This window comes from Phymastichus coffea, unplaced genomic scaffold, assembly GCF_024137745.1.
Source record: "Phymastichus coffea isolate CEN01 unplaced genomic scaffold, Cenicafe_Pcof_1.1 PCOF00116, whole genome shotgun sequence".
Lineage (NCBI taxonomy): Eukaryota > Metazoa > Arthropoda > Insecta > Hymenoptera > Eulophidae > Phymastichus > Phymastichus coffea.
The window spans coordinates 505029-644338 of NW_026706927.1; the positions used below are offsets into that span (position 1 = coordinate 505029).

Consider the following 139310-nt stretch of genomic DNA (forward strand, 5'->3'; position numbering starts at 1 on the left):
TGACACGTGCATAATTAATCCACGTGCGCACGTGAATGTTGCTGTTTTTTTTTTTTTCCGTTTGCGCGATATTTCGACGATGCGGCTTCTATAGAAAGTTGGCGGCTATACGCATCCTCCTCTGCCGATTTAATTAATGAAAAAGTTTCATGCTCGTGCAATTGGATTTAGGAGCTTTGCGAATCTTGGCCGCCGTGGCTATTGAGCCCCGTTAGAATTTTTCCTCGCCAGTCGGCAATTGAAGCCGTGCGTCTGACCAATGCGAGTTCGTTCTACTTACTTTCGCGAATAATGCTTTTCCCGAAATGATTATTCATTCTCATGCTTTGACGCTTGAAAGTTTAAATGGGAAAGAGACGTGCTTAATAAAAAAGAGAGAACAAGAAGAAAAGTCCGACAAATGATGTGAATTTGCGCAGAGCAAGTAGAGAGAGAGAGAGAGAGAGAGAGAGTAAGAACTGCGGCGCCGCTGCTTCGGTTAAGTGATGCAGAAACGCGGCATAATAACCACTTTCATATTCCTTAATTACGCAGTGATTATATAAAGTCGAGTGCGGCTCTTTTGGAGTAACACGAGACGTGAATGCCACGGAACGTGCGCTTTAACTTTTTTTAAATGTAACTTTTTTGAAATATCGCTTCGTTATTTTCCCATTTATCGCGTTTAACAATCGACATTTTTACAATAAAGAAGAAAAAACAAGCTCTCCTATTAGGCGGAGTCAGCGAATAAAAGACAGCGCGTCAGCATTTGTTCATTCATTAAAAAAAATGGATAAAGTCCTTTCAAACTTCCATCCCATGTGAATGAAAAGCAGCCTTTAATGACGTTAAAAAAAGCTCCTCCCGTGAAAAAAAGAAGAAGAAGAAAAAGAAAGGGAGAAAGTTTGCGTAAATAAAGGAAATAATGAAGCAGCAGCGAGGATGGGGAGGATGATTCGCTCGTCTAACTTGCTTGCTTAATTGTTCGATCTGTGCGGGCCTGCATGAAAAAAGAAAACAGAAGCGAGATTACGCTCTCGCGGAGATGCAAAAGTCTCTTTGAAGACATGTCGTAGTTCGTTATTCACACACGTAGACGTATCGCCGCGGTCGCATAAGCTTTTGCCGCGGAAAAAGCGAAAACAAAAGGGAGGTTGGAGAGTTGCTGGTATTTGTTTTTGTTTCGGGCGGAGCATCTCCGCTCGAGTGGATCCATTGTCCTAGCCGCGCGGCAATTGTGGCTCCGCTGAGCGCGCCTCTAAAATCTCATCATTCCTCCGCCCCCCCCCCTCCCGCCGCTCTCTCCTTATCTCTCTTCAGGCTTGGCGTAACGAGGAGTAACCTCAATTAGAGCACGCTTTAAGGACTTAAAGGCCCAGAGGCTAAGCTGCGCACAAAGTTTAAGAGCTTCTGCAATTCACGGGGGCAACAATGGCTGCGATGCGGATACGTCTATTTTCGTTTCTTTTGCTGCCGGCCTTTCACGGGCTTTGCTGCTCTCCTAAAGAAAGAAAACAACTAACGTTTCACCGATTTCAGAATTATTACAAGGAGCAAAAATACATTGCCACAGCCAACGTCTATTTATAGCTTCAGTTTTTTCAAAGTCAGAAACGAAGACGCAGAAAGTTTTTGACGCAGAAATGCTTGACTAATTTATTTCATTGAAGGAAATGTTCTGGTTCCGAGAAGATTTGTTCCTGTAATATAAAAGATTTTTCGTAAGACACGAAGATTTCTCGTGCTCGCAATGTTTTGTTCATTGAAAGTAGTACTTTATCACCACTCAATTTTGAAGCGGAAACGTTGAAATTCCCTTCAGTGCGCAACGTAAAAAAAAATTGTGGCTGTTCTTTATAGTTGTCAAACGATACAGCATAAAAGCCCAGCTCGTTTGTTGCAATGAAAAGTGTAGTATTCGTATGTAGGAAAAAAATTGTGAAAGGCTTATGCATCCGCGAAGCGAAAATTGGCAGAAAATTGTTATGATCGATAACGGGAGCAGAAAATATGTACGAAGATGCAAAGGAGAATATCGAGCAACCGCCAAAAGTCCAAAACAAGCGTGAAAAAGTAAAGGAAAGTGGAATCTTTAAAAGGGCTATCGAAAAGGGTGATCGTTCAGGGTAGTAGCGATGTAAAGTTCGAGCATTTTAAAATACCAGCAAAAGCTTGTTCAGCGCGTCACCAGGTAAGCATCACAGGCTACAGTGCTTGCGCCACAGGTCAATCCTTCGGCCGAAACTCCTCGTTGGATGTTCGCCTGTCGCACGGGAGGTTAGACTGGGGCGCGTGGGCTGGCTCGCGGGACGGCGCCTGCGCCCGCGCGCGCGCACACTACTCCTGCTCTCCTGACGTCCGAGCGCCGGCATCGTCTTCGAGCTTTCCGGCACTCGTCGCGGTCGTCGACGTCGAGGAGGCCCGGAAGGTCTCGTCGACGCCCGAGCTCTCCTGGTCTCGCATGCTAGCCTGCTAGAAAAACAACTCGGTGCTTTGAAGCTCGATTTGAGGTCAATCCTGTTACCCCCATTGCCAGAGCTTTGTCGTCCTGCGGCTAAACTTGCCTTTGCCGCGCGGTGAAAGTTCGCTCACGGCCGCACGCTACTGCAGTTATCTCGTTAGAGCTTGCTTTCAGCAGCCGCGACTGCCGCGACTCGATGCTACGCCGCAGGACCAGTAGGATGCTTTTCAGAGCGCGCGCCGACAGTTGTTTTTGCTACGCTCTCTTTCTCGACTTGCTCTTTTCTGCCCAACTTGGCGTTTCCGCTTGCAAACAAACCGCGAGATCGCCTGATTCAGAAGCTTCGATAAGTCGATTCAAATATATACAACTTTACAACACTGGCTACGCCTGGCGTTTAAATGCTTGGTCCTTTAACGAGCGGGTTTTTTTTTTAAATTGGCGATTCTTAGAACGCCGACTTTCGATCGAATTATGTTCCCCTACTAACAAGGAGAGTCGGCATGAGCGCGTGGGCGTTCGAGCGAGACTCGCTCGCAAGCTCTCCCCCACCTTCCTCCCCCTCGCGCTCTACGTGCCACTCAAAGACGAGCGAAAAGAGGCATCTTCTCAAGCTCGAAATTCCGTCTCGCTCTTTTTTCCTGTCGACCTAATTATGCATTGGACCCATCGCACGCGCTTTTTCTTTGAAAATATAGCCAACAACGCACCAGAGGCCGATCCGGTGAAAAAACCGAAGCTCTATTTTGCGCATTGACCGCAAACCACGCATTCTCCTGTTTTCCTGTACCTCGAGAAGCGGAGCTTCCTTCCTTCTTTCCATCGCGGGCAAATCGCGGGCGAACACAAACAGAGAGAGAGAGAGAGAGAGAGAGAGAGAGAGAGAGAGAGAGAGAGAGAGAGAGAGAGAGAGAGAGAGAAGCAGTAGCTTGCAGTCGAAACCTGCGAGTCGGAGAATTATGACTTCCTGATGGTGGGAATGCTTCTGGCGCTGTTCTTTTGATACTTGACGCGACGTTGACGTGGTTCTTCCTCTTCACGGCTAATCCATGCACCGGGATGCGCATTCTGCGACCCTGATCCAACGAATGTTCTCCATATTGGTCGCGTCTCGCGCGAGGGCCAATATATCGCCAGAGGGACACGCGTCGCGGCCCTGATGAAAAAAAAAAAATTGCCCCATACCGTCCTGATCGTGGGAATATGCGCAAAGGTAAGCGCGGCTCGTTCGCACCTGCGGCAAGGCATCGCCGAGGAAAGACGGCGGCCGAGGATTCAGTTGCGCCGGGCTCATGTTACCCCTGCGGCGCGTGCCACTTCTGGCACCTCTCCTCTCTCTGTGTATACGCGCGCGCGTATATATACGTACACGTATGCGAGCCGCGAACCTGTGTACGCGCTGCGCGAAACGGGTGAGCCCAGCCTTTCTTCCCGCTCGGCTCTGTGGGAGGGTGCTTTGCCGCTGCACTTGCCGTCTACCTACCTCTGCTGCGGTCTAGTGTCCTAAGCTGAGACTTCCTGCTTATATCCGGTGAGGGCCGGATGCTCTTTAGTCCAATCTTTTTGTTCTGCATGCCACTTTGAGACACCGTTATTATTGCTTTTTCTTCTTTTCTTTCGCCAGCAACGTCGGCCGCGTCGAGTGCCAAGCCTGCTGTCATTTTTTTCGAAGTGAAATCATTTTATCATCTCGTTTTGTGCTTTACCTTCAGGGCACTTTTGTCTCTCGTAAGATTCATAATCACTGGATCATTGATGGCTTTGTGTTTGAACCTGCGATATATCATCGTTCCTACTTGGATTGTCGAATATTTGAAAGAAAAAAAAACCGTTTAAAAATGTTAGATTTCGATAAAGCTCCGTATATTGAAAAGAAATAATGAAGTCTTTCACATTCTCATACGACATTCTCTATAACAATTCAAAATCGCAAATTTCAACAAGAGCTGCAAAAGTAAAGATTGCAATCTCGTAAGGAGGAGCAACTGCAAGAATGCCCTCATTTCGATCGCGCGCCTTTTCCTTGCAACTCTAGTAGGGATCTTTTTCTACGATCCTAGTAAGTAAGGGGCACAGGGGTGTATCGGCACACGTGCTTGAGGGGCGAGAACACGAGGGACTTTGCTCTGCTATATATACATGCGCTTCAATCGCATATATATCCTTCGTTTGTCATTCTTGCAATGCATAGGATAACATGTATGCTCGTCTTGTTTTGTTGTTACGCATCGCAAGTACACATGTCGTATGCATCCGTACGACTGTGGCGCATAAAACATCGCTGATTACTCAAACAGATTGTAAAATGAAGAATACTCATAAGCAAATTGTAAAAATTAAAAATAAATGAAAGATAGTATCAAATCATTCGTTGCGAAAAATTGCGAAAAAGTTGAGCTTGCTAGAGGATAAGAACCGATTAAAATGTGTGCCCACGTAATAATTTGAAATGGTATTTAGATGTATAGCTAGGCTATATACATAGGCGTATACTGCACAATATTCCTTCGTGCGTTTCCTGGCACCCTAATAGCAAAGGGGCGCAAAGGTGTCTCTCGGCACACGCGCTCGGGGTGAGAACATATGGACAGGACGCAACCATAGTCTCACAGCTATAGATATTATGTCTTAAGCGTAATGAACATTTATATATTTTGCTTCGGATCAATTATTCGTGCGTGACATGTGCTTATGACGAATGCTATTGCGTGCACTGCAATTACATAGCGGTTACATAGTTCTAATAGATTATTGATTATTCGTTTTGAATGAAGATTGTCCATATTTCACCGAATTCAAAATGAAAAGTGAATCAAGCTAAATGCTTTATTCATTAATTAATAAAATTTGCGAGTATTATTGTTAAATGAATAATTGTATTATTAGTAAAAAATAAATGAACTAATTTTCCTCAAATGGCCTTAAAAAAGCCAAATTATCTAATAGTGGCCAACGCTGTCTAAACAATTCGTAATCGGCGTCACACACAACGAAAGAAGAGTTCAGAAGCATCATCAATTAAAAGAATTGTTAAATAAAAATGTCGGATATTTCTATACTCATGCAAAAAAAACATAGAACTCGAACGAGCCCCCTTACATGTGTCCTGAGCGCCTATTACAAAAGGGGTTAGCAAAGGTATCTGTCGGGCAGTCGGTTGGTCTGACTGAACGGGGAAGCCTAGTAGCCGGAGGGTGGCTCGCCCAGGCTTGTATCCCCCGCGAGCAGGTCCTGCGCACTTGTCCCGCAGCGAGCTGTACTTGTCGAGCTCCAGCATTGCATGCGGCCTTGATCCCGAAATATTCTTCGCGTTTGAGGCAATTACGTGCATTATCCCAGGCGTCGCTGTGGCTTTAATTCAACTTGCCTGAATTTTCACCTCCCCTTCCCTGCTCGCGACAACAAGCCCTGCGGCTTCGGCGCGCCCTGTTGCACAGATTTCGCTTTTGCCTTTATGAATGGCACCCGCAATTTTCACGCCAATGTTTATCTACTTTTTTCCTTTCCTTTTCATTTCCTTTCGCTAGTGTGTTTATCTTTTCTTTTTTTCTTTGTATACGGGAAGTGGCTTTTTTGCGAGGTTATTCAGAAGTTTATTCAAAATTTTGTAAAGTTTTACATTGTGATCTTCCCAATGATAAATGGATTATTCATTTAACTCTTTTCTATAGTTTGTTTAAACTTGACTTTAAAAAAATGCGTTAGTTTTACAGAGTGGCTCAAAGGCAAGCGAAAGTTTTATTTCTCAAGACAATGCTATTTCAAACTCCGATCGCTCACACTAGAGGTAAGTCGGGCTCGGGTTCACGAATACAATCGAATATATCAATATCTGGCTCGTCATCGGGATCGAATTCGATGTCTTCCGGCTTAATGGTACAAGGAGGTCGCGGTTGTCTCGGGGGCACGCATGGTGCCGGTTGTACTAGCCAAAAGTCCACTTGCTGCTCGATCTTTTTCGTATCTTCAGTTGCTTTGATTACGTGAATACTATCTCCCACGTAGGCTATTATGTCGCTGATGTGGTCTTCATAGTAACACGACTGTTAAAAAAAATGAAATAATTACTTACAAGTGAGAGGTCTGCTGTTAATTTCGCTTTAATTATAATTTTACTGTATCAGAGAGATAGCTGGAGCTCGTATCGCTATCTGGCTTTTCATTCTCCAACTTAACAATCACGATCCTAAAGTATTTTGTTTTTAGTTTAATAATTTGCGTGCTTGCTTTATTTGGACCATACGGTACCTATTGGGTGGGAAATCTGTCATGTCAAGTTGCTTCAAATCGTCGATAGTGGAAACCAGTCCAGTTAAGACCCATCCATTCCTCACAGCTTCCGATGTCAGTAAAAATTCCTGTTTACAAATGATAAGTTCACGATGTCTTGCATTAGTTTTCGTTGTTTTTTTTTTAATTTTAACGAAAGATTATACTTCAAACACTTGGATCTTTATATCGGTAGGCATGTCATTGGATTTCGCTAGTTGAATCGCATCGCTCACTGCATAACTCAATTCTGAATCTCGCTGAGAAATTTGCTTCAGTATTTCATTAAAATCAACTGAAAATTACAAAGATTATTTTTACTCTCCCTGAGGCTTTGTTTTTAGTAATTGACTTGTCCAGTAACTCACTGTGAATTAAACCAAATTCTTCAGCAACGTGTTTCGCAATGCACTTACTTCTCCTAGCATCGTTATCAAGATATAGCACACGAAGGGTTGAAGGATATCTTGAATATGTTCTGAATTTCACAAGTTTCAAACATTTCTGAGTGATATCATCTATTGAATGGTTTTTAACATTAATTTTCTATAATAATTAAATGCATTAGTCACTTGGAAAAATCATATCAATTCTGAAATGCAACCACTCAACTATTAGAAGTTTGTCAAAGACGTGTCGCATCGCTCGTAAGTCCTTGCAATAAGTCACTTTTATCGTATCGTTCGTAGAAATCGATGCTTCGTTGGCTCCATCTGCAATAGAAATAACGATTCCAACGAACTATCAATTAATCGGTCGAATTGCAATTCACTACAAACCAGACGTAACAATTTCAAAAACGTGTGATGGGATGATACCGTTGCGTTGAAGACACTTGGCTTCCTCCTCAGTCCTCGGAAAATCTGTTCTTCAAAAGTTTCTATTCGCTTCAGTTATCTTCTAATAAAGAACTTTACGAATTGTAATAAATTTATTACCGAAAAATATCCAACCATCGAATCCGTACTTCATGTAACCCGTTAAAATATTTCTCAAATTGTCGACAAAGTTACACTGACTGATCTACGTTAAACATTCGGGATTATCACGATCACTTAAATTTTGTAAATATTTTGTGTTAAAACTCACTAATTCTTGTCCGCAAGTCACTTCATCTACCGTTATTGCAGGAATGTTCAGTATTCGTTTCAAATTCTGAGCTAATGCACGCTTGTCTGAAGAAAATAACATATTAAAAAATATTTTTAAAGTTTTCAAATGTTTCAAATTTTACTGAAATTCGGTGGCGCCAGTATAAATATCCTCGGTACATCGAGCCGACGGGCAGCATGATATACACTTTGTTTCAGGAAGAGAACGTGATCCTTTGGCTTTTTTATTAGTAACATCATCGATAACTCCTAATTTTCATGGAAAAATTTTGAATTATAAATAAATGAAAGGAAATAAATTTTAATATAAACACTTCGAATAAGAAGATTGTGTAAAGAAGTTTAACCTTTTAAGGACGGGACTGGTCGATATATCGACCACCAATTTTGTCAGGCACTCCACGTGACATATTCTTTCATTTTATGCACAAATATTGTGCAAAAAAAAAGTCAAATTTTAACGTAAAAATCCCCGTCCTTAAAAGGTTAAACGAATTTCTCCATATTGCCTATTATTTATTTAATTCTATGCTTGATAAAATTTCCTTTACAAAATTTTAATTTACATTGTCATACTAATGATTTTGTAGCTATAAAAGTAATTCAGTTACCTGAAATAACTCGTAAATCCGATGTTTTTCAATGTAAGACGCCTTTCTCTGCAATAGCTTGACTAAATTTTGCGTTACAACTTTCTTTGGTTCCATTTTAATTTATGTAATTAATTTTTACTATTAATTAAATTGTTACAGTACTGTAGTATAAGTCAACGCTCAACGTCTTATGCTAAAATTGGCTGTCCGGTACACATCTTGAAAAAAAAATATATTATAGGTTATAGCTGGCGCCACGTTTTTGACAATGTGTACGATCATGGAGACTATGGTAAGGTTAAAGTGGCTGCTCCAAAAAATCACATGCGCTCGTCGATTGGTTCGATCACGTGCATATCTTCTTTCAACGAGAGCAACAAGCACCAACAATACTTCTATCTTTGTCTTACTCACAGCTGCTTTTTAAGTATGGCAGCCAAGTGTCTTGAATTTTCGTCTAGATGAATCCTAACAAAGCACGCACGCCTTTCCCTTTGCAGACCGAGAGTGAAGTGAAGCTCTAGCTTCTCTGAGTCTTACAAATTATCACGAAATTCGGCTATAAAAGTTCCTCGTGAGTCAAATTTTATTTAGTAAAAATGTCGGATCTTGAAGAAAATGTTTCGAACATGTCGATCGAGGAGACGGGTAAGAAGAAACTCACGCACAAGGAAAAAAAAAAATTGAAAAAACAGCAAGAGTATGAAAAGACTATTGAAATGCTAACCAAAAAGGGCACTGGGGAAAATAGTGAACTTGAGTCGAATTTCACAGTATCTCAAAGTGAAACTCAAACTCGCGGTGGTACACAGCAGTTAGAAAACGCGGTTGATATCAAAGTTGAGAACTTTAGTATAGCTGCGAAAGGCAAAGAACTTTTTACTAATGCCAATTTATTGATTGCACAAAACAGGCGATATGGCCTAGTTGGTCCTAATGGGTGAGTATACCAAATAGACCACTGATTTTTAAGTAGTTTTGACTTGATTATAATGTTTATTTCAAAAGGCATGGAAAAACTACACTTCTGCGCCATATTGCAAAGAAAGCTTTTAATATACCACCGACTATTGATATTCTTTACTGTGAACAAGAAGTTGTAGCTGATAATACACCAGCCGTTGAAGTGGTCTTAAAAGCTGATGTCAAATGTAATGCATTGAAAGAAGAATGTAAAAAGTTAGAAGAAAAAGCTGAGAATGGTGACACTACAGTTCAAGATAAGTTACAGGAGGTAAGAATTAAAGTTTAAATATGATAAAATTAATGAATGAACTATAAAACTGTAAATTTAAACTAACACCAGGTTTATGAGGAATTGAAAGCTATTGGTGCTGATTCTGCAGAACCACGTGCTAGAAGAATCCTTGCTGGCTTAGGATTTAGCAAAGAAATGCAAGACAGAGCTACCAAAAACTTTTCTGGTGGTTGGCGTATGCGTGTTTCTCTAGCAAGAGCATTGTTCTTAGAGCCTACTTTATTGTTGTTAGATGAACCTACGAATCATTTAGATTTGAATGCTGTTATTTGGTTAGATAATTATTTGCAAGGATGGAAGAAAACATTGCTAGTTGTATCTCACGACCAAAGTTTCTTAGATAATGTTTGTACAGATATCATACATTTAGATCAACAAAAATTATTTTATTACAAGGGAAATTACAGTATGTTTAAGAAAATGTACACTCAGAAGTGTAAAGAAATGTTGAAGGCTTACGAGCAGCAGGAAAAGCGTCTGAAAAGTATGAAGGCTCATGGTCAAAGTAAAAAAGTGGCTGAAAAAAAACAGAAAGAAGCCCTCACTCGCAAACAAGAAAAGAACAAGACTAAGATACAGAAACATCAAGAAGATGATAATGGACCAACAGAACTATTACAAAGACCAAGAGAATATATTGTCAAGTTTAGTTTTCCAGATCCTCCACCACTCCAACCGCCAATTCTTGGTCTAAAAGGTATAATTATAAGAATATACTCTTTGCTATTAACATTGTATACTAGACATTAACATTGTATTTATTTTATTTTCAGATGTATCATTCAATTATGAAGGTCAGAAACCTCTTTTCATTGATGTCAACTTTGGCATAGATTTAGACTCCCGAGTAGCCATTGTTGGTCCCAATGGTGTTGGAAAATCAACATTTTTGAAGTTACTAGTTGGTGATCTTACCCCCACTCAAGGAGAACTTATTAGAAATCACAGACTGGTAAAGTTTAAAAGTAGTCTGCCAAATTCTAAATATTTTGAACGTATCTGACAGTATTTTTTTCATGTTTTTAGAGGATAGGTCGATATGATCAGCATTCTGGTGAACATCTCACAGCCGAAGAAAGTCCGACTGAATATTTGATGCGTCTTTTTGATCTTCAATATGAAAAAGCAAGAAAGCAGCTAGGAACTTTTGGCTTAAGTTCTCATGCTCACACCATCAAAATGAAAGACCTTTCCGGTGGTCAAAAAGCCAGAGTTGCCTTGGCTGAGCTATGTCTTAATGCTCCGGATGTTCTCATTTTGGATGAACCTACAAATAATTTAGATATCGAATCCATTGATGCTTTAGCTGAGGCCATTACCAGATACAAGGGGGGTGTTGTAATAGTGTCTCACGATGAGCGACTCATTAGAGAAACTGAGTGTACATTGTACGAAATAGATGGACAAACGATTGAGGAAGTCGATGGCGACTTTGATGACTACAGAAAAGATTTGCTTGAAAGTTTGGGAGAAATCGTTAATAACCCAAGTATCGTTGCCAATGCTGCTATCCTACAATGATCAACGAACATAATTAAGTTTCCAATTACAGTCGATTTTTTTTAACAATTGTGAATTGAATACCGATTGAGTCTTAGCATTTATTGATTTTGTATTTTATAAAATTTTAAATTATTATGCAATTAGAGACCTTTTAACTGAACTGGTTTAATTGATAACATCGACTTTATATTGGTAAAAATTGTAAATAAAAGATTTGAAATGTTCCCCATTCAACTTTTGTTTATTTCGTCAATCATTTCAGAAGTCTAAAGACTCTACAGCAAGCTAATCTACTCTGTCCGTTTTAAACTAGAGCCTCGAGCAGAAAACCGTTATTCCACAAATTATTATTTTGCAAGACTATTGAAAGTGCATTGATGAATAAAAGATGTTTTGTTCGAGATGCGAGGTGTGATTAATAGGTATAATTACAAAATATTTTGCATCGAATGGTGATTGCATTTTGGTAACAAGTGTAAATGGACGTTTATGCGGCGGCGCAGGTAGTGCGTTCGCACGCCGCAGCTTTTTGCAAGCAGCGAGAGCGAGATAGATAGATAAAGCGTGGAAGAGAGAGCGAGAGCTCTTATTGTCGGTTTTTCCTCCTCCTCTCTTTTCTCTCGCTCGAACTCTACTCTCTCTCCGTTCCGTCCGTGTCTGCCTGTGTCGGTCGTTGCGCGCTGCTGCCAAAAAGGGCAGATAAGTGATGCAAAAATTGTCAAGTGTGGCGAAGCTGCTGCTGAGCTGCCGTCGGCTTGCCGCGCCCGCAGGATGTCGAGTACACTGGAGAATCAAATATTGAATTTGCAAGAGCGACTGCGAGCGGAAAATCAGCTGAGGGACAAGGATAAGCAGTTATCACCGCAGCAGCAGCCACCCACTACTACCATCACTTCCGAGATAATGCAGCCCCAGCCCTCGCCCCAAACTAACTCCACTTGCCCGAGCCCTTTTGCAAGGCCCAAACTGCGTAAGTTTTACATGCTTCTCTTCCAATCAATCGTTCGTGTAGTCTCGTTCGCCGTGGACGAGATTTCTTATTTAATCGAGGAATTTAAGTGCACGATGAAAAGTCGCTATGAGGTTATGTTGATTTGCTTTGTATATTTTAATAATATGATAATAATATACTCTCTCCGCCCCCTCGATGCATTGCACACGTATGTATTCGCGATTAAGTAGTGATTACATAAAGTATCGATGTTTGAGGATTTTTCGAGAAAAACCGCGAGTTATTACGTTCTATATATTCTTACGTGTTAAAATTGCTAATTATTGGAGTTTGTATTTCGCACCTTGAGAGCTTTTATACTTGAACGTTCTCCAAGTAATTTGCTGCTTTTAACATTTCGATTGTTGACGATCGCGCATATATTATTTATTTGTTGTGCTTCACTTAAAATTTCGTTGTTTCTTTTTTATATTTCAGTTGGTGATATGGGGACACCCACAAGGTCAAGGAAGCACATGGAGTTGCAGCTTTCTAACACAATACCATTCAAGAGACATGATGTTGAAGTTGAGTCAAAACTTCAAGAAATCATGAAGATGAATGGCATTCTCACCATTAATGGTCAAAAATATAATACTGAAATGAATGATTTGGAGCAGTTGGGAGAGCTTGGTAATGGCACTTGTGGGCATGTTGTCAAAATGAGGCATAAGCCCAGTGGTGTTGTCATAGCAGTAAAACAGATGCGTAGATCAGGAAATGCAGATGAAAACAAGAGGATAATTATGGATCTAGATGTTGTTCTTAAATCACATGACTGTCCTTGTATTGTGAAATGCCTTGGCTATTTTATCACAGAATCTGATGTATGGATTTGTATGGAGTTGATGGTGACATGTTTAGATAAATTGCTAAAGAAAAGTAAACAAGCGATACCTGAAGATTTTTTAGGAAAAGTAACATTAGCTGTAAGTATTGATTTGGTTGTTTACAAGTGTTATTTTGAAGCATGAATTTTATAAACAGTTTTGTTTCATTATAATAGACAGTTAGAGCTCTGTCGTACCTGAAAGAGAAACATGGAGTGATTCATAGGGATGTGAAACCAAGCAATATTCTTTTGGATGAAACAGGTGGAGTCAAGCTATGTGATTTTGGTATATCTGGTCGTCTAGTAGATAGCAAAGCTAAAACGAGAAGTGCTGGGTGTGCTGCATATATGGCTGTAATCATGAAATTTATTTTTGAACATTGAAATGGATTTGAGCTCTAGGTAAATAATTTTCAATTCTTCTAGCCCGAGAGAATAGATCCACCAGATCCTACAAAGCCTGATTATGATATCAGAGCAGATGTTTGGAGTCTAGGTATTACATTAGTAGAATTAGCCACTGGAGTATTTCCTTACAGAGATTGTAAGACTGATTTTGAGGTGAAGCATTTGCAAGTTCATTATCATGTAAGTTACGTAATAAGAAAATATGTTACTACTAAGTGTTATGCATAAATTAAACAGGTTCTAAGTAGGGTGGTTCAAGAAGACCCACCCATGCTACCTTCTGATGCACCATTTTCACCAGAGTTCAAAAACTTTGTTAGTTGCTGCCTTACAAAAAATTATAAGCAACGACCAAAGTATAATAAATTAATGGAACACCCTTTTATCAAACGATATGAAGCTCAGCATCAAAATAATACAACGCAGTCGTCTGGTTCTCAGTGGTTTTATAACGTAATGCGACAACTGGAGCCAAGGTGAGTTAGTTATATATATTTGCATTAACTTATTAGTATTTTTCGGAGAGCTATGTTACGTAGAATTGTTTAATATATTTTACATATTTTGACATATTTATCTATTATCGAATGCATTTTTTTATCATAAGGTTACGCGTCCCCGCATATAGATGCGTCGACCTTTTGATTGAAATGATTGTAAAAGTATCTCAAAAATTAGTTGGATAATATTTTTTTAAATACGGCATGATTATCCTCAACTAATGTAGTAACGTTTGGTTTGGTCTGACTGTAATAGCGAGTATCGCGTAACGATATTATTAGTTTTCGTAAATTTATGAAAGTTTGTTGATGTCAGTAATATTAATTTTTCATTTGATTTTTTATTTCACTTTTTAATATTGTCGCCATTAAAAAAACACAAAACTTGAACAGAAAAATCCCAATTCAAAAGATCCAATGGAAAAGAAAATAATAATATTAATGATATTAATTAATAATAATAGTAATAATAATAATAGTAATAGCAATCAACCCAAATGTCTCAAGTGAATTGTCATAGAACAACTCCAATTAAAGGTGTTTTCGTGCGTGTTAAATTATGTTACAGCGTTGAGCTTGAGGGAGGCAGCGCGGCGTAGCATCCCCCACTCCCTCCGCCTTTCTTGTTCTTTCCACCTCTTTTATCAATATATCACGACCGCTATCACTCTTGTCCTTCCAGCAAACAATCAAAAATCATACGTCTCCAATAATCCCGAGAATAGTTTAAACAAAGAAAAATCAAACAAAAAATTACAACAAAGACAGCAACGACAGAAAAAAAACGGAAAAACGAGAAAAACGAAACACTATAGTACAGTAAAGCAAAGCATATATCTCACCTCAAAAATGTCCGTCAAAAATACTGTTCCAATTTTCATTTCGAGTTGTTTGGTTTGTGCACGCGCCTGTTACACATCCCACCCTCAACCCCCATTCATGGTAAGCATTTCTTTTTTATTTATTCGTTTTTATTCGTATATACTTTTTAAATGCCAAGCATCACGTACAACTACTTTACATATTTTTTATTTCATTACGTCGTTTTTGTAGACATTTTTTCTCGCTAAACATTTTATACGGCCAATCAATGTCTTTCTCTTTTTGGTATTTTGCCTGTGTGATAAAATCAGACTTTGTGGGTCTGTTTGTTTTTTGAATGTGTATATTGTCCAAAAAATTTTTTTTATTGCCTGTGTATTGTTTCAAACTCCCAGCATGACATTTGATCTTTTGATGGGTCTTTTATACACACGTTTGCTATAAAAACTCTCCTTTAATTTCTCTCTCTCTCTCTCTCTCTCTCTCTCTATCTCTCTATCTCTGTCTCCCTCCCTTTCCCTCTCTCTCTCGCTCTCTCTCTCTCTCTCTCTCTCTCTCTCTCTCTCTCTCTCTCTCTCTCTCTCTCTCTCTCTCTTTGTCTCTGTCTCTCTGTGTCTTTCTGTGTCTCTCTTTCTCTCTCTTCCTTGTATGTGTGATTTGCATGTTTAAATAACAATTGGCTAACGCTCTAACTTCGATTAACGTCTATAACGGTATTTTCAGCATTAACTAATCTGCTTCTCAACAGGAACGCAATTATATCACGGTTATTTTCGTCAGCAGTCAGGACTAAACTATATGGTTTATCTGTGCGAACGAAAAGATTTCATCGAAAATTATCAAATTTTTGTTATTCTTATTCAATTGATTTTTGAGATTGGTTGCTCGAATTCATCAGATTGGTACGATTCATTAAGCTTAAAGTTAGTCTAGGAACTTCATGTAATCGATAAGAAGTCCTGACGAAAAGAACCAAATAGATAATAAAAAACACCATCGCTTTATGAAAGCCTCCAGCCGTGTTCATCGTGTACATACATAAAGCATAATCTTTTATGTCCATCATCGCTTGAATTTACAGGGGTCCCGGACGACCATCGGGGCACCTGTCGCTGAAGCAAACCGCTCATTTGCGTAGCAACAGTAGCGGTGGCGGCGACTCGTATGCTCGCAACAGCGGTAGTAGCAGCAAAGATCAAAACGGTTGCGTGGGCTACGTGCCCTACAGCTCTTATGGCTTTCGCCGACGCGACATGATCGGCAACAGCAGGCCATTCTCACCGTCGTACAGTAGCCTTCAGAGAACGTATTCGCCTTATCGTGGCGCCATGATCGACGAGAACAACGGCACTAGCAGCAGATCAGAATTTATCCACTGCCAGAATTTATCCGACCAAGAGCCAAGGTCGTATTCGCCGTACTATGCTCGCGACAACAGTCATGAACGCAGGCAGAGTAGCGGTCCTAGATCCTTGAGTCCGTTCGCCAGGGATTACTCGCCATGGAGAAGGGAAAACGTCGATCCGCCGGTCATCCAGGTGCAGCCGGCGAACGAAAGGTACGCGTCGATTGTACAGCAGAGACTCGCTCAGATCAACTCTCTGCCGCAGAATCAAGTGCAAAATATTTATGCCAGTCCTATGTTTAGTCGCAAGAGGTGAAAATCGTCTTTCCCTGACATCTATTTCATTCTTTGGGCAGTTAATGGCATACATTTTTCAGGTATCCATCGGAACCACCCCCACAAGGGTCGCACAGCTCGACCCTAAGCCCCCAGCTGCTTATATCGCGTTTTGCTCATCAAATGAAACAAGAACCGCCGGCTACCGTTCCCCAAGTACAATTGGCGAAAGAATCATCGAAAAAACGATTCGCTAGTTATATGAGATATAGGCTCGGCAGCGATCGCGAGCCGTCACCAGAGCCACCACCAAGATTCAATCGTGGTGAATCGCCGCTTCTACAGAGACGACATCTCGGGGATCAAGCGTCTCCTTTCTTTCCAAGGAGGTAGGATACCAATTCCTTCGCTTCTTACCCTTTGCTATTTTCTTACTTTTTATCTTGGAAAACATTATATACATCTTGCTCTACTAGTAATCATACTTTTTAAAGTGCAGACTTGGCACATTCTACGTTTATTTAGGTATAGTATGACTAAATTTGAGTTCAGATAGTTCACTCAGTCCCTTCCTTTCGTAAATAATCTTAAGTAAGTCGTTAGAAATTTTATCGGTAAAATTATAATGGATGTATACCTAACTTAATGCGGCAATAGGTAATGTACCGGCATCCAGACTATTTGTTTAGAAACTGGGTCAAATTCAATAAATTGATTTACTGCTTTTTTGCCCCATTAAATCATGCATCGTGGTATCTCAAGTACATATGTCAGCGGTAAAGTACAGTCTTGTCAATTTTATTGAAAATGCTATTTGGCATTGATCGCTTTTTGTAATGTATGACGCATATTGAAGTAGCTTGAAGTTCAATATGATATTGTTTAGTAATATAATTGATAACATGTCAAAATTGTTTTAGGCTTTTAGTCAAAAAATGATGTACTATAAGCAAATGAGTAAACTCGAAGCTATGCTCTTTACAGCGACTGCTATCGTTAAAATAAAACTCTCATTAAAACTGTCGATAGATAGTTCTTATAGAAATGTATTGAAAGAGAACACGAGTACGTATAAAAAAAATTAATTTGTACAACAGGTATATCTCACCATCACCACCGATACCACCACCACGACGGTTATCGGAAAGCACCTCGGTACCTGGTAGTCCACAACATCTTTTCTCACGATTGCACCATTACAATACTCCGGAGCCGCAAAGGCGAGCAGCTCAACCGCCTCCATAACAAAAGGGGCTCGGCAGGGCGATTCACTCATTCTTTTCACCCGTGCCGTTGTACCTTACCAAGACCGTACGCTCGCGATTCTTGCAGAAGCAAAACGGTCAAACATGCAGCTAAATTGCTAATCACAATCATCGTTCACACATATAGGGAAGATAGAGAGAGAGAGAAAGAGAGAGAGAGAGAGATAGTTCTTTTCTTTTTGCACAACAAGGCCAGAGATGCGTTTGCGTATGAATGTGCATGAAAGATGCTCAACGACTTCTGTCTTTTCTTGTGTTTGTTTCTTTTTTCACCAAGCTTATTATTATATATGAGCGCGACTTTTTTCTACGGCAAACATGCGCTCACGCGTAAACTGTTCCTACTTTGTCGTTTACGCGATACCTCTATTTACATTTTATCATCGCGGCATATACTATCATAGTGTTCTATAAGCGAAGCGAGGCGATATATGCATATAAGCATTTTTTAAGTTGCAATCAAATCGTATTGTTGAAATGGAAAAATTTATTTGTTGTAAAGTATTGTGAACGCTTATAGCTTTTTATGCGTATCCATATTATTAAACACACCCTCTCATTTGTATATATATTATATGTCAATGTTTAATGCGAGAATATTATTTATCGTTGTTACCAATGTTACGTGGCATATACAAATGACGTCACTCTCTTTTTGAAATGAAATTACAATTCTGTTTTTTCGTAAAAGAAAAAAAACGCTGTCACTGCTTCACAAGCACGCGCTATTATATTATATACATTGTCAAGCTTTTTATCGCTTAGTCAAAATATATATATTCGATTGCTAAATATTTATTGAGTATTACGAGAAAAAATATATATATCAATATATTGAATTTTTGTGTATAAATATCGAAAAGCTATATCTATTAATCGTGTTTTTCATGTGCAAGCAATTCTCATTTTTATCGCAAAGCGAATGCTTCAAAAACAATCATTGTACGAATATTTTATCGACTTTTTTAAATGAATATTAAAGTATATATAAATTCGACGAATTTTTTAAAACATTATAGAGTTGAAAGAAAGTCTAGATTAATTAATTATATGTCCTCGGCAATAATGACCATTTAATAAGCGACCTGATATAGACTTACACGTAACTTCTTTCTCACGTCTGTATACCATTGTTTTCTCTGTTTTGTTACCTTACCTTCGATAATTAACGAAATAATGATCGAAAGTAGGTTATTCAAAACCTCGATATATAGTCGGGAATGTCGCGTTCTAATAATGCTTTGATATTAAATCGCTCGCGGCGATAACGTATTTTCGCACAAGATGCGACTCGTACTTTTTAGCGCGTAAGTTTTTATTGTGCAATGAAATCGAAAAACAAAACAATCGTATGGTTGACCGTTGCTAATCGAATAGTGAACTATAAGATCTTTGAGACAGGCAAGAATTAAAGTCTGTACACATAGAATATTGAACTTTGAATGAAGATACAAACTTTTGACTATGTTGTACTGTATTCACAAACAATATCTAGAGACGTACTCAGGACTAGAATGTTGTAATTATTATTTTTAATTCTGTAATATTCATACAATAACTTGTAATCAGTCTACACTCATCCCTTACTCTTGTCAACTCAGCAAGAGTATCTGTTGCAATGTAAATAAACTTATATTTATACAAATCTGAAAAAGCTTTATTATTTTAATTTTGGATACACAGCTCCAAAAGTGTTATTTTTGATACTTATTGTATCTAAAATTTTTTAGAACATGAAATGTAATCACATTATGAATATTTATATGCAAAGCCAATCTTTTGAAAAAAAAAGAGTATTTCTGCACATAGAATGCAAAACAAAGAAGTTGAAGTTGTTTACGCCTGCAGTTGTTTGAAATCAATTTTTTTATAGAGCTCACATAGAACAATAAAAGAAACTAAATTAGTAATATACATAAATTACATGCAAAAGTTCTAATTTGTTCATGTATCGGTAATAATTGTTCACGAAGATGATAAAATAATATTTTCTCAATCGACGAATCGATACAAATCGAGGCTTCATTCAATAGAAAACCTATGGTGTTCTTGTGACTATATTTAGATCATTCAAAATGAAGTTAAGGGTAACTAAATGCAGTAAGATATTTTATTGACTAAAAATGTTGTACAACTTTTTTCTTATTAATTCGTTCACCCTTACAATTTTATGAAAGTAAATCAACGAACATTTTTAATTTTAACATATTCTTAAATTATCTTCACTTTTGTTTATTTTTCTCTCTGAAGTTCAAAAGAAAATAATTGATCCATGAAGAGAATATCCAACAGATTAAGGTGAAGAATAATGTTGCAATATTTAATTTATGTCAATAACTGAGAGAAAGGTATATGTATATTCTAATAGACTAGTACTTTTTATAAAAGTGATGTATAGTGGAGGTGAAAAAACGAGTCCGGCCAATACAATCGTTATAGTATAGGAGCAAGAGTGAACTTACCGTATTCAAGTAGATGATACGATACTGTAGTAATAAAGTTCTTTATTTTCTATTTTAAATAGAACGCAATACCATTTTACTCATTGAAGTTAAAATCAGCTGTGTAATACATTAATTATGGCATAAAATTTATGTCGCATTGCACAACGTAGTGATAAATCTTTGGGAAAAAACTATTAGAAATTTTCACCAATTGTAATCATTATTCTTACTCATTGGATTTCAACAAGCCTACGATATAATATATAAGCAAGTATAATTATCAAATTGTACTTTGTTTTTAAATGAAATTTTTTAAGGATTGGATTAATTTAATGCGAATAATAGTCGATTTTGTAAAGTGTAATGTATAGGTTATGTTTATTATTGTTATTATGGTATATGTTTATTATTTGATATTTTGGTTATAATTTAATAAAATATTTATTAATCAACTATTTATTAAATATTTATTAAAATATTTATTAATAATAATAGCCAATTAGATTTGTAGTTGCTATAAGTCAGTTAAAAACATTTCAAATTAAGCAGCTTTATTGTAGTTTCAAGATTCACATTGTAGTATAGAAAAGTAATGATATATTTTCAAACTTTTCAACTCTATTATAGAATATGAATTTATTATTTAGGAATTTTTGGAAATAAAAAATTATATTTTTCATCATGTCTCAAGTGACCAGACCTAAATTACTCAAACAAATTCATGCTGGAGTTGTTAAAAGCCAACTTGATATTGAATATGAATCTAAGGTTGAACTACTTGAAAAAATGGGTGGACTTTTAGAAATAAATGGACAGAAATATGAAGTAAATTTGAAAGATTTTGAATATTTAGGATTCCTAGGTAATGGCACTTGTGGACATGTAATGAAAATGAAACATAAACCAAGTGGAATTATTATGGTAGTCAAACGAAAGCGAAGATGCAATACATGTGATGTACATGAATATCAGTATAAGAAAATGATCATTGATTTACCCATCGATCTAAAAACTAATGATTGTCAGCATATTGTTCAATGCTTTGGCTTTTACTTTAGTGGTGGCCTTTGGGTTTTTATGGAATTAATGGAGACTAGTCTAATAAAATTATTAAAAAAGTGTAAAGGAACAATACCAGAGTATATTTTAGGAAAAGTAACAGTTGCTGTATGTACCAAATTGTTTGTTATTGATTAATTTAACTGTTTCACACATTTTAACAAGTTGTATTACATTAACAGATATTAAAAGCTTTAACTTACTTAAAAGAAAAGCATGGAGTACAACACAAAAATATCAAACCTTGTAATATTTTTTTGGATACATCCGGGGAAGTAAAACTAAGTGATTTTAGAATACCTGATCGATACCTCAATATAATAAATACTGATGAATACACTTTATATGCAGCTGTAAATATTTTTATTCATCACCAATACCTTTAATATTATGAACATTTTAATATTAAGTTGCTTTACAGCCGGAAAGAATACTTCTTCCAAACTTTCCAAAATCTGAAAATTATGACAGAGAAAATGTTTGGAGTTTAGGCATAATATTAATAGAATTAAGTACAGGAGTGTTTCCATACAGAGTTTGTCACACTGTTTTTGAGGTATGCTTTATGAAGCATTTGTTATAAAAATTTCAATTAACTATACTTTTTAATGTTTAATACTCCAATTTATTTATTACACAGGCAATGGCTGTGATTCTTAAATACACACCTTCTATATCTCCTCATGCGCGACTTTCTCCAGAGCTTCGAGATTTTATTGATTTTTGTTTAATAAAAGATTACCAACAACGTCCCGAATATGATGAACTAATGAAACATCCTTTTTTTCAAAAATATGCAAAATTTGATTGCAAAACAATGAGTATTCTAGCTGTAAGTGGTTTTACAAAACTGTATGACAATTGGAGTCAAGGTGAGTCATTGAGTATTCATTATTAAAAAAGTTATGATTTATTATATAAACAAAATAAAGGATAGTTCGAATAGTATATTTTTACAATACTCATACTACATAAATTAACAGGTTGATTGCTATAATATTGGTATGAATATAATATTTTCAAACCACCAATTTATTTTTAAGATATTTGTTTTAAAATTGTAGACCAATCTGTATAAACATTTTAATTATATTTCAGCATTTAATTTATGGAAAACCACAAACAAAAGAAAAATTGAGTCAATAACTGATTCAACTAGTATCTGAAAGTTTATTCAAAATTCTAAACAATTTCGGAAAAAGGAAAAAATGTTCACGATTGGAAGCAATTGATTTCAATTTATTGCAATTTATTAGAATTAAGATTTCATTCTGCAGACTTTGGAATCTGTAATCTCTAACATCACAATGGTAAACAATTTATTTTTATTCATGAAGTAATCTAATCTCATTGATATAAATGGTAAATCTTTTGTCTCGCACGTTTTTGATGAAAAACTTAAATTTTGTTTCTATAAAGCGATCAGTGCGTTCAATCGAATTCGTTTGTTGGTTCAATCTATTCGTAACTTTGAAATCGCTAAGCTAATAGTTTAACTTAGATATTTCCTCATAGTTTAATTTTCACGTAGTGAAGGAAACAGCAATTCATTTCTCCAAATGATCTTAGTTAGTCCAAAACATGAATAAATAATAAGAAAGTCTATGTACGTCATCTTAAATTTATCAGTTAATCCATTCGAAGTGCTCTAACAGATGCACAGTTGATGTCATTTTTCTAGTATATATAGAGCTCGACTAATGAGAGGCGGCACTGAACTATGATTCATCGAACATCGTTGATACTTCTCACAGCCCTACACATACTAATGCTTTTAATCAAGCATTTTAATTAATAATCCTTTCATGCCTCGCTCGAAACATTAAATCTGAAGCCGTTATTTAGTAAACTTATTATATGACTTTTAAAAAAAGAAGATAGATTTACATGACGTCTCTGAAAGCTTAATTTGAAATGACAACAGCTGATAAATTCAATGTTACGGGCTATATGAAATAGCCAAGAATTACCCTTTTATAATGTATTATTATTGTCTATGCATACGTTAGTGCTTATATGATCTCGAACTAATATGTTATGTTTGGGTCATTCTGTACTCTGTAAACGAAATGGATCAATCGTATCCGGCTTGAAGGACCAAAATTTTCACTATCAAAACTGTCTGATATAACTTTGTTATCATCAGATTTAGTCTTGGTGAAAATAAAAGAAAAACAAATCTTTATTGGTTGAGTTGAGAAGACGTTGACGTAAAAACAGGTTTGAGAATACTGACACTGATCACTTTGTTATTTCACTGGAAAAGACTTTGGAAAATCCACTGGAGAAACCTCAGGAAACTATCTTGCCTTGATAGCAGGTCCTGGCAGTCACAAGCCATATTCCCGGAAAAGCCTCAGGAAAAGTCACTAGAAAAGCCTCTGGAAAAGCTTCTGGTAAATAAAACCACTGGAAAGACCACTAGGAAATCCCTCTGGAAAAGCCTTTGGAAATGCCTCAGAAAAGGCCACTGGAAATGCCTCTGAAAACTCTGTTAGTTTGGCAGCAAGTATTGGTAGTTGATGGTGAACCTTTATCCCTAATAGAAGGCTTGAAGGCTTCAGAGAGATCTGAAGCTGGTTGAGTAGCTTGAATTAATGGTCTGAATGATCCGATACACTAATCTTTATACTATTGCTCAGAGCTCATTCTTTCCCACTATGTCACATTTTGGGAGAAGAGACAAGTTGGTCCATAAGAAGTCGCCCTCTAGTGAATTCTTAATTCAGTTCTAGGTGAATTTGTGACGTCAGAGATTTGATTCCAGTTGCTACTTGTAATCCAAAATATAAAACAAGTATCATCAACAATCGTGTTGTGAGCTAACAAGAAGCAAGACTCGACCTGTCACTGTTGTACATCGGCGAGATAGGAGACAAGGCCAAACATTTACTTTTAATGTTTATAAAACCATGACGTCACAGATGTTTACCATGAATTCGTCGATTTGAGCGAAAAAAAAACCAACCACATAAAAAACCGATGTTGAGGGGAAAATTGGAAAATGCAGGCCGAGGCCTGAACAACAGCTAAGCTAGATAATAATAAACTAATAATGTATCTTTTTTTATTCATTAAGTAATGGGCAGGCTCGCCTACAAGATTTTTATACAAATAATTTTCCTCACATTCAAGTGGTTTTATTAAACTACTCGGTGGTTGGTTTCAAGGCGAGTTAAATTTATTTGTTGATAATATGTTTTTCGAGATATTATTTTTGTAGGCTTTCATTCTTGTGTAATCGTTAATAGGTATATATTACGCAGGTTAATAGGTTTCTTTTTTATTTATTATTATAATATCAGATCAGATTATTTTGAAATAAAGCAAAGCAAAAACGTTGATATTAAGTAATATTTGTTTATAAATCTTGAAGACAAGATACAATATACTTAGATGAATATATTATTAAAAATTTCTTTTATTCGAAAAATAATCATTGCACTTCCTCGAATATCTTGTAATATGTTACAGCGTTTAGATTAGGGACGACAGAAAGAAATAGAAAATTTATTTGAAAAAATGCAGTGACATTCTAGAAGGGACAATATGTTTGATCTTAGTCTTCTTTTGACCTTCACTTTTAGTAAGTATTTTTTTTATTGGTTTTGATTTTCAAACAGTTTTTGTGATTTATTTTTAGTAATTCTCGTCATATTTTTAGTATCTAATTGCAAATTTTTCTTAATATTCTTAAAGCTTCTTTTTTTTTGTATAATTATTTTTATGTTGAGTGAAGTCTTGCATGATTCGTGCATATACGTTCCTTTGTGTCGTGAACTTGTCAGATAACTTGAGTAAAAACAAATGCTAACCGTTATAATTAGATAGTCGTACGCATGATAATCCAAGTAATCGTCTATTTTTTCTTCAATAAATATAAAATAATCCCATTATTTCTTCAACCAAAGTGAAAAAAATCATATAATATACATACAGCATTGTTTCTATTTTTCAAAGCATAAACCAAATGCTTTTTTATAATATACAGCATGTGATTTTCTCGCTTGTGATTACGTATCGTTGAAAAGTAATAGGAATTTGGGTGAAATAGTGATTCCATTGTAAGTTATAAGTCTATTTTGACTAAACTTCCTGTAATTTATAATGTTAGTGTAATAATTTTTTGCATGATAAGGAGAACAGTAAATTGATTACGCCTGTATTAGTGTAAAGATGACATCAAATTTTATCGCTTTGTAGAATTGTTACCAAGGACAAAATCTTACACTTTCGATTTACCAGACTTTTCTTTTCAGATATCTACTGACCGAATTGCATGATAGCGGTTATCACTTCGATTTTATATCGAAAAAGTGAGTTATTTGATGTGTACGTTATAGAAATCACTTAGTGAATCAAAGGACAATGCTACTTCGAGATTGTACTCTCACGATGCCAGAATATGTCAGAGACTGCACTGACTAAGAACAATGCATAGTAAACAGATCCAAAGTATTATATTTATTTATCATGTTCTTGCTCTTCCTTCTACAAGTTGATAAACGATTACTACTTCAATGATTTTTCATGAAGTCTTCTAAGCGGCAATCAAAGTTCCTACTCATAAATACTCTAATTACTGCTAATTGTGTGGTTTAGATATATTGAAAGTTGAAAAACCGCGAATGTTTTTTTTTCAAGTGTACCTGATTGCTGTGCCTTTGATGATTGTATGAATTACGATCGGACAATTATGTAATCGTATGAAATAAATTTTAAATTGCATATATTCAGAATATTTATAAATAAAAACCGTATGTACCGCGTTGCAATGAAATATCTAATGTTACTTCTACAAGTCATCATCATTATAAATCATTTATATCAAATACTGTTTATTTTTAATAAAAAGTAACAAGACTGATCGTCAAAACGGGAATAAAGTTGTAAAAAATTGTATACAGTGATTTTATGCACAATCCCATTCCCAATGAAGAATTCAATTGAATTCTTACGCAATAACTTTACAAAAAAGAGTGGCGATGTATTACTGACAGTGTACACACATGGATGATATGAGTATATGTCCTTGAGTCATCATACAGAGCCGCTGCAGTTTCCGCATTTATACAACTATCGTATGGAAAACTTAAAAAGTTCTATTGTTACTATAATATAATAATTATACAATGATAGTAGACAGTCGTGGTCGCTCGCAGTGCAGACGTCGTTGACTAAGTCTCTTGACTACATAACGTATATCGGTATACGCGTGTATATTCATGACCCGCATACTTGTGATCGTATATCGCCATATCTTCTTGTAATTCTACAAAAAATCACTAAAACTCAGTAAAAATCTTGTAGAACATTAATTTTAAAGTTCTTTTGTATACATTTTCGATGACTATGAGACTAATTGTGCATTTCTCTTTTCAGAAAACAAAGTGTAACTTAACCTTACTTCTTTATCTTTCGAAAGCAAAGATAAGTAAGTATATTGATTTTTGTGAGAAAAACTTTTAATATTTACTCAAACTTTTATGATTCTTGCAATGACTTGTCATTTACATATTATTCAGTAGTATAAGTAATGAATAAATTTTCGGAGAAAAAACAATATTAGAGGAACCAATTTTTGAACACATTTTCAGGTTTCTATACATTATAGGGATTGGATTTTGGTATATTTAATACGGAAATAACTAATTGTACATCATTAACGTGAATGCGTCGAAAGAATAATTGTGACTATGCAATAGTTTACAAGGCATGGAAAAGATTAAATATATTTACATCGCTTAGTAAAATGGCAACTATTTTTCACCACTCACTCTAACGAATATTTCACCAAAAGAAAGTAGTCATTTATATTCTATGCGTGAAATATGCATCATAATAATCATCAGGTCAGTATGTTCTCCGGACCATGAAATCCTAAGTCTCGACAAACTCAAATTTTCCATCGCTTCATCACCGCATGATGAAATAACAAATTCTAGATAACTTTGTCGGTTTAAATACCATATAGTCTTCATCACACGACATATTACATAATAGGCAAAAGCGACGTTTCAACTGTCTCGACGCCGCCGAGAAACCTACTTTTTTCCTTCGTCGTGCTACAGTGCAGTTGTCTTGGAGATACGAGACTGCAATAATGGGTTTTCATTTATTGTAAAAGTTTTGGTGTCGAACACTCTCAACTGATTTGCATGTATAGATTATTCCCATTATACCTGCTGACAGCATATGGTGAAATGAGTATTAGCTATAAATAGGATGCAAGGAATATAAACGCACGCGCGTCCTATTTTTATCTTCGATTTCTTTTAAATCTCAGGGGCGTATTCGCAGTAGATAATTGCACTAATTGTCCGCGAGGTAGTTTTTCGGCAGCTTTGTAAACAGAGAAATAAAGTGCAGATGCTGATTTCGAAAAACGATAAAAGTCGTTACTCGATTTGGATTTAGGAGAGCATAACAAAGTAGGAGTTCCATATTCAATTCTTTGGTAGGACTTCCTACAGATATTAAGCTACAGGCCACGAGCACGAGAGATAATGAATCTTTGACATTTTTGTCGGAGGAAAGCTCGAACATTCGAACGTGCACGCGCTTCGATCGTTTTCCTCGCGTTTTTCACACACGAATCTTGTGATTAAAGATTGCACGCGTAGGTACGTGCTTCAGAACCGAGCGTCAGATCAGCATCATCATGACCAGGTAATTCACACGTAGGCGTTGGATCGAAAGGGTAGTGCTATTATAGAAATGATTACGATCGGATTTTTACGTATAAAGGGAGAGAGCGAACAGATAGAGAACGCGTATTGTGCGAGCTACACACAACACACCGACAACTTACGGCGGATCGGCCCGCCGCGTGCGTGGAGCTGGCGCAGGCACCAATCAATATGGCCTCCAACCGCTAGTCGCCGCTGCCGCTGCTGTAGCGAGGAGAGCTACACGCGCAGCCGAGTAGCGCATATTATATACTTTAGCCATAGACTGGCAGGCCGCGAACGGCGTCCGGGTCGTCGACGTCGTCGTCTGTTTTGCCTGGCCGCCCATTCATTATTTATTTATATTTATTTTTTTGGCCACGAAGCATACCTTCGATGCGATGGTACTTTTGGTGTACGGGTGAAGTTATCCACTACCCCTTCGTGAGAAGCGTCACGGTCTTAGCTTAACCTACAACCAACACACTTGGCGTAGAGAAGATCAGGGGGCGGTTTTCTTCTCGGAACGACGAGGAACATGCTGACGATTTTGGTACGTTAGTGTGTGTGCTCCGTCTTTCATAACTACCCTATTAATTGTGTGTTTGATAATAGTTGCATTTGCTTTGCATGGCGCGTGTACTTGCGTTGATAGTTTTCTGATTTTTACCCCGAAGGGATGTTTTTATTATTCGCATACAGCGGGTAATTTGCACACGGTTCCATTGGAAATATGAATGTTTACTAAGTGAATCGAACAGTTTTCAGATTGTTAAGATAGAACTTAACTGAAATTATTGCTTTTTTTTACCTAATTTAGTTACATTTTAAAAAGTCCATATTGTCTATTCTTAATGAAGCAGTGCGAAAATTCGAATAAAACGTGATGATAGATCTAGCCATATTGGCTCATGTAAAAAATAGTTTTTAAGTTTTATTGACGTTTATTTATTAACTTTTCTATCCAAGATCAAAATTATAATTTGAATGAAAACTGCTTATAGTAATATTTCAAATGGTTCCTTGTATTTTTAAAAGCACTGTTTAATTCTTCAAATTTTCTGCAACAAATAGAGTTTTGCACAAATAATTATTTGGTGATGATAACTAACTTATTATTAATGAAAATATGTAATTGTTTTATTAAAAAAAGTTTGAATTGAAGAAAATACCTTGCTAACTTCGAATAAAGTAGATATAGCTAATGTTAGAAAATTTTTTTTTCTAATCCCTATTGACCAGTATTGATAATAGAAATCAATGACCATTATATTAATTAATCATTGTACCAAAGTAGTTTTAATGGTTCTATGCACTGTAGCAAGTAAATGCCTTTTCAGGTTGATGGAATAAGTTGATTATAACATAGACTGACAAGTTATTTCATCATGCCCAAGTTAGATTGTGTAGAGGCTAACACAGTAGTAGTAAATCAGGGGGATACAGATGATGAAGATGTTTCTCCAAAAGATACAATAAGTATCCAGCAGATTTTAGATTGCATGACTAATGAGTTTAATAAAACAGGTACCAAAAAAGGTACAGATTCATCAAGAAAGGTAAACAGAACTGAGCAAGCTGTACGTAAGGTTGAAAAGGTGCAAGTGAGAGAAGAAAGCCCCAAAGCTAAAAGAATACCAAAAGTTACCAATCAAATCATTGAAGAAGAAATCAAAATAATTAAGGAAAACATACCAGAAAAGAAAGTTGAGAAAGCTCCAAGTGAAGAAGAAACAGTCAAAGTGGATGATGTTACCAAAAAAGATGAAAAACAACAAAGAATAGTATTGACATTTAGGACTATTGATGAAAATACTGATCATGGTAAAAAGACAAAAATTTGCACATCGACTCTAGTACCGGATGAATTAGCCAACTGTGACACAATCCGTGGTGTGTCTGTAAAAGTAGAAGGCTATGATGATGCACGCAATGATATAAATAAGTCAGATTCAGAAGATTGTTCTAAGCAAACTGTAGCTTCAGATACAGAATTGTTAAATAAAGAAGAAAAGAAAGAGCAAGAGGAAAATAAAAATCATTTAGAGAAAGACTCAATAGTTGAAGAGACTCAATCAGTTTCTGACATGAATCCTGTTAGCATGACAAATGGTGATGCATCACTTGAAGAGAAGTCTGTAGAAGTAGAAAATACATCTTCTACCACTAAGAGAAAGCAAAAGCAACTTAAAGAATCAAGGTATGTTGATAAACATATTTTCAAATTGTAATTTTTATTGTTATTTTCATAGTACCTAATTATTTTATTTAGTGAAACTGAAGAACCAAGCTTGAAACGTTCTGCAAGAAGACTATCAAAGGAAACATCAAAAAGTACAGTATTAGAGAGTGCAATGGCAAGGAAAGAGAGGTCAAATTATACAGAAGAAAGTACCAAGAGAAGATACACTAAACCCGGCAGACCAAGAAAAATATCTGTTGAGAAAAGAGATTCTAATTCAAAAGCTCTAGAAAAAGCAGAATCTCTGGATAAGACTCACTCTTTTTCAAAAGCTGCAGATAAAATAGATTCCATTCCACAATTAAAACCTTTGGATCCTTCAAAATGGAATACTGATAAAATCATGGCTCTGCCTAAGTTGAGTCCATTAGATCCTACAAAATGGGCTGTAGATAAGAAAGATTTACCAAAACTAAGTCCATTAAAACCTCAAAAGGAAGTGGTTACAGTAGATAATGAAAAGAATGGTCTTGATGCTGTCAGTCTTCAAAAATTAAACAAATATGAGGGAATGCCTAAGTTAACGCCTATAGTAAAAACTGCTGAAATCCTAAGCCAGTTCAGTGAAGTAACAATTCATAACATTTCGTCTTCAAATGCAAAAAATAGATCATTATTGAAAAGATCAAATGAAGCTTTTCTAAAGCCCACATTAAAAATAAAAAAACGAGAAAAACCGCGACCTGTGACAGTGAGCAACGATGCAAAAGCACATTCTACAGGTATTTGTAATTAATCAATTTCTGATGCTTGTAGAGTTTTCACGTATGAAAATAATTTGTAATTATTTCCAATAGAAGCAACTCTTTCTGCAACAGAATCTGAAAATTCAATGGAAGATGTTATACTAGAAGGTAAATCGAAATTCCGCGCATTGATCCAAATCTCAAAGTAGATTTATTCACAATTCATTCTTCCAGAAGAATCAATACAACCAAAACGAACGCGTAGAAATATGGTTCCTAGTCCAAGTACAGCTGAAGGGCAAGCGTCCACGCCAGAATCGACGGCTATTTTAAATAACAGAGGTCGCGAGAAACCAGCCAATAACAAGGTAAGCAAAGCTTCCGCGCTCTTATTCTGGCTAACGTATTGATATCTCTAATCGTATTGTATAGCATGAGAATTTTTATATTGTGTGCCACTAACTTGAACCACGTGTTTTTTTCTCTCTCTCTTTTACACCCAGCATTCCGAATCCATGCAATGCTTGTGTGAAGTGCGCTCTCAGTTGTATGTGACAATCACCAGTGCCGAATCACCGTTGTACTGCACCGCCCAAGACTCGATTGATAACAAAAATGTTGTTTGCGGCAACGAGGTCGACCACGACGATGTGGCGATGAGACGGCCGAGCACGAATATCCCTTATATTATACTATGTCGCACTCACAAGGAAAGACTCACGAGGCATAACTGCTGTCCGACCTGTGGACTATTTTGTTCCCAGGGTAAATTCGTGCACTGCTCCAACGGGCATCAGTATCATCGTAATTGCGAATTGCTTTACAACGACAAGCCACTTTGCCCGCATTGCGGCAGTTATGGCATTTCGTACGATGTTTTTATTACCATGACGGGCAAACGTAAACCCATGACTCTAGCATCACGTAAACAAGTACCAAAGGAACCAGCGGCAAAGATCACTTTACCGGGTGTAGGTGATAATGCTAAGCTTGCCGAACAACAACCAATTCGGAAAAAGTCTGTTGGGCCGTTGATAGATCCAGCAATCATCAAGATTCCTGAGACTGTTGTAGGTGAAAAAATTGAGCGGTACACGGTTATGAGCTTGTACAATGCTGTTAAGAGTGGCGACGTTCAGAAGTTGGTCAACGTTTTAGGTATACCCTTTTAACTCCTCATGTTATTAAACAAACTTTGTTGAGCATACTAATTGTTTTACGTCGATTTTTTCTAGCGTGTGGTTATAATGCTAATCACGTGTTTCGTGATCAGGGGCACAAAACTGGGCTACATCTGGCATCGGACAAGGGTCACGTAGCGTGTGTGCACGTTTTAGTGCAAGCTGGTGCACAAATAGATGTACTTGATAGAAATCAGTTGTCGCCGTTGATGTTAGCCGCGAACAACGGAGAGGCAGAAGTTGTCAGGTATTTAATGAGAACCGGTGCTGACGAGGCTTTAAAAGGCGAAGATGGTATGACGGCTTTGCATATGGCTGCTAAATCTGGACACTTGGAAGTTTGTAAAATTATTTTGGAAGAGTGTAAAGTACCGCGAACGTTAGTCGGTAATTATCGTTACTTCTTCGGTCTTGATTTTAAAGAAAACAGAATTTTTTTAACTTTTAATTGAATTTAAAGATTCAACAGACGATGGTGGATGGACGAGCTTGATTTGGGCTTGCGAGTTCAAACACGTCGAGGTAGTCCGGTTTTTGTTGAATAGCAAATGTGATCCACTTATAAGAGATGCCGAGCAGAATATTTCTCTACATTGGAGTGCATTTAGTGGTAGCTCCGAAATAACTGAGATGCTTCTCAATGCAGGCTGTGATCCGAGCACTGTCAACGTTCATGGCGATACACCCCTGTAATTAATTTTTAATCAACGCGAGTGGTTTATTAAAAATTGTTCTCGAATTAATGATATTTACAATACGATTACAGGCACATAGCATCTAGAAAAGATCAGTACGATGTTTGCGTTCTACTATTGTCAAGAGGGGCAAGAGTTCGCGAAATGAATATTATGGGAGAAACAGCGATAGACTGTTGTGGTGGAACCGGAGATACCTTGAATGCTCTTCAGCTGAATTTTAAAGTTAACCAGAACGCTGATAATTTATCAGAGAAAACCACCAGGATATTAACAAAGTACGGTTCTTCGACGTTTATTTAAAACATACTTTAAAATATCATTAACTTCTAATTTCATTTCAGTGACATTTCTCGAGGGAAAGAAACGAATCCTGTTCAGTGCGTCAATGGCTTTGATTTGGAAGATAAGCCAACTGATTTCGTTTACGTAACGGAAAGCTGCTTTACTAGTCGCATTAACATCGATCGAACAATAACATCGTTGCAATCGTGTCGGTGTGAGGATAATTGCAGTTCTGATAAGTGTCTTTGTGCCAATATTAGTCTGCGTTGCTGGTACGACGAAGAAGGAAAACTGGTACCAGAATTCAATTATGCAGGTACGGGCCATAAATTTATTTTCTGCAAAATGACCACCTATTGATACGCGATTTTAATATTTTTAATATGAATTAAATTACAGACCCTCCGATGTTGTTTGAATGTAATCCAGCTTGTGATTGCAACAAAATAACATGCAACAATCGAGTTGTTCAGCATGGGTTGACGCAACGATTTCAGCTCTTCAGAACTGAAGGAAAGGGTTGGGGCTTGAGAACTCTCCGACATATTCCAAAAGGCTCATACGTCTGTGAATATGTTGGTGAAATTATCTCAGATTCTGAAGCGGATCAGAGAGAAGATGATTCTTACCTATTTGACTTAGACAATAGGGTAAACTTTACTTATTTTTTTGACGTATAAACATTAAAAAGTAATTCAATGAGATGCTCTAATGCAAATGTATGATATAGGATGGAGAGACTTATTGTATTGACGCTCGACGTTACGGAAATTTAGCTCGTTTTATCAATCATTCTTGTGCTCCAAATTTATTACCTGTGAGGATATATATTGAGCATCAGGATCTCCATTTTCCAAGAATAGCATTTTTCGCTAACAGAGATATTGAAGCAGATGAAGAATTAGGGTAAGATTTTTAAATTTTTAACATCAGTTTTATAATAAGTGCTGACTGAATTTTTTATATTTTTATAGATTTGATTATGGGGAAAAATTCTGGATCATTAAATGTAAATCATTCACTTGCACTTGTGGCGCTGAGCATTGTAAATATTCTGATACTACCATTCAAATTACGTTAGATAATTACCGCAAAAAAGTACAACGTGAAGAGTTATTAACGCATCTAACAGCGATAACAGTCACTAACAGTTGCTAAAGAGTTCAAACTCCAATGTCGTGAATAATTTAAATTCTATGCTGTGTTCAAATTATGTTTCAAAATAATAGACTGTCTTGTTCTTGCGCTCAGTTCGAGTTGGTTAATGTACACTTTTACTAAAACAAGAAAGTAAGAGCGTTGAACATTATAGCAGTACAAATCGTGATAATATACTATTTCAGTTATGTGTTCAACTGTACTTCATACTAAGGCTGATACCATTATCAATACAATGTTTTCACTGAATCGACACTTCAGAACGTAATTTGTAGTTTAACATAACAGATGAATTGCATTTTATAATAAAAAAACTGTTAGTATGTTTTACAGATTTGAAATTTTGTAGGTGTAACTATTAAAAATTTTATACGCACTTTCTTTAAACACTAAACGCTGCAACACGGTATGATAACGATTTTTGATAAGTGGACAAATGTGTGTAATAGTTTTGAAGAGAATGCGCTGCCATTGAGACGATTTAATTTTTTATGTAATTTTTTTTTCTTGATAATAGCATCTTGTGCTACTTGAAAAAATTTGTATATAGTATTATACCTATGTTATAACTATAGCATGAATTTTGCAACATTATGTTCATATTTTAATGAAAATCGAATTGTATTCATAGTAAAATATAGTCAAATGACTAGTACTAAAAAATGACTAAACTTTAGTCTGTATACAAATAAACTGTACATTTCACAATTATCTTTAAATTGCTCCATAATTTTCACGAAGTGAAAATTGTAAATGTTAGTTTGTATAAAATGTAGGATTTGTTTGAAGTTCTGAGCTGTATTCTCAGTAGGCACTCATCAAATTAATTTGATATTTTACTTTCATTATGCATAAAAAAGAATAGATAGGCAAAGTATGTAATTTCTAATAGTTCTTAACAATCAAGCAATCAATTAATATATCACATCACGTTATTAAATTTTATTAAATTTTTAAACATTTTATGTGTCCTATTTAAAGTAGAACTGTGAAGTGTGCGTTGCGAGTTATGTCTGCGGTATTGTTTATGCGCTTGATTTAAAAAAGAAATGATAAATTAAAGCAAATTTTTTTGCAAGTATTGATTTATAAAATATTTTGCTGATTCGACAATCTTATTTTGTGCAAAGCTAATTTGTACAATTAAAATTAAATCTATATCTCTTTAACAATAAATAATTACGATTTTTTAATAAAATTAAAACTTGTGAAAAAAAGTTGAAATGTTTTTTATATAACTTCAAGTAATTCATTTTGCCCCGAACCCAAAATTCACTGAATATAATAAAACAATTTTTTTTGTCATTCTAAAAGAATTATGAGAAAGTATATGAGAGATTATGTTCATAAATTTTTAGATCTTACTATTGGAAATATATTTGGGAAAGATGTTACGTGCAGAGAACCAATTCATCGATGCGATGCTTATCAACCCGGAGTTTTAGTTGAGTTCGGTAGAACTGGTATCAAAGTATGTTTTAAAAAATACGGTTTTTATATAAAAAATTATTTTTTATATTGTGGAATAGATTCATACCATTCATGTCTTAAATGTATATTGTAATTAAATTAATAATGTGATCTCGATAAATATAGCTTCATCTTACATCAATGTTTCTTTGTTTTCATATAACTTACAATTGATTATCTGTCATTTTACCGAAATCGTATATACTTTTTGCAAGCAACCAAACTTTACTTCGCTTTTTGAATTTCGATCGGAAAAAATAGTGTTATGTAAGGAGTTTTACATTATTACAATCAATCAATATTTTGAATAAAATTTTCATAAATGGATCGCCAAATCGTAAGTATACAATCATGCTATCAATTTTTATCTATCTAAGGGTCTGTCTCCATAGGGCCTGCCTGAGTCCGTCCGAGCCGGCCGAGATTTTTTATGGGCACGCCATCTCTATAATTTCGTATCCAATGGCGAGTTTCATAGTGAATGACTGCGTTTACATAAACGAGCCCGATCGGACGCAGCCAATACGAGAAACGCATGAACACGAAATTATAGAGATGGCGTGCCCATAAAAAATCTCGGCCGGCTCGGACGGACTCAGGCAGGCCCTATGGAGACAGACCCTAATAACCAGGATCTCATCGCTTTATGTCTACACAAGTATGATTTTTATATTGAAAAAAAATTGCCGATAGATGTCACGTGGGTACCATTCTCACAAGTCTAAGAAGTCTGCTAGGATTTTCTGTTTGTTTAAAAATGAATTTATTGTAATTCCGCTTCAAATACAAAATATACTTAAAGTGTATTTCATAAATCTGATCTATAAAGTATTAAATTTTGCAATGATGAATGGAGTAAAGGTAACTCTACTGTTTGAAATATTATGAATTAAGCACTTAACCTTTCTTAATGACCAATTTATTAAAATTCGGTGATTTATTTAAGTTTTTTAATCTGTATTTCGCTTTATTGAAGATTAAAAAGTATTTGTTAAATTCTATGCTTTATTAATACAATAAATTGACCGTGTTCTTGAGCATGCTTTTTTAAACATTTTTTTGTTTATATTGAAATTTGCCTAAATGAACAAAAATTGTTCCATTTTTCAAGTTGTTCAAAAAATTCTTAATGCCTTGCGGCGTTTGTGCGGCCATTCCCGTATTAAAGCAGTCAAAATCAAAAGAAGATGTGGTACAAGTCAGCAACGAAAATCCAGATAAAAAATTAGTACGACCATCTGAACTTCCAATTTATATGTTTGAAAAACCAGCAATTAGGGAAACTCCATGGTAAAGTGCAAGTAATTTTCTTTGTATTATTACTTGTAATTTATATTATTAATTGTAACTTGCTTAAAACACTGTCTTACATCAGTTACGAATTAAATATTCTTTAACAGTAAGGAGCATGAAGAAAAACCTGGAGTTTTAGAGCAAAGCTTTGGAAGTGTACGAAAATCATTACAAGATATTCTAAAACAGTTCACGGGCTACACAGATAAAATAATAAACACAATAGAAACTGGCAAAGCACACAGTCAAGGTAATAATATTTATATTTATTGTGCATGGTATTATGTTATTATTAATATCTTAGTGATGAATTATGGTTTCTTATAGTAACCCTCGATTATCTAAGAGAAGAAACAAATGTAATGCCTCGTATTGGAGCTGTTGGTTTGGGAGGTCTGACAGGATTGATATTAGGCTTAAGGGGAGGAAAATTCAAGAAATTTGTTTACAGCTATACAGGTGCGGTGGTTGTAGCTTCAATTTGTTATCCAAAACAAGCTCAGGAGGCAACAGTACTAGCAAAATATTACGTCAATGTTGGTTATAACTTTTTGTATGGTGGTAAGCATATAAATATTACAGAATGTTATTGGCTTTGATGTTTTGTCTAATTCTTAATTATTTGTAAAAGATACTAGTATATTTTGGTTAATCAATTTTACAGTGAAGCCGGGAGAAGAAAATCAACTGGAAATCAATTGGCCAGAATTACCAAAAGTGCCAACAAATTTATCTGAGGTTACAGATCTAGCTAGCAGTACTGCTGGTTCAGCTGTTTCAGCAGTTGGTACGCTAGTAATTAAAGCAGTTAATGCATTCAATGAACTAATTAAGGTAGGAGGGTTTCCAATTTTAGTACAACCTCCTCCTGCTCTTTCTTACCTGACAAGCACCTAACTCAATATCTAAGTTATACATGCGTCAAATATTCTTATCGTGCTTTATGCAAAAAAAATAAGAATAAATGAGACTTCTGTAACGATTCTATTAACACCGAGATAGACTTGATTCTTGAAAATATTTGTATGTAAAATAAAAATTTTCTTTTAGAATCAAAAAGTGATTTAAAAACTCATGATGCAACGTTTGTACCGGAAGATACCGATGAAACAAATATTATTGATGTCGTAGACTCGACAGAGTATGAGACGCAAACGAAAAACGATAAAAAGAAATGGTTTCTGTATTGGAAACTTTTGTAATATAGGTATTGAGTTTTCCATACTCGTCATCCTTTCTATTCCATTCGTGTATACTTCGTAAAAATTACATGTCTATTGAAATAAAAAGTATGCTACGTTAATAGTTTTGATTTTATTTAGGATCCTGAACCGTCTTTCGAAGAAGATAGAAAGAAAAACTAAATGAGCAGTTACAAAATCAAGAAAACCCCTCGAAGTAGAAGGATGAATCTGAACTGATTGGAATGACTGTTGAGAAAATGTTATTAAAATGTGATCTTGAAAATAAGACCAGGCATTTTTGTAAAAATTGATAATCGATTGGAAACAAGAGTACACTTGATTTATTAAAAATAAAAAATGTAGATAACACGCCTGCATTTTATAATTGATAAACTAATCCTTAGTAACATAAAAACACTTTCCACGATTTATTTTTAGCGTTACGCGAGTAATTATTGCCTATACCATGATTAAAAAAGATGGCAAAAATTCGATATTCCCGCCGTGTTTTTAAACCAAAGCAGCAATTAGCATACTGGTATATGCTAATATGCGATCTATAAATACTTCTACCGTACGTATAAATAATCCGTTCTTGGCCTTGTTGGCGGGTGTGCGAACTTGATTTTTTGTCATTTCCAATCTTCCTCCGATAGGTAGTTCAAAAATATAAGCCTCTCTCACTCTCTTGTGATTCGTCTGCTCGTTGATTTCGACAATAGCCAGTACATAACCTGAACAGTTTGCAACCGGTCCTCGTCAGATGTCAGCACGCGTGATTCTTGGGGCGCGATTAAAAGCTGCAGGCCGAGAATCCTAGAATCGTCCGTCCGAGTCTCGGTACTCACGATACGTACACAGTATATTAACGCGCCATTTGGTATAAACGTGATGGGAATGTCCCGAGTGGGTTAGAGAAGGATCTCTGATAAAGTAGTATAAACGTCAATCCTTGTTCTCTCATTCTCTCATCTTCGTATACACGTGTACACGTCGAAACATCGAGAAGTTTGCTTGGTGTTGTAATAAGTAGTGTGCGAGAGAAGGCAGAGTAAACGTGCGAAAGCGGCTGGAATTGTCAACAATCGATGATGGACTAGTGTAGTGCTACAACAACTTGAGAGAGGGAGAGAGAGAGAGAAAGAGACAGACAGACAGAAAGAAAGAGAGATAGAGATAGATAGATAGATAGATAGATAGATAGGGGTTGTGGATCAATCAAATCGATCGTAGTGAAAAGTAGGATCGGTCTATCTATCTTAGCAAGGTCGAAGGGGTGAGAGAAAGTATGTTCAACCGCACCTAAACGCCGAAACTCCTACCCCTCACATAGCAAAGACAGAAAGACAGCAGTAAGCCGCACAGCATGAGCGACGATACGAAAATGTGAGTACTGCAAGCTCTTGTGTGTTTTTTTCCTTCCAGCAGGAGACAAAAGGTGTTTGTTGCGCGCGGTGAGAGAGTATGTAAGAGCGAGAGGGGAGTAGGCCGATCGATTTTTCGGGCCGCGCGTACTACCACTACGAATGCAACGGCAGATTCTCAGGGTCATCGCAGTGGCAGCTGCTGCTGCTGCTGCTCTGCTACTTTGTAATTATAACGATGAAAAAAAAGGCATCCAAGCGTTCGCGAGTCAGGCGCAAGACATCTATTTTTTGAGGTTATGCTGCAGCAGAAAAAAAGACATACAGCGAGAGATATTTTATCCATCTACATACAGTTGTTCAAACAATTTCGAGTATTTAATTATCGTCATTGAGTGTAACGGTAGCTGTACGTGCGTAATCTTTATTTGCGCACGCTCTCTGTACTCGATGTTTCCAGGAGCGAGCGCATTTTTTGGCAAATATGTGCCATTTTAATAATCCACGGTTTTTCCCAACGAGAATTGCTGAAGATGGGTCGCGCGCATGAACACTTTCGCGACACAGACGCACGAGCATTAACATATCAAAGTGATTTACGCTTGGCGCGCCCGAGAAACGTGGATTGGTGCTTGCGCTTTGAATGTCTTGATTGATGTAACTTTTACACATGAAAAACTCCGTCTCAATTTCGTGCAATTATTGCAATTATTTAAAAATCGGCGTGTTTCCAGTACGAGCGACGCACGAGTATAACGCACGAGTGTAATGCACGGGAAAAAATGGGCAGCGAATAAATTGAGGCGTCGCTGCTCTGTTTCACACGCGAGTACGCACAGCGTTGAATTTAAAAACGGCAATTAGAAGCAACTTTTATCCCTCGGAACGAAGTGACGCGTAAATCAATTTCCCGCCGTGGTGCGCGTTCCTGTTATTGCGAGCGCTCGCCGTTCTCGCGTTACGAATGCCTGTTTATCTCGCATTCCTTAATAAAGACCAAGGAATACCAGCGCGACTTCTTTTCTTCTTCTCCTCTTATCTTTGCAATGGGCGGGAGGAGAATTTGATTTTCCCAACGGGAAGCCAAAAATTGGTATTCCTTGGGGTGCTTGAAAGTTGACTCGTCTTGCGCGCGCGCAAAAATAAGCGTAAACGAAATACGCCCGGAATGCTTTAATCGGCAACTCCTACTCGGACATAATCATGTCAACTCATCGCATTATATGCGTCTGTCCGTTTGACGCGGTCGCGATGACACGAAGTGAGTCGCACTACACGCGGATATCTGATATTAACATCGACGTAGAGTTTCCGCGTTGAGCTTACAACAGGGAAATTGAAGATATTTTATCGTGATTATCATCGCTTTAATCAATATCATCGATCGATGTTGTACAGCAACAATAGTCAGCAGTGCTGCATTCTAGAAAATAATAGCCAAATGTGTTTGCGTGTCTATTGTTTATCGAGAGCTACGTTGTCAATCTACCTCCACGTTACTTGGAAAGTAATTTACGCACCTCCGTGAACTGGACGAGTGCTGTCTAATTTGCGCGTCGCGTGGAGTTTCGGGATACAAAAATTACTCGAATGACTATTGCCGATCATTTGGAATTTCCAAGACAACAATCATGAATTGTTTAACACAACTTTTCTTCCATCAAATGGCACTGTGACGATGGTAAAACGTTACGTGTATTTTAACGATCGAACAAAGAGAAGGGAAGCAACAGTCTGGCCCGCGGCCGCGCGCTGCAAAGCTGGTTGGACCGCAGCGGCGATTCAACGGGGGCCGCGTTCGCGTGGAGAAAGCCGCAGCCGAAGCGCGCATTCTTTCGGGGAAATGTCGTCGAAATCATCTTGCTCGCACGGCCGATCGAAACCTCGAGAAGGCCGTGCATCGGGAGAAAAACGAGGGGTGGGGCGCAACGAAGACGAAAGTGCAGGTGTACTTTCGCTTTCGCACGCGGATGGCGTCTAATCGATGCTTTTGCGCGGCGAGGGAGCGAGCGAGCGGCCGGGAACGCGAAAATGTCGCCGGAAATCCAGGTCGGCGCGTATCGACCTCACGGTCTCTCGCACACAAGCCGACGGCGTTCGACGGGTTCCGGACCGCGGAAGAGTCGCGGAACGGCGTGGCGCGCGCGAGCCAAGGGGAAGTCAGAGAATTGGCGCAGGCTCGGGCCGAGCAACAGTCAAGCGACGCGAGGCGCGCCGCGTAAACGATTGGCAATCGGCTGTTCGCTCGCGTGTGCGCGCAATCGACTGCCCGTCACGGCGCCCATAGATTCTTCATGCCGCTCGATTTCCGAGGACGAACGAACGGGCTCGTCGTACAGCGGACAGCCGTCGCGATTATCGCGAGCGCATCGATCCGCGGACCGGCAGCGAGGCAGGAACGCGTTGCCAAGTGATCGAGCTCAACGTTAATCACGACCCGCGGAGAGAGAGAGAGAGAGAGAGAAACTGCGTCCTATCATATCCTCGAGGCGGTGTATTTATATCTTTTCTCCCCCTCGAGCGCGGCCTCGTTTTTTGAGGTCGAACCGGACCCCGAACAAAAGGAGGAGTGTCTCACTCGTTTTTTTTCCATCGTCCGTGTTTACATCGATCTCCTTCCCTCTCTGTACACACGTAAAAACGAGAGAGAAGCATGCCTTTATCACCATGTATAATGCATCGGTTGTTCTACGCATCTTCTATAGTGGAATGGATTGCAGTGTATAGTCGTTGTATGCATGGTATAATATAGGCTAGTTTGCTGCACAGAGACAGAGAGACCGAGGACTTTTTTCTCGAGAAGTGGGCAGCGTTCATGGGATACCTATAGCTGCATAGTTTCACTTCGACTTAGTTTAGTTGCAAACGTGTGTAATCAGTTTAACCTCATTTCCCGAGAGCGTTATGCGCTGGGTGTATCCGTGTGTGCGTCGGACAAAACACAAAGTTCAGACATTGAAATTGACATTATCTTTTCGTGTGCTCTTTCTTCCATTTTGTATTAAAACTACATTGTTGATTGCACTTACTTGACTCGCGCACAGAATGCTGTCATTGGCGTAACTTTCAAGCCAGAAAATACCACTTTTTGTTCTATTAACGGTGAGAGAAAAAAAAATGATTGCGTTTTCACGTCAATCGGGGATGTTGTACTTTTCAAACGCGAACTCGCCTAGATGGATATGCGCACAATAGGCGAAGCTATTTATGCATTGAAAAAAAAAAGCGCCATTCTTGTGTTTTTAAGCTTCGACGATTGGCGATAAAAGTACATCAACGCCATATCCAAGCCCTCTTCCCTCGACAATATTTCATCGCTGAACGGCGTGGAATAGGAGAAAAAAATAGAACGAGAGAGCTGGCTTTACGCACGTAAGTGGCGTCGCTGCGATCAAAAGCTCTCTCTCTCTCTCTGTCTTTTCTCTGCGAAATAATCCCCGTAAAATCCAATTAGCTCTTAGCAAAAGGGGAACTTGGCTCGCGAAAAGAAAGAAAGAGGAAAGGAGGAGGGTGTGTGCCCCCGTATTATGAATTAAAATAATGAGCGCGTAAAAATGACAGTATGACGGTCCGCGGGTGATGTAGCACGTTTCTTCTTTGTCGATTTTCCTCTAATTAAAAAAGCGGACTGGGCGGGCAAAAAAGGGTGCGCTTTTTTTCATGTTTTTTTTCAACACCCTTCGCGTGCGCTTACCGCAAAGTAGTCGCGTTGCGTAAGGCGAGCGTTAATTTTCCAAACAAGGCAGCAGCTCGCTCGTTATTTTCTTTCCTCTTTCCTTTTCGAGTATCACGCGCGAAATGGCTCGTCGAAATTCGTCGACTTTGCTCGACAAAGCGAGCCCCGACAAACGGCACCGAGATTATTGACCCGCGCCGAACGGGCTCGTCCCGGCGAGTTGACTGCACGAGTAATTCGACAATTTGTTATTCGAGCGTACGTTCGTTCGACAATGAAAAATGCATCCCCTTCCGAGAGATAATTTATGCGCAGGCGAGTAGCGTTTGATCAGATATTCTCCGCCACAAAGGTACGTGGATTTTAGGAATGCACGGCGTAAACAGGCGACTATATACCATGGCTCAATCAAAAACGAGAGCCATAGGATAAACGAGCTGGCTGTCATAGCGATTAATGTCATACAGTTCTCTGCCTCGCGACTTACCGGCAACACTTGGGGCGCAACAATGGCCGCCTTCGCCTACCATTGACCGTATCAATGTTTCCCCTTTTGTTTTTTCTCTCGTCCTCTTTGCAAATCGATGCGGAGCACCTTTCTTTTTAAGAAAGGCCGTCGCTCTCGCGCGGCCTTATCCGCGCTTCTGCTCTCTTGCGACGGACTCGCATTTTAATATCCTCGCGAGAGCAGAAAAGAGAAGAAAAGTGCGCACACGCGGCGCGAATATGAATTCGCTGCTCGACGACAGATAAGGCACGTACCGCGCGTGTCGCGTCATTTTTTTTTCCTTCTTCTTCCAAATAATTCTGCGGAGTCGTGCATAATGAAGGGCTTTCGCGGCCACCGCCGCGTGTGTTTCTCCATTTTTTTTCTCCCTGGCGTGCGCTGGCTTTCTGTATTTGCCGCCGCGGAACAAAAGGGACTCGCAATATAGGTGTTTTTTTTTCTGCGAAAACTCACTCGCGCGCTTATCGTTTGCTCTCCTTTTAATATTTAATAACGCACGAGAGGGTAGCCGAGTGACATTTTTTTTTATTATCATTTTGCAGCGCGTCTCTCGTGCCAATATATGAAGCATTGCACACTAGGCGAGAGTTTTGCGAGAGTGGAAAAACGTCATATTGACTAGAGTGCGCATAATGACAAAGCGAGTAGAAATGGGTACGCAACTTCTTGATAGCCTCTGCATTCATGAAAGTGGAAAGGATCTCGGATGTACGCGCGATATAATCGCAGAGAGAGAGAGAGAGAGAGAGAGAGAGAGAGAGAGAGAGAGAGAGAGAGAGAGAGAGAGCTCGTAAAGGAATCGTGGAGTAGAGGCGAGTACGCTCGCGATAGGGAGACTCCTTATTCTTTTTTTAGAGCCCTCATGTAGATAAGAAGACAGTGAAGTGAGCTGCAGCTGGCGTCTCAACGTAATTTTCCACGCTCAACGGCTTATTCGCGCTTTGTTTAGCAAGTAGCGCTTGTTCTTTTTATCGGCGAGCCAGAGAGAAATGGCCGCGATCGATATACAGAGCTTTTATAGGCTTTTTTCTAAAGCTCGCGGATGGACATTTTTCGTGTCACGCGCGACACTCACGATTTAGAATATTCTGGAGCTACTCTATGAAGCTTTGTTTATTCGCCTCTGTTTTTCCCCCCTTTTTTTCGGCGGCGTAGAGAGATGGAATCGGCTTGCGAAATACCTCTGCGTAGGTATTTACAATTTTATGTTTTCCGTTCCGTTTGGCGAAAGCTCGCGCAGCTGTCGAAAGCTTTTTGCTCTTTTTACACTGCTCTTACGTCACGAGTATCCGTCTCCGTTTCGCACTTGCCGTAGTGTACGAAGCGGCCAAGTTTTTCTCGAAGGATTACGTACTCGAGCCACGAATGCTACGACGGATTATGCCCTTTTACGCGTTGTTTATCGACATCGAATAATATTCCGACACAATATGCATGCAAATGCAAATGGACTATAAAAACGGAAAGTCTACTGCGTAGTTTGCATCACTATACTCATCATCCTTTTTGATTAATGTACGTATTCCACGGCAATCATGCCTCTTAACAGCTAAACACGTTTCTTTCACCTCCCTCTCTCGAAGGAAGTTTCATCGTTCGCTAAAGGAAACACTGTGCACACTTACACCAGAGATCTTATATTCCACTCAAGTTATTAGCCCCGTTGAAACCAGCAAACTAAAATAGTGCACAGGCGATAAAAAAGAAAAAAAGCCATGGGAAGTATCATCCTTACGGGACGTTCCAAGGGGAAAAATAGAAAACGCACGGTTGTTTCTCCCCTTTTTTTACTTCACGCGTACGTCGTCATCTTGCTGGATGGATCCCGGCGGATAGATTTGCCGATCTCGTGGGCGTTATAACCTCGCGCGCCGCGATCGTCAAACTTTGAACTTTAATGGTATTTACGCTGACGGCCGAAAGACGAAGCTCTCTCTTGGAAGAAAAACAACGAAAATAAAAAAAGAAAATTAGCCGGATGATCGATAAACCGTCAACGTGCAGATTCACAATAAGCTACTCTTTTTCTTCCGTGGAGTATACAATGGAGCCTTCCCTCTACGAGAGAGAGAGAGAGAGAGAGAGAGAGAGACAGTATCGACCCGAGCTCTCGACTCTCCTTTTATGTAATACGCAGCGCTAAAAGCGTTACGCTAGGTACATCCGCGATGAGCATATATTCCGCAAAGCCTTTTTTCCCTTTTCTCTCTTATCAACGACTTTAAAGCGCTCGTTATTTCGCTGCGTTCCCGTGGATAACCGGTGCACAAGCTGCCATAGACACGATATCAGAGCGCTGAATTAAATATATGTCGCGCTTATTTTTAACGCGTATGGAAGCTATTGTAATAAAAAAACGGCCGAGCGACGCTCGGTCAGCGTGGTATTTTCAGTTTGTCATTACCTGCCAATGCACTGTCCAAGTGTTAAGAGGCCGATTACGCTCCAGTTAGACGACTATCGGAGATAAACACCTACACTCGCGGTTCTCCATTCCCGAGACTCCTAATAGTGTCGAGGCATTCGCAGAGCCATCACGAACGGTTTGGTATTTTGCTAATTCGCATGAAAACGATTGACGCACTTGGCGAGGTCCATTCAGCGTTAAAGCTCCTTAGAGCGGCAAGTTGCAACGTCGTCAAAAAGTTGCGCAAACAAAAAGCTAGGACTGAAAAGGTACGAGTGACGAGGAGAGAAGCTCTCGGTTAGCAGCAATTAACGTAATCACAGGAAAATAGCTGTCGCGACGTAAGGTAGCGCTGGCACTCGTGCAACGCGTAGCAAACAAGGGCGAATGCCGTCTCGGTCGAGTGGCCGAAATGAGAGGGAAATGCCGAGAGCTCGTCACTCGTCGGCAATGTTGATGCACATTTAATCATCCGTTAAGGTGCCTAAAAAGAAAGAGGCAGGGGAGAAACGAGCAGCGCAAAAGCAGAGGAAAACAGAGCGATGCAAGGCCAAGCCTAATGAGAACTCGGCGAGAAGGTCGTAACGTATCCTTTTGTTGTTCGCACACTGCACTCCCCTTAATTATCGCCTTTTGTTCCGAGAGGTGCACGACCCGTCCGCTCGACCGAGCCGCGAGAGATTCGTCGTCGATTTCGAGCTTGCGCGATAAATCAGCGGCGGAAAAAAGGGTAGGACGGGGGGGGGGGAGGACGAGACTCTGTCGATATATCGGAGGGTGCGACCTTGCGAGCGGCCGCTCGACTTTCATCGCCTTTTCACCTGCCTGCTGCCTGCCGAGGCTGCCTCCTATCGACCGACCACCTCTCTTAATCCGAAGACGAGCCCTATCCTTCCTCCTGCCGCGCGCAACCTTGAATCACTTCCGACGCGCGCGCGGCTTCATTTTCACCGCCCGCGCCTCTCTACCCCCGACTTTTTTCCTTGTCTTTTTTGTTTTTTTCTTTTTTTTTCTTTCATTTTGCTCTTCGTTCTTTCTTCCCCTCTTTTTTTCGGTGTTCAACGAACTCTCGCCCGCGGCAGCGTCGATCACCGCGCGGTGAAAGTGAGTTTCGCCAGACACTCGGCCTATTGATTTCTTTTCTTTCGCGCGCTCTAGATAGCGCTCAATGCTCAATCAATGTTGCATGCGAGATAGTTACTGCGCAGTTTTATGCATGCGTCCCTTCGACCTGCTGCCTCGGCGACACTTATTGTGTCTTTTCTCCTGTTTCGCGCGAGCGCTTTTGTTGTTTAGCTTTTTACATTGTATTTTTTATCTCTCTCTCGGCATAAATTAACAAAATTCTTTGTTGAATTATCTATGCGCGCGCACTCGCGCGAACAATGTGTGTGCGCGCGAGAATAATAATCTCCGTTTTTCGTATCCGATAGCGCACCACGCGCATCCTCTTCTATTTCGCGAATATATCGGCGTGATACGTCCGATTTGAAAAATCATCGTGCCGACCCTTCAGCGATAAAGAAAAAAACCGTTCGCGAAAGTGCCGATTAATTCGAGCTTCGCGAACACAAAAAGAAGGGGCAAGAGATCTACGCCCGTGGAGGTCGCGAGCTTGCATCAGCCGCGGAAAGGAAAGGAGGAAGGATGTATCCGTGAGTAAATAGCTCGTAGACAATGAGGCCGAACAAAGCTCGTCGGATCGTTTCGGCTTTCTTCCTCCCGCAGATACACAACACCTGGCCTACTTAAGCTGTCGCACGCGTGGCCTTTCCAAACACACGCGTATACGTATAGCTGACGAAAAAGCTGGGACAACGTGTCAGCGCGATAACGTCGGCGGCGCTGCTAGTCCGAGCGAGTGCTTGCTCTTCCCCTCGAGGATATTTCGTCTCGTATGCACTTCGGCTCGGCGCAAAGGAACGAATAAAGGCAACCGGCTTCCTCGGTATCGTGACCTCGGCGTGCGGATGTACGCGGTCGGCCAGCCGATTTCAATGGTTATAATCGGCGGGAACGGAGAGGTGGCGGGCGCGCGGCAGCAGTGCCGCCGCGCGGGGGCGCACGACCAAGCAGCCAACCCCTCGAGAGCAAGTTGCGCGTCGGCCTCTCTCGCTAGTCACCTCGCGACTATCAGCCTGCGAGCAGCTGCCACCGCGTTGCGCTTTTTCTTACGCGCTCTTTACAGTCGATTACGTATTGCGAGTGTGGCCGCTTTGTTTTCTTCTTGTTTGTTGTAAGCAGCGGATCTCCGACGGATTTCGCACACCGGTGAGATATCATTCTCTCCCTCTTTTTCTTTTCTCTTTCGCAAAGAGGATCGTTCAGCTTGAGAGAGCATTTACCCCCTTGATGTCTGGGAAAAGTGGCTTGTTTTTTCGACGTATCTCGGGACGAGATTGCTTGTTCTGGGATGGTCTCTTCCTATTCAACTTAAACGTGCACGAGAGTATTATTCGTTCATTATACGGGAGGACTGTAGAACGAAAAATCTCTTTCTTTTAACTTTTAGCGCATTCTGGGACGGACATTAATACCAGTTCGCTGCGTAACCGTAATTCATTAGAAAACAGTGCAGCATTAGTGCTCGTCTGCCTTTGAGTCAAAAATCAGCATGCGCGAGCTTCATTAGTTTTTCAACTTCAATTTCCACGCATCGAATTCATTTTCCATGGACATATGAGGTGTACGATTGTTTGAATTGAAATCTCGCCACCTAACTGGCAAGGGAGGGGAGAGGTGACAAACTCCCTTAATCGTGTAACATCAATGCACTCAATCCATGAACTTGCCGCTATAATTACAGTCGAACGAATCACCCTCTAACTCCGCGTGCAGACTTAATCATCTCTCCTTCCCTCCTTCCTGTCTCTCTCTCTCTCTCTCTCTCTCTCTCTCTCTCTCTCTCTCTCTCTCTCTCTCTCTCTCTCTCTCTCTCTCTCTCTCTCTCTCTCTCTCTCTCTCTCTCTCTCTCTCTCTCTCTCTCTCTCTCTCTCTCTCTCTGTTATAATTTACTTTTTCATCGAAATGCGCCTTGTATATATATAGATACGCACACGTTTGATCGAAAAATAAATGCATCTGGTGCGAGTCACGGCTTCGTGTTGCGGCTAATCAATGAGCGCGATGTGCACGCCGAAGTAAGGGGATGTTCCTCGTGACTAACGGATCGAGATATAAAAGAAGAACGTCTGTCAAGTGCTTTTTCTCGCTCGGGAAGCTCAAGAATTTAATGGAAATAAATGATTTCATTCGTTTTGACATGCGTTACGCTCGAAAATTAATTATTGCAATAGAGGTAAAAGTAGTTACAAAAGATCGTTTGCCAGAGGTGCCATTTTATAATCCATTAAACTCACCCATTCCAATCGATGAAATTGGGAATTTCCGTGGCGAAAGGCGAAAAAAGTAATCTTGCTATCCCGTAAAAGTGCCAAGTGTCTTCTCCGCAAGTCTGCTTTGGTAGAATAATCGGTCTAGAAGAGGTATATCACCAAGAGTCACACGGTACCGCAGGAATAGACTCGCAAATACACCAAACTGGCGCAAAGCCGGATTATAATAACAAAGCATCGCTAATACACACAGTATGTGCATACACGCGAAAGCTCGCGCGCGCGCGCGCGAGCGCGGCCTTGCCGAGGGAAAAGTTGTCAGTTGGGAAAAATGGCCTCGGAAACTTTTTTCAACTCCTTGAAATTCAAAAATCTTGCCTCGTCGTTTGGCAATTAAGAGGCCTCGCGTTCGCCGACGACGACGGCAAAGACAAAGACTCTTGACATTGAGCCAACGACTGAGAGAGAGAGCACTCCACTCCCTTTTTTCCTCGTTTTGCCAAGGTACTCTCGTAGAATCGCCGGGAATCGATGTGCGCCGACGGCCGGCTCGCTTGATTAATTGAAGCCACACGAACGCGACCGACGTCTCGCCGAATCACGCGAGCGCGCTAGGCGGCAGTTTCCTCTTCATTTGCCGTCAGCATTCTCTTTGCGGCCACGTTTGCGCGGGCGCTGACAAACTGATAGCGATTGTCGCTCTTGCGAATGGCGCCTCGTCGAGCAGTCGTTGCGTCGCCGTTTCGTTCAATTCCGTGAAAAACGATCGTCCCGTGACGAGGCCCGCAGACACTCGTCAACTTCGGTCTCAGCCAATCTCTCTAGCTTTTGGCATCGATCGTGCCACGTCGATTACAGCCTGCCGACTCGCAGTGTCACGCGCCAATTTTACAGGCGACGCCTGGCCGATGGGATAGGAATCGTTCGTCAGACGCGATCCTCCAGCTTCATTTACATCGCACACCGCGGGACACCAGACGCGTCCAACTGCGCTGGACGCGTCTCTTTCGTTCGCGCGTAGGCGCCGCGACCTATCGATTGTCAAAACTTTCACCAAGCCAATTTCCCGCCGACGAGCACGAACGCAGTGCCGCGCTCATTGTCGCGTCGCCGAGTTGTAATTTTCGAAAACGCCATTCCCAATAGCAATATTCATCCGAGTTTCTCTCCCTGTCTGGCGCGCGACGTCGCCGCCGCGGAACAACTGCATTTCTCTCTCGAGCCGTGGCAGCGCTTACGGCGCGAAATCGTTGGGAGCACGGGGCTGTCGAATAACAATAGCCGAGGCCATCGAGAGAAATTTGATAAGGAAATTCATTAACGCGCGGCCTATTTTCCTTCGCGTGCGCACACGCCCAGGCGCGGTCCGCGACGTGATTTTCGGTCGACGCGCTTGGTACGTTCTCGCGATCGATGCCTCTCCTCTGCCGATATCAGTCGTCTTAGCGAATCGTCGATTACGGACGTTGTATCGCGGGAAATTAGAGAGAAAGCAGGGGGTAGGCGAGGATCGCCGATCGTAAAAAAGAAAGCTGTTTGTGCCTGTTGTTTGTGAGTAAACTTAGATTCAGCTCGTAAATTCGCGCGGCGAAATTTTTCGTTGGCTTTTGATGGCGCCGTCTCGATCCCACCGGAGAGACGATGTGCTTGTTGTATCAGGAGAGAAGCAGGCCATTAGAAACAACTGCTCCCTAGCGAGATCCTCGAATAGGCACCTTAGCATGTAAATTTCAAGGTCGCGAGTCCGCTGTACGAGCCGATAAGCAGGTCGATCGAGGTACCGGCGAAAATGCGTTTTCTTTTCGGAAAGCTCTCCTTTCGGCGGTCGCACGCGCGTGTCGCTACGCTAAGAGGTCACCTTCGGCCGATCAGCCCCGAGAAGCGATCCTCGAGATTCCCTCGCCTTTTTGTTCTTTTGTCGGAACGAAAGCCGTTCGACAATTAGCGCTACTGTTGTGAGGTCGACGAAAGGTGAATAAAACCTAAGTGGCTTCCCTATCTAATCCAATATGGCGGATGAGAAAATTAGCTGCTGGCGTCACGTCTTTCTCACTCTCTCTCTCTCTCTCTCTCTCTCTCTCTCTCTCTTTCTTTCTCTTTCTCTTTCCCTCCCTTTTGCTTTTTTTCTTTAAAAAGAAGTGAGTCTACCAGGTAAAAAACTGTCTTAATGGACGTTTCAATCATCTACTCATCGTTAAATCGGTTTTATTCGCTTGACAATTAAACGGTAAAAGGAAATTACACGCCTTAACGGAAAGCAAGATAATTCGATGAGCCTTCGCCGAGTAGCGCGCGAAGAAGCTCGGGCAACATCATTGCGCGACGATTGGAATTCTGGCGGACAAACCGTTTTGCGCGAAAAAGTCTATTTGACGCGCGCGTCTAACAAGTTGCCGCGGAAGATATCTGAATAAAAATTCAACGCGCAGGTTCACGAGAGAAAGCTCGCGCGCGCGCAAGCTTTAATTGGATGGAGAAGGTAATCGAAGCGGTAAGCCAATTAAAACGACGCTGGTATGTTGCAACGAAATTGCACGTGTGTTGCCAAGGACGTTGGGCGTGTCCTCGCAATGGGCGAGAAAAAGGTGCTATTGGTCGTCATGATTCCGGAGAGCTTAGCGTTTCTGAAGATGTGACCGTAATAAGGTTATCAAAGTTAGTGTTGATGGCGCTATAGATACAGAGAGAGAGAGAGAGATGCCTTTTCAGAAGAAGACCATATCGATTAGAGCTTTTGATGTCCGCGTTCACCGGCCAAAGTTTCAGTTGATCCCAGGCACGGCCGTTTCCCAAGAAACACGCTTGCGAGATGTTTCCGGGCGTCGATTTTTCGCCAGGCAATTGTGAGAACTCGTTGCTCGCCCATGTCGATTCTCCAAAGAGGAAACGCAGGATCATCAATAACATTACATCCGCCGCAGACGAAAGAAATTGTTGTATAGATCGCGGCTATAAGAAGAGAGGTCATTGCGAGGAGCTAAGCGTTTGATTGACGAGGCAAATATTAGCTTTCTCCGGCACACGGCAAGCGAGGTTCCAATGCGACGTTCCGTTCCGCTGCCGTAGCGTCGTTGCGCCAACGGCTGACTATGCCCGGACTTCTTCTACTCGCGAGCGTAGCCACCGCGTTATTCCGCCTTCGTTTCTGCTGCACTTTCCGAAACTAAGACTTTGCGCGTACTTAATGAAACTGCTCTATTTATCAACGAAAGGCTGGACAAAAAAAAGCGAGGGAGAAGGCAAATTCAGGAGAGGATTGCGAGTCTCGTGCGAAAGGGTAATTCGATCAGTGGGTGGCTGCTGCCGGAGCATGCTCGTGCCAATTTTCAATTCCTAGCTAGAGCCACATCGTTGGATTAAAAAAAAAAAAAAAAAAAAAAAGCGAGAAAAACGGGGGGAAAATTTTCGCTGACTGCACGCGCGCGAAGCCTGGGGGGTGAGCTGCTCCTGACAATTTGCATTCTATGTGAGTTATTGACGCTGCAGCAGCCATACGGTCAATGCTTTTTTCCGTCGGTGTAATCACCAGGAAAATTACGAGCGCAATTTTTTCTTTTCTTCGTTGCAAGAATGTCAATCTAACTTCTGTTTTTTTCTTTTATCGGCAGAACTTTTTTCCGAAGCTCGTCGTTCGTGGATTTTTCTTTCTCCCTCTATTCCTTCCCTTCCTCTCACTCTTTATGACCGTCACTTGGGAAATCTCATCACCTGTACTTTTATAGCGCTAGTTTGACCTGCGTGATTTATTGTAACGTGCTTACGCATCATCTTTGCAAGGAGATGGTATGATTGGGTTTGTTAGCTTCGGAACGCTTGAAAATAATAGTCTTGAGGGAGCGCTTCATTGATAACAAGAAATTTCGGTGGTACTCTCCCAATTTTGCAAAGGGATCAGCCGCGCGCGCCTTGGTACTCTTATCGCGACAGAGAGAGAGAGGGAAATCGCGCGATATCGGGCACATCGCTACACAGGCCCACCTTAGCAATGTAGTCGCGTTCGCGGTCGATCGAATTCGCGTCCCTTTTCGCCCGGGTCCGGATTCCGAGCAGCTCTGCGAAAAGCACACGTCCGGTTGCGTGCGTCCCCGTCGTCGCACGCTTGACCTTCGCACCGGATGATCGATGTGCCACGCGGCACCTGCCCATCTATTCCGTCCAAATTGCTCGGCGCTCGCACGCTCGATCGTCTTGCGTCGCCTAGGGCGGATCATCGCGATTACGATTACGCGAGCGTTGTGCAACGACGCGGCGCGCAGGCATGCATGGCGTAGATAAGCCCGCGCGTCAAATAACGATTTCTCTGTGTCACCGAGCGGGCATAGAAAGTGCACCGTACTGACTCAGTGGACGACAACTCTAATCAACGTATAGAGGAAAAGTCAAAAAATACACGCTTCTGGCGTGCTCGATCGTGAAAACGTACTCTCTGCACGCGTGTGCCGTCGAATAAAAGAAAGGGCGCGCGCGCGCGCAGGAAGGAAAGTAGTCTCGCGAAACGTCGATTGGCAATTAACTCCGTATGCTTCTGTGTGCTTTTTTCGTCGAGGGTCGCGCGGCAAACGGAGATAGAGAGAGAGAGAGAGAGAGAGAGAGAGAGAGGGAGACTCGCGCGAATGCGGCTAATTAATCGACGCACTTGACCCACTATTCGGCCCATGTAGCAGACCAACAAACATCGATCGACAAAAGGCCCTTGCACGAATTTATGTGTGCGCGCGCGCGTGTCTGTACGAACGTATGTCTGTATCTAGCGTTTCCCATTAACCACTCGTCCGTCCTTTTTTCCTTCTTCTAATGAAAGTGACATTGAGAGACGCTAGATAACTTGATTGTCTTGTGTGGGGTTCGCGGGACTTGGGGTGGGTCGACGTGTCACGCGCGCTTCTGTGTATAGTAAGTTTCTCGTACGGTCGATAAGTGTGCCCCCATCGATTTCTCTCCGCGTCTTAATGAATAAATAGTACTTGTGCGCGCCGAGTCTCCAGCTTTGCTATTGTTCGGCTTGGAATTCGCTACGATGGCGACAGCTCTCGGCCGAGCAAAATGAACGCGAAAGTGCGCCAAATCAACACTCGAAAACGTACGCGCGATCGTCTGAAAATCAATATTACGTGTTGCTGCGGCTATTGAGCATTCGAACAGCTCGGTTCTGGCCCAAGTTCAATCTTTGAGAGTGCACTCGGTGAGACCAAAGTGAATTTTATTAAAACACCTTGCCATGTAATTTGAGAAAAATGTTAGCTAAAAATACTCTTATAAATAAAGATTAAGGTTTTATTGTGTCGAGCTCTCTCCCTCTCTCTCTCTCTCTCTCTCTCTCTCTCTCTCCTCTCTGCCTTATCGCGGAGATTGCCAACGTTACAGCAGCGAACTTTGCGAGCGACTCCCATAGCTGCGAGCAAAACTAGGTCGTTACGATGCGAAAGCTCGCTACGCTGATGTCGGGAGCAAACGACTGGTAGTAATATAACAACTTTGTGCTCGCGCATACATACAGTTTCTTCAGAGAAATAAATAGGCGACGGGTTGTTGCGTTATTTTTCCAATTCCCGAGGAGTGATTCATTGTTGGCGGTTGTGTAAACCCTCCTTGCGTCGGTCCGCCGTCCGCGCTCGCGCTCGAGGCTGGCTCTCTATAAATAACTCGGTCGAATCAATTTTTCAATAAAGTGAAAGTGCGTGATTTGCCGGTCCGCTACACGTCGGTTGCATTATTAACCGTAACAAGCGCGCCCGCGCTCGCCCATGGTTCCTTCCCCCGCCTCTCTCCGAGACCCTTCTTTTATCGACGAGGCACGTCGTTAAGCTCAACGATCAGGCCGCCGGCTAAGTTTCCCTTCGCCTTGTTCGAGGCGTGCACGATGCGCGACGCACGACGTTTTACCGGCGCCTCGATCGGCAGCCAGTCAAATGCAGCGTCGCACCCCAACGTTTCTCTGCTTTTTTCTCCTCGTATCGCGCGCACGCGCGCACTGGCACGACAACTGCCGGATATAACGCGCCGACCCTTCATCGGAGATTCACGAGAGCGAGCGCTTCGCTCAAAGTTAAATTGACTTTTGAGCGGTTCGCGCGCCATTCGCTCGCCGAGACGGGGACGAGGACCTTCGACGCAGATTCGCTGGCTGGCGCACCCAGTTTGAAGCGAGTGCTCGTCGAATCGCGACTATAAGCCCCCCCCCCCCCCCTCCCCAATTCAAAGGTCTCTCGAGCTGAACGAGTCCCCCGTAAGAAAGAAAAGACAAGCTAATAGCGGCGCAGTAAAGATTCATGAACTGTGTGTGATTTAGCCCATTGAGTCGAATAAGGGTCAGGATGCGAGGATGCGGACGTATTAGCGCCTCGTCGGCGGTTACCGAGTGGTCGGCATCGGCCTCGTCCTCGTGAAAAGCCGCCACGAAGTCGAGCATCCGCCCGTATACAGGCGCAGCTCCGAGCGAGAGATTGGCCGAGCGAGATGGCTCTATTCACGAACGGACCCGGCGGCGGCTCGCCCAACAGATCCGAAAGCCCCGGTGGCGGGGGTGGCGCGCCCACGGCGGCTGGCTTGCCTGGACTTGGACCCTCGAGGCAGCGCAGCCTCAAGGACCGCCTCAGAGACGGCATTACCGGTGGATTCAGCTGGCAGTGAGTACTCTTGCTCTCCCCGCCCGGTATGCATTCGCACTGGTCTGTAGCCCGCGCGGCCCGACTCCTCTTCCGGGATGACGGCTTGGCACTCGCTTGGCGATGTCCCCGCAATGCCGATCGGAGCTCCGCGGCCAAACGAAGCGTGAAAGAGGCCCGAGCAAAGTAATGAAAATCCATAATTCAGGCGAGCTCTCTTGGGCAACCGATACCCGATGCGTCCCCGTCGCGGCGTCAGCCGTGCAACTTGCCCACAAGCAGCACTTGGCTCATCAGAGCGCGATCCCATGCAAATATGCTCCTTGACAAATGAATGATGCAGAAACCAACTTGCCGCTGTTTGCCAGCGCGCCAAAGTCCGCTGGCTTCCTTGTTGCCAGCGCTGTGACCGAGTTTGCTTAGCGATCTTGGTTTCGTTGCGTCTGCTCCTCCCGGCCGAGATAAGCTATCTCCTGCAGAGCTAGATCCTGCAGATATCTTCTGCGGGGACGCAGAGCTGAGTTCCCGCCGATCGACAATTGTGGTAGGGATGCGAGCGAGAGCGGAAAATCGCTTTCTTGTCACCTCCCCGACGAGGCAGAGGAACGAAGCTCGCCGGTCTCCTCGATCGGGGTTGGGTTAGGCGAGAGTTCAGGTGCTTCGATTGTCGACTTGTTATCCAGCTTCCGGAATCCCGCGACCGCCCGTTAACGTGCAAATATTTCGAGGGCAAATGTTTTTCGAATGAATTCTCTGGACGCTCGGAGCTTGCGCCGCCAAGGAAAGCGGTTGCTTCGGAAAATTTTCACGACAAAGTGGCGTTCCGCAAAATTCGTTCGAATAGCTCCGTAGACGATCGCGGGGATGCTTCCCATGGCGGCCGACGGTGTCGCGAAGGCAAAACAGCAAGACAACTAAGCAATTTCAGATCTTACCTTGCCGTCACCGCGATCACGAGCTCGAAGCAAAGGCAATCCAGCGTCGTTGGCCCTAGCGTGCACTCGCGACGACAAGGCGCTGCCATCGCAAGCCCTCGTGCCCTTCTCGCGGGCGATACGTTGAACGCACTCAAAACGCCGCGCCCCGAGAACGGTTTATCGTTTCACGCGAAACGTCTGATAATGAATAATACGATACTTGTAAAAGCTCTCACCGCGTGCCGTTTCCGCGGCTGCGCGGGCGCGTGACTTTATTTTGTGTTTATACCTATGCCCAGTGCCAAACGAAAGTTATACGCACCATATGATGGACTAAAGGTTTTTTCACGGGCGTTTATTTTTTCGTTCGTATTTGTTTTTTTACCGCGACTCGACAGAGGGAGAGAGAGAATGAGAGACTGGAGGTGGGGACGCATAAAGTTTTAAATAACGCCGGACGTGTGTGGCTTCGGCAAACTGTTTCGACAACTGCCAACTTGTTTGCGCTTAAGCGGCAAATGAAAACTTCCGGGTGAATGATACGCTCGCACCTCCCCTTCAAATTCGAATTCGAACGCCTCAACTTCCACGCTCCCTCTTCTTCTTTAATCGAAAAAATTTACTTGGTCGTAAAGGGAGAAAAAACGATCTCATTCCTTCCGACTTTCTCGTTCGATGCCTGGAGCGGAAATATTGCCGTCCCCATTTTGATTTCCGCAATTTTCGCAGTAAAACTCCTGACCAATATTTCATTTCCTTCTTTCTAGAAGAAAAATAAAAAAAGAAAATATAAAAAAACCATAGGAAAGCCAGTTTATTCTGGCGTGCTAGGAGCTGTAGCATCGAATCGATACTCACTTTAATCAGTTTCCAAAGTGGCAGTTTAAGCCTGCGTCGTCGTTAGGATTATCGGCGGCTGCGCGATGCAATACCTCCGCATTACAGCGTCGCGCCGACAACGACGACGACAAAGGAAATCAAGGACTCCTCGTTTCCTTTGAAAGGGAACGAGGCGGCGAAATTAGCTTGCCAATCGGTTTCGTTAAAGCGTCCACTCGCTTTGATTCGATGATCGGAAGGGAAAGCTCACCAGCAATTCAACGCTACTTTGGCCCGGCGACAGATATTTTTAGATTTTTCAAATCGTTCCCATACCTATCCCTTCCGGTAATACGCGCTACTTAGCGAATCATTTGATCGCGCGCTCATCCATTTTTTACGTGGCTCCCCATCCTATCCGCCGAAAGAACATGAGCGATTCCATGAGCGGGAAAGAGAGATAGAGAGAGAGACACACACACACACACAAACAAAGAGGACGCATATCGAGCTGACAGGTAGTATCGCAGCCGCCTGCCAATAGGTCATCGGTGAGGCTCGCTCTCGTTCGTTTAATTTCAAGTCGCTATTTGCGCGGCAAGCTATCCGCGAGAGAACGACCGAGCGAGAAATATCATTCCGCGACCTTCGGTCTTCGCGGCGACAGAGCCAGCAGCTCGTCGATAGGCCGACTCAGATTAGAGATTCAAGTGGCGGAAATGGCCCGTCCGACTGCCGCGTCCACGTCGTCGCCCTAAAGCTTTAATGAACTCCACGCTGTCGATCTGCTTTGACAATTATTTCCCGAATCTGCCGCTCCAGATCTGCGCAATCGATCCCGATGAAAAATACTCGGCCCTTTCTTCCCCCGGACGAGGCGCTTCGCGCGAGCCGCCATTGTAAGCGCGCGAATCCAGTTTAATTAGTGGCCTCGCGCTTTTACATTCCGCAAACGAGCTCATCTCCGGCTGACGGTCGTGCTGTTACGGAAAATACTTGCACAGCCAAACGGTCGCTGTCTCCTCGACTGATTTCCACGCCAGGAAGGGTCAGGGGGTGGGAAATAACGATGCGACGTCTTAGAGCATTTTCACAGCAGAAGCGTTCGGCCAACTGATTCGAGCCGAAACGAACTCGAGGTGAATCATTGAGCGACCTGCTTCTCCTGCGGACGACTCTAAGCTGTCAACTTTCCGTTGCAATTGAATTATCAAACTACAACTTGTCCATTCACATTTATCACGCGCGGCATTGCCGATTTGCTGGAATTTCAATTGACCGATGCTTCAGCAGCCCGAGCTCCTCTCCTCCTCGAGTTTCGAGCTTTTAAAGGACTGACCTACTTTTGAGTATTTGCACATACACATATATATGTGTACGCACACACATACGTCCGACTACTAAATTTATTTAATGTATTTTCTTTGCCCAGTGTTGCATTTTAAGTGCGCGCTAAACTTTGTTACGTCCCAGCGACGGGCTACTTCTTTCCTTTTATTATTGAAGATGTGCTCGCGGCCATCTCCTTTTCCGAGCCTTCAAGTTTGCCGCCCATTAACTCAATTTTCCCTCCGTTTTGTCATTCGCAAATTATTTTGACCGATATATTTTTTTCTTCTTGGCTTCTTTTCTCGAGTTATCAAAAATATTCAATTACGACTGTGTAGCAACGTTCGTTCCCGGAATTTCGATTAGCCTCGGGCATTGAGATCATTGAAGCGCGGCGAACGCTTCGGAAAACGCCTTTTCATAGGAGAGTTTGTCCCGCGTAACGCAGGGCGAACTCGATGGCTTGATGCACAAACTCGTATGCAAGGGAAAAATTAATTAGATCGTTCCCGGGGCTACGCGGATCGCAATTTCCGCTGGCCCCCTATAGTTTAACGAAACATTGCGCAACTGGTTCAGCGCAACATCAGCGAAATTCAATAAATATCGCTCTTCGAAGCAGACGTGGAATGCGAATCAGCAGCGTAAAAGACGTCGAAACGACGGCAGAGCAGGTTCACGGCAAAGCGAACGCCATAAGCGTGCGCGTGCGACGGGAAGATCAACGTCCCGCGAAGAGGGAAAGCGAGCGAGTGTCGGAAGGAGCGGAAAGGCGGGCGGGAGGGGGGGGGGGGCGCATCCGAGTGCGCTGGCATTTTTTCTTTTCCTTTTTTTTGTCGACGCGCTCCATTTCTCGACACGCGGATGCTCCGCGCGCGCGCGCACACATCTCGGTCGTTGTCGATATTATGCCATTGACCCATATATTTCATGGCCAGCTCGCGGTGCGGCCCGAGCGCGCGGCCTCGAGTGTCGATATGAGCCAGGCGAAATAACGCGTCTTCCGGCACGGGGAGAGAGAGAGAGAGAGCCCAACCGGAATCCAATGCCGCACGAACTTCGCTCTCGTTGTGTCGTGCTCGAGTCGACATTTTTTTAATTATCGCCAAACTCAGCCTCCTTCTTTCCCTCTTTGCCCCCCCCCCCCCCTTTCGTTTAACGGACGATAGGTATTTCGCATCGAGCGCGAGTATAGACGCACGCGACTGATCGATTATCGATCGGTCGTGCTGTAGGTCAATTGAAAAATGTGGTTTTCGTGAAAGAGAGAGAGAGACTCGATAAGAAACGCGCGCTATAACGTTGATGAGACAATTTTTTTTCTTGGTGCTCGGGTCGTAATAGATCGATCGACTGGCGACCGATACATAATCGTCGTTGTTTGCGTGCGCAGACGCTTTTCCATTTCACTGCGGCTTGTTTAACTGGCGTCACATTTATTCCTGAATTATGGTTAACTTTGGACTAATCTGTACATCTTATCGACCAGACTTAATCGGTCGCCGGAATTTCGAAGAACAAATTGCCTATAAGTGCTTCCGAGAATCGATTGGATACCTGCGAAAACGAGGATCGGAGAGTCCAATTTCTTCCCCTCCGTCCACACGAAACGCGACCGTGCGCTTACTTTCTCCGACGAAATACGAGTATCCGAACGATAAAATGCAAATAAATATAGCGTAGCCGAGTGCGAGTGCGAACTACATTAAAATCTGCGAGCAAAAACGAAAAAAGAATGGATGTTATCTCCCTGCGCGCACGCGATCTCGCGGCTAAAAGCAAATTGAGGGCAGAGGCGGTGGATTAAACAAAGCGTAGCTCGCGTTCCCTTAAGGCCAAGGAGTTGCCAATCTAAATATTCCAATGCCGCGGCGTGCAGTCCATCGTCGATCCTCGGCCGCAGGCCGCCCGGAATCGGTATTTCTGTGCTGCTCGGCACGCCTGAAAATCCCGCCTGCCCCCTCCCCCGCACCGCCGCCCGAGGGACGCGCGGCCGATTCAACGGGCGCCGCGTGCGTCCACTCGGCGAAGCGAGAGAACGAAAACAACGGCGAAAGGGTCCGCGCGCGCAATAGTGATTGTTCGCTGGCGCGCGCGTCCTTCGCGATGTTTCGGCTTCTATCAAGAATCTCGCTGGCCTTTCTCTCTTGAATTTCGCGAAGGAGGCTTTTATTCGTGTCTCGGGCCGAGGTGGGAAGGATAACCACTCTTCGGCAGCACTGTGCACGAGCAGGCTGCTGCTGCAGGAGCCTTGAACCAAATATCCTGCCAGCGAAATGTCGAGAGCTGCGGAAGGGAAACCCCGGCGGACGTCGACCTCCGAGTCTCCCTGGGGTGTGCGCGCAACTATGTGACCGACAGAAGAGGCAGCTACAGCGGACGAGGCTCGGCGGCCGAGGAAGCGACGACTGTCTTTGCTCTGCCCGGAATGTCGGCGCGTAACTCTCCTATTTACGTCGCGAGCGCGGATCAGGCGTAGAAATCGGTCGATGGCGCTGACCAAGTTTCAAGACTAGCCTTGGCGAGCAGTGGTGCTTGCCGCGGGAGCGCGGCGGAGGAGTGTGCAACGATGCCCCCCAATCGGACGATCGACCGGGGCGTACGCCAAGAGCCTAGCGACGCGGAAAGCAGGCGTCCGTCCGACGCGTGGGCTCGACGGACGAGCGACACACCCGGAACGACGAGCCTCGCGATGCGACGCGCAGCAGAGGAAAAGCAACGAGAGGATGCGCGCGCGCGACGCGCCAAGTATCGTGCTTGTATAGGCAGCGCCGGTAGGCGCGGGAAGGTCAGTGGGTAAACGGGCCAAGCATATAGGTACCGCGAAGCTCCGTCGTCGCCGTCTCGTCGTTGTGGCCGTCGTCGCGAAGAGGGGGGCCGGCCGTGAAAAGCTCCGCCGGAGTCGAACGGGGCGCGCGTCGCTGCATCAGCGTCGCGTGCTGCCACCAGCGCCTCGCCGCCGCCGCCGCCGCCGCCGCGGAGATTGCGCCCCTCCGGACCAATCTCTCGATTTGCATATCTGCCTTCCTCGTTGCTGGCCTCATTTTCATTTCGCGTCGCGCCTCGCGTTCGCGGCCGAACAGTCGTGACTTTCGATCGAGAATGCGAGCGTCGCAACGCATTGTTATCGGATCAAAGTCGGCGGCGGAATACACGTATAATCGCACGTACACGCGTGTGTGTGTATTCAGCACGCCTCGCCCTCGCTTGTACCGCGTATTATACACGAGGAGAGCGAGAGAAGCCCCCTGCGCACGGCGCACCCTCTGCGACAGAAGCCGAAATATTGATTACACCTGACCTTGAGCACACGCGCTCTCTCTCTCTCTCTCTCTCTACGCCCGCCACCAACGCGCGGACGATACCAGTGGAGTGCGAGTCGGGCCCGAGTGTTCGTAACGAAATCGCGTGCAAAGCGATTGTACTTTGAGCGTATCGCGTTACACGCTCCTTCCTGGCAGGTTGAGCGAAATAGAAATTAGCCGACACGATCGTCCGATCGATTTGCATGGCGCGCGTTCGCGTTCCTTCCTCGCCGTTGGCAAGGTAAAAACGAGCGAATCGTCTCGCGAGAACGGGAGCGAGATAAATTTGCGAGCAGCGCACGGCGGGGCAGTGGCAGCTGCGCTAATTAACCGTTACTCGCGTTCGTTACGCTCGCACCGCTGTGCCGCGAGTGCGCTAACGAGTGCGAACGCCCGGCGCGTAACTCTCCTTATGCCAGTGGCCTCGCCCACGCGGATTATCACTTCGATTTGGTAATCGAGCAGTTAGTTATCGCTCGTTAGCTGTGGCGCTTTCGCGAGAAAGACCAGGCAATGCGGGCTCGCGGAGACGCGCGGATATTGCACCTTGCCTCGGCGACCTTACGCCGAATCGACGAGAGCTTTTCGGGAACGCGACGTCACTGCTGCCGGCAAGGCTGTCGGAAAGGCGCATTGTTCCCGCGCACTGCGGGGAATGCGGCAGACGAACGAAAAATAGGTCCCTTTTTCCCCCATCCAGACGGCATTCCGCTCGACAATTCATTCGGAAACAGCGCAAAACACGCGCTTATCGCGCGCAAGCGTTTCAATGTCTGGCAGTAAAATGAATGCGTCTCGCTGCTCGTTCGGAGAGCCCGTATACGCGGCAACGCGCAAGCCAATTAGGCGCTTTTGTGTCGCTATCGGCGGAGCAGGCACATCTGTTTCTGGACTTAAAAAAGAAGCAGCCTGCATAACGCGACGATTGCCTCGAGGAAGTTGCGCGTTTTAATGCCCTCGAGCGAGAAGAAAGTCGCGCGCCATCTGCTCGTCGCGCGCGAGGCTGCAATGGCCGTTCGATCATGCGAGCTATTTCGCAGCCACCTGTTAGCGCGCGCGCCGTTTTTAATCGCGTCTCAAGGCTGCTCCACGACTTGGTCGGTCCGCGTCTCTCCCGAACACGTGCCGCGCGACAATCGTTGCGAGTCCGAGCTTATCTGGCGTGCTCGCGGCTCGATTCTCGCTGTCGAGCTGCGTATCAATCTTGGCTTGGATTTGCCGCTGCCGAGGCACGGATCGCCTCTCTGGCACACGGCGACTCGCGCTGCGCTGATATTTATCCGACCGCCCGAAAGATCGTTGAACGCGCTGGTGCTCCACGTTGCTGGGTGCAGAATGAAACTTGGAGTCAATCGTTGTCGCGGCATTCCTTTTGCGTCGGTCACCCAAAATAAACAACTTCAAGATAAATGCCAGCGCAATTGATTGAGACGGGCCTTCGCGCGGGAGAGCAAGTGGTATTTCTGACAATCGAGAGTTTTCGCCATGAACAACACTCGCAAAGCCCAAGGACTGCGAGCAGCGCAGCGAAAGAGAGAGAGAGAGAGAGAGAGAGAGAGAGAGAGAGAGAGAGAGAAAAAATTTGTTTTCTCATTATCGGCTATCGCTAGAGACCCAAGCGAGCGGCAGAATCAACGATTCGGAGTCGTTCATTCTCGCGAGCCGAACGTTTTAATGCCACGCGCCGAAAATATACGTGTTATTTGTTTTTTTTTTCCATCGTATCAGCCGCCAAGCGCAACACTGTTCTCTTGACCCGCTTGAGCGTTTTTCATTCGAGGAATAAGCGCGTGCGGTGCCGACGAGGCAAAGGCTCCTTAATATTTCAGATTGCAAAACGGCCACGTGCGTGGGTTATTAACGCGGAAGCCGGCCGACCGAGCGGCTTTCAAATCCGCCGTCGCTGATCGCGCGCGACGCGCGTGCCCCGGCGAAGGGGAGAGGTGCGCTGGCTGCGATCGCCACCTGCTTTCACCCGAAAAACGCCCTCTCGCGAGACAATAAGCAAGTCGCGCGTACCTCTCTCCGAAGCACGCGCGCCGTCGAGCGAAGAAGCGTCGAACTCTTGGATCGGTCGGCTTCCAAGAAGGTTATTTTTAGCCTCGCCGAGAAACAGGTTTCCGTGGCCGCGCGCCGCCGCGCCAGGAAAGTCGACGCCGTCAACGTCGTCCAGGGAAATTCACGAGCGCGCAGCGCAATTTCTCTTCGCGAGAAACCGGACTTTCGTCCGCGTGCGAAGCTTCCACGCTTGTTGCTGTGATTTTTTTTTCATTTTTTCATCTTTTCATTTTTTTCCGTCGAACAACGTCGATCGATGAGGAGCGTTCTCCAATCGACGACCGGTGCGGGTCTCTTCGCGAAATGAAAGCGCTCGAACGGACGCACCGAAGGCAAACGAAATTCGCAAAGTGAAACGGGTGCGCGACAATGACAATCGGCGCGCAAGGAGCGAGAGGTACGGCAATGGGCCATACACATCGATTAGAGCGCTCGCGGAACGATTGGGCGGGCGCCTGCGAGGCACCAAAGTTTGCACGTGCGAATCGACAATGGAGCCGAAGAGAGGCTCGTGGTCGCGCGGCGGGGCGAGTACTCGGCCGCCTGTGGTCCTGATCGCTAAAGATATCGCATTGGTGTCCGGCCGCCGGGCAACGCGATCGAAGCCGGCGCGTCGCAACCGCCGGCCGCGCGCATTGCATTAGGCATTCCTCTCTCGCTCGCTTGTCCATTGTGCGCCTGTGCGCGCCGCATATCACCGTGAGAGAGAGAGAGAGAGAGAGAGAGGGAGAGCGTTTAGCATTCAAGCGGGCGTTTCGCCGAGTCCATTTCGATTGCGCGCAGCCGCATACCGGCCGCCTCGGCCAACGCCGAGTGACCGTTCAGCACTGATCCCGGCCTTCTTTTCTGTTCTTGGTGAGTAGCTCTCCTTCGGACGTAGACCGTATCTCGCGACAGTCAGCGGGACGCACGGTAAGTCGAGCAAACACTTGGTGTACAGCGGCGCGACAGTGTTGACGCGTGCGCGCAACAGTAGCATCAGCAGCAGCAGCAGCAGCAGCAGCAACGTAATTGATCTTCGGTTAAGCGCTCACGCGGGCCCGCACGTACGGCAATCCTCTTGATGGATAATTACTCTCGATCAAAGAGAACGACCTCGCAGCAACCTTCCTTTATTAATATGCGAACCGCCGTCTCGGTGTCGCTCGCCAGCGCCAGACGCCTTCGGAGAACAACACCCGCGCCGCCTGCAGCCTCGAGGCTCGTTTGGCCGTTCGTCCCGCTCCGTTATGCGCGATCGGGTCTTAATATTAGACTTTTTATTCGCTTGGATATTTCCGAAACGACGATCGCGAAGACACTTAAGCGAATGTTTGCCGAGCGAACTCCAATGACAAACGGTGATTCGGCGAGTGAAAATAGACGGCAAACGGAAGTTTCACGACCGACGAGGCGCAGGGCAAGCGAGTCGCCCGTCAAAGCGCAGATCTTGGTTCCGGAAGGATTTCAATCGCGAATACAAAGTGTCTGCGACGAAAAGAAAAAGAGTAGAACAGCGCAATATATCGCACGCGTGAGCGTCAAGAACGTCGGACAAGGGGCTCTGATTATAGAACAAACAGCGATGAACGTGTCCTAACAATATGATGGCTAGATGGAACGTAACTCGCGCGAAAGCAGCGACCCATTCAAAGAGTCCGCGGTGAGCGACGACGGCGACGAGTCGCTGCAATTGGCACGGACACACTCTCAATTGGTTAATCCCCCCCCCTCTCTCTCTCGCAATTCTTCTTTCATGCGGTGATCCATTTCTTCTGCGCGCGTGACGCGACATCGCGCCACTCGGCTCGCTTTGTCGTCGCGCGAATCTGCGCTTGCTTCGCCGAGTTTCCGAGGCGAGCGGAGCGAAAGCTCGACTTCCCGGGCACTCCCAAGTCTTGCAAACCGCGCTCGACGGTGAAAAGTTCCAGGGTAGCGATGCTCGTACACGCGCGCGTAATCGCGATAATGGCAAGCCTTGATCCGAAAATCGGACGACAGCTGAATTACAACTTGTAGGCGCGCGGAGCCTCGATCAAACGATTTCTCTTATCGCGCTTCGGCCGCGACTCGCGGGAAGAACCTCGCCTCGGCCGTTTATCTCTGGCGATGCACCTGTGCGTTACGAAGCGCTCGCTCTCGCAAAGGTGGACGCTCCAATTTGAATTCCAGCCGCCCGGCTGCTCGCCGCGCCACAAAGCGATAAAGGATACGAAAGTGTTCGCCAGCGCTGCCGGCGAGAGTGACTTTCGTGAAGAGGCTCGCGAGATATTATCGCGAGATTTATCCACGCTCGCGGGCTCGATGTACGTCGCGCGCCAGTTACGCCGTATTCGCATACCCGCGTGGAAAACTGAGAAGCTCGACGTTAGCGAGTCTCTCCAAGCCGCGACCAGTCGTAAATCTCGCCAGAAGTTGCTTGTATTTTCGAATACGCGAGGAGCGCGAGGCGTTCGTCGCGCTGGTAAATATGCGTGCACCGTCGAATGCCCACGTATCATATCAATGTCTTCGCCGCTGCGCTCGTTACGCGTTACTCGTCGCGGAACTCGCCGATGCGCGATTTCACGACGTACGAGACCGCGACTGCGACTCGAGTCGCCCATACGTTCGACGTCTCGTCGTCGTAAACCGACAATCTCGTTATCTCTCGCTCGCGTCCTTTTGCCGCCGAGGACTGTGCGCGTTATTTTTTTTATTTCTTTATTTTTCCGTTTTTTCCGACGCTCTCGAGCGCGCAACGTTAGCACGGGCTACCCTAACTGAAACTGAAACGTGTTTTTGCGCTTTTCTTTGTTTTCGAGCGCGTCTAAGGCGCAGCGGGGCAATAAATATCGCTTGTATGCTCACGTGTTATAACCAGATAATTTACGAGCGGCGTAAATTAAATTTGAAGAAACGAAACGTGAAAAAGTTTCCATCTCGTCGTCGTAACGCGAGCTTTTAATTTTTTTTGTTTTTCAAAATGTAAAGCTTGACGACCCAGATATCTTTGTTTCCGTCTGCTTCTGCATCATAGTCAAATTCAATTTCTCCAGAACACAAAAGCTCCATTATGCATCGTCGAAAAACAACAGAACAGAGAGAGAGAGAGAGAGAGAGAGAGAGAGAGAGAGAGAGAGAGAGATACGCGTCGAGCGCGCACGTGCGACTCTCGCGTGCAAACAATTTGCCAACTTAGCGGTGCACGCTGAGAGAGAGAGAGAGAGAGGATCTAGCAGGCTTCTGCCGTCAATTGAGTGTCTTCGTCGCGGTCGTCGCTCACGAAAACACGCAAAGGCAAGTCCTCTTAATTCGATTCCCCCAATTAATCAACGAGTAGCCCGCGCGCGCACGACGCGTCTTCTCCTCGAAGGCCGTCCTCCTATAACACGCTGCAACGTCCGTGATTTTTCGTCTGCCGTTGTCTCTTCGTTCAAGCATTACGTAACAGCTCATCTCGGCGATGGTGACCTTATTCGGAATTCAACGAGAGATATCGTCGAGCGCGAGCGCACTGTTATCAATCCGCATGTGTGCAGCGCGCGACAATTATAGGTATGAGCGCATCGTTGATCGTCCTCCTCGGGTGCTGGCTTGCTGTTTTGATTTGTCAGTGCGCGATCGTAAAAGAGCTCGCGCGCATCTTGATAATTGTCGCATTCGCGCGGCCGCGATAAGGCAGGCATTAAGGGCTCCGGGAATCGGCCGAGGCAGCGCGCGCGGAGAAAAACACCGCGATTGCACATGCCGTCGCGGCGGCGACGCGCGAGCCGCTCTTGTCTCGCGAGCGGCCACGCGCGTACGAGCTCCGCTCGTGATGGAGGAGCAAGCTGTTCCGGCGCGTCGCATAGACGGACAGCCGTCACGGCGACTGCTCATCATCGCGCAAAGCAGCTTATCGCTCGGTAAGCTCGCCCCCGGCTAATCCTCACATCCGATACTCCGAAAAGAGTCTATCGGCAGCTCGTCGCTGCGCCTTATCCGAATCAATAAATCAGATTGGGCGCGCTGCCGCAGTTCGAAGAAACGCCGAGGCAAGATGTTTACTGCGGCGCCTGTCGCCGTCGCCGTCGATCGGCCAGATCAGCATCAACGAGAAAGGAGAAAACGCAAGATAAGGTTCAACGAACCTGCCCGCGAGAGCCTGCCGCGAGCGGCGCGCGTGCACTCTCGATCGATCGTCAGCGAGCATCGGCATTTACGTGTTTACGGCGTGGAGGGCGACACGCAACGAGAGTCGGCGCCGAATCGATGCGCCACAGCCTGGGAGCGAGAAGCTCATCCGAGGCGCGACGTCTTTGGCCGCGCGCCCGAGTCGCCGGCGGCGGCCGATCGACCGGCCCGGTCCCGGCCCGGTCCGCGCCGGGGTGGCCGTCGCCGCGCTCGAGGCGGCGTCGCGGCGAGGGTGCTCGCCGACAAGAGTCGCGGCAGGTGCGCTTCGGCTCGAGGTGACAGCCCGCCGGGCGGCGGCGAACCGGTCGCCGCGGCACTCCTCGCGCTCGGCCGAGCGGTAGGAGAAGGAGCTGGCGGCTGCGGAGTGAGGGAAGCGCTCCGTATAAATACAAGTGGCGCGGCCGACTCGCGCTTAGTACGTAGCGCATCGAGTCGCCAGCGCGCGCTTTGTCGGTTGCGTCGTCCTGCGTGCGAACGGATCGTGTCGTCGTCGTCGTCGTCGTCGTCGTCGTCGTCGTCGTCGTCGTCGTCGAGTCGCGGGGCCTCGAGAGCAATGTCGGCAGCGAGGCCAGCCGCCCGTGCGCGTGTGTCGTCGACAGTGCGCGCCCTAGTGAGCCGTGTGCGCGAGTAGAGCAGCGGGTCCCTCCGTCTGCGGCCGCTTTCACCGCAGCGACCTGCCAGCGGCGAGCACCACGGCGGCTTCGCCTTGCACGAGCCGCGCGGAGCCTCCGTTTTTCGTCGGCTGCCTCGCGCTGCGACAGAGCGACCACTTGTCATTGGGTAAATTGACGACCGACCGACGGAGAGACGGTCGCAGGGAGAGCGAGAGAGGGAGCGGGAGACGCGGAGCTGCAGCTGGTTGCGCTCTGCCTTGGCGTCTCTCCCTCTCGCGGCTCATTGCGCACACGAGCGTCTTTGCGGCTTGTAAACACACGGAGAGCAGCACGAGCGCGAACCAGTCTGCGTCCGTGTGTCAGGAGCGAACGACGTGTGTGCCCAAATTTCTCTCTCTCTCTCTCTCTCTCTCTCTCTCGCTCTCTCTCTTCCTCTTTCCTCGGCGACGTCGATTCCGCAGCAGCGAGACCGGCAGGCAGAGCGATGCCGGCGGTGCACTCGAAGCACTCGGTGACCGATCGTACGACTCTGCCGACAGTGCGCAGGCATAGCATGGAACTGAGCAGCATGTACATAAGCGCGGAGAGCAACAATGGCTACGGCCCGACCACGCCGTCGCCCAAGTTCGCCTCGACCAACTCCATACCAGCCCTCGTCGACGCCGTCTGCCCGCTGGGCGCGTTCGAGCTGGCCGAGTCGGTGCGCGCCCTGCAGAAGCCCGCGGCCCCTGGCGCGGCCAGGCGCCACAGCGTCCTCGACGACCTGAAGGCCAAGCGCGACAGCTTCCTGCAGAAGGCGCGACGCTCCAGTATCTTCTCGAGCGCCGAGGACAAGGAGAACGGCGCGAAGGAAAACAAACAGAAGCGGCGCAGCAGCGAGGCGAGCGCCCGGCGCGGCTCGGTCTTCTACGTGTCGCACGACTCGCTCGCCGAGGAGCTCGGCTGCGGCGAGGCGCCCGCGAGTCCGCCCGCGGCTGACGGCCCGAAGAAGGGCCGCAGGAAGTCGTGGCAGCCGCTGGTCGGCAAGCCGCCCAAGGCGGAGCGCAAGCGCAGGAAGGGCGTCGCGCAGCAGAGCAGCGAGGACGGCGTCGCCGAGGAGCCGTACAGCGTCAGGCAAAAGAGGCCCTCCTGGTGGAACATCTTCGTGCCCGACTCCGTGGCAAGGTAATCGCGCGCCGCCGGCGACTCCGAGGGGCAAGAGCGTCGTCGCGCCACGGGCGCGCGAACAGCGGCCGGCGGAGCTGGTAAAAATAGTCGGACTGTTGTTTGTTGTCACTGCCGCCGGCGGGCTCGATCGGCGGCAGTATCGACCTGACGAGGCGCGCGCGCTGCGCTGCCGCGGCCGTCCGACCAAAATATCTTTCGGCCGGATCTCGCGAGCGTAGGTTCGTCGAACCTCTCGGCCGCCTCGCTCGGCTGCTTCGCCCGTGCGCCAGCGCGGCGCGCGCCGCGCGGCCCTGGAGGATCGTTGCGCGCGGAACAGCTGACTCGTTTCTATTGCGATCGGGAGACGATCGAGCTCTTCCGCCTGCTGCTTCTTTCTGGGTCACGAACTCGCCAAGGCAAAATTATTCAGCGTTAAGCGGAAGAGGAGGCTTTTTCTTATCTCTCTCACTCTCTCTCTCTCTCTCTCTCTCTCTCTCTCTCTCTCTCTCTCTCTCTCTCTCTCTCTCTCTCTCTCCTTTTACGTAAGAGAGCGCCTCGTTCGCGGCCTCTTGTTTACAAGCGACCAAAAGAGAATGCAGCATCCTTCTCGATCAACTTGTTTGTTGCGAGACACGATATTTCCCAGGAGTATGTGCGAGTCGTTGATTGGTTCCGCCGCTGCTCGCGAGTGAAAAACTTTTACTCCGAGAGATCGAGAGAGAGAGAGAGAGAGAGAGAGAGAGAGAGAAGCCTTGAGGGGCTAAAGTAATTGACCGTAGATATCTGTACGCGAAACTTGGCTGTTTTTGTTTTCCTGACGATGCGAAAAAAACACGCACACACGTTCGATGAAAAATTCACTGCGATCAGTGGAAATGGTTGCTTTGGGAGGTTCGCTGAGCAATCATTCACTGGCGATTGATCCATCGCGCTTAGGGAACGGTTAAAAATTCAATTTGCATACAATTAGCCGTTAGTCCCGAAAGTTGCTCGCCGACGATGATTCATTTGTCAATGGTGTGTTGTTTTTTCTTCTCGCACGCAACGACTGAACGTAACGTGTCGACAATTGTTTTTATTGTGCTTTGGAGCGAGGAACGTCAACTTATTGCGGATGGTAGTTCGATTATACGATCAACAAAGCGTCAATCAAACAACTTAAGAGAGCATGGAAAGAGCTCGGCTTTTGGCTTTTCAACGCCGGTATATTGCGAAACTAGGCGACCATGCGTCCGAAAATATTACGTACTATTTTAATAAGCTCGTCACCTCGACAGAATAAATCGGCCTTTCTTTCATTCGAAAGACTCTAAAAACACTGGTGGTGTATGAAAAGCGTTTCACAGGGAAACAATTTTGCACCGTTATGTAAAACCATCGTGCTTCTACGGTAATTCCTCGCAATTATTCACTTCATGCCTCAATTGACGTTTGCAAACTGGCCGAAACGCGCGGACGGAGCGACAATTATACAACATCCAATTGAAAATTTTCGCTTTCGATTACACGCAGAAGCGAAGTAAAAAACGAAAATTTCAACGAAAAAAGAAGGAAAGTTAAATTTGTAAAATACGACGTAACGGCACTGAAGCAGAGGGGGAGAGATAACGAGTGTATCGGCAAAACGTTTATTCTTTGGCCCGTAGGGAATGCTAATCTCTATAAATCGCTAGTCAGGGAGAGATGGCAATTTTATTTTCTTTACTTTTTCATCTCGGCCGTTTCTTCCCTCGCTACATTTGCCGAGATTTGACTTTTAATTGAACTTTGGCAACGTGCTTCTTTCAGATCTGTCGGTCTTTTTTTATCGTAATCGCAGAGCAACTGCTTTTTTCTTGCTTCTTTTCGCAACGCTCCACGAAATTTATCATTCTCTCGCACACATGTTTGACGGCAAATATATGATTTATCGATACGTGTCAGTTGGAACGTCTCAATTTCTCGACTGGCTCGGATCACGCCTGCGCTTTGCGAGTGAATACAGTCAAAGTGAAAGGAAGATTTTTTCTTCCATTTTTCAATTTGAATAGAAGCGACACGATACAGTATCGTGGAACCGTTTCTAGAATGCAGATGAAATCCCCGCGGAGCGCAAACGAGACGACCCATTAATCAGGCGCGTGCGTTTTTTTCAGAAGCGAGGCGAATTTTCGAAATCTAGAAGGTTGAAGCATTGGGCGGTAGCTGCGAGCTGTGTTCGCAGAACAGAGATACAAACGCAAAAATGTGAGAGGGGAGAAAAAGAATCATTGGAATGTCTGTCGTCACGCATCTATGAAATCGAAGCACGCGCACGCGCACACCGAAAAATCACGTCCTTGAGATTAGTCCGACGGTTCGCACACTCGAAAGACGGGAGCCCCGCTCGCCGTCTTCCCGATCAGGCTGATTAATTGCGTAAACGCATAATCGTCTTCCATCGGCTAAATCCCACCCGAATCCAATTATCCCGGGTGCATTTAGCGAAGGAGGAACTCAGGTATTCGAGGCGCGAAGCTTTCTTCCGTACACGCGCGCGTCCGCGCCCGAGGTCACGGGCAACGTTGCACCCGCGGGCGGCAGGCCGCGCCGCAGGTCTTCCTCCGAGTGCGCGGGCAGCTCGGGCGAGCCTACTTCGAGAGAGCCGGCCGGTGCACCGTCCGGCCCCCACTGCTTTCTGCCGCGACGTCGTTCGCTTCGCCCGAGCAAGCCGTCGTAGGGATTCCTTCGGCGATCGATAGGGGCGCACCGGCCTACCGGCAATTTGCCGAGAGCAAGAGCCATCGACCGACTCGCGCTCCGATGGCTGCGAGGAGTCTCGAGCACGGGCCAATTCTCGCGAATTCCTTTGCCGAGAGACGGAAGGCTCTCACGCTCTCCGCGCAATTTTCTGGGATGCGCGCGTGGATTATTCAAACGAGACACGTAAAATATGGCAAGAGAGAGAGAGAGAGAGAGAGAGAGAGAGAGAGAGAGAGAGCGAGCGAGCGAGCGTCGTCTTCGCAAATCAAATTTTCGCGGACGTGTTTTTCAATTTTTTTTTTATCTCTCGTCCACAAGCCGCGCTGCTCGATTCGCGATTTGAAATTTGAAAAGAATTAATGACACGACAGACGCGCTGCCTACACGCGCGCCTTGAATATTCACCAGTGTCGAGTTATTTGTTGCGAGAATCGCTCATGCATATTTGATCGTCATTATCGGCGACGCGCGAAGATGATGTGCGAAAATAGATCGATGCCGGGGCTCGTTGCACGTACGTGCACGCAAGCGACGATGAGTCACTTGGAGTGTTTTCGCGCGCGCACAGGTGAGCATCGCCAACGATTTCCGTAAAGCCGAACAAAGAGGCGACGAGAGGGAGAGAGAAAGGCAATGAACCGCTTCTTTCCGCGCGAGAGATACGAGGTCGTCACGTATGTGTACCGGTGTACAGCTTGCGGTGCTCGCCGACGAGGTCGGCCGCCGGAAATCCATGTCGCAGTCAGTGTTACCGAGTAGCCTCGCCGAAATCCGCTCCCCCGCGCGCATCCGGATCGTCTTGTAATTGGAAACGCTCCTCGAGGCCTCTGATCGCGCCGTCTGTTCGAAGACGCCCTACGTAAGTCAAGCGTCGATAAATGAATGGCGATCGCAGTGTCGAGCTCGACACGGCGAATCGCTCGGCGGTTGCATCGGCAAACGACCTCTTGTTCCGAACGCCGCTGCACAGGCCAATTCTCGCTCTCTCGGAGTCCGGTCAACTCCTTTCTCTCTGGCCGAGGACGCGCGCCTGCACGTATCGCAACGCGCTTTCACGCAACGTGCGCCTGGTCACGTTACAGATGGTGGCCGCCACGGAAAAACAAGCAGCGGCGGTGGCGGCGTCGTCGAATTCGCGATGCCTGATGCGCTGGTTTGTTTACGGTGCGCGCTGCGACGTCCGTGCGAGAGAAAGAATACGCACGCGAAGCGAGTGACGCGCAACAACGATTTCCCAACGACGAGTAGACAATTGCGTATATTTTTTTTTTCCACGTGAATTTGTCGTTGCGCCGACTCTCTCGCGCTCGCGTGCCGCAGAGGCAGGTTTCAATTAAAAGGCCCAGCTCGTTACGCAATGACATGCCAACGTCGCTGCCGCTGCTGCTGCTGCTGCTGCTGCTGCTACGTTGACCTGCAATACGCTTTAATTCACTTGCGATTAATTTGAATGATCCGGCCGTTTCGCCTGCACGTTCCGAGCGCGCGCTTCTAGAATTGCGCTTTTTTTTCTCAACTGCCAACGATCGGCTTCTATCGCTGCGTCGAGGAACTATCGGCAACGAACGAGCGATCGCGTCCAGCAGACTCGTTGGAATCCCGCTCGCGCGAATTTTCCTTGCTCACCTCCGCCTGCGAAAACATCGCGCGATTTCGGCGCTCCGAATTCAGTCGTTCCGACGATGTTTTCCTTGCATTCGGACGCAGCAACCTTGACGAGGAGCGTGTAGTTTCGGAGCGCTGTCAAGTTTACAAATGACTTTTTCGGCGACGCGGGTCTATCGTCGGAAAGAATAAATAAAAGCGCGCACATTACCGCGCGTCTGGGAAGCGCACACCTTTCGCGCCAATTTATGGAAGCCGCACGGCAGCTCCGTTCGCGCGCCTGCACCAATGCGAAGCGGAAAATCGACCGAGCGTGGAAGAGCTGCGGTCGTCGTAGGAAAATTTAACACGTAACTTATAGAAGTACCGCGTGTCAATGAAACAATGTAAGATATTGCTTTTGGTCGATCGCTCGCTGCGTCCCTGTCGCGCGAGGAAATCTCGTTGCCTCGCTCCTCGAGATTGCCTTATTTGCGCTTCGCCAATCGTATTTCTGGCCGGCAGCGACGAGCTTTTCCGCGCTGACGCCGCGCGAAGCGGCGACGAGCGACGAGTTTTCGGGCGCAGGCAGCTCGTAATGGATTCCGCGACGAGCGCCTTCCTGATTTATCCTCGGGACGCCAGCAATTGAAATGTTTCACTCGGCAGTGCGCTCTGTCGCTCGTCACGTCTATTTTCGCCGCTTCTCTTTTATTTTTCTTGTTACTTTTGTTTTCTCGCCCGCGCGATCGGCTAATTAAATTATCTCGAACGCTGCCTGCGCGGATTTTCGTTTGTGTTCCGCGCCCGGGATCCAATTAGGTGCGCTAAGTGTTCATACACGTAATTACATGTTACCTAATTAGCCGATCGAAAAAAGGAGCTGAACCCCCTTTGTGTTTGTGCATCATATTCGTCATTATCGCCGTAAGACAATCGCCCACATTAACGAGAATACATTTTATTATTATTTCTATTAGATATGGTTGCTACATATATATGTCATTTAGACGTATCATCGTTTATTTTTGCTCTATACCATTTCTTTGCGATGCGTATTATTCTTAAAATTTCGTTTGGCACCTATATTAATTGCATGTTTTTCACGTATTTCTTTATTTTTTTTATTCATCCATTTTTTTTCTCTTTTGGTTTTCGTTTTGTTGTTGGATAAACGAACGAACAGGTCACGACGCATGTCCACTGATGTAGCAACCACCAGATCTACGGAGAATCTCAGCTCTTACTTCAGGTTTGTCATGTATTTTTTTTTTCACTCACTCTCTCTCTCTCTCTCTCTCTCTCTCTCTCTCTCTCTCTCTCTCTCTCTCTCTCTCTCTCTCTCTCTGTCACACACAAGCACACCACAATCTACAACACTCACTCCAAACCACAACGAAAGAATCGTATACTAAATTTTAAATTCGAATCATTAGTCTTTTTAAGTATTTTTCGCATGGTAATTGATGGCATGGCTTTCTTCTAAAAATTTTTTCTGACATGACGCACCGCATGAAAACATCTAGACAGTGCGTATTTAGTAGTAACGCTTCGTACAATCATGATTGTTTTTTATAACTGCGCATACTTTTAGCATTAACATCCAAACGTCATCTTTTCAGTCGTCGCACGGAGTCAAGGCTTTCGAGCACACGTTTTTTACAAAAATTATTATCTTATAGTATTGATTTGCCGATACTTCGGCGCGTGATGTATACCACTGGCCTTGGCATCTATATATATGCAAGGATCTATACACCAATCTGAGTTTAATCTTACAGAATTAAGACAAATCTATCTACTAATGGAATAAATAATAAACAACGGCTCTTCCCGAGAAAATCTGTAGATAGAGAAGACTAATATTATTAATCGATTTTGTGACTCTCACGAAGGCACATGTCTAAAATCCCGAACGCATTTGTATTTGCAGGAGCAAGAGTCGTAGCGTGGACCATGGGTTCGCAGCGCCGTTCGACTTGGACTCGCTGCGCAACAAGGTCGAGGGTCGCTTCGAGTCCATCGACAAACTCTCCAGAGGTAGGTGCACGCGTCCCACAAGACCGGTCGAGAAGCGAGCGGCAAGTCGCGTCCTCCGACGGCCTCCTCGCTCTGGGAAAGCTTTATCCTGGAATTCATAATCGATAGTCGACGACGAGGGGAACGCGATGAGCATCGCGCGCAAATGAATATCGACAAGGTGTACGTCGCGCGCGCGTGTGTCCGAAGGTTGAACGCGCGACGACCACGACAGTTTCACTTTAATTGCATTGCATTGACTTACTTTAGTCTTAACTAGAGCGACATAACATATTCGAACGGTTGCGTCGCGCGGTGAGGACATTGCGCGCGTCTGACTCATTTTTCGGCAATACGAAAAGTTCCTTGGAACAGCAGCGACGCGCGCGCCTCCCGCACTTAACGCCTACGGTGTTTGCTCTCGTTGGTACGATGCGAGCCTTTGCACGTCGTCGACTGCTTTTCCGCGCTAAATAATCACGAACGTCGATATCAAACGCTTATATACGTGTGCGCGCACACAAAGACAGAGAGATCGATCGCATGTGCGGATGCTATAAAGGGTAAACATCTGACTTGAGACACATATGTGCTCGCCATGTGTTTTTTTTCTCGTTGCACTTTGGCATTCCCGGAAAAGAGCATTCGGTATAATCCGCGCCGACTGCTTCATATTTGAAAATATTACTTCGCGACTCGGGAGCATGCACCCGAGCGCGAATAATTAAGCCGGCCAGGCTTCGCTTCTGCGAGGCGGTATGCGTTGCACGTTCGCGCAAAGTAGCTTGTTTCCTCGAATTGGCTTGCGATTCCGTGCAAACTCCCAGTGCAGCGATTGTCTTTGCGCCGACGCTCCTACGCGAACGAAGAAGAAAAATCAAAGCTCTCTCCCCGTCGATCTGGAGGCGCGCGTTCCTACTTTCGCGGCGCGAGGGTGACGCAATAACGCTTTGATGATCCGCGACGATCAATCAACGGGAGCTGCCGCCGGAACGCCGTGAGTGACTTATAAACGCGCGCGCGACGCTAACCGATACGCGAGGTCGCCCAAATTATTATTTTTTGTTTTCAGCCCGAAACCGAATCCGAATCATTTTTTCTCTGTTCATTTTTGACAAACGACGCTGAAGCTCGTTTTTTCACTTTCTTCTTTATTATATCGAATCAATATCGCGCGACCGAGCGCGAAAACATCAGACCTTATCAGCTTTGCAATAGTCGGAACAGTTGTGTCGCGTAAAACGTCCACTCCCCGTCAATTATATCAGACGATAACGCGGATAATGTACGGCGCGCGTTGCCGTATTGTATCGCGGGCGGGCTATTACATTTGCGTCACGAGGTGAAACTTCCGACGCCGCACGTGTATTCCGCCAATGTAATAATAACTCTCTCTTCGAAAGTTTTGATTGATATCTGCCACGCTCGCAGCCTCGCGGTTCGCTCGACCGAATTATTATTTGCCAATCAACGATTACAGCAGAACCTTTTCGTTGTTAACGGATTTCAGCGCGGATTCATTTCAAATTAATTTACGGCAACAACGCAGCCCTGTCGGCCTGCCGACTTAACAATCATTTTGGATCGAACGGAAAAAATAGAAGAAAAGAAGCGATACCAGCAATGAATGAACGAGCGCGTTTTGTTTTTCATCGGTCCGCGCACTCGCGAGGATTCGATTTACGCAGGCTCGAGAAAGCAGGAGTGTTTCAAAATTTTCTCTCGCAACGTCAAGTCCTCGCGTGATTTCTTCACAGAGGGTAAAGTAGTATGAAAATATGTATATGTACAATGTTTTATCTGCAACCAGCGCTCGCGTTCGCTCAGCCCGAACCTGCAAGTCTAGCAGCAGCAGCGCCATCTCGATGTATCGCGCCTGCGCAGCAATAAGCAAGGATTCTTTACGTTTTCTCGTTACTTTGTTTGTTGCCTGCGCAAGTCGAGACGTTTCGTGCAGCGCGCTGATTCCGCGGTTCGTCGTTGGTTCGACCGGCGGTCGTGGTCGCAGCCGTGTCTCTCTTTCTCTCTCTCTTTTTCTCTCTCTCTCTCTCTCTCTCTCTCACTCTCTCTCTTTCTCGATCACTTACTCACTCACTCTCTCACGACGAGCGCCGATCCAGTTTCTCGTCACTTGCAATACGTATCGTTTGCTCTCGCGATCAGTGTACACGTACAAAGTGATTGTGGTATGTTGACGCGAGCGCGCGAGCCGACAGACATTTTGCGAAAGTTCTCGAGCAAGCGTGTGCGTGTGCGCGTATGTGTGCGTGCGCATGCCTATAGAAGAACCGGTTATTTGCCGAGCGAGCTTGTGCGTGTCGCCGTAAAAGCCAAGATTTGGAGAACGACGAGTAGTTCGTTGTTGCTAAAGTTTTGAAAAACTGGCTTTCTCTGCGACATGTCCAGTCGTTGATGTAAATCCATTGTGTTGCACCTGTCGAAAGCATTCAGTTTGTAGTAAACAGGTGCAATTGCTCTGCGCGCCTCGCCAAGCTCCCGCGTTGACCTCCGTATTGCAGTTAGTATGGACATGGACAATAGCATGGGGACTTCAAGAGAATCCCCTCTCGCGGACGGAAACGATGATTAAATAGTGGCGATAACAGAGCAAAATTCGCGTATACTACAATGGAACAGTCCACAGTCGAAGCCAAGATGTCAAGTGAATCGCAATCGTCGGTTGTTCCCGATACTCCATCGATGGAGTTCCCCATTACCGCGTCCGAGTGGAGTCTCCTGTCTGCACCGCTGGATAGGTGTAAAGTCAAAATTTTCACCAAGGAATGGAAAGATTACGTGATTTATTTCGCTGCTAAAGAAGGTGCTATTAACGGATATCGATCCTAGAATTATATGCGAATGATATCGATGATACGCGTCACTCGCTGGGTGTATCTATTTTTTTTTTTTAACTTTCGGTTGACTTCAGTTGCTGATAACGTAGATTTCGATGTTTGATGATGGATATTTAAGTGAGGCTTATCAGTGCGCGTGTTAAATACACTTGAAAGTAGACTTTGAATATTAAAATTTTTTAGCGAAACCTTATTTTTGAACCATAAGAGTAATTCCCGTTTAAACTTTTGTTGCAATTGGTTCATAAGTTTTTTTATACCTCGGCTGCACTGAAGTTTTATATTCAAGCTATATTAATTTTCAAATCTAAGTTACCATCAGTTAACTAATAATAGCGAACTGTGAAATAACATTTGATACGGTTTGAGGATAAACCTCGCATAAAACTTGAAACCAACGTGCAAATAATTTAAAAAAAAAAGCGACGAAGTATAGAGTGAAGCTGATAACAAAAGTCAGTTTATCAGCGTTCGAAGAAAAAACACTGTATAAGTTATACAAACGTCTCGCTGCCACGACGCTGTTTGTCTAAAAGTCAAAACAGTCGAGGAATTCTCTTTCAAGAAACTGAAAGTGTACGAGCGTTAATAGCTCGGTTAGTCGTAAATTCCCAGGGCGCAATGCGCTCCAGTCACTGTCAAGTTCCAATGCTTTCAATAGCAAATTGGCGCTCTTTGTTTATTGATTGATTTTTTCAGCCAGCCACAGGTTGGTTACAGGCGGTTCTCTACCTCTCTCTCTCTCTTTACTTTTCCTTTTTACCAAAAGTATCTTTCAAAACTCTCCGCGCAGCGCTAGCCGTAAAAGCGCTCCCTAGCCTCGAAGCCGCTTACTACAAGCAACCCCTCTAGCTAACACTTTTTCCCGGAGTTCGGTTTGGTCATGATTCGTCCGCGCGATTGTGGTGCACTCGAAACCGAAAAAAAAACGTCGGACACGCGCGATCGATCTATCGCGGAATATCGTTGGTGTGATTGCAACGTACAGTACTCTGTGAGCTTTCCGAGCAGGCACGCTTCGTGTAACGGTTTGGCAATTAATATGAGCAACTGATGCAATCGACGGAAATTACGCAGTTGATTCGCCCTCGAGGAGAAAAAAATAGAATGAAAACGTCGAGTCAGCGGCGAGCACGAGACAACAGTAGTCGGTAGCGAGTCACTCGAGCCTTGCCGGTGTAAGCTTACGCCGAACGTCGGCGAGAAAGAACAAGAAACATTTCCCTTCGCGAGCGCGCGCGCGCGAACTTTGTCGACGCAGAGTAAACACAGATAATGACTGCTACTGTGCGTTTTTGCAGATTCCGATAACGAGAGCAAGGATGGCTCAAGCTCGCAGGAGAAAAAGTCCGGCCGATCGTCCCAACCAATCAACACCATCAAGTACACGGTGAGTTTGGCCCGTCCGCTGCTCCTCTTCTTCCGTCATACGATGCGCGAAGGCTGTGTTGCCGTCGACCGCCTGTCGCTGTCCTCCTTCCGCGTAGGCAAACGTTTGCCGTTAGTCTTGTATTGTCTCGCGAGCGCCGCGGTCGATGGATCTCCCGGCCATACCAATTGCAAATTGCCTTCATCAATTTTTATTGGTTCTCAAAGCGAACTTCCAATCGAGTTTTTCTTGGTGCCGCTTGGACAGATGATCAAACTTGTTCGCGGAAACACGTCCGCGCGTGTGCGATTGTCATCGATGCATGCGAGCGTCTCGCGCAGCCTCGATTGTTCTCGCTATTTTGATTATTTGCGTCGAGAGTCGAGCAACGGCAACTCATTACGCTCGGCCGAGCGTCAAAACAACGCGTCGTGCCAGTGGAACAAGAGCAGCGTGGTCTAGCCTCGTTAATAATAGAGCTAATAAATAACGGGGCGAACGCGAGTGCGGAGCTTTTATGATCGCGACGGCAGGAAGGCCGCGGCGCGAGAAAAGTGCAAGCTCTCCTCGCGCTAAGCTGCCAAGTGCGCACTGCGAACGCCCACAGCCGATTCTCTCTCTCTCTCTCTCTCTCTCTCTCTCTCTCTCTCTCTCTCTCTTCGTTGTAAACGCGCGTTGTCCCGCTCGCTTCGAACGTTGAAAAATAAAGCATCCGAATCGCGCGCGAAGGAAGGGGGCAAAAATCTCATTAAACTAAAAAAAGCTCACGGCGACAATTCTCTCACGAACTAGGCGCAATCATTATCAGGCGTGGTGTGTTCGGTCCGACGATAATGATCATTCGTCAATACGCTAAAACCAATGAGGGGGAGAGTAGAGAGCGCTAACCTGCGCGCATCCACGCGAAGATCAATATACGCCCTCGCGAAGCCGTACACGAGAGAACAATCATGCTAATGGAAACTAGCGCTGCCCGGCTCTACGTCGTTACATTTTTTTTGCCCCTCGTCCGAGCCTGGCAACTGCGCTGAGCTCGAGCATAAACGTTAACCAGCAGCATCCTATTAATTAATTAATCGCCGCAGAGTTGCATTAAACCCGCTGATCGCCAAAATTGGTTAGTTTCCGCCTCCCGCCCTCTCACGCCGCGCCGCGCAGGGTAACTAAATCACCGGGCGCGCGCATTTAGGACAGCGAAAAAGCCGAGAACTCGCCGCGAGTGCACGTAACGCACTGGCATTCTTGCGCTCGTTACGCCCGATCCCGCCCGCGCTCTACTCTGTACTGCCTAATATTTTCTTCGTTCTCCTTACTTTTTCCCAGCGAGATGAATCGGCCGAGCTGCTACTTCCCCACCTAACACCTATGCGCGGGATTATTTAGACGCGCGCGTGACCGAAAAGCGAGCGAGCCTCCGGGGAAATTCGAGCGCGACTGTGTGCCTTCTAATCCAGGATTAGGCCTTCGTGGCTTTATCCCCTGCTTGTGCGTTTGCTGCTTTATCGCCTCTAATGCCACGATGATCAATTGCCGACGCTGCGGCTATCCGTGCCGCGGACGTTTGTCTTGATTATATACGTACAGGCGACCGCGAGTACGTAATGACTCTCGTTCGGGCCATTATTTGCGTTCTTTGACGAATACAAAACGTCGCTTGTCCACGACGTCCGAGAGGGAACCGGGCATTGTAACGCGAACGAGGAAAACCGGTGGGTCTAATTGAGCATCTCTCTCTCTGTCTCGCGAGAGAGAAATGAGCGGCAATCGTCGATATGACATTGTAACGTGGCAAACGAGACGCGCACAGTTGCCCGAGGCATAAATTACAGCTGACCTCCAGAACGCGAAAAACAGCATTGTCAGCCTCTTCCAACTGGTTTCGCCCGACACACGACCGAGAAATCAGCAACGCGACGTTCGCGTCTCTGCCCTACGCAGACGGATTAATCCCCGAAGCTCGCTCGATCGAGAAGGCCGACGCCTTCCGGCGCTATCAGTCGCTCGCGACAGGCGTCGCCCGACGTGATCGCTCTCCACGCATTTCGTCAGGCCTAAGTAGGTCGCGCGACTTTGGCGCGGTCTCTCGCCGAGCCACGAGAAGAACCGTGCGGTTGGTCGACCGCGCGAATTAATGATTTTCCGATGACCGAGCAATTAGGAATCGGGCGCGCGTGGAGAGCGAGAAAACAAGGAGCGACGCCGCAGCGAAAACGCTATTTTTACGCAATCGTAGCTCGTTGATCGCCTTTGATTGCCATCGCGTGGTTTTACTTTGCGTTTGTTTATCCGCGCGCCTATAAACTGTCGGGCATCGGTGTCCGCGCGCGCATCCATTTCAAAAGAACAGCGAAACGAAGCCTCCGAATGGACGACAGAGAAAAGCCACCAGGACGTACCAGCGAGGAAAGCATTTAGACGCAATGTAAAAAAGGGTCCGTACGTGTATTGGCCATTTAGCGAGTATCTGGGACAGAGGAAGTCCAGATTACGCGATGAGCCAATTGAATCGTCGGTGTCGACGGTTACGACACCAGCTCCGTGCTCGCGTATGCGTGTGTAGATGCCGTTGTTTGTTCGTACGCGACTACTCGCGCGTTCTTTCTCTCTCTCTCTCACTCACTCACTCACTCTCTCTCTCTCTTTCAAATCGGAAGCTGCGCGCCAAGCCACGATTGAGAGCAGTTTTATTTGTAAATTAGTCTGACTTTTGCGCGCACTTGTCGAACTTAGGTCCAACGCTAGACTTTGCTATTATCGCGAGAAAGCTTGGCACATAATTATGATTAAAAGCGCGCGAGGCTTAATCGAGTCTAGGGAAACCGATTAAAATAAATTTACGAATGCAAGACGTTCTTTTTCTTTCGCGCATAACCAACGCGCAAATTCACATATTCATCGAGTACTCTTTACCATCGAAGGTTATGTGTTCCCCTTCATTCAATCTTTTATTAATGTAGCTGTCGCTTCAATTGTACATGAAATACGATTAAGCTCTTTTCTTTAACCCAAACAATGAGCAAAAAAATTATCGTAAAGAACCACACGCATATAAGAATTACGTTTCGTCCTTTCTTCGTTTGCCAATTGTTTTTTTTACTGATACAACGATATACTGCTGTCGTCACTACCTTGAAATTTCAATCTCAATGTAATGTCACGCATGAGCCCGTCGCTCGCGAGCTTTCGCCGTGTCATATTTTCGGTCAGTCAACTTATTTGCGAGATGGAGAAATCTGCCTTGTTTTCTTGCTCTTATTTTGCGCGAGAAATTTGACCTTCTGCTTGACAGCCGATCAAACCTTGGATATATCATCGCGAATATTTGACGAAGGCGTTTGCAAACCGTCAATTTCGCTTTTGTCGAATGAAGAATGGCTAAGCTCATTTGCAAACGTCAGCAGTCACGTGTTACTGACAACCTAATCAGTTTACGTAACGAACAACAAGGAAAGAAATCTATAGAACACGATGTTTCCATCCCGAGAGAAACCAAGGGGAAGGATACGCACTAGCTCGAGCATTATTGACGACCCGTGAAATTGTCTATCGGTGGTCGCAAGCAAAGTTCATATTTTAAAATGTTTGTCGTTGCACTCAGGTGGGAGACCGAGATACTTTGACGTCGGTGGCAGCACGTTTCGACACGACCCCATCAGAGCTTAGCAAGCTCAATAGATTGGTCGGCTCTTTTATCTATCCTGGACAGCAGTTATGGGTACCGGAGAAAGGCGAAACCGCGTCTGCTGATGCCAAATCCGAGTCCACGGGCTCCGAAGGCGCACACGATGCACAAGATGATTTGCCGCTCGAGGAGAAAGGTAAAAAAACACATTTGCATCTGATCGTTTTGACCGAAGTTTAGTCGTGTGTAATGTAATTGAAATCCAGCTTTGCAGAGTACTTCGTGGATTAACTTATTATAAGCTTTATCCGTGTTTGATTGATGAGAAGTGCACGTACAAACGACCTTCGGATTATCAGTTCGTTTTATTAATGAGTAACAGTTAATGCATCATCTTGTCGTTTACGTATTTTTTCAATTTCGAAACCCTCCGACGTAATCATCAATCTTCATAAAAGAAATGGAAGCATCACGAAAACGCGGACACATTCTATACAATGAAAAATCGATCACAGTTTCTTACACATCCCGAAAAAAAAGCGAGACAAATCCCATCAAGTAGCTCCATTTTTTTTCTTTGACGCCGCTGTGGTATGGGAAAGCAGGGTTTGCACGCGAAAAATTTGGGACGACGCAGTAGAGCTTCCGAAGAAGAAAATGACGGAGGGGTGGGTAACTGAAAGCTCGATCAGCTGATCGCGCGCTTGGGGTGGTAAATCCCCCACTACCAGTACTTTTGACTCACGTGGTCTTCCCTCGTCGGCATGGTTTCTCTCTGCGTGCAGTTGCTACGTGCGAGACTCGGCCGACTTTGTCGTTCCTATTATTATTCTCATCTGGAAAATTGTTTGGCGCTCTGAATGAGTCGATTTTGCACGCGTAGGTTTATTGTAAACGAGAGTCTGTTGTGCAGATTGCTAATTGTGATGTTGGTTTTCTGTACAGAGTTGCTAGATAACCTAAGACCAGTGTCGCCAAAGCCAGGTCACCACGAGCGAGTGAAAACACCACTCGGCAGCAACGTTAATGCCACGGGAGAAGGTGTTCATCACTTCAAAGAAAGATTCCTCAAGATTACAGTCAGACACATAACCGATGGACAGGTAATATACGTTTTGATCGATTTTTCTTTCTCTCTACCTCATTGTGCTTATTTGAAGTTGATGCTAAAATCAAAGTCGAGGACATGACTCTGTTGTTCCGTTCGTAGAAGTAACAATATCGCCGAGTAAACACGAAATAAATTATCTGTTTTTCTCCTTACTGCTCTTCTTGCGCGTAATACCAAAGTCGCACAGATAACATGAGATATTAATTTTAATATCACAATGTGAATACGCCATTCTTTGCTCCGCATAATTATTGATTAATTTTACGTTTGCACGAGTTGATAATTCATATCGAGTGATTGATTGATAATGATAACATCATACCAGACTTACGATTGATAATGGCTTGCTTTTAATTGTTACAAATTGCTTAAGTCGAGTATTTATGAAAAAAGATATAATTGTCGATTTCAAAGAATTTAAGGTACTTCATGCTTTTAATAGCAGACGGTTTGATTTTTTACGTATTGATAAAATTTATAAATAGCTATCATGAATCACAAACTCAACAGAAATTACAAATGTATTTTGTCATTACAATTGAAGACGATTAATTATATTTCAGGGTGTCGTCGGTGGTGTGCTGCTGGTAACGCCAAACGCCGTAATGTTCGATCCGAACGTGTCAGATCCACTGGTGATCGAGCACAGTGCCGAGTCGTACGGTGTGATCGCGCCAATGGAATTCATTGTTAATGCAGCGATATATTACGACATAGCGCACATGCGAGTAGGCCACACGGATGCCGGCCAACCGGATAAAAAGCCCGAGATTTACTACATGAAGAAACCTGAGATACCTGCGTCAACGCAAGATTCGACAACAGGAGAACCGAGTAGCGCCAAATGTGTTTCGCCACCGAGCAAAGACGAAAATTTTCCGGAGCTTGTCGTTGACGACGGTAGCGAAAGTATTTGTAGCTGCAATGCTGAACGTGATGGCGACGCTTTTCCCAAGGCCTTTGATAAGGATCTCATCACCCCGCCTAATCTTTCTAACGTACGTTCAATTTTACTGATATTTTATGGTGTCACAACCTTATTCATTGAATTTGCGAAGAAAAATAAGTTCTTGGATAATTCGAAATTTAAATATTATTATTGGTATTTTCAAATGGTTCCATATTATTGTAAAACAGTCATTACCATTCTTTTTTTACATTAATTACAAACCGAGAAATTTGTTTACGCCAGAAAAATATTAACAAAAATTACTAATCGTTGCAAGTACCTTTCCTGAAGTGCTTTTATTGATTAGTTTTTTATCTTGAGTACTCTTAATAAATTTGACAAGTGTTGACAGTAAACGGAAAATTATCTACAAAAATCCCGATAAAATCTAGGAAAATTATGAACTTATTGTCTTGCGTAAATTTGAGATTAAATTATGTTGATCTCTCGATATCAAAAGGCAGTATTACAACTTACTAGTTACTCAAGTCATGCTAGTATATTTATTAGTCCGAAAAACTAATTTCAACCTCGTTCAGACAATTGTGTTCGGGCTAAGCGTGGTTGAAGTAGCTATACGAGGGAGAAATCTCTTTCTCGCACAAGTATCTAATTTTATTTTTTGGTACATGTGTGAGATGAGATTTTAAGCAGGCTCGATTTCTCTAGCATACGTAAAGTCGAATCTCCACGCATAATGTGCCAAAAACTACATATCAATCTGTTAAAATAAAATACGAGGAAACTAATTAAGAACTAATTAAAGTGTTATTATAAGATAAAAAAGTATATCAGTAATTGATAGCTGATTTAATAATATAAATATAATTGCTGTAAATATAATAAGCGGTTAAACTTAAGAGTTTAATTTTTGTTGTTACAGGATGAAACATCAACCAAAGATAAGGATAAGAAGAAGGACAATGAAAATTCAACCAAAGACGAAACATGTGGAGGTCAATCAAGCAGGACTCTAGAAGAGCGCAGGCGTTCAATGCTCGATCATCACTGGGCAGTTCCTAGCAAAGATAGATGTTCGTTTTCTGTGGATGATGAGCAGCAGGATTCTTTAAACTCAGACAAAGTAAATTACTGCAAACAAGTTTCTCTCTATTCACGTAACAGTATAATTGAGTCGCGTTTTTCATTATTGCAGGCCGAGAAATCAAATGCCATTCCCGAAGACGAAGAAGGCTCTCTAGTCAAGCAGTCGTGCCACGATTCGGGCATCGATATTCGCGAGCCCAATACGCCTCTTCCAGTAGTGCAGCCTATACCCGCGAAAAAGGTCTACTCCGACGCGGATATTGTCCTTTCTTCTGACTGGGTACCACCTATTACGATTGCTCCCACGAATGTTACGTCAAACATACTAGACACCGACTCGGCGATCAATGGCAGGAAGAAGGCCAGTTCGGTATCGTTCAGCCTCGACAGTAACAATGAGGAACATCAAGAAAAGGAGGAAGAACATAAGGAGGATGACAAACACGAGACGCGTAAAAATAAAGTGCGTTGCTAGCTAAGATTCTTCTTGAAAGTTTTACTGATACGTACAAGTCACTAGTTAATTGTATGATAATTTTTCCTTTTAGATGTTGAAACGATTATCATACCCACTTTCCTGGATGGAAGGTTTAACTGGAGACTCCAAAGATGAAGATAGCAAGCCCCCGTCAGACAAAATGTCAAGTCTTCCGAACAGTGCTGACAGTCATCACTCTTCCATGTTCAGTAAAGTTTTCTCGAGGTACATAGATAGTATTTACATTAACTTTTTCTCTCTTATTAAATCTTATTCTGTAATTAAATTTAATTTTTTAAACATAGCTGCTGAAAGATACAAATCGCCTTGTTTTTTGGCAGCACTTTTTGTTAGATCAGTATCAATTTTTTAAAGCATGTTTTTTTTAACCCATTTTAACTATCGACGTGAAATTGTAAATATACATATTTTAAGCTAATTATACGTACTAGAGCTTCAAGAGCATTCATCAGTCATGCGTTCAACAACAAATTGGATGAATGTGAAAATTAAATAACGACTATGAACTTTAAACCCACTTGATCGTCATAACATTTAATCATATCAATAATCGAAAATACTAACAATACTAATTGAATGGTCTGGGGGATGTTGTGCCGTATAAAAGCTCGCCGATCAACTTGGTGAGTGACTTTAGTTCCGGCCTGTTCGCTAAGACTCCGAGTGAAGAGAGCGGCGGTCGAGCTGGAGGCACACCTCCACTCACCGCCTCTTCTCTATCGCAGGACTCATACAATCCCGTATTCTCACCGAGTCCGGTTGGTGTTTTCGGGTGAGTTTACAGTGCCCTCCCTTCAACCAACAACTATATAGTCTCACTCAATATTTTTTTGCTCCAATATATATGTATAACTTATGTCTCCCAGAAACAACTATGTAACTTACCGTTTTATAACTATCTGGCTATCTTGTAATCGTATGGTGTAGTCTTTTCTGTCCATCTATACTACACATTAAAATAATAAAATAATTCAGAAAATAATTATCTTGCTCAGAGTATTTATTGAATTATTAAAAAATTCATTCGATTTACGTTGTTCTAGTTGATTATTGCTATCTCATTTTCTGGTGAAATTCTCTGAGCAAGATTAATCGTAGTTATATGATGAAAGATATGTAGACATATTCAAAATAGTTTGAGTGTATTGTAAACATTTGATGTTGCATCACGTAAATGTTTTCTTGTATCCGAGACTAGTAATGAACTTCACAAAAATATATATGTTAAGATATTCAGATTCATCCGAGTTTTTTGTTCATAATTTGTTTTCAATGCAGACCGAAACGAAACTAAACTATACCTGTGCAAATATTATCTTTATCCACTACACATTATCCAGAGATTTTTTTTCTTTCAATTCTACAAAATATATTTTTATCAAAATGAATAGCCAAATAAATGAGCAAAAAAATAAGCGAGCAAACTCGATGGGCCGGTAAACTCTTTATCGTATAACTTACATCAGACACCTTTTCAGCGTCACTCTAACACCAGCATAGATAAAATCAAAGTCATTCTCTGTCTCTCACAGCTTGCCTGCGCTTCTATAATACAGACATGACCGAAAAAAATATATAAAATAATAACACATTATCTCTTCAGCATTCAACAAAAGTACACGAGACACGTCTATATAGATATCTATCTGAATAAACCTGGCACCCAAAGAATTATTGTCCATTTTGAATGTTTAATGCCCTTGCCATAACTTCTAAGTGTCGTCGAATACAGATTATGTGTATATCTTGAAGCTACCAGAAGAGACAATACAATTATTAAAAGTTTATAAGATTATCTGCTGGTAGCTTTGAAAGTATTTGTCAAATGTTTGTGGAGTTTACGTATTAATATTTGTTCATCATTTTACAGACGCTCGTCCGTGGGTACTTTTATCAGGCAGCAACCTCTGAACTCGTCGGGAAGCAGTAGTGTCGATAGTAATCGAGGTGGCAAAACTTCTACAGCACCACCACGCCTCGACTATCGTAGTATGGTATCAGTCGATGACATGCCTGAACTTTTTGTCAGTTTTGACAGTGAGTGTTTAACCCTTGTCACGATTATATGATTTCTTGCAAAGAAAAAAAACTACTTTTTGTCAAATTATAGGATTAACAGAGACAAGCAAAAGATAACGTTTTTTCTGTTTGTACAAGTACGATATTTTTGCTGTGACGGTATTTTTTTGCTCGCATTATTGGCATAAACTTGTGTTTTAATATATTTTGTGGTTTCCAACTCATCTACCTTTGTCAGATGAAAAAAAAACCGAGCGTGGACATTTTTTCGAATTTTTCCCGGCTTGTATTGTTCTAGAATTATTTTGTCAAATTAGTTGAGAGTCGACATGCGAGCACACACTCATACACGCCAAATTGCATTGATCAAAAATTTTTTTGCTGTCTGCTTATCATAAGGATAAGCTTTCCATCACGTCGAAATTGAACGTCTCTTTCAGCATTATGAAATCCGCTGATATGTCTAAAATTCGAAAAACAGAAACTAAAGAGAAAGGAAACAAAAAAAACTCGTTTTCATCTTCATTAGCATGCTTGCGCGTGGCTACACCATCACGGGATTCATCATAAATCGATTTTCAGTTCGTGCCAAATTATTATAATTGTCACATTTCACACACACGCTCAGCCGAATTCATAATGCGTATTATAAATCATTTGAAATCATAATAATACTTGTATTATCATCAACTTTTTGTTGTCCCTCTAGTCCAAGCACCTAATTTTCCCGAGCTCGAAGGTCTCGGTAGGTTCATAATGTAATTAGCTTAATCACAATATACTTTCGTTCTGTCAAATATTGTTGCATTATACGCTTCTTATTATTAGCTTTACGACATTAATTTGTGCATATTACGAAGTTTCCGTAGATGGGCTTTTTGTAAAAAAAAATACACAACGAGTAGCCTATTTCAGTTTTCCTCCGACATTTGTTTTCACAAAAGCTTCTTGTATTTTCCTAGTGTACCTGAATATCACTCTTAGAATCACGTGATGCATTTTCTCAATATGTCGTAATTCATTCATCACTTAACACAATCAATGTAATAGCGCAAAAAGGAAACGATGATTGCGTAAGAGTGCAATGAATCTTGCTTGTCGACTGTAATAATTTTTATTTTTTTTTTCACTTTTGTTTGTCAAACAAAACAGTTTGTTGATTGACTGCTCTCTGCCTGACAAACAAAAAAATCATTGTCGCTTAGTCGAGCGCGATACAGCGCATCATTGAGTCAGTTAATTAATTTGCAGAGTTTCCTTTTTATTTCTAAAACGCTTCCTCGTAGCTCTATTGTTACAGCTGTGAATATACGTACAGTATTATGACAATGTATGTTGATTGATAATAATTGTATAAAAAAACCCAGACTTAGAGAAGTGTGTGTGTGTGTATGTGTGTATATATATATATATTATAATGCATCAAACAATATTCGATTATAATGCTTGTCATTTTCTTTTTTTATTTCTTTGAGTTTCGTTAAAAATAGAAGACATAATCAGAGAATGAAGACTTTATTTTGAGCATTTTGAAATGAATATGGAGTAAATTTAGTGTCACTTAGTAAATATATATACATATGATGACATGATTTTACCTATTTATTTTCTTTGTGATATCGACTAGACAATACTTTTTACGTTGTGTAAATACAATGTTAAGAAAACGATTATGTTAACGCATTTGGAATATACCATTTGCTTGAAGCTGGCATGCATGCAACCGTGTCTAATCTGTTGTCTCAATTCTGCAGAGCTGATCCCGAGGCCAGCACGCTCTTGCGAGGACCCGCCATTATACTTGAGATTAAGAACCGGCAGACCTAAGGACAAGAAGATCCCCTGGTCAACGCCAATCATGAGCTATGGCAAAAAGAAAATCAGACCGGAGTACTGGTTCAGCATACCGCGGAACAGGTAGCGTTCGAAGTTTCGCACACGCTTTTGTTTCCGTTCGATAACTCATCGTGAATATTCATTAGCAAATAACCGTGGCATGAGTCAGGCTAATAATATGCTCGAGAAACACGCGTACCGCGCGCGAAAAACATCAGCGCCATCGGATAAGAAGAAGAAGAAAAAGAAGAAGATGAAGAGAAGGCGAGCGTTGCCAAATGAGACTATAGACACTAGCGAAACCCGCGAACAAAAACAAGTTAATTATAGTAACTTGAAAGTCCTACTCTCGCTTTGCTAGCGCCGAAGACAGAAGGATAACTCGAGCTCGTCGCGCTTGCGAGACGATAATTGCGATGGCGAGAATTCGATGAAAACGCAGTTGGCCAAGCGATCTCAACGACTTTTTCTCGGTGTCTGCTTTTGAAAAATCAGCGGGAAATCGTGCGTAGCGGAGGTAGGCGCGAATGGAGCGCTGCGCGAGCACGTGCTCTATCGCGTTTTCACGTGACGCGTAATACACACTATAGCACACACGGTCACCTAGTTAGCGCTCAGTGCCTTGCTGGCTTTTCCATTGCGGACTCCGCGCCGCTTTTTTAGCTATTCCAAAGCAACGACGTGCCAGCAAACGATTCGCGGTTTTATCGCGCTCGCTTATCGGTCGCCAACGTGTTCTTGAATGTCTGTACAGCTGCAGCCGCAGCTTATCGCCGTCGCTTTATTCCAAGTGTTCGCCGTCGCTGCATACAGAGGCAACGCGCTACAGCCTCTTGTTGAGCTCACGAGCAGACGGCGTGTACAAGAGAAAAACTTGGATTCGGGCATCGTCAATTCGGCGAGCTATTTTTAAAGATGAGCGCCATTTTTGGCACGATGTCGCAATTTGTTAATTACTACGTACCCAGCGTGGCGAATGTCGCGAGGCACACGATGCCTTTTATATCGCGGAGGTAATGTATTCTTTTTCCAACTTTCGTGATTATTGTTATTATTATCAGGTAATATACGTGGAATAATCTCGACGTCTCGTGCGATTCACGCGTACATTGTAAAAAAGGAGCGCACGCGTCGGTAGATATTTAACCGAGCTAAGTCATGAGTACTGTTTGTAAACGGTAGCGCGCAGCGACAATTTTATTGTCCCACAGAGCAATAAAATGTAATGTTTATCCAAGGTGCACACTCGATAATGCGCTTGCTAAACAGAAAGCTCGTCGCCAGAGTCGGCGTATGCTAAAATTTTTTTATTTACTTGCCACAGGGTGGACGACCTTTACAGGTTCATTCACGCGTGGGTGCCGCAGTTGTACGGTGAGCTCGACGAGGAGCTGTGGCGTGAGAGGGGATACATACTGTCGGACACCGATACCGACTTGTCACCCGAATTGACACCTGGTGAGGCTGGCGAGTCTGGCGCTGATGAAAGCAAGGATTCCGAAGGCAAAGTTGGTGAACAAGTCAGCGAGCTTACTCGCGAATCTTGGGAGGTAAGCCAATCTTTCTTTGACGTTTCGATTTCAAATGTAAATTATATTATTCTCGGTCAGATATTCTCGTCGCTCGTTTCTTAATAACAACAAATTTCAAATTATTCGATATTTATTATCTGGTGTACCGAGTCGATACTCGCAATACATTAGAAAGAGATTTTTTTCTTCTATTTTTATCTCGTCGCGAATGCCAAGTAAACGAAACGTTGAAAGCCTCACGCTTAGCAAGGAAAACAATGCCATTGGGATTTCCGCTGGGGAATTTCGACAGAGCTATCCAGAAGTACGCGCGAACGCGAATCATCGCAGCCAAGTCATACGAATTCTCGCGTGCAGCACATGAGAGCGAGGCCCGAAAATAGCCTTCTTGGCACGGATTCGCAGCTGCACACTTGGCTTTGGGCTCGTAACTTCTGTGAAGCTCTCTCCTCGTACGTTACGAGGATCCCCTCTCGAGCAATTTTTTGCAAATACTCGCTCGTCACGACTTTGTCGATCGGGACGAGATGATAATCGAGCGAAACCCATGAATTTGATCAATTGTTTTTTCTCTCTTTTATTTATTTTTTTTTGTATCGCTCGCCGCAATGGGCTAGGATATATGCTTCTTTTCAACTCGATGATTGCTCGGTATATAATGACGATACTTTTATGCGAATGCTTCTCGTTGTCGTGACAGAACCTTTAATGACGCAATCGCTCATCGAAAAAAAAATATTCGTCTCGGCGCAAACGATAGAGCGACATAGCAAAAAAATTACAAAGAAAGAAAGTAGAAGCAAGATCTCGAACGAAAAGTTGAGGAGAAAAGCGAAAAATTGATAAAAACTTGTGCGCCACTGATCACAGCTGATCAAGGCTCCGTACGTAAAGCTCTACACCATCCTGAAGACCTCGAGCACGTCCGCTGACTCCGAGCAGATCCAGGACTCCGAGGTAGAGAACCCAAACAACACCTAATAACAGCAACAAAATACAAATCCACAAAACAATCTCGTTATTTCTCTCTGAGTGTCGATGTGTCTATATACGTACACCTCACCTGTTATACAAGTGTAGTCTAAGCGACACACCATACTTTTTTCATATTCTGTCCGAACGATGCATGATATTAGTTTATAGAAACAGGAGCTACATAGCAACAACATTACAGCAAACACACAGTACGGCAGGGGCAAAAATGGTCGGAGCGTGCGAGTAGTGGTGTTAATCAAAGTAACGAAAATATGTGTCGCGCGCACCTGTACAACTCATAAAGCATTGCATGCAGCGCACCGAAACACAGACATCTGCACACAGCCAGCCGCTGACAGTAGACTCGTATATTTGTTTGGACAGCAGCACCCTGTTTGTTCGTGTGTATATGTCAGCTGGGTGTGCGCGTTGTGCATACGTGCCGTGCCACGCGATTCCGCTTAGCGCGTTTCGAAGCGCGAGCTGCTAAAAGTTGGAAGCGCCGCTGGGAGTAGCTTCATCGCTCTCTCGCGCTTTAATCGAACTTTGCTCGATAGATCTGCGCATCGTCGTTCCCCCACCCCGTCGTTTCGACTGCGAACGTTTCCTGCTCGCCGAAACGCACGACCCGACCTTCCGAACGATCTCTCGCTCGACGATTTTCGCTCGGCGAATACTCGCGCGATTCCCGGCCGAATCGCCAGATTGCACCGCTATCTTCTCCAGCCGCTCGGCGACTCGTCGTAAAGTTGGCGGACGCGCCGCTTCCGACCTTGAACAACTGCCTGGATAATTGGGCCGTGCGCGCGTGCACACGCCTTCCCGTACGGTCCATTATCCCCGCTCTCGACTTCTCTTCGCCTGCCGATCCGCACACGCAGCAGCCCGCTTACGCAGTCGAAAATAGAGCCTTCTCCGTCGTGGCTGCGTAACGTCGCTGAGGCAAGGCGACGCAAACGAGAAGCCGAAGGGAGAATCGCGCACGTGCGTACGCGCGCGCGGCAAATCGTACGTAAGCCAGATCGCAACAAGTCGAGCGCGCGGAGGGAGTCGCCGCTGGTTGGCCGGTTTCCCTGCCGGCCACTTTTTATTTATATGTCCGCTCGGACTCGGCGAGTCGCCGCCCGACCGCTCGAATGTTCATCTCGGCTTCTCGAGGATAACGGAGAGCACTCCCTTCTCTTCGCCCCTCCCCCCGTCGATTGTCTGCTTTTCTTCGACCGCCGCCGACCGAACGTCCGCCATCTGGGCATTGGCTCGCGCCGACGAGCCTCTGCGCGCATCGCGCCTGCGACTTGGCATACGGTGGAAAGCTCGTGCGCGCGAGGTCTTGCGCAACGAGAGGCGACGAGCGAGTCAGACGCGACGATCAATCAAAGAAGAGACGACGGGCAGCGGGCGACTCGGAAAGAGCCGACGAAAATTGGCCCCCGGGCCGCCGGACCTCGCGATCCTCCGCATGTCGTTTGCATTTCCCTGGGTGCCTGAGTAATCGACGGGCCAATTCGAACGATGATCTGTTCTGTTGACTCCCGATGAGTAATTAGTTATGTCGTGCGCGCCGTGAACGTTAAACAAATAGCGATTAGATAGGGAGCGCGTATAATGAGGAATTATATCGACAAGTGGCTGTTTATGAGCGTCGGCTAAAAATAAGCCTTACCATTTTTTTGTTTTCGGGTATCGTCCAATCGTTATCGCCTCCGCTCCGCCGCGACCTGGCCGCCAAAGCCAAGCGCCTGCTTATCTCCGTTTATCCGGTTTCAATTGACACGCCGGCACCTCTCTCGGCCGATCGCGTACCTCGTCGCGCGACCAGACGCACGCTGCCCGCGCGTCGATCATCCGATTCTAGCCCGCGAGCTACGCGTACGCGCGGCTTTTTGGCAAAAACAATCGACGCCAATCAACGCTCAGTCGAGTAAGCGCGGTTATCTTCGACGTGCATTATCAGATACGACAGGGTATTTCCAAAAGCCTTGATTGCACGGCGCCGCTGTAACGTGCCCATGAAAAAAAGGGAAAGGTCGAGAGTAGGCGTGCCATCGGTGAAGCGCCCTATGCAGACGATGAAAGCAGAGCGCGAGAGAGAGAGAGAGAGAGAGAGAGAGCTCGGCACGTGCTGCGCAGTTGGAGGTGCGTCGTCGTCGTCGTCGTCGTCGTCGTCGTCGTCGTCGTCGTCGTCGTCGTCGTCGTCGTCGTCGTCGTCGTCGTCGTCGTCGTCGTCGTCGTCGTCGTCGTCGTCGTCGTCGTCGTCGTCGTCGTCGTCGTCGTCGTCGTCGTCGTCGTCGTCGTCGTCGTCGTCGTCGTCGTCGTCGTCGTCGTCGTCGTCGTCGTCGTCGTCGTCGTCGTCGTCGTCGTCGTCGTCGTCGTCGTCGTCGTCGTCGTCGTCGTCGTCGTCGTCGTCGTGGTCGCTTCTATATGAATGCTCGCGGCGCTCTGAGCGCGTTCAGTGCGACTTTGGCCGCGCGCTCCTAGTCATCGTTTCTCCGCTCCTCGGGCAACACGTCGCGCGCGCAACGCTGTGGCTCTCATCCGCGCCCGCGTCAGTGACATGTAAGCGCGCTTTTCCCTCCGCGGTCGAGACCAGTGCGAATCTTCAGCCACGGCGACGGCGGGCAGCAGCGCGAATCCCAAACTCGGGGCACGCTCCAAGAGCGAGAGCGACGCCAGCAAGATGCCCAAGCACAAGGTGCCCAATCCCATCGCCAGGATCAGCAGGTTTCTCAAGCAGAAGACGAAGGTACGACCAGTGGTCGGTTCGCGTGAGTGCGCGGGCGCGAAGAGCAGCAGCCAGGAGAGCACAGCGGTGTCGACGAGCCGAGTCGGAGTCCAGGTTTTGCTCGCCGGTATCGAACCTTCGCGAGCTGCGTTCGCGCGCGCTTTCCCGTCGTCCGCAACGAATGCTTTTGTTTATGTAAGGCTCGGCTGGCCTGTGCAAGTCGTATTTTTAGATCCAGGAAGTTTTCTTCCTGCATCCGTTGTTGCTCTCTCCGTCGCGCGCCGAAGCCTCGTTGTTTTGTATTTTTTCTTTTCTCTCTGTTCTCGTGACCATTTACAACTGGATTTAAATAGAGAAGGCGCCGTGCGCTGGACTGCGACAAGCTGGAGCCAGCCTTCGTCGCTCGTAAATTGCAATCGGTTTTCGTTAGATATCGAGAGTAAACACCGTCTGCGCGTTCCGAAAGAAAACATAAAAACAAAAGGTCCAATCGAAAGGGGATGAAAAGGGTCGTCGACCTTCGCGTATCATGGATCTCGCTTCAGGCCGATTGTTTCGCGACGTTTGCAACTATTTCACGGGTGTCTCGTTAAGCCAGGGTCATTCGAATGTTCCGTGCGTTTTTTCGCGTTACGTCGCTACCTCGTCGGGAAAACTTGGCGCTCCAGTTCCTCGCTAAAAATGCTTCCAAGGAAAAAAAAGCACGCGCGTGCAAAGAGAGACCGCGTCGCGTCGATTCCCCGAACGAACGAGAGGCTGATCTTGGAAGAGGGCGTTGACGCGGTCGCCGAGAGAGAAAGGCTTTCCCTAAAAGGCCTGGCTAAAGTCGGCGGCACGATCTAATGCAGCCTCGGTACGCACTGGGGTTCGCAAAGCTCCTGCTGTCTCTCGACAATGCTAACCGGCTGGCAGCGCAGCACTCTCAACCACGTGTTTCGCTGCTCGAGCCTGACGCTATCGGTAAAAGCTCAAAAGCTGAGCTTTGCGCGTAGATCGACAGCGCGCCTGGCTAGAAAAGAGCGTACTTGTTTCGCGAATCGTCGTCGTGGCAGAACGCACGCACGCGCATCGGACGTTGACCAAAGCGACCGTCGTCATGGAACGCATACATACCTTAGCGCATAATCGAGCCATACGTGCTCAATTGAAGCTCTCGCGAGGCAGACGGATCACCGTGTTTTTTCCATTTTGTTCGTCGCCAAGCGACTAAGTCTCTCTCTCTCTCTCTCTCTCTCTCTCTCTCTCTCTCTCTCTCTCTCTCTCTCTCTCTCTCTCTCTCTCTCTCTCTCTCTCTCTCTCTCCTCCCTCCCTCCCTCCCTCCCTCCCTCCCTCCCTCCGAATTAATAAATTCTTGGCCCGCGCTCCCGTCGACTATTTTCGGGTATCAGCTGAAAATATACAGACGAGAAAATGGTTTTCACGCGAAGCGCTCAAAGCAGTAGAGGAAAAACCTTCGACGGCTAGCAGTCGGCTCTCTCCGTCGCCTTGTTTATCCCTCGATGGCAATCGGACGCAGCGGCATCATCTCCCTTTTCAAAATTTGTTTGCGTCAGAGAGGGAGTCGGGCCAACGTGACGCACCCCGTCACGTGCGCGAACAGTCGGTCTCGCGACGCGCGCTCCAAGGGATGCGGTTGCGTAAAAGACCTTGGGCCGCGGCTGCAGCGCTCGGCGGGATTGGAATTTTAGATTTGCTCCCCCGTTCGGAAGAGAAAGCCACCGGCAGTGGACGCGCGCAACCCGATTGTACACACGGCTGCGCAGTTCGCTCCGCCGCGGCGTTTCCCTCGGCTCCTTCGAGGTCGCTCGCCAAAACCAAAATCTCTTCTCGCGACCTCGGCGCGGTCAGCTGTGGCGCCGGACTGACCGCGCGATCGCGACGAATAACGACGCATCGCTACGCTGCTTGTCTATTTGAGCATGTACTTTTGGACTTTTGCGGACCGGGAGGAGAAGAGGGGGACCCAAATCTAACACGATCGACGAAAAACAATAGCACACGCCACGATAAATACGTGAACACGCCAGTAGTGATTCTGTATATGCATTTGAGAAAACACTGTTGTGTATATACGTGTGTGTTTGGCCTTATACATATTTAATATTTAGCTGTAGCTATATCACTTAGAGATAGTGCCCATATTAGCAGAGTAACAGAGAGATATCAATCTACATACATATGTGTCTTAGCAATCCCTCCCTCGATGTAGTCTTCCAGACACGCTCACATTACTGATGTATAGACGAACGTCGAGCACCAAACAACCTCGCGATCGACGTTTTTGCAACGAGAGTCGACGATTTTTGTAAAATATAGCTCGCGAGCGAATCTCCTTGCAAAACGGCGCTGATATAAATGTATGTGTGCGTGCGCGTGTGTGGGTGTGGATGTTTATGGCGGATCGTTCAAATAGTCCAGCACCATAATTAGATTAACTAGTTGATGCGTACACGGCCAGATTCGCGAGAGAGCGTTAACAAAAGAGAAAAAGAGCTCGCGAATCTCGTGGTTGGTTGTTTCCAAGCCGAAGGTGGCGCGAACTAACGATGCGACATTCACAATCGCAGGTACTGTCGATGAGCGAGGAGTTAAGGCGAGCACTCTACGCCAACAGCGCGATATCCTTGGACGCGGAGATAATAGTGCCGGATTTGGTGGGCCAGACGGAGATACTGAGCGACGAGCACCGCGAACAATTGTGCCGACACTTGCCCGCCAGAGCCGAGGGCTACCTCTGGACTCTTGTCTTTAGCACCAGTCAGCACGGCTTCAGCCTGAACAGCATGTACCGCAAAATGGCCAGGGTCGAGAGCCCCATTCTGCTGGTCATCGAGGACACCGGGGGCAATGTAAGTCGTCGGTCACGCCGACCGAGCTGTTTCCGTCTTCAACTCGCGCGATCGCGCTAACGGATGCTCAACCATTGCAGGTGTTCGGAGCCTTGACCTCGTGCTCGCTGCGAGTCAGCGACCACTTCTACGGCACGGGCGAGTCCCTCTTGTTCAGGTTCACGCCGAGGTTCCAGGCATTCAACTGGACCGGCGACAATCTCTACTTCATCAAGGGCAACAACGAGAGCCTGGCTATCGGCGCCGGCGAGTAAGTTTCCAACGACGATTCTCTGCATATTCATGCGCTCTGCTCCGACGATGGAAAGTTACTTTTATTTTCCGGTTTGCTCGCTCGAAGAGAGGTTTGATTAGCTTATTTTTGATCGAGCAACTGCAAATGCGTCGGCCTTTTCATATCGTGTTCATTTATTTATAGCCGGCGTTTATAGAGAACCCGTGTGTTTGTCGCAATTATCGAGTTTGCGAATCGAGTAGCTTTATCGGTTTATCGGCCAAAATAACCAGTATAAGCCTAGCTTATAATCCGCGGAAGTATCAATTGACGACCGAGTTACAAACATTAGTCAATGAATATGACGTTTATTTATAACGATCGTTAGGCTCGCAAGCTTTCGCGAATAATGTCATTTCATTTGCATCCGCAGCGGCAAGTTTGGTCTATGGCTGGACGGCGATTTGTACCAAGGCAGGACACAGTCGTGCAGCACATACGGCAACGAGCCCCTGGCGCCGCACGAGGACTTTGTAGTAAAGACGCTCGAGTGTTGGGCGTTCATCTAGGATTCGGCCTTGTACCAGCCTGCAGCGTTCGTACCCCCTTAAAGTCGACGACGAAAAGAAGTCAATTTTTTTGCCCAAAACGACAACAACAACAACAACAACAAGTCAACTATATCCCGCCCCCGACAAAATATACACACACGCTGTTGTTAGCCACATGCTGCTACTACTACGAAGCTACCACTGCAGGTCGCAGGTGCACGCCATCGCTGTAGGTAGGCTGGCTATCTGGCTGACGCTTGAACAAACAAATAGACAAACACGAAGATGAAAAGCAAACAGTTAATTCGAGAACAAAGAAATATCCCAGGAGAGACTCACGGAGGAAGACTTGATATATAAATATGTTATATATTAACGTGGCCGAGGGTGGACACATGCAAGAGAGGCTTGTTGCAAAGAGATCGGCCACCCAACACACATACCCCGCCCCCTAAACCACAGATTTCATAAATACACACAAGTCAATGTGAACAGAAAGAGCGAAAGAAGGAGAGAGAGGGAGAGAGAGAGAGAGAGAGAGAGAGCGAAAAATGATGATAATGATGATACGCGTTATTATTGTATACATACCGTTTTAATCGTTTGTTGTACGAGAGAAAGAAAGAAAGAGACCCAACGAAAGAAAGAGACTGCGTGATTGCGTGATTGTTTCGGCGGAGGAATTAACAGTGGCGAAAGTTTATTGCCTTATCACGCGAGTGCGATTCATATATAGATTTCAATTATTGTTTTTTTTTCCTTCAATGTTGCCCTTTTAATTCCTCGGCATCTCACTATTTTACTTTTGTTTTCTTTCTTTTACATTTTTAATTTAGGCTATTTATTTTACTATGTTATGATTATTATTATTATTATTATTATTATTATTATTATTATTATTATTATTATTATTATTATTATTATTATTATTATTTTATATACGTGTACTGCATTACCGTGAATAAATATGAGCGACGCGTGGTGTACTTCAGGTGACATTTACTTGGATACGCCGTGAATGCGTTACAGCTCGATTGATTGTTTTTTACCTAAAAATACGATTGTTGTTTTCTTCAATTGCGAAAACAGTGTGCGATTAATTATTGTAATTGTGAGAAAACAAATGAATTTGCAACTGAATTGCCAGATGACGATTAAGGCTTATGACTCGACAAGTATTGAAAGAGTGCGATTATTTTTTGGAAGATTAGAAAGACAAAGAACGTATTGTGATGTTTTAAATATGAAATTGGCCAATTAGTACGCTTGTTAGAAACAGAAAAAGAAAGGAGATATTTAAAAATATAAAAACGCAAAAAACTAACCGTTTGTTAATGTGTAGATATGTAGATAGTAAATGTAAATATATACATATATTATAATTATAATAGTGTTACAGTGATTAATTTTGAGCGCTATGCATTATGGACGAACAATATATAAAACAGACAGAAGGATTATATAAAAAACAACACGATACACATTCACAAACACATGCGAATAACAAATAAACAAAAACGTATAATTATATGTACGCGTTCGAAGCGCTGATGTTTGCGCATTTGGCCAGTGTTAATCTGAGAAAAAAATCAAGTTATCTTATCTATTTAAGACGTTCATTGAATTTAAAAAAATCGCGCAGACAAGAGAATATTTTACGGTTTTAAAAGAGATGGTAATATCATTGCTGTTATTTCCATTATATCATTCAAAAAAGAATATGTTCACTTTTACTCGAGATATACGACTGTTTCTCCATATGCATAATTTTATTGTTGCGTTTCGTTACATGCGAAGTAGTTATACTGTCGTCACATACGCAGATCTTCGAAGGCAAAGAAAAAAAGAACAATTCATGCCCTGGTATTTGCGGGGGCTTCATTTTGTTATTAATAAGTCACTTTTATCGAATCACCAAACAAACCTTGCTAAGAGAAAGCTCATTGATTAAAAACAAAATTGACTAAGCCAATTGTCATCTTGCTCACTCAAAGTGTGTCATTATAAGAGTGTAACTTAAAAGTGGGAGAGCCTAATAGAAATAAGACATTATTAAAGCAGTGCTGTCAAATAACATATTTTTCTTTTTTAAAAAAAATAAAACGATGATAAAAATAAAACTAAAGACAAAAAGATATGTACAAGTGTAAAAGTATACCTATTAAAGATGGAACGTATATAAAGAGAAAAAAATATAAATTTATTCAGAGAAAATGCAGATTGTATAATGTTAATTTCGTTTGTCTACACGATCGACGTGTCATGTATGTAGAAATTTAAAATTCTACGTAAGAGCCGTAATTTACTGGTTTTCATGTAGATGGATCGTTGCGCTAATTCCTATATTGGCCCATTGAGAACATATCCTCGCTAAATTTATAATCGAACTGCGAGTAGCATTTTTCGATGATAAGAACTGTTGATCTTGGGGCTCTTTAGGGAGTCAAAACGATCCTCCTCTAGTTTTTTCGAAGTGATTTTTCTATCCGCGCGCTGAAGAAAAAAAGTAACACGTTTTCAATAATGAAACAAACTAATGAAACTTACGACAAAACATGCGCACACGACAATGAATCACGTATTCAAGCTTGTGGAAGACAAATTGAAATCTGTCGGTACAGCTTGAACAATCATAGAATTCGAAGGAATCGAGATCTATGAAAAAAAACTATTAACAAGGATTCGATGTGAGTTGTGATGAAGAAGACGAGGCAGGTAGAAAATAAAAGAAAATACATTTGCAGTAGACGTTGCGCACAGTCATGGTTTCGATGGTAAGATTAAATAAATCGAATGAAAAACGAAGTGAAAATTAGAACGTTTTTTGTAATAGCAATTATAATCGGCAGCTTGCTAGTCGCAGTACAGATGCGTCGTACAACCGCATAGTAAAACAAAACAATTATAAGCGTTAAAAATATATATTGATTAGTTTTGTCTAGAAACTGCGTACGATTAGGGAACTAGACGTGCCCTTGGTATCTTGTGATACCAAAGCTACTCCCTGATGTTTTACTAAGCTGCTTTTGAATCTTTTATGAAAAAAAATACTTATAAACAAGAAAATAATTAAATTGGATAACGCAGAGAGTAGGTAAAGGCTAATTAGTTTACACGTATGTATATATACGCTTTATATAAAGGCTATATAAGTCATTTCATATTTAACCCAAAGTAAAGTTATCAATTTGTTGTCGATAATGGTTGACATTGTTACAGCTAGCTCGTAACAATCCGGGAGTATGCGTAATACCTGCACAGAAAAGTTTGCGAGATTTAACAAAAAAATGAAGAAAACTTATAAAAAAAATGAGATAATATCATGTTACTGCCTTTAAGCACTGTAAAATGTAGCTTATCTAATGTGAATCGACTATAAATTACACGGTCCAGTTTGTGGAATCAGCTGTAGAATTAACTTCTTTGTAATCGAGAATCTGAATTATGAAATTGCCTGAGTTACGCATAATTTTCATAAGCGAAATTCCGTTTATTGTCGTCGAAATACAAAAGAAAACATCTGGAAAACAATGAAACTCGTACGTAACTCAACAAACTTAACACGTTCGAGGTTGAAATTTAATATTATATGAACGCAAGCATTTAGTTACACGGTCAAACAAATAAATTGTCATATCGATTTTCTGATAAAAGAAATTTCGGGAAAACTACGACTTTTTTACGAGATTTATTAGCACACTGCCCCGAATCTGTTAACCGATTCAATTCAGATCTCGATTATAATCCTGAAAGATAGTTCCATATATCATCGTTTCGTTCAAATGAGGTGAAAACAAAAGAAAACAAATGCTTTTATCGATATAAGAAAGGAAAAAAAGAAAAACATACTCCTTATAAACTTGATTAACAAAAAAATTGCAAAAGATTTCGGATTAATTTGTAGATCCTGTAATCACGTGATGTCATTGGACAACGATTAATGTTTAATCAATGTAATATTAATGTTCGATGTTATCGAGGTGTTATAAAAAACAAACAACTGAAGAGTCACGCAGTAAAGATTTGCAATTAGAAGTTTATCGGCTCTACTGACGAAAATCCTTTGAAAATCGAATCGAGAGATATCGTGCTTTGCGTATAGATGAAAATCGGCGAATGTTAACGTTGTTGATGTTTATTATTCAAACACGCTGTACGAAATTAGATGCGTAATTATTGTTGACGAAAAGAAATTGCAGATAAATCATAGTTTTTAAAATAATTCTACAGAGACGATGAATACAGACGAGGAAAAAGCGTTATCAGCGTTTATTTCGAAATCCAAAAAAGTCAATTCTATTTGGTTACGGAATTCTAGAAGAGAGCGAGAAAGAAACGCGCAATTGTGATTTTTCGATAATTTGACACTTTGTTACTTTCATCGGAATAATGCAATTTTTGGTATAAAAAAAAGATTTAGACTTAAAAAACAAAAAAAAAATTAAGTTTTTTCTCTCGACGAAGATAGTTCGAAGAAATATAACCGCAAATCGTCAATCGCAAAATAAAAAAAAAAAAAGAGAACCTCTCGTTACATTGTCAATTAGATTCAGACTGACTGCAGGGATTGAAAACGCATAAAAACAAAGACGCACTTGATGTTCTCTCGGTGTTTCTTAGCTCTTTATAGTCATGTTGTTGTTGATGTCGTCGTTCTTATCTGAGAGAAGCAAGAGCAAAACAGCCGAGTATCATTGAAACGAGCGTCTAGGAAATTCGCACGCGAGAGACGTGCATGCAAAAGAAGCTCACGGCTATCAACAATCAAGAAAGGTTGCTCGCGGGCCTCGCGTAAATATCTTAGTTTTGTTGAGGCGAGCAAGCGAAACGTAGTTCCTCGCGAAAAATATATCATAGACACGCGTCTAAGTAAATATAGATTTCAAGTTGGCAGGTATCCCTGTCGACAGCCTATAAGCCACACGCGATGACACCATTGCGCCGCGAGCACGAGTCACCTTGATTCAGGCCTCGCGCTCTCCCAAATTAGCGTTGCTTCGTTTCGTTCCCTCGTTTTGTATGAATACAACAAACGGATCGCCTCCTTTTTGTTCGATAGTTCATACAAACCAGACTCTGCGTAGAGCTTTAGTTCGTCTATTCGATGTTTAGACAATTACTTCGACTACGTATATTATGTAACAAGTAGAGCTAATCAGATCGATGTATAAAAGTGTAATCACACCTTAAAAAACAAACGTACGAACGAACGAACGAACGAACGAACGAACAAATAAACATACAAAACACTCTCGACTGACTGTATACTCGAACAAAAAAAAACGACGAAAAATAACTTTGTTTTTCAGTTTTTCGTTTCTCCTGACAGCGCTCAAAGAAATATCGGAACGAATGATCATGGAAAATAATATGAAAGCCAGTCGACCGCGGAAGAAGCGAACGTAGTTCGTGTACACCATTTCCAAGCAAACAAGACAAACATATAATTCATAACTCTTATCTACAAACTCTCAAAGTTCGTTATATATCCCATCGGAAAATCTGTACATATCGTTGGATCTAGTCAAAGTAAATGATAAAAGCCATATAGTCGAGCCGCTCTCTCTCTTGTCAAAATATTAATAAGAATCCCATTTGAGAAAACGACACGAATATAATGCCATGAGAAAAAACTTCTCTGGACCAATAATAAGAATTTTACACTTCTATAAAAAAAATAATACAGTCAGGTGAACCTTCTCTTCGACTTTAATAAACAAGAAAAAGAAAGCATAAAGTTTCGAAGTATAGTTATAACGGAAGAGACGCGCACGTCTCATCTTTATTCCTCCGCGTGCGGACGCACCTTATGTCTGTAGGCAGATCCAATCTACTAACTGTGTAAGTGTTAGGTACTATCGATACTAGGTTATACTGCGTATTGTTGTTTAAAAAAATTTTAAACGAAAAAAAAAAAAAAATAAAATTAAGGGCTAAAGAGAATGCTACACTTGCGTTGTACGGAGTCCGACTTTTCCTTTGGAGTGGCGCGTTGCGGCAGTTTTCGACGCGGTGGGAAATTCGAGGACGGAAATGTCGTGCCGCTCGCTACTGATGCCAGAAACCGAACGGAGCGCGGATCACGAGAGATTCGTTACGTTTCTTTCGAGACGCAGATTGTAACGCGATCGCGTAGTTGTAAATCTAGGCAAGACGCGCTGATGCGTCGTTGGATTCTCACGCTCGATGTCCAGCGTCAACATGCAAGGATAGATTTTCTTTTATAAGCATGTTTGTTGCCGATGCATTGAAAAACGAACGATTTTCGATGAAAGATCCAAAAGAACAAAAAGAAAAACAAACGAATCTCCGAAAGAAAAAAATCAGTAGAAAAATCGTTCAGAGAGTATCTCTCGACAATAAGTAAACAAAAGAAAGAGAAAAGATCAGCGCGTTACGTTTTCAAACAAACTCGTACATACATTCAAAATATTACACAACATATAAACACACGCGATATACATTAAAGATGATGCTATATACATGATTCATAAACGTGCTCGAGCACATGCAGTATCAAAAGAATAACATAGAGACCGCGGAAATATTGTAAAGAGAGAACAAAAATGTTATTGTAAATAAATCGACTTTCCGAATATATTGAAAAGATTTTAATATTAAAAAAAACCATGTACAGAATAATGTAATGAGCGATAAAAAAAACACGAGATGTAAGCCAGAGTTGTACGAAAAATATATATATTAGCCAGTCGAACAATGCACTGTGTACAGAGATGAAATATTTAAAAGAAAAACTATTATAAAGAAAAGGGAAAGCAGACAAAAAGTAAACAAAGATATACAAAGAGATATTTATTTTTGCTCTTCGGAAATTCGATTTAAGCCTGTAGATTGTACGTGTGTCAACACAACTTCTCATCTCACATCTCATGATTACAAATGGAAAATTTTAACGATTAGGTGGAGCGAGATCAAGAGACGTAGGTGTGAATAGAGAATAGAGGTGCAAACGGGAGGAAACGCTGATTTTGCCGATGGCTGGCATCGCTGACAGACTGTAATACATTGGGTGGGAGCGAAAGGGGGCGAGCTTAGCGAGAAGCAAATTTTACGCGAGTCGCAACGTTGGAGAGAAATGCAGCTCTACTACCGTCTGAAAGCGTATCCATCCCTGTCCACGTAGGAACACACTAGTCCATCAGCGAAATCCCGCAAGCGACGAAACAAACGCGAGACACTCGTTGCAGGACGAGCCGATCGCGAACTAAAGAGGAGCAAAAAATTATAAATTAATACGTATGCCGACAGCGACAGGAGGTGAAATGTGATCTCCTTTCGAGGAAAAAGCTGCGTATGTTCAATGCCAATTTCATGCGCAAAAACACATAGCGTTCTTATAGTTAAAGAAAACTTATAAAAAAGATTATGAATTTAACAGACGACTTAGAAAAAGGAACAGTCAATATAGCGATTATATTCACATAAGTAAATTCAAAGTATTAATACCACGCGTTGCATTGACCAACTTGCAAGCCAGAAGCGAGGCGAGGATATACAAAAGACACAACAGAGATATATTGTAAATGATGCTTAGCTCCTTAAAGGATTGGTGATATATATTTATCGGCAATTGAGCAGGGGACCGAGAGATGTGAGATTAAGTTTAGTCAAATGATATAGATTTAACAAAACCAAAAGAAACAAACAAAAATTTGTGAAAAGAGATCCTATAATTGTATGGGCCGCTCGTATATTTCAATCGACGGACAATGCTGTGCGTTCTATACATGTGTACTGTATATGAAATGAAGATGAAAAAAAATATATACATAATATATATATACATATATATGTATATATATATATATATATACATAACTAACTCTGGTGATTTCATTAGTAGGTTTTATCATTCTCCTGAATCCCAAAATGCAGCTTTTCGTAATGCGCCTTTCGTGTAATATAAGTCGTTATACAAACGTACGTTCGAAAGTTGCTCACATTGTTTATCGTTAGTTGTATCTATCGAAAGAAATTATTCGATTGTTCCAGCAAATATTTGATGCGAATCTCGTAGAGTACGGCTATAAAGTTTATTAGTAAGTTTATTGAAAACAGCGAAATATAATTACTCCATCAGCTTGCAATGATCAGATCTCATTAATACCGAAGCTGTTCTTTTCTTTGTTTCTATTGGTTGTCGGACTCTGATGATGCTCAAGGTGCGATTCTGTCGAAAGAAAACTCGATTCAGTTGATACTCATTTTACGTTCGAAACTCATAATAATACTCTGAAACATATACGTAAGAATTCGCAAAGACTTTCCATAGGATGTCGCGAAAAGAAATGCCGCGATCGAAGTGAACGCGACTATTGACGAGATCCGACGACAAGAGCATTTCGATAAATATGTTGGCGTTTTGAAAAGAACGCGAAATAGTTGCATAGACAGAAAAACGATATCTGATTAACGGCTTAAAGCTCTCTTCCCGTAAACGATACATCAGTAACGCATCGCGCGATGCAATCAGTCCCAAGACCGACTGGACATCCCACGCTACTCGACACTGTGTCGGCGATCAGCCGGTTGCCACGTCACGAGCTCGGCGCAGGCGCGCTCGCGGCCCCCACGCGGCGTCGATCATCTGTTCGCGGACGGATCGCGGCCGAAGCAGCTGGCCAAGCGCTGGGTGGAGTGCGACCGCGCGAGCCGCGATGCGCCGCTGAGACCATGAGGCGCAACCTCGCGAGCTGGTTCAAGTTCGTGGCTCTGGCGGCGCTGACGGTGCTGCTGACCACGCTGGTGTTCCGAGCGGTCCGGACGCCCGGCGAGCACCGCCGAGCTTCGTCGCCGTCGCAGCAGCCCCCCCAGGTACGTCGCGCGCTCGCCGCCCCGCGGACCGAGGCGTAAGCCGGCTGCTGCTCTGCCGCCAGGAGCCGGACGGGCCGGACGGGCAGGCGGACTGGCACGACTACGCGCGCATGGAGGCCGAGGGCCGGCGGCGCGGCCTCGGCGAGCACGGCGCGCCGGCCGAGCTGCCGGCCTGGCTGGAGGCGCGCAAGGACCAGCTGTACAAGGCGAACGGCTTCAACGCGGCGCTGAGCGACGCGATATCGGTGAACCGCTCGCTGCCCGACATCCGGCACCCCGAGTGCCGGCGCAAGCGCTACCCGCGCCGCCTCGAGCCGGTGTCCGTGATCATCTCCTTCCACAACGAGCACCTGAGCACCCTGCTGCGCACCTGCTGGAGCGTGGTCAACCGGTCGCCGCGCTCGCTGCTGCGCGAGATCGTCCTCGTGGACGACGCCAGCACCAGGCCCGAGCTGGGCGCCGGGCTGGACGCGTACGCGGCGCGGCACCTGCCGCAGGCGCGCGTCGTGCGGCTGCCGCGGCGCGCGGGCCTGATCAGGGGCCGGCTGGCCGGCGCCCGGCGCGCCGCGGCCGCGGTCCTCGTCTTCCTCGACTCGCACACCGAGGCGAACGTCAACTGGCTGCCGCCGCTGCTGGAGCCCATCGCGCGCGACCACCGCACCTGCGTCTGCCCGCTCATCGACGTGGTCGCCCACGACAGCTTCGAGTACCGGGCGCAGGACGAGGGCGCGCGCGGCGCCTTCGACTGGGAGCTCTACTACAAGCGGCTGCCGCTGCTGCCGGCCGACCTCGCCCGGCCGGTCGAGCCGTTCCCCAGCCCCGTCATGGCCGGCGGCCTCTTCGCCATCAGCGCCCGATTCTTCTGGGAGCTCGGCGGCTACGACCCCGGCCTGGACATCTGGGGCGGCGAGCAGTACGAGCTCTCCTTCAAGATCTGGCAGTGCGGCGGCCGGCTGCTCGACGCGCCCTGCTCCAGGGTGGGCCACGTCTACCGCAAGTTCCCGCCCTTCCCGAACCCCGGCCGCGGCGACTTCCTCGGCAGGAACTACAAGCGCGTCGCCCAGGTCTGGATGGACGAGTACGCCGAGTTCGTCTACAGGAGGAAGCCGCACCTCAGGACCCTCGACCCGGGCGACCTGTCGGAGCAGAAGGCGCTGCGCCGCCGGCTGCGCTGCCGGCCTTTCAAGTGGTTCATCGAGGAGGTGGCCTTCGACTTGGTCGAGGCCTACCCGCCCGTCGAGCCCGAGGACCTGGCCTTCGGCGAGGTCCGCAGCCTCGGGGCCGGCGGCCTCTGCCTGGACGTCGCCCGGCGGGCCGGCCGGGACGTCGTGGCCGCGGACGTCTGCCGGGCGGACCGCCCGGGCGCCGCCAGCGGCGAGCAGGACTTCTCGCTGACCTGGCGCAAGGACATCCGGCCGGGCGGGCGGCCCGACTGCCTGGACGTGTCCGAGGCGGGCCGGCGGGCCCCGGTCGCGCTCTACCCGTGCCACGGCAAGCAGGGCAACCAGCTCTGGCGCTACGACGTGGCCGAGCAGCGGCTGCTGCACGGCTACGGCGCGAGGTGCTTGGACGTGGACCCGGCGAGCCGAGCGGTCTTCGTCGCCGACTGCGAGCCCGACTCTCCCACGCAGAAGTGGCGGGTCGAGCACGCGAACGGCCGGGACGGGGCCGTGTCCGCGGGCCGCCGCCGACTGGAGGCTTGAGCGGGGGCCGAGCATCCGAAGGCCAAGCGCCGACGTCTCTTCCTCTTCTTTCCGTTTGTCCGTCGAAGTGCAGCGTGCGGCCGTGCCTTAAGAAATTATTTTACGCCCACGGGGAGTGCAAGCCGAACGGAGAACAACACCGGTGAAAAACAACAACGCGCGTTTGCTCCGGTTCACGATAATGAGCCGGCAGGCAATTTCCAATTTGAAAACACGCATGGATTTCGAATGAAATGCCTACGCGTCTTCGAGCGTTCTCGTTAACGATCGTCTTCCGTTACAAGTTGTGCAGCGATTTCATAAAGGGCATATTCCAGACTATGACGATCAACTTTTCAGGGGTAGGTTTCAGAATTTCTTAAATCTTGGTCTACGTATTGTTTATATGGTAGTGTATTTAAGTATGGATTATTAAATCATTATAATAATTATATCAAGAATTATAAACAATTGAAAATTTTTAACGAAAAATTTTCAAAAATTTATATCTCCGCAACCATTTAAGTTATTGAAGCGATTTTTTTCAAATTACGCATATAAGGGTGTACTTTGAAAATATTGAGTGAACAATACTTTAATATCAATTTTTAAGTTATTAACATTTTTTTTAAACAATTACCCATATCTCAAAAAGTATTATTTTGATTTTAAAAATTCTTTTTTTATTGCATTCCTTGACATTTTATCTTTAAGAATCCGTTTTAAAATTCATCGAGCGATCATTAGATGCGACACAGTGAGCGATAATAGTGAACGCTGACAGGCCTTCCGACGCTTGCCGGCCGCGCATCGGCGCTGCTATCAAACTTACCGACTTACCGACTTTTCGCCAAAAATTTTCAATTGTTTATAACTCTTGATATAATTATTATAATGATTTAATAATCCATACTTGAATACAGTACCATATAAGCAATCTATAGACCAAGTCTCGAGAAAATCCAAAATCTACCACTGAAAAGCTGATCGTCATAGTCTGGAATGTGCCATGTATACATATACACACATATATATATATATATATACATATATAAATATATTTATAAGTATATATACATATATATACGTATATGTATATACATAAACGTATATGTTTACACACACACACACACACACACACACACAACAAAACAATCATATAATACAAATAATTTAAACAATCCGCTTAGGGCGAAGGAGGGAGTTAATAGTGTAATTAATTTAATGCGCTTCTCGTCGAGCTGGCAGCAGTTGCTGCAGTGTTCCGGCTAAGACAACGCGCATGCATGATTTAAAAATTAAACAACATACACACACACATACGTACATATATACTGCACCCGGCTTAAGCAAGCTAGACTCGCTATCAGAAGCGGGTGCCGGAACACTTCTGCAACTGCTGCCAGCTCGACGGCGTCCTCCCTTCTGGCTTCCGTGAGGATCGTCGCTCCTTATATATCCCCGCCGGTGTGGTGTCGTCTACTTCTCGAGCCGCTTAGGGAGCTTAGGGCAGCTTACGAGGAGCACATTAAATTAATTACACTATTAACTCCCTCCTTCGCCCTAAGCGGATTGTTTAAATTATTTGTATTATATTATGATTGTTTTTTATATGTATATACATATATATATATATATATATATATATATTATATACACATACACTCACACAATTTATATATACATGTATACACTAGGAATTGACTTGGCTACAATATTACACGTACTACTTTCATCCACTGCCTTACGCAAACACTCTTCCATAACAAGTACTTACTTGGAGTTTGAGTTAACGTTTGCCTACTTCTAAAATATTCATTGCAATCCCCAAATGGATATAACAATCGAGGGTTTTATTATAAGGCGAGCATTACGCAAGCAATAACGTAATCATAAGGAAAGTTGTAAATATAATAAATAATAGTGTGATAAGAATTCGTATAAAAATATGTGACATTAGCGCGAGAACTTCTGTGATAGGCGAGACAAGTTGAGTAGACGGGAAGAGAAAAATGAAGCGATCGTTTTTTAAGACTCGTATGCAAATAGGGTATCTTTGGCTCGTCGTGCCAACAAACGTAACTCTTGATATTAGTTTATAAATATTATTATATATCGACTGCATACGTACAGCGACCGATGTGTCATATTCTACTTGCCACTTGGGGACCTTGAAAATTGTCTAGAATAGAAAAGATTAGTAGGCTCGTCGGCCACAGAGCTATCTAAAACGCGATTTCGAGCCACGAGACTTACCATATCATTGTACTGCAATAGGCTACGTCTTTCCTAACGACTCGACTGTATTCCAAACTGTGCCAATAGCGAGCGAATGTACAAGTGTGTGTCGACGATAATGTATCTCAGTGGGTATACGGTTACAAGTCTATTCGTCATTGTTATAGTTAGTCTTTTAATTATCAATGAAAATGCGAATAAAGGCATTACAGCTTTGATCGGTTTGTCCCTTCGCGTCGCCTGATGTTTGTCCTCCGAATGCACGAAATACTTGGATATCGTCGGATCAGAGACGACTGTAGGTGGACTCGTGTTCGACCATGTCTCTGGTGACTTCCTTGACGTTGGAGCAGCCTGTCGGACAAAAGGGATCGACAGAGCGCGCGACGGAGTCGGAGCTGGCTCGTACCTGCCAGGGCGAAAGCCAGAGTTATTTCTCGCCTCATCATTTCCAGCACGGCTCGAGCTCCTTGTTCGCCGGCGCACGTCAGTCCCCACAGCATCGGCCTCCCGAAGAACACCTACGGAACGGTCGTGGTTGCGAGAAAGTAGCGACCGAGCGGGCCGAGGATCGAGGCTTCGCTTGCGTACCATTTTGGCGCCCAGCGCCAGGGCTTTGAAGACGTCGGTGCCCTGGGTGATGCCTCCGTCCATGTAGACCTCGACCCTGTCGCCGACGGCCTTGGCGACCTCCGGCAGCGCCTCGATCTGCAACGGCAATCGGGGCGCTCGGATGAGAGACTGACGCGGCGGCGCGACCGGCGCGACCGGCGGCTTACCGACGCGGGAACGCCGTCGATCTGGCGCGCGCCGTGGTTGGAGACCAGAATGGCGCTGGCCCCGCGCTCGACGCCTATCACGGCGTCCTCCGCCGTGAGGATGCCCTTCAGCACGATCGGCAGCTCGGTGACGCTGCGGTCAATGGTCGATTGGGGGGGTATCAGCGCGGCGGCCTGGCGCTCGCGGCGCACACAAACCTTCTCAGCCAGTCGACGTCGTCCCAGGAGAGCGAGTCGTCGAACAGGTCGTTGGTGTACTCGTTCAGCCCCGAGCCGTCCTCCGAGCGGTTGATCTTGTCCGAGAGGTGCCCCTCGAAGTTGGCGAACTTGAGGTGGGCCGGCAGCGCGAACTTGTTCCTGATGTCGAGCCGCCTGTCGCCGAAGAGCGGCGTGTCGACGGTCAGCACGAGGGCCTTGAAGCCTGCCCTCTCGGCTCTGCGTATCAGGTCGAGGGTCACGCCCCGGTCGAAGTACACGTAGAGCTGGAACCACTTGATGGCGCGGGGCGCCGCGGCCGCCACCTCCTCGATGCTGCTCGTCGACAGGGTCGACAGGATGAACACGGTGTCGGCCGCCTGCACGGCTGCAGCACGCAAACACCCCCGAGCCCGGCTTTGAGTCGCTTCGAGTCGCTTCGAGTCGAGAGCCCCGGCTGGCTTCGCCCACTGACCTTTCGCGTTGGCGCACTCTCCGTCGGGATGGGCCATCCTCTGCATGGCGGTCGGCGAGACGCCCAGAGGCATCGACACTCGCTCGCCCAGCGCCGTGGTGCCGATGTCCCTCTTGGAGACGTCGCGCAGCACCCGCGCGCGGATCCGCAGCTTCTTGAAGGCAGACCTGTTCCACTTGAGGGTGTCCTCGTCGCCGGCGCCGCTCTTGTAGTAGTCGCGCACCGCGGGCGTTAAGTTGTCGAGGGCGTGCTTCTCGAAGTCCTTGATGCAGACGAACTTGTGCTCCATGGTCGGGCTACAAAGTCGACGCGCAATATCAGTCCTCGGCGCGATCGCGCCTTTGTCCGATTGCGAGCGCCGCGACGTCGGACCGAGGCTGCGCTCGCGAGATAGCCGCGCCTGACGCGGCCGAGCAATGGAGGAGCGCAGCCGCGGCCAAGCCGAAAGTCAACTCACCGCTCGAAGCCGAGGGAACGAGTGGCGCGACTCCGCGATCGGCCAGGTTTCTGGGCGCTCTCGAGCGAGGCCAACTAGTGTCCAATGCCAATGGTAAGGCGATAAGTTCTCATCCGCGTTCGTCCCACTCCGTCGAGATAGGGGACAGCACGCGAACAGCGCGAATCGATTTTTCTCGTCGAATGCTTTAGATAAGCCCGCGCCGATAGTGACGCTCGCATAATCGTCGTGTGTCTCGAAGCTCGGCGAATTTCTCGTCGGCCTTTATCTCGCTGGCCTGCAGCTCAATGAGCGGCTTTCAGATTTTCGTTCTCGCGAGCTTCCATAATGAAGCGTTGTGCCATTGCGCCCCCGTCGCCTCGCCGTGTAGCGAACAGTTGGCCATTGTGCCGCAGTGTCTGTCGCGAACAAACTTGCACGAGCGCAGCTTCCGCCTGCTCGACCGAGTCGCACTTTGACGCCCGGCCTTATCGGTGAAAGACTCGCTTTCGTATCTTTTGCGGAAGGGATGAGAAAACGACAAGTCATCGTCTACAAGTTTAACGATTTTTATTACATTCTTGAGAAATTAATCGATAATACACAAAAGGAGAAACGCCAAGTCAGTCGACGACGAACGAACAATAGAAATGATAAAGAGTGGAAAAGTAGAAGAAAATAAAACGGTTTTCTTTCTCGTAGCTCTTCCGTGCGCCTAATGACATGTTCGGCGAAAATTCCGCACTCTGCCCTCTCGTAGTTCGATCGCGCGCATAGCCGCGATCTGGCTCGTAAATAATCATCGCTCCGACTCTTTCTCTCATAAATATAACATTCTTTTTGCCTCGCAGCTATGTCTCTTTCGCTCTCACTCACGTATACAACATCACTCTTCAATAATGGCAATACATATGATTGTAATAATAATATCGATATTCGGCTCTGACGTTGTTCCTCTCTCTCTCTCTCACGTACACACACACACACGCGCGCGCGCAAGCGTCATAAATAATCGCGAGGTCATTAGCCATTTATTTATTTGTTCGGACAACGCGAAATTCAAGAGAAATGCTCGGATAAACGCGCATCTATCAACATATATTACAGCAAAAGCTTTGTTCGCTTTCGCTTCGATTCGTAGTCTCCAAGTGGCATCGCTATTCAAGCTAATATTGTTGCGCCTTCCACACGATTTGTCCTCTCTCGCGGCAGCACTCGATTCGTCAAGTGCGACGACGCGCGGTCGACTTCCTTCGCTTCCTGCGTGGTGCGAGCCCCGTTGCTAGTCCCCCGTCGTCTTGAAGCTACATAATCATCCGTTGCCGCCAGTTTGCTGATCCACAATTGGTAGACTGAAGAATTGACAAAACCAAAGGGCTGCGTGACTCTAATCGATCGACAGATTCCGAGCAAACTGCCGAGTGCCGGCCAAAGGATCAGCGTACGCATCGATTTAGCCTCGTTATTATCGGCGCATCGCAGCAGCGGTATGGCAGCGAGACTCCCACGATTCCCACGGGCGTAAGGGCGCGTGCCAAGAAAAAGATAAATCGTACTGCGACATACGGGAATAGAGCTTATATTATTTACAAGTGCGAAATACAGTAAATGTCGTGTCCGCGTGTCACGGGGCTAGTAAAACTTTTTGCGCGCGTCTCCACGAAGGATTTGTACCTTCGACTCGTCGTTGGATTCGCACTTGCGGTATTATCTCGAAATAAATAAAAGCTCAACGGCTACTACGTCCCTATCCAGCGTGGTTATTATTAAGCGAGGATGTGTAAGTCCACTTAGTTGTTCACAAGCTGGCTGGGCATTCGATGTTCGGAGGGCAAATATTTGCAAAAATAATTTCCAATGCGTATTGGTGTGAACGAGACTGAGAAATCTTGCAGATAGGAAGGAGAAAAGTGAAAAACAGATCTGTCTAATTTTTGGCAGTCAAGTATTTGTAGAGAGCGCTAAAAATCAGTAAAAACGATTCGAAGCATCTTCTCGCCAAGTGGAAGTCAATGTGACAGCTATAACTATTCGATTGAAGGTGTAACAACGCATTTATTAATTTTCTTTTCGTCGACGATTCCAAGTGCATTATTTGTCGGTGATCTAGGCAATTTAAGAATGCACTTGGATTAAAATTCAAAGTTTGATGATTTTCTTGATGAATCATGCAAAAAATGTCCACTACTAAATACTTATGTTTTACTCTGTTTATTGATGTTACTGTTATCCAACTAAATCGAAAGAACGTCTAATAAATAAATTAGAAAGAGAAATACTCTTTACAATGTACTTAATGATGAAAAATTACCGCTTTTTTCGCATTCATTATCTGTGGGTATTTTTTTACAATTTATTATACAATATAGCATTTGATTCAAACGCTAGATTTTCAACAAAACGCGACTGTTGCTTATAAAGTTATTATCCATAACTTTCTAACAACGTAAACTGCTATTTATACAGAAATAAATTATGAGGTGACAGTAAATAACAAAGCGCAGTGCTTTTACGCTAATATTTAGCAGTGAACATCCTTGGTTTCTTATAAATTTTACTATCACTTATTCCATCTATTTCAACAAAAAATTGACAAACTAAAGCGCAAATGCATGCAGCAGTTGCATCTAACTTTCCACGCATTCATGCAAAATTAGCAGAGTAAATACATTGCTTAAATATCGCTCTTTCATAGTTATTCTATATGACAAAATTCATAAATTGTCTTTAAAGCTGTATGCCAAATGCTTGCACACCATTTATGTTTTCGTTTTTCCAAATGGTATTACTCCCAAATGTATTAAACACAGATATATAATCGATGATAATTTACTTTTTATTTTTTTTCTTTTTTCGTTTACTTTTTGCTCCAAGCGCTACACATTTCTTTTCGCATAGTTTATCTTCGTGTATGAACGGTAATCAAGCTTCGAAGACATGTTCTCGTAATCGAGAAAGAAACACGATTCGGATAGTTTAAAAACAAAATGTAGTAAACATTGCGCATGATTTTTTTCCGATGAATCCATTATTCGAGGAACGCGCAAAAAGCGTTCTTAAATAAACGTTCACTAGTTCATAGCATTTGGCAATTAATCAATGTAACAATTAAAAATTACAATTCCTTTCAATTTAACGAGAATTCAATGAATTTCTTTTAAACTTGCAATAGGTAACAATTTATCTTTTAAATATGACGAAAACTTGATAATACGGCGCATGACATATCTTTTTCCAAGTCACTCCGTCTTTCTTCGATCTTTCACACAATTATTTATCCAATAGTGATATTGTTAATTTTTTTTTTTGTTTCAATTTATCCATTTCTATTTGATAATACATTCGTCGCACACTTGTACATACAAAATACACAAGCACATCCACATACCGTCATTATGAAATATATAAAGTGATCTCGATACTTTGTTTTAAGTTCAATCGAGTTTATATCGCCCTCGCTGTAACAAATCTGTCGTTTGTCGCGAACATTATTATATTATACCTGTCGAGAATGATTTTCTTATTTATTCGGATCATTTAAACTTCATTTGTTTAAGTGGTTTTATTTATGCTGTTGGTCAAATCATTTGTATATCTATATACTCAAAGTTCGCATGCGCATTACTAAAAATATTATATTAGAAAAATGACACTATCTCATGACACCATGACTTGTTTTTTTCTAAATACATTCAGTTCTAAATTCTTTCCATACGTACTCAATGCATTTTAGGTATTTGTGAGTATGTGGATTTCATCAACTCGGATTTCTCAACTACTATACACAGTGCTACTCTTAGCAAAATGGGCTTGAATTAATTATAAATTAAATAATATTATTAAACTATATACTTGCCCTTCTAAACGTAAAAAAACATATGATACAATGTTTGTTTACAAAACCAAGATTTACACTAGCCTCTTCACTCGCTTCCAAGTGTAATAAGAATAACTTTTATTTGTTTTATCACACGTAAAAAAGCTGTTGCATATTTACATATTCCAATCAAGATTAGGTAGTATTAGCATTGAAAATTGGTTTTAGTGCTTTAGTAAACGCGTTTAAAAAGCTATTATTTGTTTGGTATGTTTTCTCGATTGAGTTACAAATATGACAATAGATTCGACACTTATGTATCCTTATAATCATGTCATCTCACAACGTGAGCGTTAAAGTTTTGTAACGCCTGTTATATAAACTGGAGTGAACATAAAATCACTTTCACTTATATTTATTCTTGACTTGGTTTTTCTTTTCCTTGTTATGAAAAATTATTTATACATGACATATCTTAAAAATTACATCAGAGCTTGGATTATTCCATGAGTATCAATCGTTTCAAGTACTCATTGCATTATTCTTTTATGAAAATGGCTGCAGCTCCGACATTACAAATTGCATCTTAAAACGATACAATGGATAATTCTATTCAAATTCTCATCCGAAGCTCTTAAAACATAGTCTCTATTATTAATTCATCGAAGATGATTTAGGTTCTTCAGTTATCCTCAACTCTTGTACAAAATTTTGATTCAAATTAAAACTTCTCTTTATATATTTTTTGAATGTATGCAGCATCCAAAATTTAAATGAATTATACTCAAAGATTCAGTCTCATAATATCTTTATTTCCACAGGTTAAAATAAAAAAATTAAGTTTATCTAATCAATCAAATTTTTTTTCAATTCTAAAAATTTCTTTATTTCAGTTTTTTCTAGTGTGTAAAATTTCAAGTGCCTGCTTGTTTCATTAAGTTTAAGTACAATAGAAAAAACTCAAAATTATTTAAAAATACAATTCAACAAGTTTAAAGAGGATCAACTATTAATATTTATCTCATTAGGGCTTGATTTCCACTGTCACAAAAAAAAACCAAGTCTGCTACATGCATTATTAACAATTATTTTTGACATTTTTCTTATTTATAGCATAACAAATGCGATAGTATGAACTTCATGCAAAATTTAAGGATGACAATACTAGTTAAATTACGGTTTGTATCTCACTCTACTCGAATCGCTTTCTTTTTTCGATCGTCTTTATTTTCGTATTTGTGTTTTATCGTCGTATGACATATATCTTTGTATCACTTTTCAAACTCGTCTTTTTTTCTTTTGAAATGCAATGTTGCGCTTAAATATTTTACTTTATCGCCATGATCTGTGTACAGCATTAACTGAAATTCGCAATAAATTAGCTGCATGAATGAAGGTATTATTGGTCAGTACTAAAAATGTGGTTAATTAACAATCATCGCTTAAAAATCTTCCGAGTTGCGATGGACAGTTGATCATTTTCTTTTCATTTGCTTCGTATGTACACACCAACTATATGCATTTATCGTAAAGTCTTACACGCGCGTTGGCATTATTAATTTTATCATATAATCCACATGGTGTCTGTGGAGGTAATGATTAGTTTTCGCCGGCTTTCGAAATTCTCGATTTACTATGGATTTGGACTCATATTTGCATGGTCAGCGTGAGTTTTATGTACTGGCGACGGTCCAGGTTGAGGTTGTTCTTGCTGTTGTTGTTCTTGTTGCTGTCGTTCTTGTTCTTGTTGCTGACGTTCATGCTGTTGCTGCTGCTTCTGTCGTAGATAAAAATCCTTTTGTTCGAGAATTGTAATTCTACGATCCATTTTCTATAAAATCAAATGATTAAAAAATGAATCATAAATAATATGCGATACATAGTAAATTTAATGTTACATTTAATTGGAAAGAATTTCAAAATTCTTATAATTATGACTAAAAAAATAGATGAAATTAACGCTTACCGAAACGATTTTTTTTCTAACCCTACGAGTGTCATCTTGCGCTCCAAATAAAATTTCTTTCTCCTCAGCGTCTAGTTGCACTTGATGACTAAAAAATAACAAGTTTTATTGATGTTATTTTTAATATATTTTTAGATCATTGTTAGCAAAGAAAATTAAGTAAAATAGAGTTCAGTTTTCTACAAACTGCTCTTAATTAACTATACCTTTCAGACGCTTCCTCAGTTCCGTCCTCACTCGTCTCCTCGGGTTCTTGCTCTTCTTCAGGACAGAGTTCGTATGCGAGTTCAAGCGTTTTCTTAGCACTACTGCTGCGTTCCAAATAGTAGCCGTTCGTTGATTCGTTCGACTGAGCTGGCGGTGACCAATTGTTGTATGGATGTGTGTATGGTGTAGACGATGTATACGGTCTCTGTTTCAACGACAAAAAATAACAATTACAAATTTATCAATGGATATTCATTGAATGAATACGAACTTTATCCAATTCATCTTGAAGCCAATCAATTGCCAAAACCCACTTCTTTTTCAACTCGAGGTTCGAATATAAAAATCGATGGGCATCTCTACATTTGCCAAACAGTTGTACCATGCATTTAATGCATTGATAAGCTCGTTTCTGGTAATGGTTTCTACTCTTTTGAATGATGTCAAATAGGCCCTCACGCTCGTCTGGTACACCTACATACGGCACGCATTAAATGTATTACAAACAATTTTAACAAATGCTCATTGATGTTCAATTTTACCTTTCAAGGCATTGTGCACGCGGTGCATCTGCCAAGAATCTTCCATAAGCAGCATTTCCAGAAGTAAATCTGTATGGTGTTTGAGTTCATGAGTATAAGCGAAACCAATTTGCCAGAGCAATTCGCTGAGGACCGTGCGTGAAAAGTGTGGATTCTCCCAACAACAGAACTGCAACAACTTGACTGTCTCCTCGGTAACACTCGCGTCCTCAATAAGTTTCTTCATGTAACTCGTACGACTGAATAATATCTCAGCAGCTGACGGTGGAATAGGCATTAGATAATCTTGACCGCAAGCTGCATCTCCATAAGGATTTGGCAGTGGAGCAACATTGTTTTGGGCATTGCTAGACTGAGCCTTCGACGACACATCGCAACAACGTAATAAAATGCTCACAACTTGGTGCAACTTGGTAAGCTCCGGATATTGGTACTTGATCACTGGACCTGGACCTTCATCGATAGCTACGAGCATGAACGTCACTGGCACATTTAGCTGAAACCATCAAAAGTCAAAATTAAGCAAGTGTCGTAGAACGTATTTGATAGAAGAAAATAGAAGCCAACAAAATTACCTTCAATAGCTGTAACTTTTGAGGTAGACCAATAGACGCATAAGTAAGGAACAAAGCAAAATAATGAGGTAAGTGCCGACCATGATCTGAAATTTCTCGGTGAAGCAACATTAGCACTGCATGTAATAAGTGATCGCTCAAGGTTGCTGTCGGATCCAATAGCATAGCTGTAAGAGTACATATATTACTTTTATTACCATACGTTACTTTTATTATCCATACATTCGTATCGTTAGTCAATAGCTGTACTAACTTGGTGCATTGAGAGGTGGTAAACAGGGTCCATCTTGTAAAGAAAAGTGAGCCAAGAAAACTAAAATTTTCAAAAAGGCATTTCTAACTTCTGTACTTGGGCAGCTTAACAAGTATTCACAAAATCTAATAAAAGAAATTATTTGATTAATATAAAAACTGTCAAGTTCATTCTATAAAATACTACATAAAAAACATACCTATGCGGATAGTTGAATAAAACATGGTGAGCAAACCATGATCGAACTGCTTTACTTCCCAACAAATGATGGCAAAGTATATCATGCCAATCCGTCGCAGTCCCACGCAAAGTCTTCTTTGTATGAAAGCCGGTAAAAAATAGAAATTTTGACGCCAGTTGAACAGATAACATTGACAATTCTTCGGCATCTGGGCTCTGCGGGCATTGAAAATATAAAATTGTATATTGTTATAAATAAGTATGTTATCTCAAACTTACAATTTTTTCGTGATTAGGTCGGTTGACATTGTACGGATTACACGATACAAGTTTCCTGATGAATTGAAAGTACTCTGCATTGAACTGATTTCTATTATGCATAAATTTTATATTTTGCTTCCTAACGCTTTGCTCAATTGCTGGTGGCATTTTTGTAACTCCCAATTTCGTATCTAAAAATGTAATATGTATTTAGATCAGTGATTCTAAAAGCAGTAGAAAAAGAAGCAAGATATACGTACAAAGCGATAATTCATTCACTTTTTTCAACTGTGAATTTTGCTCTACATCAATTCGAGTGTAAAAGAGCATGTAAGCGTTCCACCATCGTTTTTGTCTACGATAACTCATACGCTTAAGTATGTGATCAAAAACTTCACCCATATAATCGCCACCAAAACACTGAGACTTGATTTCTTCTTCTTCTTCCATTTTGCACTCAGTAACGTCACCATCATCAAACTTGTACCATTTTCCCGATCCATCACTTTGTCTAAAATTATATAATCGTGCTATAATCAATCGTGAACAGTATGTAAAAGAATCGTAAAATGTCGACAAACCTGTGTAAAATGTACGAATAGTAATGGCCTCCGCTAGCTTGTCCGCTGTGAACAACAATACCCGACAATTGATACTTGGTGCAAGTTCCTTTAATTGCCTCTTCGCTATCCCAGTCTATGATCTCTCCTTCTATTTTGGCGAGTCCCGAAACTGTGTAAGGGTCCATATCAAGTTCCCTCGGAAATTCGAAATAATCGTTGAACTTGATGGCGCAGACTCTCTCAAAATCGTACTCGAATCGTTTCAACTGAATCGCCAGAACAGGAGGTAACTTTTTCACACATAGACGTTTTACTGTTACAACCTATTATAATAAAGCAATATCATCATTAGACTAAAATTTTTTGAATTGAGATTCAGAGTAAAAACTTAATAGGTACGTACTTTTTTATTACATTTATCACAGTGATATGCGTCTGCCCCTTCAAGCAGTTCACCCTTGACGTATTGCTCCAGAGAGTCCAATAAATTACTATGATTTCTAATATCCACACTTATTACACTAAAAGGCTCTTCTTTAGAATACCTTCAAATAGTAAGATAATTAGATGATTGAAATGATTTGATCAAATAAATGTTAGATTTTAATTAAAAAGTACCTGTGGGGACAGCCTTTACAAATTTTTTGATCGCTGTAAGAACCTCCAAGTATCTTGCTCATTATTTGTTCATGGCCAAGAGCTTTTAATGCTTCATCCAAACTTTCAACAAGGCTCATAAAAAATTCGACTGCATCCTGCTGTTCTCTCAAATTAACAGGTTCACCTTGAAGTCTGAAATCCCAAAATATTCTTACAATCGATGATTAAAAATTCAATGATTCAGTGTTAACGAAATGAAAACTTACTTGAAGTGTTTCCAGAGACCTCGAGGAATGTAATATTGCAGCTTGCTGTAGGCCAAGTGTCCGAAGATTGCTTGAACTTGCTTTAATATCCCAATATTGTATTCCTTGCGCGACTCATCGGCAGTACACTTTTCTTCGTTAGTATCGTTATCGGTAGCTTCAATAGTCTGTTCGCCCTCGACCCTCTCTTCACCGGAGAAATCCTCATTCGAATCGGTAGCTGCTCCTTCAGCAGCGAGCAAACCAATTCGAATACTCTCTACCATATAGAGTTGCTGAAGCACCGAGTTCATGTAACAAGTGGCACCGGCATTCTTAAGACCAACGAAACCTTGTGGCGGCCTTGGACCAACTGGTGGCAAATAATCCCACTCGACCAGCGGCTCATCCTTATCCGAGTAGAACATGTCGCAGAGCATACTGACTAGAAGTTTCATGTTGGGTACACAACCCGTGCACAAACTGACCAGCAGGTCGAACGCCGCACTGATTGACTGCGGCGTCGTGCATACCGGGCACGCCTGCGATGAGCCCAGCTCACCTGTATTGCGCAGCTGCAACATGCTTATCGATGCTGGAAATATGAAATCCTCCACTAGTTCCTGCAACATCCACCGAATTATCCATCAGACTTTAATCATTCGATAAAGTTTTAAATAAAATGGTTGACAATTGTTAAAACTACTACCGACCTTAATTAAATTAACACCGCGCTTTTCATCCGATCCGTACTCGTATTTTTTGCTGGCCGGTAAAAACGATAAAAGTTCTTTAGCGTAAGCTAGATGACCTTCTAAGACTGCCTCATCCACCTGAGTATCACCAGTATCTCGAACACGGTCACGTACGTTTTTCAGCCAAACGATTTCAAAATTCAACCATTGCTCGGCATTGATCGGGTAGCCGGAGATGTGTGCATAATTTAGTAACCTACATAACAGCTGCAAATTGAAAAACACAATGAATAATCAATGATTCAAACTCTATTGAAAAATAATAAAATTATAAAACGAGATTAACTTGAAAAAATTCGTGACTCTGCTTGGCGAACTCAACGACGGTTGTGTTGATATGAGGAAATAGGCGAATGATAATGAATTGAAGTGGATGATGACCACTACTGCACCACGTGGATATCAATAAAAATTGCTCGGCCGCAGTGGCGCGGATTGCCCGCGATGTGCTAACTAGTACGAGGTCTATCAAAAAGATGCTCCACATATCATTTTTTGCAGTGTTTTGACCATGCTGAACCATGCAGTCTTTCATCAAGTCGTCCAATGCCGGGGGATTTAATATAAAAGCTATCGTTAAGACTTCTAACGCTTCTTTACAAACTGTAATAATAAAAAGTCAAATAATCATTTTAGTTTGTCTTTTCTACTTGAAATACATTTCTTATCAATAACAAAAATCGATTTTTCGATACTCCGTGCGCAAAGTACGTCTTTCCCGCACGCTCGTCAGAAATTGTGCGTTGAAAATTGCACTTTCCACACGTCGCATCAAAAAATACGGTACGGCACATGTTCGGGAAAGAGTTTCTCGTCTCGTGTATCTTTCTACTCTCGCTTCGCTCGGGCGTAAGCGCCACACGAGACAAGAATCTACTTTCCCGCACTTGTATCGTAATGTACTATTAATAGGTTATTTAATTATTGTTTCCTACAAAGATGAGTCTCGCGAAAATATGAATAATAGATTTGATAATTATTCTTACGAACAATTCACTACATAATTTAATTTTCATGGACAGAAATTTCAAGCGTTTCTCATGGCTTCAGTAATTGATCGTAAAACAATGTATTCGATTTCTTTTCAATACTAATTTGAACTTATCTCAACATATACAAATAGATTAATAAATTCATAATTATCAAAGATAATCGAATAAAGTAAAGTCATACCTAAAACGTCGTTATTATCTAAAGTCCTCTGCTCCCGGGCATTGGTCTCGTGCATCTCCTGGAGAACCTGAGTCGAGGCGTTCACATGATTGAGACTACCGCTGGACGCGGCCCAAGCTAATCTAATTATGGCACGAATGGTCGCGACATCGGGCAATCCGCACATTTGCGCCTGAAGTAGTAGCTGATGAAACTTATCAATATCCGAAACTTCACGTACCATCTCACTGACAAAGATGCCGCTCATTTTATCGGCTACCGAACGCAACATGTACTCGGTATTCTGACTGGGCACACTGTGCAATGCCTGCTTCAGCACAGGGAATGGCAGATGCTTTGTCGCCTGATTGTCATCGTTTAACATTGCCAAAGTGTTGAAATCTATCCAGTCTTTTAGCACATTTGCCATCACGGTGAGCAGGAATTTACAGAGTTTTAAGACTGTCAGATAAGCGAATCGCTTGGTTGTCTCATCGGCATTTGGCAGGAAATTGTTTTTGGTTAACATGTCTAAAATCACTCCTGCTTCACCGCTCTTCATTAGATTCAATTGAAATTCGCGCGCTTTCTCGGATACGGGGTCAAGTGCCGGCATCAGAAGAGCATATAAAACCTGCAATATTCAAACACAATTTTTTCCGTAAACATCAATTTCCAATTCATATAAAAATTCAATAGCACAAATTTTTACCTCTAAATTGTACAAAACTTGACTTGGACTAGCCGTAAAGAACAAAGTACCGACGCTGGTGTTGGTTTCGTCGATGGAAGAAATTTGTGGAACTTCATTTTCTTTAAAGCGTCCGAAGAACCACTGCAATCGCGCTACTGTAAGTGTATCAGGTGGAATCAATTGTAGCACATGCCGAGCACAATCACGCAACTGAGCATGTTCCAGGGTACAACCCAAATCCGCTAGTTGAAACAGGAAGCCGGTGTATTGAGATCTTTGCGATAAAATCTGTGATGATTTAGAATTAATCGATTGAATCGTGAAAAACTAGATATTCTTTGAATAAATAGAACTTACGACTCCAGGTAAACTGGTTTCAGCTTCGATGTTTGATTGATGGCCACCTTCTAATTTAGGATAAGGATGATGGGGCGAACTAGTAGAACTATCTGAACTACTGTCGGGTGAACTTGGCATATTTGTATTAGCTTGACTAAGTTTCGCAGACAATATCTAAAGAAAAAACAATTAACATTACTATATTCTACATTGGATACCTATATTGAGTTATTCAATGACTCACCATTTTGTCTCTTAAAGGAATTTGCGAAAGAAGTTTTCTATCGTCTGCTTGTTCTAATGATTCTCCATTAATATATAAATCTAATTTAACATTAGTACCACCGGCTTTAATCCTGCGCAATATTTGCCGTCTCAAAGATGCCAACGTATCGTTTGTGTGAGTGAATATTTCAATATCATCGACGTTTCGTGCAGGATTGGCAAACCTTATAATTAGAGCCAAATGCTTGCCCCTTGCTGCCCTGTAATCGTATCATATCGATTAAACGTTGAACTCGTATAAAAGTAAAAGTAATTAAAATGTAGTAACATTTACCTATGCAAAGGCAGAATTCTCCTTTCGCCCTGAAAAGCCATGTCGCATTCATTGAGATATTCTTGTAAAACTTTCATGACACGACACATTTTTACGGCTTCCGATTTGATAACATCTTTATCTTCTTTCTCGTCCAAAGTAACTTTTCTCATTATACACACCGCATCGTAATGAACTTTCAAACGATCCATACACTCGGAGATATATGTTTGATGAAAAGCTACTACCGATGACTGTAATCGTGGCCCCAAGTTGGTATTTACTTCCTTTAATAATTCTATTCCACGATTTGCTATTTCTTCAGGGCTATTAGTTACCACCTATAAAATTATAAATCATTTTATTTTTGGTTATCGGTTCAATAATTCAAAGCATATAGGATGCTTTGATAATAACAATAACGAAGCATACTAAATGCTTCGGTTAAAAATTGTATTATCGATCTACTTTGTTGCAAAATAAAGGTTAGTAAATCTGTGACTTACCCTCCACAAATAGTCCGTTCCAATCAAATCAACATCGTCCATCAATACTGCACGTCTCTTTTGCTTTAATTTGCCCTCTTTTAAATTCACGGCCTTGAAAAACCTCTCAAAACACTTGATACCACTTTCCGTGAGTAATGTCGGATCCAACCGTAAAATATTATTTACAAAAAAGTCCTTATTAATTGCAGGATCAAGATCGGGCTCATCGCCCATCAATTTTGAAAACCACTTGAAACACGCCTCGCGGTCTGAAGTAAAACATGCCTGTTCCGCCAGACATTGCCAGATTTGTTTGGCTTGCTCGGCACAAAGCCACAATTGACCATCCTATTAAAATTATTTACATTTAGTTTACGAGTTTACGAATGCTATTTATTGTTATAAAATCAGTGTTAAATTAAATAATCGTAAATATTGTTGATAAAAAATGATTTTTACCTTGAGTAAAAATCTCAAAAAATTAAGTCGTTCCTGCACCTGCATTATATGATTGTAACGACGGTCAGGTGTGTAAATATTTGCATCAACATTCGGATTTTCCTTAATTAACTGCCGTACTTTATCCATGTAAGTAGTTAAACTATTCGTTACGAGTATAACGACGGAATGCTGAGTTTGAAGACGCTCTATAACTTCTTGCCTGCAATAATATTTTCAACATCAATCAACATTCTTTTAATAAACATCATCTTTAAAGTAAAAACTATTTATACCTATAGTATGCATGATGAGTACGTTGATTATGACCCATATTCGGATTAGGTTCATATAGACAACAAATTTCCCGAATTTGCTTGAGCGCGGGAAGTACCCATTTATCACCACTTTTCAACTCTTCTACACACTTGTCAAGCCATATAGTTTTTTGAGCATCTCGCTCTTGTGAGCAAGAATAATCCAAAATTTTGACGTGGGCATTTAACGCCTGATCCATTATTTCTGTAGGCACCTCATCGGAGTGTGCCAAATTCCAAAAAAGCATCAACACCTATAGAAATTTAGTGTCATTAATATAAGTTCTCAAAATTTTTAAAACTAAATAAACTGTATTTTTACTTTATGAGCCATGACACCATCCTTGTCATCTTCAGCAAGTCGTCGAATCAACTCGAGAAGTTTTTCGCGTTGTTTTTTGTTGGCAGTCCTCCAACTTGTCTGGAATAGAGAAACATTAAAAATATACACACTCGTAAACTAACAAAGGAGCGTCTAAAAACATAAAACACTCAATAAAAATCGTCAGCCTCACGTAGCATTCAAAAATATTTCACTTGGATTTTGCTCCTAAAAAACTATTGCATATTAAAGTAAAGTTATTGAAAGTTTGTTTTGCAAACTTTGATACAGCAGATCAATGACATATTATTCTGCTTCGATCAAAAATAAATAAATTTAAGCTTTAATTTGACGGTGCTAATAAATTTGTTAATACAGGAAACCTCCTGTGCCAATAATTTATTTTTTTGTATAAAACGAAAAATGCTATGAAAACTATCACACACAGCAAATTACGAAATTTGGTATTTATAAATTATACGAAAGCAATAGTTATAATAATAATAAAAACAAACCTTGAAACATTCAAAAAGATGATCTAATTGTTCAGGACTAAAATCCCAAGCCAATTTGGCTAATAAGTCGTGAACGTTTTTCACAATTGCTTCATGTTTGCCAGCTTGAGCTGCCCACACCGCATCTAAATCCTCGAGAGTTAATGCGCGTTCTTTGATTATGAAACGCAATATTTTTTCGAGCTTTTCCACGTATTGCGGTTGATGTAACGAATCTCTTAAAACAATTTCCAGTACTCCATTTTCCTTGATCCATTTCTACGTGGACAAATGCAACGCGTAAAACAATAGCCTTCCGAGAGAAGAAGAACAAATATAATGGTAATAATATTAGAAACACTCACCGCCATTCGCTCAGCTGTTAACCACTCCTCTTCCTCGAGGCCCTGATTACGATGCAAATAATAATTAACACTGGCGATCACTTTGTTGACTTCATTGAGAGCATTCATTTTGCCATTAAAAGATGATATTTGCAATAACCTCAGTATCATTTTTAATCTCAAGATTTCTAAATTTTTAATCATTTCTTCCTGATAAGGAACTCGAGACACTATACACTTGCATGCTTTTATTATGGCTGATATTGCATCGTTTTTTGACTCGTTCTTCGCTTCTTTTTTAAGTTCTGCATCAGTCAGATTATCTAAAATTTGAGGCACCATTTGCTGCAAAGATAAATCGAACGTTAAAAAATACTTGTTGAAACTTCATTGAATTTTTATAATTCACGTAGCGGTACTTACCACTATGGGCATAAGATATTTACGTATTGTATTAAATGTTAATAATTCACAGCACAAGCCAAATGGCTTTATTAACGCATATATGACTGGCACCGTCAAATTTCGGCCGCTTGTAAACCGTTTGAGTAAAATTTCAAAACCATTGAGACTACCAAATCTACAAAAATAAAATGCTAATTAGTTTTCAACTCGCGTACTGATTAAACATCTTTGTATAAACAAATTATAACTCACTTGTTAATTAGATCAACTAGCCAACCTCGGGGATTTATGGAGGATGGAGGTGAGCGAGCGTACACTTCATCATCAGGTATATTAGCTCCAGGCGGTACACTTTCCGAGGATCGCGATGCGTTGAACGTATGAAATCTTATAAAACGAAATTGTAAGATTTAATAACGAAACGACAACAGATGAAGCTTTAGCTGAACTAAGATACTCACTTGTTATTAGGATTAAAAACCATTGCAAGCAAATCAAGAAGAGGAAACCAATCCTCATCCAATTTCAAAACGCAAAGTTCTACTAATCGTAGACAGTTAGCATTAATGTAATTGTGAATATTCAATTTCCAACTATTAACTGCATCGTCTGTCAAAATTTTTGTAAAAGATATTGTAAGCCCTTCTCGAAAAAACCGTTGACATGCCTCGCTCTGTACATCAATTCCTGTAAAAGCCATAACAATAAATAAATAAATCTCTTTTATAATAGAAGAGGTTACATGATGTTGACAAGTTATTAAGCAACTTACCTTGTTTGCATAAATCGATACTGGCTAGTAATAGGCACTCCAATTCTTGATCAGGTAAAACTGGCACTACCCATCTTGGACTAGATATTTTTTCATCCAGCATAGCGAGCTTGGCATGAGGAAAATCGGGCTCTGGTTTCTGATGATTATTATCTTCAACAGCCGTTGTGGTTGACCCTTCACTGGTACAATCAGATGATGATACTACAGTTTCTGATATCTGTAGGCTAGACATTGTGTCTGCCAGTTGTTGCTGACCAGGTGAACTGGATATCTACATAAACAGTAATGAATTATAGTAATGGCTTACAAACTATGAATAATTAGCAATTGATAGAAATTAACCATTGTGTTTTGATGACTGTCGGGTGGATCAACTCCAACCCCTTGGCCTCTTGTAGCAATAGTCATCGTAGCTTACTAATGCTACAGACTGATTCTGAGGATATGCGCGGTTTGGAACAAGTCGCAGCGGCAACGAGCATTCAGTAGTGTCATGAAATATGTTTTTAATTGTAGAGGCCTTGTGTGTCAGCTAAACTATATCTACATTATCTGCAACGAAGAGGATTTCGCTAAAAAATGATGTAATACAAAAAAACCGCGAGATGCAGACGATTACACGCTCAGATTCCAAAGCGCACACATACATCAGTACGTACGTTAATATTTCGCGAATGCATTACTGGCTGTGCGTTTAATGTGACGAAAAATCAAGTCGAGAAAAACAGATCTCTTTCTATCTCGTAAATGTACGTGTCGTCAGCAAAGTAGCCGTTCGTGGTGTCGAGAAACGATAGAGTGAGTGAGAGAATAGGAGAGAAAAAGAGAGAGAGAGAGAGAGAGAGAAAGAGCAAGCGAGAGCGAGAGCAAATGAAAGAGCAAGCGAGAGGAAAAAAAACGGAAGGAAGAAAAAGCGTACGCGAAAGAACGACGTTGTCTACGGGATATGTTCAATAAAAACCGCGACTTCCTCCACGCTCGACGACGATGAACTACCACACACAATGCGATTACTCTCCGAGTGCGAGAAAGAAGTAATGCGTGTGTGTCTGTGTGTTGCGCACTGTCAAAAGCCGCACTGCAGTACACATCGAAGCTGAACGATTATACCACTACTGGCAAACACGCCCTTCGCACCCGTCACTCTCGCGTGCAACAGCGTCCCGTCGTAGATGTACCTGGTTGCGCTTTTTAACGGCGACCTACAGGCGAAACCGGGTTCTCTCTCTCGCGCACCGAACGTCCGGACAAAATGGCGACTCGCTGAGGGAAATCTCCTTGCCTGCTACTCCGCTGCTGCTATCCAACGTTGCTGTTGTATTATCCCGTGCGCGGCGCCCACCAATATAACAAAGGCCAACACTGCGCGGCCGCGAATCGGCGCTCTACGGTGCTACTTCCGCAACCAGCCGGGAACTCGTCGTCGTGGGTCACCTCGATTACAAGGGGCACTGCCTTTGCTTTGCTGCCCCCTCGGCCACTCTCTTTCACGTATATGTCTCTCTCACTCTCTTATCTCCGTCTCTGTCTCTCCGGTCGTACATGTGTGCATGTGTACGTAAGTGTGTGTTTTGACTCTCCGAGGAGATGGCGCGACCGCGAGTTACCCGATTGGTAGAACCGTAGCCGTTTAAAAGGACCGAATGATACACTGATTCCTCGAATGCGTTTATTTAAAATGCAAGATGTTTCTGTCTTATTAGGTTATATCCCTTTCATAAGGTTGAAATACCAGTGATTGTCCCTGGCTCGTGTTGCGTGTGATAAATTCAAGTCTTTTATCTTGCCTCGCGCGGGGAACTTCCGAGGCAACGGCGATTTGCTGGATCAGTAAACAGTGTAAACCTAAGGCTCCTCCCACACAACTAAACCGCGCACGCGTGTGTGTACGCACTATGCATGTGTATGCAGGGACAAGGGTGCTCCTTCGAAATAGAACGTTTAAAAACTCTGCTGCTCCTATTTTGCATTACTTGATTTTGACCATTGAATAATCGAACTAGGTACTTTTATTTTTGTTTACAAACTGTTTTGACAATACGACAATATCAAAAGTAATGTAGAAAAACTTGAGTTTTTTTAACAACCAATATACATGCACGCATACACAAACGTAAGAATGCAATTCACTTGCAGAAAATCGTAATATTGAGACTTTGCTATTTTAACATTTTTTTATCAATATATAATTGTTTTGATCATACTACATAGGAAAACTAATTTCAATAAACATTTTTTTTATTTCAAACATATTTTATTTTAATACTATTAAGTTAGCCACCTAAGCAAGACCTCAAACATTATTAAAAAATACAGATATACAATCATTAAATTAACATTGCTTTGCAATTAAAGTATGAATTAATTTGTTTAACAGTTGAGTTACAATATTATCTACCTCATATATTTCACAATTGAAAATGAAGAAAGCTTTTTAATTGGTCTTAACGTGTAATGTTTCTTAATGATTATAAATAACCATTTCATAGAAAATGGTATTGAAAAAAAATTTATTGAATAGTGTAAACTGAGAATAGTAACTTTCTTGTTTATTATATTTTATAATTTTTCAAACGCAGTCAAAAAGAAAAAAAATCTTCTATCAGTTAACTATGTATCATGTTACTTTTTTTCATTGTTATATTTACCATCTATTAGTGTGTGTGTGTTTTTTTTTTGTAGCCTTATTATTTAATTACTTTGTACAAATTCAAAGAAATATTCTGTCTAGTAGTTTTTTATTCGAAGCAAAAAACATGGAGATTGCAAGAAAAATAGATATAGTTATTAATCTTCTGATGCGAACTGAAAAAATTTCCTGAGACGAAAAAAATCAATTTAAATAAGAATATCCAAGCCTCAAAATTTGTGATGAATGAGCATTTGTTAGTAATGTATAAACAGTTTGAAAGAAGGTATTACAAATGAACACAGAGGGTTTATGTATTTACAATTCTTATGTTCAAAGTGAAAGGAACAAGATTTCAATGTTTAGAAAATTCTACACTTGAAATTGTCATTCATTTGTGCCTTCTATACATGTAAATTATATTCCTTTGGAAGATGAGAATTTTTCGTACTTTTATAAATATTAAAAAGTAACTCAATTGATTTAGTTTTTAATATTGATGAAACATTCACATCAGTTATTTAATGATTACTTAGTAGTAACTCCATCAATCCATTATTGTGTGCACCAATATTTTGTTTTAATAATGAATCGACAAAAATTGAATCACAATAACGAATCATAAATGCTTTGTAGGTTTGATCCGTTATCAATTGGCCCAAAATATTACCGATTTTTCGAGATCATCTCATTGTTTCTTAAGTTTAAGCATTTATTAAATATCTTATACTCTATCAAACATCATAATGTCAATTCCTCCAACTCCTTGATCAATTCAGCTTCTTTCTTTATTTTATCCAATTGGTTAATCTCCAGCTGTTTACCCTGCTGGTGTTGCTCCTTGAGCTTAGATATTTGTTCCAATTTCTACAAGAAATATTAAAAATTGTAGCTTACATATATCAATATAAAAAAAATCATTACATCTAATACTTACATATTTTATTCTTTTTATCTTTTTATTTTTTTCTGGATCATCAGTGAGATCATTATTTGCTGAATTACTGGTTGGACTACTAACTTTAGGACTAATAGCGCTTGTCTGACCATTAGCAGTTATATTAGTATTTTGAGTTCCAGCTAAAGCAGCTTCTTGTTCTTTTTTAGCCTTTTTAGCTTCGCGCTTCTTTTTGATTTTCAATGCATTTTTCGATGGGTTAGCTGTAAATAAATTTTGGAATCGTAATATTAATTTAAAAATGCAATTAACTTATCACTATTTTTTAATTTATTATATTTACATTCGGTCTGCTTGGTATCATCTTCATCATCATGTAACTTGAAAGTGATAGTAGTTCCTCTGGCAGATGGCGGTCGGTATACTTGCTTTGATGCTGACGAATTCAATAAAAATTATGTAATATCAAAAACAGTCATTTATCAAAAATAATCTAATATTTTTGTTTACCTTGAGGTTGACTGGGGGCTATGCCATCCACTGCTTTATAACTTATGGATTTTTGTTTAAAAGTATCAACAGGATACCTTTGCCATATAACTTCCCATAACTCTTCCTGTTTGTTCCAAGGCCGCTCATATAACAATGTTCCAGTGTAATGCCAAATTTTGAATCTAATTAACAATAAAATTTCATTTATTAAAAACACTAATAAAATAATCGTCAAAGTCATAAAAATTTACCCATTGCTCATTCTCAGTCTTGGTGCTGTAGTAGCTGTCATATAATGTTCACCATCTGGAGACCACTCTAGCAATGTAGTATCAGGAGCATCTGATGTAGCAATAAGTTTTCTATGATTTGTATCCCACAGTTCAATGCCTCCCCTCAAATTGCCGAAACCAGTCAAAATTACAAGTGCACAGTGGTTAAGGAAATATTATTAATAATAATTTAGTTTTAATAATTCGATGCAATAAAAATAAAAAAATGTTTTGAAAAGGATATTATTGCCATGAGGATTGTAGTAAATAGCATTACGATGTTTCGTTCCAAATTCAAATACAGCTTCACATTTAAGGTTAAACAATGTTGCCTTTGATGGCATAAAACCATAAATAACTAAAAACTCATTTCCCTTGGGAGACCATTCTACAGCATGAATAGGACCCTCTTTACCTAAAAAATTAATAAAATATGATGAGCTTCTACTTGTGCAAGAATTAATATTATTTTAATAAAAAGTTTTCTTACTCAGCATAACCAACGCCGTTTGTCCTTTAATATCTAAATAGTGCAAAGTTTGTTTTCCATAATAAGAAGCACCAGTCTTATCAACATCAGTACTAGTTAATAGTAACAAGCTAGTTCCCTGTTTATTCCAATATATATCTACTCTATCATCCTAGATAAAAATAAATCATTAGAAAACGTAAAAAAAAGTTTTACACCGAACAAGTTTTTCGAGTTAGTCAAAATTATTTCTAAAAAAATACCTGGAAAAAACTTTTATTTGCTACAGGTTGACTTGCTTGGAATTTAGGATATTGATATAATCTACCAAATGATGGCTGCCCAGACTTTCCTACATATTTGTCACAAATATTGTAAAGAATATTAAAAATATAAAGAATATTAAACTTTTAATTAATGTAAAATACTAACCAGGCATGTAACAAAGAACATGATATGGAGCAGCACCAGGTGCTATACTAAACTTGGCAACTTTAACTACATTTATCCTATGTAACACTTTTTCAAAATTCGAGTCTTCATAAAGTACAACATCATTATTAACTAACATACCACAAACTTTTTCATCACTAGACCATTGTGGTTCCCTAAAAACATTTACAAATTATACAAAAAATAGTTTACAATAATTAAACTGTACATTATTATTAAATGAAATGTTACCAGTCAATTTGTTTCTTATGGATAAAACTTTTGACTAGTTCACCATTTTTTGGATTCCAAAAGCAGAGATTCGGTCCACCATGTGGGTTAGCTTGCGATACTGTAACACAATATATAACAAATATTGTTTATCATATAACTAATTTGAAATAAATAAAAGTACCAATTACTTACCAATGAAAGGTTCCCAAGTCATAAGATAAGTATCTTTAGGTGAAAATTGAATAGCTTGAACTTTAGGTTTGCTAATTTCAGCAACAACTTGCCACGTCTCGCAAAGAATAATCTTAATAGTGTGTCCATTCGCCCAAGCAAAGTATTGCCCTTGAGGGCTAAATGCCATTGTCTTACATGTTTTGTTGTCATCTTTTACAAATGCTGAAACTGGTTCGTAAGTTGGAGGGCCTTGAGAGATAGATATACCAGTGGAACCTCTTACTACAAATAAACAACAATTATGGCACTTAACCGAATTGTTAAGACATCATTATTGATACTCTAAAATTATAATATGCTTGAGGAACAATTGTCTGAATACATATGTGAATATGCATTATCATTGTAACTTTCAACTCTGCAATATGTAGAATAAAGTGACTTAAAAAAGTTTTCTAATTTTCTAACAAACATGTTATTCAAGTATGTATTATTGCTTTATTAACTTTGTTAATGTTCCATAACCGTTTTAAATAAATGATGTGCACTTTCATGCTTTGAAAAATTATAATCGGCATGTTGTGATGTTTTCAGAAGCAATCAAAGTTGGTTAACCTAAATCGTATAGAAATAGAGACTGCAATGATTTCCGAGACTCCCCTAATATCGTGGAAATTTCTTTAGTTCCATAAAAAGTTGGTATGATGAATGTAATAAATTAATTATTAATTTATAATAAAATAAAGAAAATTACTTACTGGCCACACACGGAACGATCAACGCCATTTTATCCTCCTGCTCTGTAGTTACCATGTGGTGTTTTACGTAGGTATCGATACGACTCGATTCCGTCTCGACTTTGTCTAGCAATAAACCAGTAGCTGCGAGTATAGTACTAAGTCGACCCAATTCGATGCTAACCTACTCGAAAAAATGCTTTATAACCTAATCTTTCGGCAGACACTGTCAAACGAAAGTTCATTCATTATCAATTTAATTATTTAGTTTGCTTGCATATATATACATGCCCGTCAGAGCTTTTCCGCAGCACACATGATTACTGCATCGCATTACTTTGAGGCCAGAAACAGTTATTTGTGGTATGGCCACCTCCTGTTTTAGGTAAGAGCTATCGTTTGAATATTCGCCAATAATAAAAGTGTATTTTGTTTGTTTCTATATTTTTTTTCCAAAGGGAGCGTTTTATCATTTCTGCTAAAAATTTGTAAGGTTAAAAATGTTTTTCGTTTTCGGTTTAATAACATTCATCTATGTAAGTAGGTGTGTCTATACTCTTGTGCTGGAATTTATGATTCATTTGTTTTCATTATTTGGAATTTTTCGAATATTATCATTATTGTTACTTTGAAATCTAAAATTTTATAGAAGTTTAATAATACTGCTATTATTTATTTAGTCATGTTAGAATATAAAAATTATTTTTATTTACATTTTTTTTAAATACAGCAATGTTGATGAGTACGGATTTGAAAGGCCACCAGATTTCAACTATGAAACATATGAAGAGTTTATGTCTGAATACTTAAAAGTACTTGCTAAAAGAGCAAAAAAATGGGCAGATATAATAGGAGAAGGCAGATCTTTGCAGCACAGTATTACTATCAAACGCTATGTTCGAAAGGGTATTCCTGCAGAACATAGAGGTTTAGTAAGTATGAAATATATTCATTTATGTCTAGAAATAATTTATATTATATTATAATATAAATCATACTTAATTGAAGGTATGGCTCTCTGTAAGTGGTGGAGAAGAATTAAAGAATAAATCTCCTAACTTCTACCAACAATTGTTAACTGGTCCACATAATCCACATGTAACAGATATCATTAAGACAGATCTTCCACGTACTTTTCCAGATAATATTTTTTTTAATAACACAGACCGTCATCAATGTCAATTATACAATATCTTGTTAGCATTTGCTTATCAGAATCAAGCAGTGGGATATTGCCAAGTAATAAAAGATAACAATATTTTTTATAATAATGGGTTATTAAAATAACATTACAGTTATTTTAATTATTCTAGGGCTTAAATTATATAGCAGGTCTTTTACTGATAGTTACTAAAAGTGAAGAAACAGCCTTCTGGTTATTAAAAATATT

General features: G+C 43.0%; 12 protein-coding genes across 31 annotated transcripts in view; 8 read left to right on the top strand and 4 right to left on the bottom strand.

Annotated features, from left to right (window-relative positions):
- Positions 1 to 6092: 6092 nt before the first annotated feature.
- Positions 6093 to 8599, bottom strand: LOC131670797 (adenylate kinase 8-like). The gene is made up of 11 exons (XM_058946723.1): positions 8436 to 8599; positions 7947 to 8073; positions 7802 to 7887; positions 7651 to 7735; positions 7492 to 7575; positions 7325 to 7425; positions 7081 to 7258; positions 6880 to 7007; positions 6692 to 6801; positions 6560 to 6629; positions 6093 to 6486 (listed from the first exon to the last, which is right to left on the bottom strand). Exons 1-11 carry the CDS (start codon positions 8529 to 8531, stop codon positions 6220 to 6222), a joined length of 1332 nt encoding a protein of 443 aa, XP_058802706.1. The 5' UTR covers positions 8532 to 8599; the 3' UTR covers positions 6093 to 6219.
- Positions 8600 to 8715: 116 nt separating this feature from the next.
- LOC131670794 (ATP-binding cassette sub-family F member 1) lies at positions 8716 to 11401 on the top strand. The gene is made up of 5 exons (XM_058946719.1): positions 8716 to 9357; positions 9426 to 9651; positions 9724 to 10372; positions 10449 to 10627; positions 10702 to 11401. The coding sequence occupies exons 1-5, from the start codon at positions 9017 to 9019 to the stop codon at positions 11194 to 11196; spliced, it is 1890 nt and encodes a 629-aa protein (XP_058802702.1). The 5' UTR covers positions 8716 to 9016; the 3' UTR covers positions 11197 to 11401.
- Positions 11402 to 11406: 5 nt separating this feature from the next.
- On the top strand, positions 11407 to 19256 carry LOC131670793 (dual specificity mitogen-activated protein kinase kinase 7-like). Of its 2 annotated transcripts, none has more exons than XM_058946718.1 (8): positions 11407 to 12148; positions 12608 to 13098; positions 13176 to 13355; positions 13428 to 13562; positions 13647 to 13885; positions 15813 to 16289; positions 16454 to 16741; positions 17450 to 19256. In XM_058946718.1, exons 1-8 carry the CDS (start codon positions 11950 to 11952, stop codon positions 17595 to 17597), a joined length of 2157 nt encoding a protein of 718 aa, XP_058802701.1. In that variant the 5' UTR covers positions 11407 to 11949; the 3' UTR covers positions 17598 to 19256. The 2 variants fall into 2 exon arrangements, with proteins under 2 accessions (XP_058802701.1, XP_058802700.1); XM_058946717.1 differs by having other exon boundaries at positions 11408 to 12148; positions 15813 to 16388.
- Positions 19257 to 19580: 324 nt separating this feature from the next.
- Positions 19581 to 25994, top strand: LOC131670800 (dual specificity mitogen-activated protein kinase kinase 7-like). Of its 5 annotated transcripts, XR_009302479.1 has the most exons (8): positions 19581 to 20332; positions 20709 to 21228; positions 21303 to 21473; positions 21542 to 21676; positions 21761 to 21992; positions 22219 to 22430; positions 24595 to 24706; positions 25380 to 25994. XR_009302479.1 is itself a non-coding variant. In XM_058946727.1 (6 exons), exons 2-6 carry the CDS (start codon positions 20743 to 20745, stop codon positions 22284 to 22286), a joined length of 1092 nt encoding a protein of 363 aa, XP_058802710.1. In that variant the 5' UTR covers positions 19581 to 20332; positions 20709 to 20742; the 3' UTR covers positions 22287 to 25079. The 5 variants fall into 5 exon arrangements, 1 of the variants encoding a protein (XP_058802710.1); XR_009302477.1 differs by having other exon boundaries at positions 22219 to 24706; XR_009302480.1 differs by having other exon boundaries at positions 19581 to 19717; positions 21120 to 21228; positions 22219 to 24706.
- Positions 25995 to 27880: 1886 nt separating this feature from the next.
- LOC131670790 (histone-lysine N-methyltransferase EHMT2) lies at positions 27881 to 35213 on the top strand. The gene is made up of 13 exons (XM_058946703.1): positions 27881 to 28341; positions 29129 to 29988; positions 30061 to 30752; positions 30828 to 30884; positions 30951 to 31084; positions 31220 to 31874; positions 31952 to 32284; positions 32358 to 32586; positions 32664 to 32870; positions 32937 to 33193; positions 33277 to 33527; positions 33608 to 33783; positions 33852 to 35213. Exons 2-13 carry the CDS (start codon positions 29177 to 29179, stop codon positions 34033 to 34035), a joined length of 3987 nt encoding a protein of 1328 aa, XP_058802686.1. The 5' UTR covers positions 27881 to 28341; positions 29129 to 29176; the 3' UTR covers positions 34036 to 35213.
- Positions 35214 to 35365: 152 nt separating this feature from the next.
- Positions 35366 to 38345, top strand: LOC131670803 (MICOS complex subunit MIC27). Of its 2 annotated transcripts, none has more exons than XM_058946732.1 (6): positions 35366 to 35506; positions 36617 to 36795; positions 36906 to 37048; positions 37126 to 37359; positions 37463 to 37585; positions 37849 to 38071. In XM_058946732.1, the coding sequence occupies exons 1-6, from the start codon at positions 35366 to 35368 to the stop codon at positions 37998 to 38000; spliced, it is 972 nt and encodes a 323-aa protein (XP_058802715.1). In that variant the 3' UTR covers positions 38001 to 38071. The 2 variants fall into 2 exon arrangements, with proteins under 2 accessions (XP_058802715.1, XP_058802714.1); XM_058946731.1 differs by lacking the exons at positions 35366 to 35506; positions 37849 to 38071 and adding exons at positions 36193 to 36366; positions 38121 to 38345 and having other exon boundaries at positions 37463 to 37632.
- A 514-nt stretch (positions 38346 to 38859) lies between these two features.
- Positions 38860 to 102747, top strand: LOC131670791 (oxidation resistance protein 1). 12 transcript variants are annotated; one of them, XM_058946707.1, is made up of 19 exons: positions 68867 to 69219; positions 69593 to 70217; positions 75691 to 75756; positions 76438 to 76544; positions 80680 to 80768; positions 84346 to 84565; positions 85315 to 85472; positions 86044 to 86478; positions 87313 to 87513; positions 87586 to 87939; positions 88025 to 88179; positions 88583 to 88747; positions 89846 to 90012; positions 91749 to 91911; positions 93155 to 93380; positions 94233 to 94319; positions 99627 to 99908; positions 99989 to 100158; positions 100556 to 102747. In XM_058946707.1, the coding sequence occupies exons 2-19, from the start codon at positions 69607 to 69609 to the stop codon at positions 100689 to 100691; spliced, it is 3792 nt and encodes a 1263-aa protein (XP_058802690.1). In that variant the 5' UTR covers positions 68867 to 69219; positions 69593 to 69606; the 3' UTR covers positions 100692 to 102747. The 12 variants fall into 12 exon arrangements, with proteins under 12 accessions (XP_058802695.1, XP_058802698.1, XP_058802694.1 ...); XM_058946712.1 differs by lacking the exons at positions 68867 to 69219; positions 69593 to 70217 and adding an exon at positions 38860 to 39368; XM_058946711.1 differs by lacking the exons at positions 68867 to 69219; positions 69593 to 70217; positions 75691 to 75756 and adding exons at positions 48071 to 48208; positions 55562 to 55898.
- A 6620-nt stretch (positions 102748 to 109367) lies between these two features.
- LOC131670795 (N-acetylgalactosaminyltransferase 6) lies at positions 109368 to 111356 on the top strand. The gene is made up of 2 exons (XM_058946721.1): positions 109368 to 109508; positions 109571 to 111356. Exons 1-2 carry the CDS (start codon positions 109368 to 109370, stop codon positions 111209 to 111211), a joined length of 1782 nt encoding a protein of 593 aa, XP_058802704.1. The 3' UTR covers positions 111212 to 111356.
- A 1573-nt stretch (positions 111357 to 112929) lies between these two features.
- On the bottom strand, positions 112930 to 115589 carry LOC131670799 (uncharacterized). Of its 3 annotated transcripts, XR_009302476.1 has the most exons (8): positions 115335 to 115589; positions 114878 to 115173; positions 114406 to 114790; positions 114208 to 114340; positions 114020 to 114136; positions 113838 to 113949; positions 113639 to 113782; positions 112930 to 113576 (listed from the first exon to the last, which is right to left on the bottom strand). XR_009302476.1 is itself a non-coding variant. In XM_058946725.1 (7 exons), the coding sequence occupies exons 2-7, from the start codon at positions 115164 to 115166 to the stop codon at positions 113715 to 113717; spliced, it is 1104 nt and encodes a 367-aa protein (XP_058802708.1). In that variant the 5' UTR covers positions 115167 to 115173; positions 115335 to 115589; the 3' UTR covers positions 113584 to 113714. The 3 variants fall into 3 exon arrangements, 2 of the variants coding, with proteins under 2 accessions (XP_058802708.1, XP_058802709.1); XM_058946725.1 differs by lacking the exon at positions 112930 to 113576 and having other exon boundaries at positions 113584 to 113782; XM_058946726.1 differs by lacking the exons at positions 112930 to 113576; positions 115335 to 115589 and having other exon boundaries at positions 113584 to 113782; positions 114878 to 115328.
- A 2539-nt stretch (positions 115590 to 118128) lies between these two features.
- LOC131670789 (probable ubiquitin carboxyl-terminal hydrolase FAF-X) lies at positions 118129 to 133063 on the bottom strand. The gene is made up of 33 exons (XM_058946702.1): positions 132762 to 133063; positions 131926 to 132135; positions 131581 to 131854; positions 131270 to 131495; positions 131061 to 131195; positions 130827 to 130983; positions 130425 to 130748; positions 130081 to 130338; positions 129566 to 129664; positions 129223 to 129497; positions 128948 to 129149; positions 128507 to 128836; positions 128022 to 128341; positions 127707 to 127947; positions 127481 to 127636; positions 127142 to 127411; positions 126451 to 127063; positions 125564 to 125880; positions 125236 to 125484; positions 124544 to 125145; positions 124296 to 124469; positions 124081 to 124222; positions 123696 to 124000; positions 123375 to 123625; positions 123133 to 123305; positions 122873 to 123069; positions 122674 to 122798; positions 122421 to 122587; positions 121846 to 122341; positions 121575 to 121777; positions 121303 to 121508; positions 121097 to 121184; positions 118129 to 120961 (listed from the first exon to the last, which is right to left on the bottom strand). Exons 2-33 carry the CDS (start codon positions 131989 to 131991, stop codon positions 120764 to 120766), a joined length of 7839 nt encoding a protein of 2612 aa, XP_058802685.1. The 5' UTR covers positions 131992 to 132135; positions 132762 to 133063; the 3' UTR covers positions 118129 to 120763.
- Positions 133064 to 133865: 802 nt separating this feature from the next.
- On the bottom strand, positions 133866 to 138037 carry LOC131670849 (eukaryotic translation initiation factor 2A). Its single transcript, XM_058946826.1, has 12 exons — positions 137942 to 138037; positions 137202 to 137465; positions 137028 to 137127; positions 136776 to 136951; positions 136607 to 136695; positions 136365 to 136515; positions 136119 to 136289; positions 135854 to 136028; positions 135621 to 135784; positions 135454 to 135546; positions 135150 to 135373; positions 133866 to 135079 (listed from the first exon to the last, which is right to left on the bottom strand). The coding sequence occupies exons 1-12, from the start codon at positions 137994 to 137996 to the stop codon at positions 134954 to 134956; spliced, it is 1788 nt and encodes a 595-aa protein (XP_058802809.1). The 5' UTR covers positions 137997 to 138037; the 3' UTR covers positions 133866 to 134953.
- A 127-nt stretch (positions 138038 to 138164) lies between these two features.
- Positions 138165 to 139310, top strand: part of LOC131670852 (growth hormone-regulated TBC protein 1-A) — a 1888-nt gene continuing 742 nt past the window's right edge. The window contains exons 1-4 of the mRNA XM_058946830.1: positions 138165 to 138305; positions 138651 to 138852; positions 138929 to 139159; positions 139234 to 139310. The exon at positions 139234 to 139310 is cut by the window's right edge and continues 84 nt beyond it. Coding sequence (XP_058802813.1) covers positions 138286 to 138305; positions 138651 to 138852; positions 138929 to 139159; positions 139234 to 139310 — 530 coding nt within the window. The 5' untranslated portion in view covers positions 138165 to 138285. The remainder of the gene's footprint in view (positions 138306 to 138650; positions 138853 to 138928; positions 139160 to 139233) is intronic.

Coding starts and splice junctions, on each gene's coding strand:
- LOC131670793 (XM_058946717.1), top strand. CDS start 11,950: ATGTCGAGTACACTGGAGAATCAAATATTGAATTTGCAAGAGCGACTG. Junction 12,149..12,607: donor TTTTGCAAGGCCCAAACTGC/GTAAGTTTTACA, acceptor TTTATATTTCAG/TTGGTGATATGGGGACACCC. Junction 13,099..13,175: donor TAGGAAAAGTAACATTAGCT/GTAAGTATTGAT, acceptor TCATTATAATAG/ACAGTTAGAGCTCTGTCGTA.
- LOC131670849 (XM_058946826.1), bottom strand. CDS start 137,996: ATGGTAACTACAGAGCAGGAGGATAAAATGGCGTTGATCGTTCCGTGT. Junction 137,466..137,941: donor GATCGTTCCGTGTGTGGCCA/GTAAGTAATTTT, acceptor GTTTATTTGTAG/TAAGAGGTTCCACTGGTATA. Junction 136,696..136,775: donor TGTTCTTTGTTACATGCCTG/GTTAGTATTTTA, acceptor ACAAATATGTAG/GAAAGTCTGGGCAGCCATCA.
- LOC131670794 (XM_058946719.1), top strand. CDS start 9,017: ATGTCGGATCTTGAAGAAAATGTTTCGAACATGTCGATCGAGGAGACG. Junction 9,358..9,425: donor GGCCTAGTTGGTCCTAATGG/GTGAGTATACCA, acceptor TTATTTCAAAAG/GCATGGAAAAACTACACTTC. Junction 10,628..10,701: donor TTATTAGAAATCACAGACTG/GTAAAGTTTAAA, acceptor TCATGTTTTTAG/AGGATAGGTCGATATGATCA.
- LOC131670799 (XM_058946725.1), bottom strand. CDS start 115,166: ATGGAGCACAAGTTCGTCTGCATCAAGGACTTCGAGAAGCACGCCCTC. Junction 114,791..114,877: donor AGAGTGCGCCAACGCGAAAG/GTCAGTGGGCGA, acceptor TGCGTGCTGCAG/CCGTGCAGGCGGCCGACACC. Junction 113,783..113,837: donor TCTGGCTTTCGCCCTGGCAG/GTACGAGCCAGC, acceptor TTTGTCCGACAG/GCTGCTCCAACGTCAAGGAA.
- LOC131670791 (XM_058946704.1), top strand. CDS start 69,538: ATGCCGGCGGTGCACTCGAAGCACTCGGTGACCGATCGTACGACTCTG. Junction 80,769..84,345: donor TCAACACCATCAAGTACACG/GTGAGTTTGGCC, acceptor CGTTGCACTCAG/GTGGGAGACCGAGATACTTT. Junction 86,479..87,312: donor CCCCGCCTAATCTTTCTAAC/GTACGTTCAATT, acceptor TTGTTGTTACAG/GATGAAACATCAACCAAAGA.
- LOC131670797 (XM_058946723.1), bottom strand. CDS start 8,531: ATGGAACCAAAGAAAGTTGTAACGCAAAATTTAGTCAAGCTATTGCAG. Junction 7,736..7,801: donor TGACTTGCGGACAAGAATTA/GTGAGTTTTAAC, acceptor TGTTTAACGTAG/ATCAGTCAGTGTAACTTTGT. Junction 6,487..6,559: donor CCAGCTATCTCTCTGATACA/GTAAAATTATAA, acceptor TTTTTTTAACAG/TCGTGTTACTATGAAGACCA.
- LOC131670790 (XM_058946703.1), top strand. CDS start 29,177: ATGCCCAAGTTAGATTGTGTAGAGGCTAACACAGTAGTAGTAAATCAG. Junction 30,753..30,827: donor TGCAAAAGCACATTCTACAG/GTATTTGTAATT, acceptor TATTTCCAATAG/AAGCAACTCTTTCTGCAACA. Junction 33,784..33,851: donor GAAGCAGATGAAGAATTAGG/GTAAGATTTTTA, acceptor ATATTTTTATAG/ATTTGATTATGGGGAAAAAT.
- LOC131670800 (XM_058946727.1), top strand. CDS start 20,743: ATGTCTCAAGTGACCAGACCTAAATTACTCAAACAAATTCATGCTGGA. Junction 21,474..21,541: donor AATACACTTTATATGCAGCT/GTAAATATTTTT, acceptor GTTGCTTTACAG/CCGGAAAGAATACTTCTTCC. Junction 21,677..21,760: donor TTTGTCACACTGTTTTTGAG/GTATGCTTTATG, acceptor TTTATTACACAG/GCAATGGCTGTGATTCTTAA.
- LOC131670795 (XM_058946721.1), top strand. CDS start 109,368: ATGAGGCGCAACCTCGCGAGCTGGTTCAAGTTCGTGGCTCTGGCGGCG. Junction 109,509..109,570: donor CGTCGCAGCAGCCCCCCCAG/GTACGTCGCGCG, acceptor CTCTGCCGCCAG/GAGCCGGACGGGCCGGACGG.
- LOC131670789 (XM_058946702.1), bottom strand. CDS start 131,991: ATGACTATTGCTACAAGAGGCCAAGGGGTTGGAGTTGATCCACCCGAC. Junction 131,196..131,269: donor GTTTTTAATCCTAATAACAA/GTGAGTATCTTA, acceptor TCGTTTTATAAG/ATTTCATACGTTCAACGCAT. Junction 120,962..121,096: donor TTAGAAAAAAAATCGTTTCG/GTAAGCGTTAAT, acceptor TTGATTTTATAG/AAAATGGATCGTAGAATTAC.
- LOC131670803 (XM_058946732.1), top strand. CDS start 35,366: ATGAGAGATTATGTTCATAAATTTTTAGATCTTACTATTGGAAATATA. Junction 36,796..36,905: donor GCAATTAGGGAAACTCCATG/GTAAAGTGCAAG, acceptor ATTCTTTAACAG/TAAGGAGCATGAAGAAAAAC. Junction 37,586..37,848: donor TTCAGCTGTTTCAGCAGTTG/GTACGCTAGTAA, acceptor ATTTTCTTTTAG/AATCAAAAAGTGATTTAAAA.